This window comes from Haliotis asinina, chromosome 14 (genome assembly GCF_037392515.1).
Source record: "Haliotis asinina isolate JCU_RB_2024 chromosome 14, JCU_Hal_asi_v2, whole genome shotgun sequence".
Classification (NCBI taxonomy): Eukaryota; Metazoa; Mollusca; class Gastropoda; order Lepetellida; family Haliotidae; genus Haliotis; species Haliotis asinina.
The window spans coordinates 4,190,519-4,334,697 of record NC_090293.1 but is presented as its reverse complement, the minus strand read 5'-3'; the positions used below and the strand labels follow the sequence as shown (position 1 = coordinate 4,334,697).

The 144,179-nt window shown below is 40.2% G+C and overlaps 4 protein-coding genes across 5 annotated transcripts in view; 1 reads left to right on the top strand and 3 right to left on the bottom strand.

The window, feature by feature from the left end:
* Positions 1-37,007: 37,007 nt before the first annotated feature.
* Positions 37,008-58,770, bottom strand: LOC137262018 (uncharacterized). The gene is made up of 13 exons (XM_067799816.1): positions 58,352-58,770; positions 57,575-57,726; positions 56,174-56,355; positions 54,520-54,658; positions 52,254-52,386; positions 48,503-48,627; positions 46,432-46,494; positions 42,360-42,804; positions 41,390-41,631; positions 40,348-40,520; positions 39,314-39,452; positions 38,570-38,705; positions 37,008-38,478 (listed from the first exon to the last, which is right to left on the bottom strand). The coding sequence occupies exons 1-13, from the start codon at positions 58,758-58,760 to the stop codon at positions 38,390-38,392; spliced, it is 2,427 nt and encodes an 808-aa protein (XP_067655917.1). The 5' UTR covers positions 58,761-58,770; the 3' UTR covers positions 37,008-38,389.
* Positions 58,771-60,503: 1,733 nt separating this feature from the next.
* Positions 60,504-96,406, bottom strand: LOC137260949 (uncharacterized). 2 transcript variants are annotated; one of them, XM_067798523.1, is made up of 8 exons: positions 96,230-96,406; positions 93,048-93,981; positions 92,361-92,447; positions 82,331-82,485; positions 63,504-63,679; positions 62,582-62,720; positions 61,888-62,020; positions 60,504-60,994 (listed from the first exon to the last, which is right to left on the bottom strand). In XM_067798523.1, the coding sequence occupies exons 2-8, from the start codon at positions 93,364-93,366 to the stop codon at positions 60,906-60,908; spliced, it is 1,098 nt and encodes a 365-aa protein (XP_067654624.1). In that variant the 5' UTR covers positions 93,367-93,981; positions 96,230-96,406; the 3' UTR covers positions 60,504-60,905. The 2 variants fall into 2 exon arrangements, with proteins under 2 accessions (XP_067654624.1, XP_067654625.1); XM_067798524.1 differs by lacking the exons at positions 92,361-92,447; positions 93,048-93,981; positions 96,230-96,406 and adding an exon at positions 90,641-91,629.
* On the top strand, positions 95,848-122,692 carry LOC137260948 (methylcytosine dioxygenase TET3-like). Its single transcript, XM_067798522.1, has 2 exons — positions 95,848-95,938; positions 120,360-122,692. Exon 2 carries the CDS (start codon positions 120,375-120,377, stop codon positions 122,526-122,528), a length of 2,154 nt encoding a protein of 717 aa, XP_067654623.1. The 5' UTR covers positions 95,848-95,938; positions 120,360-120,374; the 3' UTR covers positions 122,529-122,692.
* Positions 122,693-142,837: 20,145 nt separating this feature from the next.
* The window catches only part of LOC137261302 (uncharacterized), a 75,755-nt gene continuing 74,413 nt past the window's right edge, over positions 142,838-144,179 (bottom strand). Inside the window, exon 4 of the mRNA XM_067799026.1 lies at positions 142,838-144,179. This exon is cut by the window's right edge and continues 878 nt beyond it. The gene's annotated coding sequence lies outside the window, so the exon portion shown is untranslated.

Below are 144,179 nucleotides of genomic sequence, written 5' to 3'. Positions count from 1 at the left end.
CACAATAAAACACATTCGAATCAAGCACTATTATCCATTGTGGACCATAAAGGTCCCTGTAATGATACAAGTGGTCGAGCAAGACATTCACACCCTGCACACATCAAACAATGAATCCATCTGACTTACGAATAACAGCTGCACAAACATTTTGTCAAAACACACTTACTTAAAGAAACAGGTAGGTTACGCCGATGTCACATGTTGAAATAGAGAAATATGCCATGGCCGTTTGTATGGCCATGTAGGTCATTTTCAACCTGTCAGAAAGTTTCCCCTCCCCCCTCCCCCTCCCCCTCCCCCTCCCCCTCCCACCCCGACTCACAGTACAGTGTCTACAGGAGTACTTTACAGACACATTAACAAGACCGCAAAATAGACTTTGAGTTTCTCAAACAAACAAAGTGTCTCCTATCGTCACGCAAGCTGTTACAGGGAGAAGGATGCTTGGGTGGTGAGTCACTGGCACAGGTGCATTGCTCACACCCCCTCCGCACACCTGAACATATTAACCAATCTAACTACCCCTATCAACGGCTAATTTGAAAATGACAACTTCCAAAAAGAAACATTTATTGTGAAAAATACGTTTTAAGCAATTTATCCTAAATCCAAATGTACTTTCATGTTTAATACAGTATAACCAAGACGACAGGACACCAGAGCGTGTCGGCTTAAAGCTGGTGAGGTTTTATCCTTGGTGGGTTGGGGTGTATGTAACAATACATATTACCAGTAAAGACGCGTTTAAATCACTGATTGAAGTCTTGGCGTTTGTTACCCCAGGTCTTCCCACGGCCCGAGTCACCTCTTCCCCTGAACATGCATCTGTTGCCATTTCCCCCCGCACCTCCACCCGACCCTCGCGACCGATGACATACACATCTATTTAATATGCACAAGGTAAATCTTCAATGCAAATATTGAAATGACACGGTTTGGAAAGCATATTATCACTAATAATTGTTCCTTTAAAACAGGTCTTCTCACGACAAAGCTAATGTAAGTTGTACATCATCATTTATGATACTGACGTATGCTACATGGAGATGTGCTTTACTTAAAGAAGCATAATCAGTCTCCGGGCAGGTAAACACAGGTATCAATATACATGAACAAATTAAGGTTGAAATCCAGTAAGATAATGGAAAGGATGCGTGTCGCAAACGCAAATTGTAGCAACGCATGCATTTGAATTAATTGTCTATGTCCATGCAAAAATGAAATGATATATAACTCCAAACAACCGATGCAAAATATTCGCTTATAATCCGACATGAAGCCATCGAGTTGTAGTTACGGCTGTTAATATTACGTTAATACGTTATTCAGTTCGTACGTTATTCGTTGGTCGTTAAAAAAATCCCAACAGATTTGTAAAATACGAACGTGACATATATGATATGACATTATATATGGGGATGACTGCAGGTGATGACACTGAGTTGACAGTTAGGCAGTTTCCTATTTATGCTGATAAATATTAATTGTAACGAGGGCTGACGTGACATAGGGAGGTCACTCTCCATGACTATACCATTCTAAAGGGAATTCGACTTATGTTCAAATAACTCCTCTTAATAAACGAACACGCTCTCAATATTCAGAATATATGTACTCTCCAACACTGTCAGTAAGCACTGTCCTGCCTTGATAACTTGTCCACACTAACTAAACATTCAGTTTAAATACTTCATTAATGCGTCAAAATTTGATACAGAATCCTATGTCGAAAGCGCCATTAAATATTCAGCGGTATAAAAGGAGCTTTGAAAGATTTATTCGTAAGAGGTTACAATGAAAATCACCGTTATCTACTTCATATAATTATAAGCTTGAATCATTAAATATGTACGAGTGTTCGATAACATTGCTTAAATCTATTCAGTCAGTTAATATTGTGGGAACGGATAAACATGTATCCGATTCAGTTTAGCAATGTTCATCTACTAAGAACTTTTTTTTTATTTCCCCCGTGTTTCTTATGTTTGATACCGGTCCCCTCACTTTTACAAAGGTAAGTTTGAATACACATATTCCTCACTAAAACTATAAAATAGAGCGCAGTGCTCCGTTACGCACAACTGATTGTTGTAATATGAGTGAGTGAGTGAGTTTTAGTTTAACGCCGCACTCAGCAATATTACAGCTATATGGCGGCGGTCTGTAAATAATCGAGTCTGGACCAGACAATCCAGTGATCAACAACATGAGCATCGATCTGCGTAATTGGGAACCGATGACATGTGTCAACCAAGTCAGCGAGTCTGACCACCCGATCCCGTTAGTCGCCTCTTACGACAAGCTGAGTCGCCTTTTATGGCAAGCATGGGTTGCTGAAGGCCTATTCTACCCCGGGACCTTCACGGGTCTGTTGTAATATGAGTTTGTGAGACAAGAAAACAAGTTCTAAAGCAGCCCGTTGAATTCACTGCAAGGATGAATAAAAACTGTTACTTTCAAATAGATGCATGTTATGTATTCATATCCGGAGTGTGATTCGATCCTAATGAGCACGGGTTAGGTTCTGAAGAGTCTTAATGTACACCGTGACCAGGGAGTGACTTGACCTCGATCCAGACTCGATTATTTACTGTGTGCGGCGTAAAACTAAACTCACACACTCACTACTGAGCACTTAGTGACAGGAAAACGTAGTCGTGCATTTCTACATGGATACTCCTTCCCTCCCTCACTCACGCATTCAAAAATCGAACCAGGAAGCAACCCAAGAGACATTTAAAAATCCCCGGGTTGCTGAAACGTTTTGAGGTATGATCTGCTTGGGAAGTGTGGAACGTACTCATATACTACCCAAGTCTAGACTCACTAGTGTACATGTAGCCACTTACAGTAAACAGTTCTGAAGTAAATTCTGCAAAATATTCCAAACTGTTTCCAGGTGCTGTTTACACGTGAACTGATGTATTATATAACACATCTGTAACATTGAAAAGATTATCGTCATCATTTCAATTAATGATAAAATTCGGTGGGTATTGGCCAATTCTTAACAGACCTTTACACCCAAACGCATCTGTTCACATGCACGATATTTGCACATGCTTTTCGGCAATTTGATGCATGGTCCTCGTGTAAAACAGTCTGCATAAGGCTTGCTGTTGGTTTCTACATTAGTGGATAAATTCATCTTCGATGTAACCATATGTATATATGTGACATATAGTGAGTGTTTTAAGTGAGTCTCAACTTTTGAGAGTAAGTATATATTTAACTTCCACTGTTGGGTGAGCAGGTGCATACTTACAGTAAGTAAATGGAATGGTTTATGAAACCGGTCCAAGAGGAACTGCAGCAGGTGATTGTAATGGTTACGGAAGCTCTTGTGGGTACGACAGGGATATATAATGTCAAGGTGATTGTAGGCGTCATGGTGTTGAGTCATCTGCGACTTCGTCAGCCATAAACATGCTCCATCACTGGTAGCGTTTTAGCTAGCGATGCATGGTATCACTGATTATCGAGTCTAGAGGTTACAATGCAAATATTACATTACAAAAACAGGGGTATTCCATTTTGCGAGCAATACCACAATCTAATGTCAGTACGTATGAGAAATAGTAATATATATTCATACAGATAAAACAATTCCAAGGGAATGGAACAAATTGTCACATTTTCCTTTCTTCGTCACCTGTTTCCTCCCTGGCTTCGCCATTTGCATTTTATTAATCCTGTGAATCCAATGTCCCCTACTTTTTTTAATGGTATATATTGAATAAACTGATCTTGTCTGTTTTTTTTAAACATTAACCATTAACACATATAGGCATATATTGCAGGCTCGACACGTAGATTTGTCCAGGACTAATGGGAATTTTGATGCAATATAAATTACCATTTAATCGGTTAAAAGGATGGCATGTAACAAATTGAACTTATGTGACTGGATTGAAAAGAATGTATCCGGTAGTGTAAGTCAAAACACACGCCGTTTAAACAGCATAGCCTCTGGCAGAAATACCTACTGGGAATAAAGGAACTTGGCGTCTTTTCTCTCGTCTATGAAAGATGTCACATTTGTAAAGCCAGGAATAGCTCGCAAGTATGTGAAAGCTTTGATACAGGGTTATAATGATAGACTTCTGACACTGACTAGCTAAGCGGAACGTGTGTTCGTACTCATTGTTGTTGGGCGTTGCTAAGGCGTGAGTCATTGAAAGTTTATGTGGGAATAAATATAAACACCAAGAGGGTATGTGGTTTAAGTGTAATGCCACCTCACTTGTCACCTGGTTTAAAGTTACAAAATATTAAACACAACATTCTTGAGTTGTTAGTTTGATCCGTATGCTTAGACGGTGCTGTTGTTAATGGGGTACACCAGGGTTATTACCTGCGCCGCTTATTGTTAAACAATGACTCTGAAAAAGGTCATTTAGATTATACATTCAGATTACCTTAGAATCAATTATGTTTTCAAACGCAGGTTCAATTGGTATAACAGTTTTCAAGATCAACCTTTATGATTATTTGATCAGTTTCATGATATACTAATGGATATAGTACTTAACGTATTATATATGATTACAATTGTAATAAACTGATACACTGTGAAACTCCCAGAGCACTGATTGCGTGTCTCGAATAAGTAACAGTAGCCATTAAGTCTGTCTTACATCAAACCAATATACACCTCTCCTCATATTGGACAACGACATTTTCGCACTTTCTTTTATTTGAAAATGGCGTGTAAAAAGTGAATGAAAATATTGTTAAAAATATGATTAAAACCGATACGTTAAAAGTATTACACTGACGAAATATCTCAGCTGATTTTATTAATCGTTTTATATTCGACTGCTGAAAATAACAGAAATTAGAGATGTTGCATCTAAAAAAACCATTTGTAGAGCATTTAAATATCTGTGCATGGTTTACGTTTTATAATATAGTTATTTTTAAAACTTCACACTAAACAACTGCTGGTGGGATCTTAGACATTTCATCTTTGAAAATTAATGCATTGCTTTTTTCGGCACAAACTTACAACAGTTCAAATATGTCAGGCGTGGGTGCACATCTATCATTGCTCAAGTCTATATTGAATCAATTTTACATGTACACATTTTCACATACGTTTGTTTAAAACGACAATCGATTCAACGTGAAATGAGCATAAACCTTTTGCCCTTTTGGATGCTTCCTTTCAATAGAGAATGATTTAGTGAAAAGTACATGTACATACTTTACGATGTAAGAGACTGAGAATGATAATGAGATGGCATTTTGTCTGACGAAATTATGACAATTACAATATTATGACACTGATATACTATATCTGAGAATGGGTTTATGAGAATTTCATGCATTGTCTTTGTAATAAAATGCAGCTGTATTATGGTAATGATTCACTGTCTGATATAAGAGAGTGTCTACAGGACAGTTATATACCACATAAGAGCGAGCGCGAGCGAGCGAGTTTAGTTTTACGTCGCACTTAGCAATATTCCAGCTATATGGCGACGGTCTGTAAATAATCGAGTCTGGACCAGACAATCCAGTGATCAACAACATGAGCATCGATCTGCGCAATTGGGAACCGATGACATGTGTCAACCATGTCAGCTAGTCTGACCACCCGATCCCGTTATTCGCCTCTTACGACAAGCATAGTCACCTTTTATGGCAAGCATGGGTTGCTGAAGGCCTATTCTACCCCGGGTAGACCTTCACGGGTTACCACATAAGAACATGCTACTATGTCGAATATGGTCTTATGACGATGGATATTATTTCTTACACCAAAATCAGTATTACGGCAACAGCATTCTGTTTATATCAGTGACTGACACATTGGCAATTATAAACGCTTTCATTTGGAGGAACTATACATCACACGTACATTACTTCTATCAGCAAATAATAAATAAGGATTGTACGTTTTCTGCTACTCTTGTCCACCTCATGCCATTCGCTGCTCAAAAGGACGATTATAACGTCATTCGTTTTGTAAAAGATTTACCTACTGAGATTTTATTTGTAAAACGGTGCATTGAGGAATATTCCGGATATAGTCAAATCTAGAGAGGACAATCCAGAGACTGATGTCAAGAACATCGATGTACGCTACTGGGAACCGTAATTCATCACAAGCATATTGAGTGTCACAAGACATGATATGCTCCAGATGTGTAAAAACTATCGTCAATAGCACCTGCACCATGCTCTATGAAACCTATTGTCAGTGGCACCTGCAGCTTGCTCTGTGGAAACTATTGTCAACAGCACATGCACTATGCTCTGTGGAAACTATTGTCAACAGCACATGCACTATGCTCTGTGGAAACTATCGTCCACAGCACATGCACAATGCTCTGTGGAAACTATTGTCAATGGCACCTGCACCATGCTCTGTGGAAACTATTGTCAATGGCACCTGCACCATGCTCTGTGGAAACTATTGTCAATGGCACCTACACCATGCTCTATGGAAACTATTGTCAGTGGCACCCGAATCATACTATGCTCTGTGGAAACTATTGTCAGTGGCACCCGAATCATACTATGCTCTGTGGAAACTATTGTCAGTGGCACCCGAATCATACTATGCTCTATGGAAACTATTGTCAGTGGCACCCGAATCATACTATGCTCTATGGAAACTATTGTCAGTGGCACCCGAATCATACTATGCTCTATGGAAACTATTGTCAGTGGCACCCGAATCATACTATGCTCTGTGGAAACTATTGTCAGTGGCACCCGAATCATACTATGCTCTATGGATCAAGCGTAAACTTTGTTGAAGAGTGTAATTTGAAACAGTTGAAACCTTTACGTAAGGAGGGAAAACAAAAACATCAAACGAGTGAAATGCTTGATTCTTGACACTCTCAACAGATATATAAGGCTGCATACAAATTACATGTTTCTCGGCACATTTTTGTCAAAAGCGGTAGAACTGTCGGGTTTTTTTTACATTTTTTGATAGAAACAAAAGTGACGAGGGAGGAACACATGTTTATTTTTTACTCTCACAAATGCAGCTTGGAAAGTTTATAAGCTAGTTAGTTAGTTCAGTCACACTCGTTCTTACAGACACTCATTCTCATAGTGGACAAATTGGTGATCGGGACGCGGCAAAGTCAAAATTATTTTGTAAATGGCAATAAAACATTGTTACGCTCACATATAAAAGTGACGCGCCGATGCCCGAGAAACATTTCGTTTTTTTCTAATTTAACCTAAGACAAAACAATTGTTGGAAACTGTTAAGAACTTCCGACTTACAAATGTAAGTCAACAAATCTAGTGCACCAATTATACACTACCTAACTATGGGTAAACACTGTGCCCACGTGATTACGATACTGGTAGTTACCTAGGAGAATGTGCTGTGTATCATGTTCTTTGGAATCAGTATCACAGTTTCTCAAAAATTATTATTTACACTTCCACAAGACAAAATCTTTTCAGGTAAATATTTCAAGATTAATGAAACCTACTAGATTTAGAAAATGTTTACTTGAAATATACCTCAGCTGCCATTGCAACATTGGAAGCTTTCAATCAGTTTCTAAATACGTATTCATCATAGACCTCGTTGGTTGTCATAATTGTCAGTAACATCATCCCGACAAAACAAGTTAATCAATGAGTGGGAATTTATGGACGCTATCTTCAGTGACAAGACGTTTTCCAACATCATATTACAGGAGGTGACATCCACAAATTTCCTCTTTATGCATATCAGTTCAAAATGTAACTCGAGAACACACTCTATGCGTCACTAGCTGTTGACTGATAGAGAACCTTGACTGTGTTGCCTTGGGTTTATTGTGCTGTACACTGAGAGATCTTGAGTGTACAGTGTGGATTCCTGCGTGTGACATACAGCTTACTAGATCAAATGATAGTACTGTCTGTGTTATTCAATCATTTAGGCACAGGCTAAGCTATCATAGCGCTAGGCCTATAGTGGCTCCTATACTTTAACATAGAATTACGCAACTCGTTACGCTGATATCGCTTTGTGAAACTGGCCTTGGGTATATATTCGGTGAGTGAGTGAGTGAGCGAGTGAGTGAGGAGATTATTTTCTGTGCATCAAAGTATTGACATAAAACTCTTCAGAGTGTTATATATCCTCACCGTAGTCCTGGAATCCACACCTCAATTAATGACGCAAAGATTCTGTGCAGCCCATCTGACAGATGATCGGTATCCGAATGACGATACACCTAATTACATATGATTACCACAATCATTAATAAATAAAATAAAGAATCCAGGGCAATGACATAGACTACCTGGAACCCAATATTGTGCAATACCTAATGATAATTAGCGAACAATAGGCTTGATTAGAGATAAGATTGCATTTTATTGCATTCAGTTGCATCCAAAATATTGAACAAACCTGAAGATATGTATATGCTGTAAATTTCACCTGCGATTTCTGGGCATGTCCATTGAAAATAATAACACAACTATTGTATATTGATGCTTATACAATACAGTTGTTTTGCATATATACACGATTCTATAAACCTATTTATTTAGTTTAGTCCAGAACATTGTACGGATGCTATAATTTTGAACAATAAACCTTTTTATAAACAAACCGGTCAAACGAAGCAAGCAAAAATATTCTATTCAAAATTGGAGATTATATATTTGGTGTCATTTTACCTTCAGAAAGCAGGAAATTGTATCTGTGAGCACCTGATTTTAAAAAGTCCACGGCTGAGCGTGACCCTGGATCCTCACCACCACCGAATCACTCCCAAGAATTCACTTTCTATATATTGTATTTGAGACAAGAGGAATTAATACCATTTGGAACCTCAAATCTAATTTGATATTTTCTTCGAACTATTTGAAATGCTTGTCGTCTTCAGTGATACCATTTACGTAATATCTGAGGACAAACCAATTAGACAAGAAATACGGGCACCGACTGTTTTGCTTTCAATTAAGTTATCCATATGAGTCAAAATGTGTGCTCCTGTTGGCAAACTCAGAACAAGATGATTGGGCCAAGAAGCTTGATCTAGCTTCAGATATCGATCATACAATACAGTTCAATAACCGTTCAATAGCTGATTATCTATCACTGATTTACCCACCTGATCGTGTAATAAAGTAAACAGGCGAGGCTGACTTGCGCATATATATCTGCATAAAGATAAACAGCAACAATTCCTTCATGTGTGGATCATCATCTTTCCAAAAGTAACGCACGCACGCGCACACACATTTACTGTTTGTAATTAACATTTCTCGTTTAAACAAGATTTCAATGAACGTCAAATGGAAAATGGTCAGGAGCTGTTCAATCAACGTTACAACAGTCAATACTTTCAAAACGTGTTATCTGAGACATTTAGAGAACTTTTCAAAACCATCAGTGACAAAGAAGGTCAGTGTCAGTTCACTTTTTTCACTTGCATCGTACGTTCCCATGTTTTCAAGTGAACAATTGACGAGTCTTAGTGTAGATAACGATTGCCCTTGGAGGGGAACGATACACCCCTCTTCGCGAACACCTGGGACGTTATTCATCACTATAAGAATATTCTTCAGTCGGAATTGTACATGCGACACTGCTTTCAGCACAGGTGTCTGAGTTTTGTTGCTTTCATTGTATATGCGTCTCAATCTACGAATGCGCCAATATGTATCTAATATAATATAATATTATATATATGCCTTCTGTAATGAAGGTGATGTGTATCTTTGAGCGTATTTGTGTTTCTGTGCACGTATAAATGATATCTATGTGTAATGTGTTTGTTGGGGGTGGGGATGGATATAGGCGTGATGATGGTGATGATGATGTGGTGGTGATGATGATGATGATGATGATGTGGTGGTGGTGGTGGTGATGATGATGATGATGATGTGGTGGTGGTGATGATGATGATGATGATGATGTGGTGGTGGAGGTGATGATGAAGATGATGATGTGGTGGTGGTGGTGATGATGATGATGATGATGATGATGATGATGTGGTGGTGGTGGCGATCATGATGATGTGGTGATGGTGATGATGATGATGATGATGTGGTGGTGGTGATGATGATGATGATGATGATGATGATGATGATGATGATGATGTGGTGTGGCGATGATGATGATGATGATGATGATGATGATGATGATAATGATGACATGGTGGTGATGATGATGATGATGATGCGGTGGTGGCGATGATGATGATGATGATGTGGTGGTGGTGGTGATGATGATGATGAGGATGAGGATGAGGATGAGGATGAGGATGAGGATGAGGATGATGTATGTAAAGTAAAGAATATATCCCTCGTCATATGTGCTATGATATCACTCGGTGTATTGAATACTATCGTGACTGATGAATAACAATGATCTCGCTAAAGGATTAGATGATTTTAGAATTTAGAAATCAAGGGAGCCGCTCTTCAAGTCACATTCAGACATCGCCTGAGAAAAGGGGTCTCTGTTTGTGTCACAATAGAAAAAATAACGTTTTAAAATAAAAAAAAATATGTTTAGCTGACTTCCACGAACAAAGACTAAACCATAACAGCACAAAGGCAACTCCAAAGTTTGAATCCTGAATACGCAGTGACAAGTGACGTCATGGATATTGTGGATTGTAGGGAGTCCGGTATACTAAGATATTACTAATACATAAATCTAATACATATTTCCTATTGATTTCTTGTGATTTTCTTTGATAAAACGTTTGAGTTCTACATTGGAGACTGGGTCCAAGTTTCGCTGACATCAATTACCTAATGTCTGCCCCTAACTGGTGGACTATTTCCGGTGGATCTAGAGGTAAATGTCTGCAATCATTCCAAAACTGGTTCGCCATTTCCGGTTGTTACAAAGGTAAAGGCGGGTGTTGGAAATGTCAACATGAAAAGTATCTTCAAACAGTGGAGGGGAAGACCATTTCCGCTGTGTAATTAGATAATTCAGTACGCGCAGTTTCCTACCTATCAGTGACCTGATCTCCGTGGAGAGATGGATGCACTCCACATGAGGAGATGTAAGATAGTGTGTATGGTTTAAACCACCTCTAAGCAATATTTCGAGGGGGGATGGGGAGGGGGAGGGGTGTGTGCAGATGCTAGTACGACATATTCTAGCAGATGAACGTGCCTTGCTGCCGTTGGTATTTTTTGCTGTGAAATTCCACTGTGGTCGGTTTAACTTGATTTGGTTGCGAGACATTATGACTTGGAAGAACACAAAGTAAATACTTTCAAAAATACATCTCTAGGGAAACAAAGGATTGGCCTATTTGAACAGTCTTCCTTACCCACAAGGACATCTAACAATTAACAAAAGCAAAATGAACATGGCATCATTTATTGAGATAATTCAGCTTACAAGTAATACAAATATGCAAATATACAAGTCACACATACGCATACACAAATACAATGAAAAAACAATGACAGAATGGCTAATCTGGAATTCCATTTGGTACATAGGGAAAACATGTTTTGCATAATTACACACAAATACAACTCGCACATAAAGACATACAAATACAACTCGCACATAAAGACATACAAATACAACTCACACATTAATACGTACAAATACAACTCGCACATAAAGACATACAAATACAACTCACACATTAATACGTACAAATACAACTCGCACATAAAGACATACAAATACAACTCACACATTAATACGTACAAATACAACTCGCACATAAAGACATACAAATACAACTCACACATTAATACGTACAAATACAACTCGCACATAAAGACATACAAATGCAACTCACACATTAATACATACAAATACAACTCACACATAAAGACATACAAATACAACTCACACATTAATACGTACAAATACAACTCGCACATAAAGACATACAAATACAACTCGCACAAAAATACATACAAATACAGCTCACACAGAAATACGTATAAATACAACTTACTAATAAATACACTTAAACAAAACTGACACAAATACAACACACACATAAATACAAACAAATACAAATGAGACGCAAATACACAGAAATACAACTCACGCATAAATACATACACATATATGCACCCAAATTCAGGCCATACATAAACAGACGATGACACATAAATACACGGTAACACAAAAATACACGATAACAAATAAACACACGATAACACATAAAGACACAATAACACATAAATACACGATAACACATAAATACACACAAATGCATGTTACACATAAATACGAAACATTTCAAGTCAGACATAAAAATGCTCAAGTACACATCACACATAAATATACAATAATATGTCAAGCTACACATACAGATGCGCAAAATACAAGCCACACATAAGTACATGTCACATGTACATTTACAATAATTCAAGTCGCACATAAAAGACACACAAATGCAACACACACATAAATGACTATGCACACAAATTCAAGTCACACATATGCATACAATAATACAAGTCACACATTAATACGCATACATATACCAGTATCCTAATGTTCTTCAAACTCAACTCTCATAAAGTTACAGTTTACATAGATATCGTTTTTCAAAACTTTTTCCTTGGGCAGTGACACTGGAATGTTATGCAGGACTTGAACCGTTTGCATTTATTACATAAATGAATTGAATAGTTTATTGAATGGTACTTCAAGTACACTAACATTACAACCTGTGGAACTAAAAATATCTAATAAAATTTTAATAAAAGTGGTGACTTCGACTGTGAGTCACAGAACATACCCACTTTCATTGCTATGTCTATGAGACACTGAGTCAGTTATTAAGACATAAAATTTCACATAAATAAAGGATGATTGCTAAACACTAGTGTCAGAGAACAGCACAGACGCACTTCCCATCTCACAGAGTCAACAATAACCCCACTAAATAATACATGAGGCGCTGATCACGTGAAAATGCACATTTTCTCACCAGAAACGTACGGCACCAATTATGCCATAGATTTTACTATTTAACAAACGAAAGTTAACGACCTAACAGAAAAAAATCAATGCGTATCGTGTCGACAGCGCGTGCATTTCGTGTGAGAAACGCGAATCTGCCATTTTCCTCGCTGGAGTACCCCAGGGTTATGTTCTTTGTCCTTTGTTATTCTATCATAATTGCGATCTCTCCTAATCGGCGCCGCTTGAGAATGGGCTAGATGACCATGATAGTAAAAACCACGTTTTGCGTGTTTTTGCTTCTAAATCACCTGAATGTCCTCAAAACAAAGATAATCATCTGAACAATCTGACCCTAAACGGACAGACGCTCACGTGAGAGGAACTGGGTGGGAAAAACAGAATGACGAAAGGTGGACAAAGATTAATAGTTTTCCCCTTAACGTTTGGTCACTGAGGAACGTAGGGTTACGCACATCGGTGGTAAAATGGTACTCGTCGCGAACAACGTAGTGTTGACATTATTGGTGGGTGATTTATGCGGAGTCTTCAGTCCAATGCAAACATGAGGTTGGGTTTCACAAATGTTTAGAGAAGGAAATAAAGGAAACAGTGACCTCGTGTACCACTACGTACGCCAGCCAAACACCTATAAAGTGTCAATTTCACAGTATCTCGTAAATTTATTTGTAGAACTGTTATTCAGTTGTGTATTAGTGAATACTATTACTGCATTAATCAGAGCAGCGTGTCGCACCAGAGGCCCTGCTTCAGCTGGCCATGGGTGATATTGTCATATTGGAATATTGCTAAATCCGCCGTAAAGCACCGCTAATGTTTTTTGGACAAAATTAATATCCATCCGGAAACTCTCCACGCAATTGATTAAAAAATCCCCGATAGAGGTAGGAAGACCATAATCAAATATGTAACAACGTGGTCAGGGAGATACAAAACTTTACGTCAAATACCCAGAAGCTATATCTATTTACAGTTTCGTAATACAATGTACCACATCAGCACTGCAGGGTTGTAATACTTGCAATAACGAACTGTGTTGGTAATGTTCATCATCCTCTCTTATCAAGGGTTATTATTAATGTCTATAATGAAAACTACACAGGAACCATTGCTTTGGTCTGATTCCAAGGTAACTGACGCGATTGACGCGAAATATGAAAATAGAGACGTTGTTTCTACGATAAGGATACGGAGTGAGTGAGGATGGTTTTACTCCTTTTGGCAATATTTCAGCAATATCACGGAGGGGACACCAGAAATGGGCTTCATGAAGTGAGTGGGCATTTATTGAACCAGAACGGAGTATGTTGTGTATAAATATATTTATCTGAAACAAAATAGTATTTGATCAGGTTCACAATGCACTTAACAGGTGGTTACTTTGCCGTGACCGTTATATTGCCAATGCTCAGATTGATTAACGTATTTCGTAAGTGTATTTCAGTGAGTGAGTTTAGTTCTATGCAGCTTTTAGCCATATTCCAGCATATCACGGAGGGGTATATTGCAGGTCTGGGGTGATTTCAGCATTCGTATGTGGAAAATTAGTATTGTGCATTTTCCTTGTCATTGTTTTATTCTGTTCTTTGTAAGGAATCTACAAGATTTATCGTACCATATCACGAAAATGATGTAAGACACGCGATCATAAAATATTCTCTGTGTGACAATCAGGATTCTGACAGCGAAACCGTAAATTTAGCTTGGGTCTATCTTTAAAAAATAGATTGCGCTTCGGTGAGAACGAGAGACTAAGTCTATTGGGTCTGGTTTGTATCATGATGCATTGAGTTTGTGAAACAGTATTTATGTTTTTGCATTTCTCGTATCAATGTTGTGTAGATAGATGCTCATGATGTTGATCATTGGATTGACTAGTCCAGAGTTGATTATTTACAGACCATATAGCTGTTATATTGCTGTCTGTGGCGTTAAATAACAGACAAAACCGAAAAAGACTGACGGAAACAAATAACGTTGTGACCCTAATGGCCTTTTGTGGGGTATGTGAATGATATCTCGGACCGAGGATCTTGGTTTCACTCCCACGTTCGCCCTTTTTCGTTGATGGAAATATTTTTTTTATTTGCTGTACAAGACGACTTCATATTAACGATTGAACTGCAAGAAGAAATACACGTGTACATGTACACTCATATAGCCCTGTTTTGTTGAAGGTTGCAAACAGACTTGTTCCGTGGCGCAAGTGTGGTTCGATCCCCACATGAGAGCGACTCAGGTCGCCATTAATGTGCCATGCTGTGACGAGGCGGCTGTGATTGTCTACGTATGCTCTCTTCTCCCACAAACGTCGCTGTGATGAAACAATTTATTGTCCTTCCAAATGTAATATTCTCATTGTAAAGGTTATTAAATTCGCTTTTGAAATAAGTATGAAAGTTTGCAAGTGTCAGCTTTCTATTTCAAGTATTCTGTACCGGGTCATGCGGTTCGCTGTCGTTGTTTCGGGCCGATAAAGAACTCAAGCCGGAAATGAAGTGGCAGTGCAGTCTATTCATCCCATGTTAAATTTCTACACATAAATAAACTAACATAAGACTGTTACACACTTTCAAGCGCTGCATTATGTCTGGATGTTTTTGTTCCATCACAACCCGTCGCTCACAAACCCCACGTATTGTTCATCTGCTCAATATGATATAAAACCGCTAGCCTTTGCTGCATTGTCAGTATCCGTGTTTAGAGAGCACTGCTCATTGAAAGGGTGCACTTAACCTTTTAACTAGCGCTCGACCTGTAGCAGCAAGATGTGCTTTAGTTAAAACACATAAAAGAGCACACCTCGAATTGATACGAATACATTACGAGAAATATGAAAGCATTATAAATACTGTTTCACAAGCAAAGAGCAGCAATTCTGACCCAGTTTTATTTCCATTGACATGTTTGTCCAGCAAATACTCAAAGAGTTCATCTTGTAGACTGGAACACGAGCCCAGCACGTTCTGGTTGTTGGAATATTCACAAACTCAATGCATCATGATACAAACTAGTCCCAATAGACCTAGTCTCTCCTTCTCGCCAGAGCTGGGCTCAGTCTATTTTTTGAAGATAAACCCAAGCTAAATTTACGGTTTCGCTGTCAGAAAGCGGGGCTCCATTCACACTGCCATGTTGTGGAGCTCGCATGGTAGTCAAGCAATACAATTAAAATCACCCCCATGCTGCTTTTCGCACGAGCGTAATTAATGACTTGCGCGTGCCAGCACGTGCAGCCACGTGCCGAAAGACGCTCAAAAATCGAGCATACGTGACCGTAACGGCGAGCGACTTTGCAACGAGAAGTAGGAAGCCCTTCTAACCATCTGCAATGAAATAAACATGCCCATCCATTGGACAGGGCGATGCAATGAAAAATGACTAGGATAGGGGTCATATGCCCCCCGTCCTTACAACGTTTGGAGAACTTTGGGAAGAACGGGCTGTCCCTTGGCACAAAGACAATTCGCGACCTACAAAGAGAGTTGATTACAGTCAGCTTGCTGACTTGGCCGATATGGGCGGATTTTCACAAGACTCGAACTTTCAGTTTGCAAAGCTTACAGCTGGCCATTACGAGCTATGGTGATGTTGAGGGTCTGTGCGTGGAGAATAAGGGGAACGGTGGCGAGCGACAACACGTGAACAAGTGTTTAATATGCATAGGATGTGTCCATGGAACCACTTCTTGGTTCCGTCTCAGAAGCCAAGTCTCATCTACAGCCTGGTAGAGGGTTCCCCGAACAACGTCCGTGAGGGTTCTCCACAGCGCCGAACCTATAGTTCCCCTTGATGAGCTGGCGGATGATTGATCCTGCAGTCAACGACCACACTTAACTCTTCAATGTTCAGATGACAGTGGGTTCACCCTCCTTTCACGGTTCTCACATAAAGCAAGTCATGAGGGCTTGGGTTGGCTCCAGTCGTTTTCGAATCATGAAACGAAAAAAAAAAGATAATAAAACAGAATACAACAAGGGCTTGCTTCTCACATCTTTCAGTCACGAAACATTCTTCCATATTAAATACAGAACGTCATTGAGATAATGTTGGGATAATGTCTGACATTGTGGGGGTGGGTTCGAATCCCTGGTGGAATATGTACTTTACTGAAAAAAGTGTTATTGTACTTAATGTTTATTCCTGTCTCTACAGTCGAGGCTATACCATACGATGCGTAGTCAACCATATCCAAGCACGTAACGGAGTTATTTCCCGTGAATGGCAAAAAGAAAAAAAAATAAATAAATAAAAAAATTTATAACGATATGTGACAGTTTTTCATTTTTTACAAATTAAAATCGCAGGTCTTGCCAGTTAAGTGAAGTTTCCCCCTCCCACCCCGACATCATTCCAGTCCCATCTCCTGTCCCTCATCTCGACCCCTGTCTCTCACTCTACTTCTCGCCTGGTCTGGCAACAGAGCGTATTGTGGCAGGGATCGCCCCTGCGTTACGTTACAAGGTGGTTAGTCAGGCCGTCAGCTCCTAGAGATTCGACTCACATCTCTCAAATATAGGTCTGCACGTTCAAATTTAATCAGGTGTAAGAACTGAGCAATCATCCTTATAATCACAGACGACAGACACACGCACGACCAGGCAGACAGATGGACGGACGGTCGTATAGACAGACACACAGTATATAAAGTCCTCAGCTCCACACAAGATACAAAATAAAGCGCCTTAAGACACTGGCCAGCTCAGTTCGCAATTACGGTATTTTGAGTATTTTGCATAAATACGAATTCACAATTGAATAAAATTTCAACATTGAAAATGATATTATACAATATCAAACTGCTATATACTTCAAAATATTAAACAGGTTTAGTAAGTCAGAGAAATACGTCCGGAAGCTAAAAATGAACTTTATGTTCTCGAATCAGGTTGACACAATCGTTGAAATAGTATCGCGTACAAGCTGACAGTGGACACCAGGCCATGAGGCATTGTCTCCCTTTATGAGGAACTCGGTTTATATCAAGGTCCACTTACACAAAGTCATCTTAACGCTACGACTATCTTAGGGCTTTATCCGGGTATGGGAGTAACGCTACTGCCGCTTCATGCAAGCGTGACCAGGTGTTTCATAAGATATGTTCAAGGTGTTTGTGTATAGATGTTAGATTTTAACAAAGAGTGAGTGAATGAGTGAGTGAGTGAGTGAGTGAGTGGGAACGGAGATTCGTTTGCGACCTTAGCGCCACAGTAAGTTGTAAAACTGGGTTTTGATAGGGAAACCAGTGGATGACAGCATGAACAACAAACAACGTTGTAGGACAAGATCGATACAACACAGCTGCACACTCTGTAAAAACTATGAAACCAATTTTACACAATCGTAGTAATGGGTGGGTTCCGTCGCTTCACAGTATGGAAAGGCAAGAAACAGTGTGAACAAATGAAATACAATTTACATCATGCACAACATCAAACCAATACACCGGGTGTCATACAATGTAGCATGAAAGAGATGTGGCACAGCACAAGTACCATAGTTATGTCTGAATACGAAACAAGCACTTGTAGGTTCATGTCAGGCATAGAATCGACATCCTGTCACAGCAAAGGGACACAATTGCTCATATTGGCGCTCCTAACCGGTCAGCGAAATCTCCGGTAGAATGGTGGATTATACAGCCATAACCATATCTCTGAAACCCGATACTGTTCGAGTCCGATATCTATAACTAGAGGTTGATAGCGGGAATAGAAATTAACGGTGTTGGATGAAAGTGAAGGTTATCTGCTGAAAGGACATAGTTCCGTGAAAACCTACTTCAAGCATCTCTTTGCCTTGAACACACGGCACCACATGTGGCTCCATGTTTCTTTCTGTGTGTCTTTCTTTGTGTGTGACCTACACAGGTGTAAATATGGATGTTAATGAAAGTTTTGTGGAATGTTGAACACTACCATCAGGTTGTCTTATGGTAGTCATGTGCACGATGATCCACTGTGGGTTAGATAGAGTGATACATGTTTATAATGTGTTAAATTATACATAATATTGAAACCTTAAACTGTTTCTGCTAGCGAGTTTCCTATTTCAAAGAAGATGTTGTGAAAAATATCGTCTCTCTACAAACTGTATTTCTAATTAGTTTCCAATTTTCAAGAATATCTTGGGAAAAATATCCTCTCTCTGCAAATTCTATTACTTACTAAAACATGTGGAGTTACTTTCAAGAATGCAAAGTTGAATGAAGGAAAATGTTACATAGTATTTCATCAAAACATCATTGGAAAATAGCGACAAAAACTTCAAATCGACACATCTCTAAAACAAACCTTTTGTACGATTCCAACTACAATATCAACATGTGTTTCCGAAAAGATGAAGTCCAGAATTCTCTGCAAAACATTATGAGTGAATTCTTGTAGCCATGGGTATAGTCTCGTCTTTTCTTATATATCAGTTATGATGGCAGGTGTTCGCGACAATGTAAGAGGATGCGGCCATTCACGATCAGAGGCAGGTTTGTTCAGTTGAAAAAAACCCCCATAAAAACACTGAACACATGGAATACGTGAAAACGTGGAAAACGTTAGGACATCACTGATTCCGCGAATTTGGAAATAGAATCTAGCGTTTGAGATCTATACTATATTGCTGCAGTCCCGATCAAACAATCTTTGAACGAGAGGGGTTTGGCGCTCCCTTGAAATTTTGGTAGAGTGTGTGAATGTCCGGTATCCAGCGTTGTGAACTAGCGAATAGAGCTGCTCGCGTGTTCATGACAGGTTCATGCCAGCCGTCTTGATATACAGTCAGTGGTTACTTGGGTCACACTGAATGTATAGGTAATAATATCAAAAAGATAACACCGTTCCACATTTTTCTTGTTCGGGTCGATAAAGGGAATCGACTACTTTTCATTTTAGAGTGCTTCCAGCCATTGCTATACCTCAAGCTATTGCTACACCTTAAGCCATTGTTATACCTCAAGCCATTGATATACCTCAAGCCATTGCTATACCTCAAGCGTAAGTTACGCCCTGGTCTAAATTCGTTGTTTTCATTATTTGGAACAGGTCGAAACAAGAGGGGAGCACAATTGGCATCCATGGAGATGACATTTGCTTTCATTTCTTGACGGGTTTTGACAGATTTGAAGATTGTTACTTTTCGTATGGTGACCTTGTTTCGTGACAACCACAGATGAAGGAATAGAGTTTTCCATTAGCACTGTCATTTGCTATGGTGGCGTACAATGATGAAGAACAAAAGGTTTTGACGTAATTGACTCTTAGACGTTACTACGTGAGACTGTAAACCCTGAAGCAAATCGTAGCTTTATAGGTGGTATTGTTGTAATGTCATTTAGTACTGCGTTCCTCTTCAACGCCCTTGCGCATTAAGACCGGTTGTAAGTATGAAAGAGGACCAGACTTTGAAAGGGTGCTTCAAGTTTTCAGTGAAAAAAGCACGTGGACACAGTACACGTCAGGATAAGATGATGATGGTCTGATTTCTATAACAAACGTTGTGCACAAGCGTGAAATTTATCAGATGCGATTCTCGCGCCTCAGTGAAACGCAAGATGTGACAATTGTCAGATTTGTTCGGAAGGTTGTCAGAAATGGCAGGGTAATTAATCGTAAAGGATTCAACACGTGCCAAGAACGTTCCCAGTTTTCAGCTATAGATGAATCTAAAAGGGTTGTCACGTGACATGTCATTTTTTTCAGGTTAATTTCACGTTTTGCAGCGTAGTATTGAATGCGTTTCATCCCCATTTTCGGTGCGGTCGATCTGTACAGCCCCATTTACCTACATCCGATTTTCATGTGTGTCAAGACTAACTACACTCCGTCTTGGCTGAGCTGCATTCCTCCCAGCTGTATGTTATCACCCATTGTTCATTTCTTGCATTTTAAACATGGAAATACAGCACGATTAGCAGTCGAAGGAACGGGCATTAATTATTAAAATACGTTCTCAAAGATACATACGAAACAAAAAAAAACAACTTTAACTCAATCTCATTTGACGACCGTACTTAAGTGTTATATATTTTGAAGGATGAGAAGAGCGCATGAATTGGACTTAACTTGATGATTGTCGCATATGTGTCTGGTGCACGAATCGGCTCCATCTACATAGACCTTTTGTCCGTGACGTCGCGGGGAGCTTGTCTTATAATGGGATCAAAATATCAAACGTAAAGACTTCAAACTCATAAATTGAGAATACTGTACGCGTTTTTGCATGCCTTACACACCTGAAGTAAATTACCTGTAATACGGTATGATATCGCTAACTTGCTGGCTTATTCAGGGGCTGCCGGTTTTACCAAATAATAACCTGTCCCATCGATTCTCTTACAATATATGGCGCGGATTAATTTTTCAGGCAGTGGAACAGTTTTCTTACGAGAGTCCGCTTCGGCATACAATTACCTCTGGAAGTCTTTAGAGATGACAGACATACTTTGTGTTTGTTCTGACAAGGCTTGGAAGCGTAATGAGAAGAATTATCTTAATTATGATTGGAGGTGTCTTAATACTTCAACAAATCCGGAACAAGCTAATTGGACAAGGACCCCGCTGAAAATAAACGGCATCTGCTTCTTTGTGAAAACTAAAATATTTAGATCCATATGTTCAAAAGCCTATATTTTACTTTTGAACTATATCAAGTTTCATTATTCAAACATTACGATTTTACATGAATTTAAATCAACATTATTTAGAGAATATTCGTTGTTGATTTAGTAACGTTTTTGTGTATTGCATATTCGCAATAGAACTGATCATTATATTATATAATTCTTTCCCAAAGCCATGTTTCGCTCACGGTTGGTTAAAGACCATTTAGCACTGATGGACGACATCGACCACACTATGACTTAAGACAGCGACAGACAACATATTTTTAAGTCGTATTTCTTAAAAAAATACCATCGTCTGCTATTTTTCTAATATATCCAGAAAGGCTTGGTTTTTGTATTCCAGGCTCCAGGATGTATCTTTTCTAAGAAATCAAAGGATTCCAAGACAATAACGTGATAGATCTGTACCAGCGCTTTACACCATAGTTCAAACTAGAACAAGCACTTGTAAATATAATCAATTAAAACACATTTTCACATCGTCAGCAACATACTTGTTTCATTTTCGATGAAACCAATGTGAACATAACAAAAGAGCTGCATTTGTCGATGTTAGTTTTCCAAACAACTTAACTCAATTTGCGAAGACGCTTAACTAAGACTAGCCGTAACGAGTATGTTGTCGAAGTGAGAGCTGTTCCTTAATTTCTGTTAACCTTTCACAGCAGTGAACATCAAGTGTTTATCTTCTCCTATGAGAACTGTGCAGCTTCTCGGGCAATTAAGGAGGTGAGACGCGAGACAGCTTTAGAACTGTATTTATGGAAGGATCGTTAGCCAAAACGCACCCATATGCTGCACGTGAAGCTCGCCACTTGGTTCTAGCAGATCGACTGTGTAATGGCGCCGTCATTAGAGCTAGAGGGCGCAGCAGGAGGAGGCTGGGAGTCGGTAACCAAGGAAAACCATTGTTTAAAAACCTCAAATGTAAATATAACACACATCTGAACATCGGAAGGTGTTTGGCACCACATGTATATAGAAAACAGAGTTAAGAAAGTGGTCTTGCTTAAGCGGCAGTTACAGCGTCCCATGACAGTCGAACACGAGATTTTCTGTAATTAGGGGCGTTGCGGAACATCTCCCACAGTACGCGGTAGTGAGGCAGCAAGTTCTGAAATATTAGTATAAGCTACATATAAATCAGGATCACTCACCTCTTAAGCTTACATTGGTACGTTTCAACGACAAATGATCGAAAACTAAACTCTTTTCAGATGTTCACATGTATGTATTCCTATCGCAAGTAAGAGCAGGTAGTTGTTATTTGTATTGATATGGTACCTGATCTGGACTGGCTGATTCACATGAAAGTTTTACGGGGAAAAAAGTACATCAACTCTGAGAAATTACCCGTTGCTCGTGAATCATCGCATGAACTGAATTTATTATAGCTTCATTCCAATACGGCAGTCAAGACAGTGTGTTATTTAACAGCCTGGCGACATGCATACAGAGCACGTAGATGTTTTATTTAGAGGCGTGTGTGTGTGTGTGTGTGTGTGTGTGTGTGTGTGTGTGCGTGCGCGTGTGTGTATGTAAGTACATGTATGTGTATATGATGGTGTGCGTGCGTGCGTGTTTGAATTTCAGTTAAGATCCCTCGTAAATGACAGGCATATGTATATACTATTAAAGCACTCTGAACCCTAACAAATTCACGTATTGTAACACTACTGGCAAAATAGTCATTGTGTTATCTGTTCGCGAAAACCGAGACGTATCAGTTGTCCGTGTTATTTTTTAATATTACATCGACATTGTTATCTTGTTTTTATAGATAACACGTTCGACAAGCACATAGAACCAAGAACACATCTACTCCAGGAGAAACGCACCAGACGCCTGACACACCCAACCACGGCGGTTGAGAGAGTGAGTTAATGTTTAATATATTTTAATATAGTATGTTAGAGAATCGTGACGACATCCAAGTTACCCTAAAAATGGACATCCGCCATGCGTATTTACAGAAATATAGAAACGTCTATAGTCGTTTACACTCCATGACTCAATATCTTTTAAATATTCTGTGTTGTGTACGACTACAATAACCATTTATTTGTTCCAGAATAACTAAAAATGTTTAAATCAATAGATAATTGCCCACCAGTAAGTTCTGAAAAAAGAGAGTGATGTGTTCCCGACAAAAAACGTCAAGACAAAGAAAGTTAAGTATTTTGAAATTACGCATGCGATCAAATCACACACAAGTCATCCCTTCCGTGAACTTTTTAATAAGTCTGAATAATCCGAATTTGGCATGCATTTTAGTATCTGTAAACCTTTTGTCAGTGAACTGGCGTTTGGAAAAGGGGAAATTTAAGATCAATTGAATAGTGAAATTCTTGTTCTCCTGTATTTGGCGCCACTGCGCTCGTGTATAGTTAGTGTTAGAGAAAGTAGCATAGTCCATCCATTCGCATTTTGACGTCATTATCTGAATGGCGTTGACACAAGGCGCGTTTTCTCCGGCTAGAATGTTGGGCGCGCCACAGATTTACCGATAGCGAAGCTACCATTATCCAGCTTTGGTTTTTCGGCACACGCATGTCCTAAAATCTATCCGTCCATATGTCACTGAAATTGCTTAACTTCATCAATGATTGTGATAGATGACACAAACCTAGTGTAGCGCACCTTTTGCGACATGCCGTTAATGACGGTTGTTGGCACTGAATGGCGTCAGGGCTCTGCACAGGGCTTTAGTGTGATTAAGCGATTAGAGAAGGCAGAAAGGACAGAAAGAAGAGTAACGACAGTACCACTTATCGAGAATGAAATTTTAAAACCAAATTTCTGCTCTCACCCCAATCAAACTGAAAATAAATCGGTAGATGTTATATATGTTCACGAAATCGGTTTGATCATTGACTGTTGTACCTAAACCCGCACCATTGTGGAAGTAACTGAATGAAAAGCTGACTGACTTGAATGAGCATGGATGTTTTCAGGGAATAATGACAATACGGAAGAATCAGTTATTGTATCTGTAACCTATGTATATGCTTGTCAGTGGCTCAAGTCTGGAACCAGTACAGTCTCTCACATGAACCTGCACCCTTTAGATACCCACCTTCACACATGACCCTGCACCCGTGAGGTACCCAGCCTCTCACATGACCCTGCACCCTGGAGATACCCACCCTCTCACATGACCCTGCACCCGTGAGACATCCATCCTTTCACATGACCCTGCACCCGTGATACATCCGTCCTCTCACATGACCCTGCCCCCTTGAGATACCCACCCTGTCACATGACCCTACCCCCTTGAGATACCCACCCTCTCACATGACCCTGCACCCTTGAGATACCCACCCTTTGACGTGACCCTGCACCCTGGATATACCCAGCTTCACACATGACCCTGCACCCGTGAGACATTGATCCTCACACATGACCCTGCACTCGTGACATACCCACCCTCTCACATGACTCTGCCCCTTTGAGATACCCACCCTCTCTCATGACATGCACATTCATGACTGTGCCTCCAATGCGGGTAAAAACACACCTTAGCTCCATGTAGTCCGCAGTGTATGTAGATGCGGGCTCAATGGATATATTTGATTGAAAAACAGACATCCAGGTTCTCACAGTTTTGAAAAGCGCATTGGAAGATAGCAAAGCATACACACAGACCCCCAGGCGGAGGAGCGATCGACGTGCTACCCCGAGCCATGGGAAACATTCAGATGTGGAGCATCCTGTCTGTATTCTCCTTCCACGTTTTCATCAACATTTCTGTAACTGTACGTTCGCCAAAACTAACTCCACAAGGGACTACCCTTATAATGTTCATATATAAAGGAATAGAGTTACATTGAATTGTAACTGCATTGTTTTCGACCACGTGTTATATATTGTGCTGATAGTTATATATTGTGCTGATAGTTATATATCGTGCTGATAGTTATATATCGTGCTGATAGTTATATATTGTGCTGATAGTTATATATCGTGCTGATAGTTATATATTGTGCTGATAGTTATATATTGTGCTGATAGTTATATATTGTGCTGATAGCAATACGAAAACAATCAATGGTATTTAATGACAAATAAAATTCTGCATTTGTTAAAGGAGTCGAGAAGCAGTTATTAACATTTAAAACGATTACAGTAAGGCTGCATACAATAAATTAGAAGTTTCTCATGCACGTTTGTTTTCAAAAGTGACGAGGCGATAGAACTTGTAAAATTTTTTTGATAGAAAAAGGTTACATTTGTATTTTGTTTCTCTCAGAAATGCAGCTTGGGAAGTTTAGCACGTGCTAATGAGTTGTAGATTCAGTCACGCTCGTTCTTACATACACTCATTCTTATAGTGGACAAATGGATGACCGGGTCGCGACCAAGTCAAATTTATTTTTTGAAGGGCAATAAGAAAATTGTTACGCGCACAAATAATCGTGACGCGACGAAGCCCGAGAAACATTTCGTTTTTTTTATTTAGCCTAAGTTCAAACAGGCTATTTCTGGTAGTAGCTGTAGTAGTAGCAGTAGCAGCAGCAGCAGCAGTAGTAGTACCATGAGCGAAAGCAGTAGTAGCAAAGTAAACATTTGAGTAGTAGTATATTATGCATTTAACTGATTCATCTATAGTCTGGCTGAATGATTGACTGGAGTCAGTTGAAAATTGCCAAATATATGTCAAGTAGACAGAAAGAAGCAGTGCTACTGTCCCGATTTTATAGAAAATACATATTTGCAAACTAACTACACATTTTGCAATCAAAATCAGTTGATACCTCCAAACGTAGCACGTTCCCACAGAAATGTCATAATAATGCATGTGAGATGAAACTACGCTATTTATTTTAATAAACAGTCATCCGTGAAGATCAGGGTTAGAATTGATCTTCTATAAGCCATGGTTGTCGTGAAAGGCGACTAACGGGAACAGGGATAACGTGGTCAGGCTCGATGACTTGGTTGACACCTGTCATCGGTTCCCAACTGCGTGGATCGATGCTCATGCTGGTGATCACTGGATTGTCCAGACTCGATTATTTTCAGACCGCCGCCATTTAGTTGGATTACTGCTGAGTGCCGCGTAAAAGTAAAAGCAAAACTCATTCACTCACTCACTAAACAGTCATTGGCTCCACATAGAGTTTCAATAGTACTGCGTGTATCAAAGAAGAGGTGAAACTGTGTGACCAAGACTTAGACACTAAAGCAGGGATGGCAAACACAACATTGTACTTGATGACGACCTTACTTGAAGAGCACGAAAGGTACAGTGTCCGAGGAGAAACAAACAATACTCCCATGAAACAAAAAACCCCAAACAAACCCAGCAACAACAACAAAAAAACAAACCAAACCAAAAACAACCAAATAGAAAAACAAACAAATAAAAACCCAAAACAACAAAACAAAATAAAACAAACAAAAAAACAACAATAACCAAACAACTAAAATAAAAAAAGTAACCCTGCATTTCTTTCAGCCCAGTCCAGAATGCCCATATACCAGAAAAACTTTGCCTAGAATACAAATATAGACTTAGATGTTGGTGTTTCTGAACTCATTAAAGCAGTAAGGGAGAAGGCCAAGAATACTTATGCTATGCCTGTCCTCTCATGTTGTTTTGGTGTTGGAAGAGAGAGGAGGTCCTGGTATTGACACTCACACACAAATAACCATGTCGGATAATAGACCTCACCAGCCATTTTTATCAAATATACACGGGGGGGTGTTTGATTAACATATATGCTCCTTGTGTCGGAGGCCATTGTGCATTTCCTCTCATGTTTATTAGTTTGGTTTATCTCTTGTGAAGCATGCCTAGGCCCATGATGAATACGATGCTTTCAGCAGGCTCTCTAAACAAAATAAAGATAGTGGACATAGTATCAGTGTTGATTGTATTGCTGTGGACATAGTATCAGTGTTGATTTTATTGCTGTGGTCATAGTATCAATGTTGATTGTATTGCTGTGGACATAGTATCAATGTTGATTTTATTGCTGTGGACATAGTGTCAATATTGATTTTATTGCTGTGGACATAGTGTCAATATTGATTTTATTGCTGTGGACATAGTATCAATGTTGATTTTATTGCTGTGGACATAGTGTCAATATTGATTTTATTGCTGTGGACATAGTGTCAATATTGATTGTATTGCTGTGGACATAGTATCAGTGTTGATTTTATTGCTGTGGACATAGTATCAATGTTGATTGTATTGCTGTGGACATAGTATCAATATTGATTTTATTGCTGTGGACATAGTATCAATGTTGATTGTATTGCTGTGGACATAGTATCAATATTGATGTTATTGCTGTGGACATAGTATCAATATTGATTTTATTGCTGTGGACATAGTATCAATATTGATTTTATTGCTGTGGACATAGTATCAATATTGATTTTATTGCTGTGGACATAGTGTCAATATTGATTGTATTGCTGTGGACATAGTATCAGTGTTGATTGTATTGCTGTGGACATAGTATCAATGTTGATTTTATTCCTGTGGACATAGTATCAATATTGATTTTATTGCTGTGGACATAGTATCAATGTTGATTGTATTGCTGTGGACATAGTATCAATATTGATTTTATTGCTGTGGACATAGTATCAATATTGATTTTATTGCTGTGGACATAGTATCAATATTGATTTTATTGCTGTGGACATAGTATCAATGTTGATTTTATTGCTGTGGACATAGTATCAATGTTGTTTGTATTGCTGTGGACATAGTATCAATGTTGATTGCATTGCTGTGGACGTAGTATCAATGTTGATTGTATTGCTGTGGACACAGGATCAATATTGATTTTATTGCTGTGGACATAGTATCAATATTGATTGTATTGCTGTGGACATAGTATCAATGTTGATTGTATTGCTGTGGACATAGTATCAATGTTGATTGTATTGCTGTGGACATAGTATCAATGTTGATTGTATTGCTGTGGACATAGTATCAATGTTGATTTTATTGCAGGTAGTGTGGTGCTGTAGTGCCAGAAGAGCCAGTCAAGTGAAGTGTCACATCCCATCAAAGTTTCACAGCGATGACGTGGCTGGAACCTTTCATTACCGTGTTCGCCATGCTTGTGTTTTTCACTATCCATGACACGACCCGGAATATGTACACAGCGTCATAGAAAATTGTAATTATGAAGAGAACCCATCTTGGAATAACAGAACAGCTGAATCCAGGCCAGTAAACCTGATCTTGACGGTTTGATCATTCCAGTGAAATCATTCATGACATTAAATTATATGTCCCATTGCACACTAGTGCGATTAACAAGATTCAGGAAAAATATGACAAATATGCGGACCAGGATGTCACCCTTGCATTCTGAATATTTACTGTACCTACTACACACGCTAAGTTGAGAGTTTCATACACAAGGACGTATAGGAACTATGAGCTGAACAAGGTTACGGATTAACTCGATTTATATGTTATCGTATATTCCGTTCACAATATGTCAATATGTTAAGGATAGCACCGCTGGAAATACCCTGTGACTCACCAATACCACTTTAGCATAACGCCATCGAATAGTCAGTCTTGGCTATCTTCAGTGGAAAGCTGTGGATTCACACGCACGCACGCACGCACGCACGAACTCATTATATATATATATATATAGCATATATATATCAAATCGTTTCCTAGATTGACTGGATATCTAGATATCTACACAAATGAGATACGTAGGCATATGTCAACCATGTCGGCGACCTTGACCACCCGATCCCATCACAAGGATGTGTCGCTAAAGGCCAATTTCCTCCCGAATCTTCACGGGTGGTATAGGGATGGGGGATACGGTGTATGGATGGGAACAATGTGTGTCAGAACACAGAACTCCTGGATTGCTCATGCTATCGATCACTACATTTACAGGCGCCCATCAGATGGCTTAATTGTTGCCCAAAGTAGCGTCAAACAACATGCAACCATTAGCGTGAGAGATGTTTTATTTGGCCATTTATCGTTTCATTTTACATTTCTATTCCGGCTTTTTTGCATCCCCATTTTTAGAGGAAGCCTATTTATATTAAGACAACACTCGCAATATTCAAGTTGTATCACTGACAAATTAAACAGGTCTTGCTGCTCATCCAGAAACAAAGATACCTGGTTTAAGAGTTGTTGTTGAAGTCACACCTTCTGTTTCAAGTATTTCGGTTACCAGTTAAATTCAAATTCGTGTCAAAATGTTGTTTTTCATTACCATCTGTTAAAAAAAAATCAGCTATACAATGTATGTGAAGGATAAATCCTAAAACACCAGAACTTGGTGAGAGATAGCATTTGGCCGGCATGGTGTCAGGCGAACTGGGGTTGATTGTCCGGAACATGATTTTCAAAAGGCAAAACGTGATCATTTATTTATTTCCCCAATAATTCGTTTTCCCGTGGTAATTCTAGCAAAGTGTGACATGAGGGACATGACAGTTGTCAGGAAAGCACAATCGCTGACATATCACCCTCTCTTGTTCAACGGGCTCCGTTTCGATTTTAATGAAAAATTACTTTTGGTGATCGCCTGGACTTTGGGTCATGAATTCGCCAGGAGAGGGGTACACTTCATATGTATCACTTATCCACAAAACACCCCCTCTACGCACACAAAAGATTTGAATGTCCATGTGGCAATTTTTACGCTGAATGGACCTGCTTGCTTCTAAGTTGGAAGCCGTACCCGGACTGTCGTTTTGCTCAAAGCCCGAACCGTAATGGCGGCACGTGCGCTTTGGGCGTGTCAGGTTCTCATGCGCACTTCTCGCGGCGTGGCTCGCTCACGCGAGATTATGGCGCAAGTCAGTTCTCACTTAACCCCCCAGTGTACAAAAGCGCAAATGGCAGTTTTAGGGTGAAAACCGACAGACGAAAGCTAACAGAGCCCTTTAGTTTTCATCACCCAGATGTCCTATCAATAGTACTGTACACCCGGACCAAAACAAAGGTCCTCAAGTGTTAAAGTTAATTTGAGACGTTTTTCTCGCCATATGTAAACACTATTACACCAGACCCGTTGTTCGAGGCGACTCCAAAGTGGGGAGGTTTAAACACGAGTAAAAAAGTGTGAGCTTTGAGAAAAAAATTAAATTTAAAGTTTAATCGCTAAAGCCTACACGATTTTAGTGTTAAACAAATTGCATCCCCTTGACTCGCGCTCTTAAAGCAGTTTTAACAAGATGTCTCATCTTGTCGGGTGTGTTTGGTTTTCTGGAGAGGATATCTGTTCGATCACACCGAAACCTCAAGAGTAACAGTGGGAAATGGAACACGCCAGAAACCAGAAACTGGAAGTCACTAGGCCGCAGAACTATAAATTATATTGTATTTCAACCTTCACCGACGCCGCATCATGTTGCCATGTTTTTTCTGTGCGGTTTTCACATGCTGACACACCCATTCTGTTTTGTTGGTTACGGATAGGGTTGCGTATTTCACACACTGTCACATCCACACAGTGCTGTAAGTTACTTATACGATAGCGTATTTCACACATTGGCACATCCACACAGTGTTGTAAGTTACGTATAAGATAGCGTATGTCACACATTGGCACATCCACACAGTGTTGTAAGTTGCGTACAAGATAGCGTATTTCACACATTGGCACATCCACACAGTATTGTTAGTTGCGTATAAGACAGCGTATTTCACACATTGGCACATTCACACAATGTTCTTAGTTACGTATAAGATTGCGTATTTCACACACTGACACATCGACTAATGGATTTGCAAATATTTCATAGTGGGTATTTTGAGTGAGGTAAATGAGCTCCAAGGAATTCTCCAGATATATAGCGACATAATACTGTAGGATTAGGTAATTCGGTTTTTATTTTGTTGTATTTCATCTAACATGTACATACAGTGAGTGAGTTTAGTTTCATGTCACGTTTAGCAATATTCTAGCGATATCACGGCGCTAGAAATGGATTTCGAACTCAGAAAAAGAATCTTATGGTATGAGGAAGGTGAGAAAGCAACAAAATAATTTTGCCATCTAGAAAATAGAAATTATGTCAGGAAATCAATAAACAGAAATATTACAGATAAGAATGAGGAAAATACTGATTAAATCAATCATAAATCTTATAAAAAAACCGTTTAGTGCTTAGGCAAGAATGACAGAAGTGATGATCACCTAGACAACTGAATAACTCCAATCTGGAGTGACCAAGTTAGAGACAAATTGGACAAAGATATAAACATGACTGAAATATCACTGGCAGTAAAGACATGAATAAGATGATAATAAACGCCCTGGAATTGATTGATTTCCTTGATTGATTTCCTATAGATGTTTCGAGTACTTCTGGAAAGAACTTAAGATTTGGATCGTTAGATTTATCAGTAATGTTCCAAGATGTCTCTTACTATGAAGAGAGTAGTTATCACTTGTATACCTAAAGCTAACAAAAATAGAAGCTTATTAAAGTACTGGAGATCAATTACTTTATTAAATGCTTTGCATAAAATAAGTAGTGTATGTATCTCCAACACGTTAAAAATCACCTCAGATTCTTTGATACACTATAAACAAACTGGATTTATACCGGGCAGAACATTGAATGAAAATAGGTTATTATATGATCTAATGTCTGAAACAAAGAAGAGAGATATCCCTGGTCTGTTGATTTTAAATGACTTTGAGAATACTTTTGACACAGTTTCTTAAGATTTTATGAACTCTGTTTTACTAAAATTGGTTTTGGGGTGCACGTTATACGCTGGATCAGTCTATTAATTTATGATACAACATCATGTGTTATTCAGAATGGACACATCCCTGATTTCTTCCTTAATGAACGAGCTTGCAGGCAAGGTCATCCAATATCACCATATTTGTTTCTTTTCGTATCGGAAATCATCGGATGTATGATAAGACAAAATGATCAGATATAAAGGGTATTGTAATTGATGTTCAGGAATATAAATTAGGACAATATGCTGGTGATACTGAATTATTTTTGAATGGCACTGATGAAAGTTCACCATTAATACTTTTTATAATATGTCAGGGTTAGGGATAAATGTAGATAAAACAATCTGCATAGGCTAAAATGTATGTAGCAGAGATTTGATTATGGAATGACAAAGAAAGGAATTTGAAGTCTGGGGTATTACATTCACACCTGATTTGAATGACTTATGGGTAATCAACACTTGAGAAAGACTGGGAGTAATTAATAGATTGCTGGCAACGTATAGAAAAAGACATTTGACACTGATTGGTAAAATCACTGTAATTAAAACATTGGTTCACATTTTCAATTCTTTACCTAATCCACCTGAACAAATTTACCACTTCCTAGAGAGACTATTTTTCAGATTTATTTAGAATGACAAAAAACGACAAAATTTAACGGAACACTTTGAAAAAGGATGAAAGGACAGATGTTAAAACCTTTAATAATGCCATGAAATCATCTACACTCAAACAATATTTTAGAAAAACAAATATGAGTAATTCATGCAATTTTTCATTAAATAATATTTTAAACTATGGAGCAAACTTTCAGAATATTGTTGAAATTGAAAATCATTTTTGGAAAGTTGTTTTATTGGCATGGAAATTACAGTATAATAAAAAAATACCTTAGACAACATTAAAGATATTTTATCACAACCCCAATGGTTAAATGATAATTAACACAAATCACTTTATTAGGCACTGGGCTTAAATGAAATTTTAACAATTAAGGACCTTTGTAATGAAGATGATTTTATGTTATCTGAAGATTTGAATCTCAGATCTGATATCTGAGGTACATATATGGATCTTAGATATGTTTTGTGTATTATACTTGAATCATGGAAAAGGACCTTAAGACAATGTAGAACTATACGTAATAATGATCTGGATCATATCTTTCTTCATAAAGATTTCACGGATTTGAAAAAGGGTTCAAGATTATTTTATTATATATAAACTCTCATATGACAATATTAAATCTCACATTTGCCTAAAATGAAAAAAACTTGTTTTATGATATTGATATTGACTGGCATATGATCTTTAATATTTGCAAAAAGATTATGAAAGATATAGAACTTGTAAATTTTCAATTTAAATTTTTACAAAGAAATGATTTCTACAAAAGAGCTTTTGAAAATGAAAGTTGTTGATGATACAGTGTGTAACTTTTGTAATGTAGACAGTGAAACTTTATGTCATGTATAACTTTGATAAACTTTCAGACAAATGGTTTCCTTTATCCTCAATTTTTAAGCTCTGATTTAATCTGTAATGAAACTTGAATAATTGCTTTTTTCGTGTCATTATTAATATTGTGATGCTACCAATCGATGAACTTGCCATTGTACACTCTTATGTATGGATTTAATCCATGTATTCAATCTTGGGAACAAATAAAAAAAAAAGAAAATAGAAAAAGGAGACAAAACGTCACACAAACACTGCAAATTTGAGTCCTTTCGTCCTGCAGTTTATCATGAGGGACGAGAATTGGAACTTCAAAAAGAAAGAAGAATGCTGACGAAACTGATGTCAGTGAACGATCATGCCATCCCAAATTAAAGATCTTACCATTTCCTATGAAACCTGACAGTCCTAAGAGTATTGTCTTACATTTATCCCTTGTACAGATGTTTAATCCATAATTTATAATCACGATGGACTGTGAGCAGAGGTGTCAGTATTGATGACAATCAAACCGAAACTAAGGTACATTTGTAAAAAGTTGGCCATATTTCATTCTCCGAAACTACTTCTACATCTCGCCAGCGCTAATCTGTCAGTGCGAACTGCCTTTTCAACAACGAAAGAATGTACTCCAACCCGCCGATAACAAATTTACCATTAGAACATAAGGCAAATTTGTAGTTTTAAAAATGCAAATGTTATGTTGCTATTCTTTTTATCAACGACACCTTTGAAAATTGGACATGTGCAGTCAGTATATTTATGCCCGCACACGGACACACACACACACACACACACACACACACACACACACACACACACACACACACACACACACACACACACACACACACACACACACACACACACACACACACACACACACACACACACACACACACACACAGAGGAGCCAGTGTGAAGGTAGAGTATATAATCCATAATTTAATATATGATAATATATATGGCAATCAAGCTTCACTAGACTGTCAGTGACCATGTTCCATCAATCGTAACTCACCCTTGAGGAAATCAGGGTCATTCGCGACTTATCGCGTGCCCTGTGAACTGGTTAGATATAAACTGAACGCAAACGAAAATACGAAAAAAAAATCAACTTCACGTACCACATGTGTTGTTATTATCTCAATTATACATGGATAGTTGTTTTTTTTGCTTACACGTGCATGGATAACTGTTTTGAGATTTACAATGCCTATAACGAAAATTGATTTATTTATCAAACAACATATATCATCTCAAGCAGTTTCCATTTCACTGTTGCATTTTCTAGCACAATATCGGTTGTAGTGACAATGGTTCGTCTCACAGGTTGATTACGGGTCGAGACGTGCCAATTGTCATGAATCAGGTGAAAATGCACGCACCTGTCAGACTCAGAGACCCAAGCGAGTGATCGGCAAAAACGACGCATACTATCAATAAATAACTAGAGATTGTGTGCATGTTATATTACCTGATGTGATATTCAAAATTTAGGCTGAGCAACATATCCATGTAAAAGGCGATTATGCATGGTACCGTGTTCTAACTTCAAACATAGCTCTTGGTGTCCAATCACTGCATTGTCTAGTCCAAGCTGGATTTTTGGATTACACACATACATGTACGTGATATTTCTGAAAAACTGTTGAGTGTGGCGTTTAACAACAAACAAAATAAGCAAAACCCCCCGAATTCGCAGTTTGATCTGTTGTTCATTTGATTTACGGAACAGAAAATTACTTAATTTCTTAAACTTAAATGTATGCATGTGTTGGAATAGTATGCATGTAAACGTGGATGTACTTGCAGACGTTCATGAATGCATGCATATGCTAGTATAGGAAGTATGTAGTTACATGTCTGTTTGCATGATGTACGTGCACATAGGGGTGTGTGTGTGTGTGTGTGTGTGTGTGTGTGTGTGTGTGTGTGGGTGCGTGCGTGCGTGCGTGCGTGTGCATGATCTGAATGTCTGTGTTGGTATATCATGTCTCTACGGGGGTTGATACATGAACTCTGTGTGTGCATGTATGAAAATATGAATGTAAACGAAAATATTAATAGTAAATAACGCAGTCATACAGTACAACGAATCATTTACTTTTTAAGTATACACTGATTTGTTGTAAAGCAGCTTGAATTGATGAAGAACTCATGTGGGATTCTAAACCGCTGTATTTCATTCAAATGATTGTGGCACCATTGTTTCACCTGCGCCATATTTACAGCATGTATCGAGAGAAGGTGGCGAACTCTTATTCGAGCTCTGTTTATATAAATGGAATTTCACGTTTACTTTAATTTCGTTATCCCGTATTTTAAACCTTCACGCCAAAATGTCAGTCTTTGTTCGGGTCCACGAAACCACAGGGCTATTGACACTGGTAACATTTTTACAGGTGCTCTTTAGAAATCCAGCACATAAATTGTTCGAAAAAATTGACTTTGATGGCCGTGTAATCGCCATTACCTGAGCAGGTAAACACGCCATTGAAAAGCTATAATAAAGAACTACCTTTATTATGCGGGCATCAACTTAATATCTGTGACAATTATAAACGAGACACAGCTGAGATCAATAAGCATTTAAGGCACAGCTAACGATTCTAAAATGAAATCTGCGAAGTTCTTACCTTATTAAACAACGCTGGCCAGGATGTTGACTGTAACGACAGCCACACTACCTACACCGCTACAGTGGCCAACATGCGGGCATGGAAATACGTTGTCATGTCCAACCAAGTGGCTTGAATTAAATTTCTTTTCATGGCTTTGACAACACACTGTATTCTTCAAAAATTACACACGCGTTTGAATATAATGATTCATTTAAAAAATCAGGACGGTGTGAATAATTGAAACTGTTATATTTTCACAGTGATTTATATTGTTGGAGGTGGCGGGAACGTATTCACAGATTGTGCTTTAGTGGGTCTTATCCGATATAAATGCTTTGGTTTTGATTTATGACGTGTGCATACAGGTTGTGTCTGTTAAGATTTAATATGAAATGTAAACCTGTCACAAAATGTAACCCCTACCCATGTATTCCCGTATGCCATGTCGCCCCGACTGTTGTACAACACACAGGTCCTGAATGTGCACGCTCATTGTTGGGGTTGTGTAAAGCTGAACAAGAATACGCATTGTTTAATTCTTCATTTAAGACTGAGACAAGCTCACATCCCGAGAAGCCGACTTAGACATGAACACTGGTTTCACGGAAAGAAGAAATAACTATTTTCCGTAGATAAACATGGATTTTACAGATTTACTTATTTATTTACTTGCAATAACAAACAAATAAACAACCTGCATTTTATTGAATGTAAAGGAACTCACCAAGAGAGTAATTAGTCAGATAAACTGTCCAAGCCATCGGTCACTTGCTTTGGTAAATAAGACATGAAGGATGAAGTGTTGTGTCGTTTTGGACAACGTGTCCTGAACAAAACATGTCCAAGTAGTTAAAGGTCTACTGTGACCATGGGGACAAACCAACATGGACCTATCCCTCTCATTCTGCTTCAGCCTGACCAACCGGGACCTTCTCCGTCCCTCCTGTGTCCATCCTCACCTACCCCGATCACTTTGGTCCTCCCTGACCCACCCTAGATACCCTACCCCTTGCTTGCACCTTGTTACTCGTGAAGATCCGGGTTAGAATTGATCATCACTAACCCATGATTGTCGTAAGAGGCGACAAACGGAATCGGACACGTCATCGTATTCCAGTTGTGTAGATCGATGCTCATGTTGTTGATCACTGGATTGTCTGGTCAAGACTCGATTATTTACAGACCGCGGCCATATAGCTAACACTTTTAGTTAAGAAGGCAAGCATCTCAGTTAATGTTCTTTAGGTATGACGCAACTTTCCGTGCCCAGAGCAGACACTGTTTCCATTAGACCAGGGAGGTAGTCGGTGCAGACGTTGACGTGGTAGTGGGCCGGGGACGTGTAAGTAAGTACGCATTAACGTGCTTTATCCAATCCCCAAGTAATATATATCTTGAATTTATCTTATATATCATATATCTTGAAAACAAATCGCGGAACATTTATTATCACCCTACATTATGCACGTATAAATTCATTTCAAAAGGCAATTCAAACCTTTGTGCTTAAAATAGAATTAATCACAATATTTCACGAAACGAAAACCATCAAGACTTGAGTTATCCCATGGAGTTCCTCAAGGGTCTGTCCTTGGGCCGATTCTATTCCTGTTTTATGTGAACTCGCTACCAGCAGTTATCAACAAGCACGTTTGCAGCCACTATAGATACGCAGATGACACCCAGCTCACTACCATCTTGAGACGAAGCTCACTTTTGACAGACCTGCAGATTGTGGATGACTGTGTGTCTGACATAAAGAGATGGATGACATCTAGGATGCTTCAGCTCAGTGACAGTAAGACAGAACTATTGATAGACGGCAGTGATAGGCAACTGCATGGAGTATCAGTCTCTGGTGTCAAGGTAGCCTCTTCTGTCATTCAACCTTGCTCTGTTACCAAGGCCCTTGGCGTGTGCATAGACTCTAATCTCTCACTAGGTAATGTCTGCCATTACCACCTCAGAATCATTAGCTCAATCCGCCGATACATCACCACAGACTGTGTCCATGCCTTTGTGAGATCTCTTGTGCTTTCTATCATTCACACTAGTTCATGTGACTTATTTAAATGTAGATGTATCCCTCAAAGGCGAGACTAGTCGACTTCGTGTTAGCCAGTAGATGAACATCCCAGAGGCCACCCGGAAATAGAACTGGAATGATAGAAACAGGTGTATTACAAAATGCGAATGAACGATCTGATGAGTTTCTAAACCAAAACCTGATAAAAATGATCTCACTTACGCGTGTCGCCTTCCATGAGTGTCACGTGAACTTCACGACATGCATTTCGACACTCACGAAGCGGTGAAAATTTGACAGTTCTCTCCCCTTGTCCCTGTACATACCAGGCGTAAGCGAAGTCGGAGAAACCTTCATTCTAATAAACAAACAGGTTTCGACATTAAGCCATCTTGATACCAGGTACCAACTTGAGGACATGAGGACAATCACGTTAAATAACATCAGAAAAGGTTAAAGTGGGGGCCGGTACACGGGTTCAGTTTTATCAGCTCGAGGCCAGTGAAGATCTGCTTGTTGTGAGAGACAACTAATGGGATCAGGCTCTCTGATGTGGTTGACGTACGTCATCGTGTCTCAGTTGTGTAGATTGATGCTCATGTTGTTGATCGCTGGATTGTCTGGTCCAGACTCGATTATTTACAGACCACCGCCATATAGCTGGAATATTGCTGAGTGTGACGTAAAACAAGAAAGGGAGAAAATATATCAGCTTGAGAAAGAACGCTCTATGTGGTTATTAGTTTAGATATTTACCACTACGATGAAACTACAGCGCTGGTTATAGTGACTAGATAATCAGTTCCAACCAAACATTCACTCTAGAGGAATCAGGTATACCGTTAGCCTTATAAAAATAAAATGCGCAATACAGTTTCAAAGGTAACCGCCACAGTAAAACTGATGTTCGGTACATCGTTTTTGTTGACGGACAAAACTACTTCTTCAATGACAAACACTAGCTACCATTTTCCTACTTCCTGTCCCAGGACCATCCACGAATATAAATTTCTTTGGTGCCACTTCGGATCCCGGGGGTAACAGGTTAGGTCTGGGAAACATCTTCCTCATCAACATAGCCACCGCCAAGTTCATCTTACTGTTCCTGAACATGAAATACAGAAAGTAATGGAAACATTCAGGTGATATCTTTATTCATAGACATGTATCTTGTCTAAACAGCAAACAAAGAGACATGCAGTGTTTTAATGACATCAAATGGCACTTTCTTTCAGTGTATATACACAAAGGGGACATTCTGTGATGGAAATGCTATCCAGAAACCTATGCCACTGCTATTGTAACTATGGACTGATGGTTGAAACTGGGTATGATGGTTGAAACTGGGTATGATGGTTGAAACTGGGTATGATGGTTGAAACTGGGTATGATGGTTGAAACTGGATATCATGATTGAAGACCGTGTCACCGTACCATGACGGCGTGGTGCTTCGCCCATATTATCAATCATTGGATTGTCTTATCCAGGCTAGTTTATTGGTCAGGGTTAAATAGATGACATATGTTTCTTGTTGGCGTGATATATACAAATGATATCTTATGTTTTGTTCTACGTTCGTGAGATGATAGCGGGTTCTTGTACACAGACACAGTATCTGTCCTCCTCAGTTTGCTTGTTCAGCGAACATTGGTTTTAGAATATCGTCGCAAAATTCCTATCTAGGTTTTTCGGAGACAACTATGGAATACAAATTGCCCCATTGCCAGGAATTATTTCTCAATTTATTTTGGAAGGGACATGGGGGAACGTGTCAAATACGTGCTAATCATATCGTCCTTTCACAGGTCCGCCTGTCCTAAGGTCCATTGCACAAAGCAGGTTCAGCGACAAAGTGACCATAAGCCCACACACTTTAACACTGGCTAATCGTAACGCTGAAATCGCTCTTTGCAACGGGGCCAAGAGAGCGATTAACAGACCGATAATAGTTGTATTGAATAAATTTCATGTTAACTATTTGGGCTCACTTGAATCGTACCAGGTACATGATACTTTCTCCGAGTGCAGCCTTGAAAGAAAACTGTGAGTGGAGAAATCTTTGATGGGAATGGCGCCAGTAGGGAAACAGTCTACCGTGACGTTGGTCAAAACGTCTTCATACTCTTTAAGCAACGCCATCATGTCGGAAAAATTCACACGGTTTGCTGAGTGCTGGAAATGTAGAAAATATGCATCGTTGTTGCCAAGTTACACAAGGAACACAGGGCACTGTTTGTTATTTGAGTCAGTTCGCTATGCAGAGGTGCGGCCTTTAGTTGAGACGGTATCTACTGATTGCGAACTAGAATCTCACTTCGCCATTACTGTGAACCCTTTTCATCCAGCACCAGGACATCACAACACAGAAAGACAGCAGGGGGTCCTCTTTATTCAGCCGATAAGCCCTAATAACGCCGATTTGTTGTTCTTAGCAAATTCACTCTCACTCATACAAGAATGTGCTCTGTATTACAGCAATAGGTTAAGATTAACTTCATTTTAAACGAAGGTACCAATGAAGAGTGCCAATGTCCTACTCCTTGTCTGAGAATTTATCCTGAAAATGATGGAAACGGTGCCGTATACAAGTAACCGATGTCAGCGTCAGATGGTAGATCTTGAAGGACGTAATATCCTAGACTAACGCTTAGTCTCTGAATATATAATTTTGATCGTAACAAGTAAACCCATTTAAATTAAAAAGGAGCTCATGAGAGGCCAGATGTTAGGAACCTTAGGAATTCTGGACTTTCCTCATTTAGGAATTTAGTACTGTAAAAAGAGGTAGGAAAAGTAATGTGGTTCAGGGGTTGTGAGCCAGACAAGTAGTATCCAGACACCGTGCATTACTTACAGCTATTTTGGCGATTCGGCTCGTTGTAAATAAATACCAAAAGTAATTTTGAAATAACGTATAAGGTGAGTTTTGAATACATCACACATTTCTTCGTTTAGAACGAGCTTAACGATTTCAAATTATCAGACATTCATGTGACAACATGAATTAAATAATCTGAAGTATATTCAGCGATGAAAATTACCTTATGCAGCAAAATGTTTTCGAAAGATATCTCCTGGATTTCTTCCACATCGTTCTCCGACTCAAATCTTTGGGAACCATCGTCACCGTCATCGTTCACGTCGAGGCCCACGACCCTGTCGTTACTAGTATGCTGAGCCACACCCAGTAACACTTTAGCTTGTGTGACGTCACTACAGAGTTCGCAGTCGACGTGGTCGTAGTAGAGGGGGTTGGGTACAGCACACACGGCCGGAATATATTCTGAAACCAAACACGTGACTCATGTAAATGGGTTGTCAGATATGTTGTAAATTCACATAGATGTTTCCCCGAAGACCTTTCTAGTAAAATAGTTTTGACATTAAACATCCAGCCCATGTATGTTTGGAGAGACTGGCATCAAGGCCGCACCACCCTAGCATTGATTTACTTTCCAAGGCCATTGAACTAAACGTCATGACACGTCTTTACCAACAATACACTACAGATTTACATAAAAGTGTTATGACTTGGTATTTGAGCATTGCCCAATCCGTTGTTACTTTTCTGCATCTGCTGGTAATAACTTAAAACATCTGGCTTTGTCTGTGAGACATGGGGTCAAAGAATCGTTATCAGGTAGGATGTTAAACAGTTTTATATCGCACATACCCAGTATATAATGAGGTGTCTTTCTTAAAAGTATAGCTCTCCGATTACTGCCCACACGAGCAGAAAGAAAAGCGCCAAGAGCAAAACTGAGTCACGTCACATAATAATGTTCTTGAGGGGGAAGAAGAGAGAGGAAGGGGAGTAACCTGCTGGTTACCACCCTGTGTTCAACACTTTGATGCCCCACTGGGTCCACTATGTAAAGTCCATCCCTTGTAACCGTCGCCGTGGTTCTGTAATCCCGCTATTTGGCCATTACAGGTAAATGAAGACGTTAAACCATAAAAACAAACAAACAAAAAACAAACAAAAAACCCAACAACAAACAAAACACTCACCGTCAGCACCAGAGGTGGGCAGGTAGGGTTCCATGAACAGTCGAGCTAATCTGGTGATTTTGTACTCAAGGCCAGACATGGACTCCTGCATCGAAGGGGGTATAACATCACAGCACACCACCACTGCAAGAACACCTAGCATGATAACTGCCACCACTGTGACGAGTCGAAGACTTCTTACATAGTCTATCAGAGAGTACACGATATCAAGTTGTCGCGCATACACTGTTCTGTTAGAGATATCTCGTTGTAATGCCTTCCTGGAGCAGCTATGTATTGCCGCGTCGCTTAAGCGCATTCTTTTCCCTAATCGAAAAAGTTTTTCTGCTTTGACAGAGAGATCTGTGATTGAACTCCGTTTTGAGAACGCATTGTCGCTGGGGTATTTCCTCATGACAGTCCTGGTCCCAGACGCTAGCGGTATGCTGGTAAATGCCGTTAAAAGCTTTCGTTAGTCATCAAAATCTTGTGTTGTTCTCCAAATTAGAAAAGTAAGCAAAATATAAGAACGACATCCTCATGGTTTTAACCCGTGTTGTCTTCAGAACCAGCAAAGTGTGTTCACGACTATGGTCGAAGATGGGCCTTCCCATGTCTTCATCAACTCCTGCATCACCTTGATCCAACCTAAATTCTGGGTGAATGAAGCGTCAAATATTCACAGACTGTACGTGCATGCATTCGTCCAAGTCGACATCAACACAATCTGTTCTGCTCTTTGGTCAAGACATTTTATAATTAACAACCACATGTTGCATTCCTATCCGTCTACATCAACACGATCTTTAACAAATTTACAGTTATAGCAAGCACGATGCAAGCTGTGACAGGTAATATCTGAAGACAAGTGAGATAACAGCTGGTGATGTCACGATTCACCGATGCATCTTCGGCAAGATTTACTTGATTCGATATGTGATTCATGTGATTTTTTATTGATTCGGTTTTTTTACATATATATCGATTACTGTTTTGCGCCTTAATACATTTGTCTCATACCTTTTACACAATACAGCAAAGGTGACTTGCTAAGAATGAGAGATGGGTTGGGTACTTGGCTGATGGGTAGTTATCATTTCTCTGATAATCTCTACCCATAACAGAAATGACTTGGATTAGTTGTTGGCAGGTTTTCAGTGAATTACGGTTTCAACATCAGACAACTATGGCTGTTTGTCATGCAAAACATGTCGACAATGCCGCAACGCGACCTCAGTATCGAGCTGCGTATCGTATGGTGTGGCACCTGGATCGTGACACCCCTACTAGCATATTTGAATGTTACATAAATGTACATTTTATGATTTAAAGCAGTTACCAAGGAAATGTCCTTGATACAACGTTTCACATACGTATTGCAATACAATAAGTATCAAGATGCATGCCACCATTAACCCGGTAACGTGCACTGTTTCCGGATATCCTCCTTCCTTCTGTATAAAGAACTGTCACTCGCTAATCTGGACTGGCGTGACAGATATATCGGCACTGTCTGCATCCGACACGTGGATCTTGTCTGAACCAGCAAGTTAGTACCAAAACAAAAGGCGATCCACGTCGCCAACAGCATCATAAACTGTAACTGTCACAGCTGTAGACACCCGGCCAGCAAGGGGTATTGTTTCTTTCTCATTAAAAATCCTCTTTGGTCTGTGAGTGGGGGGTGTCACTCTTTTATCACCGAGCGTAGAGTCACATGTAGAAAATTTAACAGTATTTTTATCTGATTACGCTTGACTAAAAGATCAATACCCCCACATAATGGTCACATGCACCCTATGACGTATTTGTTTCTGTGGCAGTATCCTCGGTTGTCTCTGTGATAAGAGATTCAAATCTGTTTGTGTTTACGACCGGTCGTTGCCAGGCTGCATGGAAGGGTGACAGATGCGAGTACTGTCGCTATAAAAACATGCAGCTCGTAAACGTGTCGTGTCACTATGGTGTTACATGCGCACCTGACGTTGCCTGTCAGACAGATTTATCTCCCTGTACAGGTAGGCCAGTTGTCGTGCTTACATTTCTGGAACAACCGTCATGTTGCCCTAACATTCCTTTTGAAGGGGTCTGTTTTCTTTCCTGTAGTAACTACTTACTTCCGGTGTGTACTGAGTGAGTGAGTGAGTGAGTTGTTTTACCACGCTCTCCTCCTTGGCTCTCATGGATGGTTTTTAAAGAATATACACACGTGGTAAGAAGAACTACATCCTCTAAAAGGATCAAAGAACTAAGTTTTTTTTATTTCTTTTAGGTAATGATTTTGTACTTTAACATTTACATTTACTTAAATGTATTTACAGGCAGTATCAGTTGTTAAATGTCAGGTTCTTTTTCTTTCAAAGAAAAAATAATCATTTAATATTATACATTGTTATATTATTTAAGAAGACGAAGTATCACACACGAAGGGAAACGTGTTTAATTTACCATGGAGATTTCAGTTAAAGAAAGCAAGCGAGATCCAGCTTCCATCAGTAACAAGAGAAAGACATGAACCTGGATTTCTGATGACGATGTTTGGACACCGACAGATCATGTGATTACAGTCACTCTAACATCTCTCGAGAAGAATGGATTGTAGAAGGAAATAAAAATCTGCATTGAGGTAGCTTAACTCCTTTCCAGAAGCTCTCAAACTGATCTTTGTTGACATTGCAGGAACATGTTTTTTGTGTCATGCAGCATCATAGGTGAGAGAACCCACCTATGTCGAAAATAATACAGGTGAGACATAAAATAGGTGTGTTAACGTTACAGCTGTCCTTGTGAGTGTAAGTGAATGAATGAATATATAGCTCAAAGTGTTGTACGTCTTTAATGTCCATCACTTTGGTCAGGAATAATCTACAACAGCTTGCTTTCTTTACCATTTGTACCGATTAGCGTGTGCCTCGTCATGCTCCACCGCATATAGTGACTTGTTTGTTTCCAATACAACTTTGGCTGTGTTTAACAGTATTTCACCCAGTTTATTGTATCAGGCTGAACTTTACGATGAATAAATGAATGCATCATGGGCATGAATTATATGTGAATAAATGAAAGAAGTAATAAAAAAGAACAAATTAAAGAAAGTGGTGAAAGTATGTGAATAAAGGAAAGAATAAATGATACACCACGGCCATCCCTCCCCAAACATCAAAGAACACAAAACTATCGCTAGAACACGTGTTAACATAAGATGTCCTTTCTTAAAAATCTTCTTCCCACACACAAAAGAACAGAAAGTTATAATTATCACAGAGCGTTTTTCGGCACCATTCTAGTTTTGTCAAATACAAAAATCAACAAGAAAGATGTTTTACAGCCATAAGACTCAAGCATTGCAAACATCAATGGCGGACTAGAACAGATCTGCAACATGCCACATTTTTCATGCCACATTTTTCACACACATAAAACACAGCCTAGCATTTCGCTTAAATCATAAAACTATCACCACTACTTGCAAACACGTCCCCTAATGGTATTATCTCCTAAAAATTAAAGGTATACGTGAATAAGTGCTTGGAATAACAAGAAGAAACACTCAAACAACGCACTGTAGTATTTCAATGTCGGATCAGATCAGATCGGCGGTATGTCATTCTTTTCAAACACCTCAAATACACACTACAAATATTTTCAAAGTTATAGAACTATCATTATTACTTGCAAAAAACCTTTCAGCTAAAGGCATAGATAGAATTTGTCTTTCTTCCCCGTGTACACAGAATCGAAGCCAGCGAGATACAACATGCCGATTTAAATCTTTACATGTCAAGAAATCTGCTGTTCTAATACTGACACTAACAACTGAAGTGACAGAATCGGCTTTGACCGACTGAAATTTAAAACATAACTCATGTCAAAGGTAATACTTTGATAAATAACCGTAGGTGGAATATTTAAATGACTCAAATGAAAAACAAAAAGGATTGTACATTATCCCTGACGATAATACACATAAAACTGAACTAGCAAAAGGTTAATACTTGGATCACTTATGCCACATTTGCCACGGCAGCCATAGGTGGAAGTAGTCTATGATTTCAGTACGAAGGTTTAGGCATAATGAGTGAGCGCTTCCTACGTTTGTGTCTACGGGCATGGTGCGATTTCCTTGGGGGCCGGGCGAAGCGAACCTGTATGGAGGCTGCAGAGAAATCGTACGGAAGTTGTACAGGTCGAGATTTCACGCGTACGGAAGATACACTGTGATCGTGCGGTTATCCCTCGATCCTATTGTCGAATAAAATCGGGGAGTTACCGGGCGGCCACCATGTGATGCCCGTGAAATGGCACCTACGGGCTGCGTGCGGGTTTACGAATTTTAAAAATTTGTCGAACTTCGCTGTTTGACAAAATCGTAGAGGCTACGGAGACGTTAGAATCGCGCGACGATCGTACTGCCGTCGCGCGGATATGGAGTTACGGCCAGTTTGCGGCCGCCATAGAACCATCGCACGCTAAATGTGAACGAGGCGTTAACAGGTGTAAAACCAAATTTACATGGATTCCAGATTGTTAATCATCCTACAGGACCTATAGATGTTTCAGATCCTCACACAACTGAGATGGATAACTATATGTCACCAGACCCGGTTCGATTCCCCACATGGATACAATGTGTGAAGCCCATTATGTGCCCCACTCGGTGATATTCCTGGAATATTGATGGAATATTGCTAAAAGCAGCGTAAAACTGTATTCACTCAGTCATTAAGATGACTGAAAATTTATACCTGAAAATTTGCCGATTTAATCATTCATATGTTAAAATGATGTCACAGGCAACATTTCAGGATGGTTTAATCACTTACATCAATGTATATTTGGAAGTGTACAAAACAATGCATTGTAACACTGCCAACATTCACTGGCCCATCATATTTCTATTCTAATGCTGATCCTAAAGTTTGAGCGAGTTCAAAGTTACTAATTAAACTGATTTATCATCATTCATTTCATGTGGCTCATTTGATACCTTTTATCTATCCCAACTCACCTTTTAAAACTTCTCTCAATCTGAAAAAATACAGACTAGAATCAAGAATATATTCATTTAATTCAAACTTCAACAACACATACAGAGTGAAGATTTAACAATTTATGTTTCCAATTTCTCACTGCATTTATTTGCATCCTCGGTTTGTGGGGGTGGGATAAATATGATATTGCTGTGGAGTAGTTGTATAGACAATAGCATAATACAAAAAAATATCCATAACAAAATATAAGTAGAGAACAGTGGAATTGTAAAAATATGGAATTCATAACAAGATGTAGAATGCTGAATTCAACCCCAAACTGACAAGATATGTAAATCAAATATGCGACATTATGCATTTTCGATGATTTGTTAATACTTTTAAGTGCTATTTCTGAGGCTAAAACACAAGACTGTCTTTCCATCCTCATCCTCTGGACGTTCATATAACTCTCCACTATACCCTGGATGCCTCTACGGCCCTGCCAGATGAATTTGTTACCTCCCTTGGCTGGCTTTTCACGCAATCAGGTGTCTACCCTGGGAAGTTGAGTGAACCAATCTTAACTCACTTTCCCTTTTTGAATTATCTAACCAATTAAACTGTATCATATAATTTGTCTATATGATTTCCCAAAAAGCCGAGTCGCACTGCGATCAAACCTTCGCAGTTGCAACTGCTATCTTTGTTGACACTGGCAAGCTCGGTTGTAATGGCAGCTTAGCTGGTTGGCTACTGCGGGAAAGCGGAGCCAGCCAAGGGAGGTAAAGAAATTATCTGGCCGAGCTGTAGATGTGTCCAGGGCATAGTGGAGACTTATGGGAACGTTTATTTTTTGAGGATGTTCCATCCTGTGCTTCCTCCAAATCTTCCAATCTCAGATATTAAAACCTGAATATTCTTTAGAAAGAGACAATCAATCCATTATTTTCAGTTAGTATTTTCATCAAGGACAGTTCTGCTTTGCAGAATCTACAACAGTCTAAAGATTCTGATGAAATGTGGGACAGGAAAGTTGTAAAACTTTGTTCAAAGATATCAGTGTGTCAAAAAATGATACCAATGTTTTTCAGATCAAGTCTTTTGAGGATTAACAAGACATGATGTTTTATAAGACATCAGTGATTTGTTTGACTATATTATGCTGGAGTTCTAGTTGTTATATGCCACTTATTGGTCTTCTGTGTCTGACAACAGTGGTGGGGGCAGCTCAGGTAACATATGTCCGAGGTAGCTGATGCTGATCTCCTCCTGGTTGTCCGTGACTTCTACATCCATGGCGCCACTCAGGAACAGAACTATAACAACAAACATCACTATTGCATACTTTAGCCAAGGAGTGGACACTTTAATTGACCAAAATACAAAGGGATCCCGAATCAGATCTGTTAATTCATGGTAGTGAGGGAGAGTAAGGTAGCCTTGTGGTCAAAGTCATACCAAAGACCTGGGTCGATTCCTGACATTGGTAAAATGTACGAAGCCCATCTCTAATGTCCCCAACAGTGATACAGATGGGATAGTGTTAAAAGTGGCTAAACGTAAACTCCCCTCCTCACATCACTGAGTGATCACAGATCAGGACTACTCAGAACTGTTTTTACCCCAAAATTAGCCTGTTAGGTTTTTTGTTTGCTGGAGCTTTATTGTTGCTACTACTGAGTGAGTGAGTTTAGTTTTACGTCGCACTTAGCAATATTCCAGCTATATGGCGACGGTCTGTAAATAATCGAGTCTGGACCAGACAATCCAGTGATCAACAACATGAGCATCGATCTGCGCAATTGGGAACCGATGACATGTGTCAACCAAGTCAGCTAGTCTGACCACCCGATCCCATTAGTCGCCTCTTACGACAAGCATAGTCACCTTTTATGGCAAGCATGGGTTGCTGAAGGCCTATTCTACCCGGGACCTTCACGGGTCTGCTACTACTGACTGAAATCTGCTTTTGTTACTTACATATATAATTCAATAAAACAATTGCTGACTTCATATGAGTTCAACGCTCTTGATATGGACATTAATAACTGATACAAACACGGACCTTGGGTGCTCTTGTTATGGACATTGAAAACTGATACAAACACAGACCTTGGGTGCTTTTGTTATGGACATTAAAAACTGATACAAACACGGACCTTGGGTGCTCTTGTTATGGACATTGAAAACTGATACAAACACGGACCTTGGGTGCTCTTGTTATGGACATTAATAACTGATACAAACACGGACCTTGGGTGCTCTTGTTATGGACATTGAAAACTGATACAAACACAGACCTTGGGTGCTTTTGTTATGGACATTGAAAACTGATACAAACACGGACCTTGGGTGCTCTTGTTATGGACATTGAAAACTGATACAAACACGGACCTTGGGTGCTCTTGTTATGGACATTAATAACTGATACAAACACGGACCTTGGGTGCTTTTGTTATGGACATTAATAACTGATACAAACACGGACCTTGGGTGCTTTTGTTATGGACATTGATAACTGATACAAACACGGACCTTGGGTGCTTTTGTTATGGACATTAATAACTGATACAAACACGGACCTTGGGTGCTTTTGTTATGGACATTAATAACTGATACAAACACGGACCTTGGGTGCTCTTGTTATGGACATTAATAACTGATACAAACACGGACCTTGGGTGCTTTTGTTATGGACATTAATAACTGATACAAACACGGACCTTGGGTGCTCTTGTTATGGACATTGAAAACTGATACAAACACGGACCTTGGGTGCTTTTGTTATGGACATTAATAACTGATACAAACACGGACCTTGGGTGCTCTTGTTATGGACATTGAAAACTGATACAAACACGGACCTTGGGTGCTTTTGTTATGGACATTAATAACTGATACAAACACGGACCTTGGGTGCTTTTGTTATGGACATTAATAACTGATACAAACACGGACCTTGGGTGCTTTTGTTATGGACATTAATAACTGATACAAACACGGACCTTGGGTGCTTTTGTTATGGACATTAATAACTGATACAAACACGGACCTTGGGTGCTTTTGTTATGGACATTGAAAACTGATACAAACACGGACCTTGGGTGCTCTTGTTATGGACATTGAAAACTGATACAAACACGGACCTTGGGTGCTTTTGTTATGGACATTAATAACTGATACAAACACGGACCTTGGGTTTCTGGATTTCAGAATATACAATCTATAAATATATGAACAGAATATGAACTAACATACTCTTTTATTTGAAAAGACAAAATACAAAAAATTCATCAAATTATTTTTAAATGGTATATTTACAATATGGTGCTCTGCTTGTGGAACCCTGTAGAACAAGAAGCTATGCTGAATGTTGTTCAGTCTCAACAAACAAAGGAATTATTCAGATGCTGTCAGCTGATTACACAGATAGAGGCCCAGCAAAGACGAGTGATTGAGTGACTTAATGCCACTTTTAGCAATATTCCAGCAATATCATACTTGTGGGCCACCAGAAATGTTCTTCACACATTGTACCAGGGTACCCATGTGAGGAACTGAACTTGGGTTTTCGGCATGACAAGGAAATGCTTCAACCACTAGGCTACCATATTGTCCCAGTTATTGTTTTTGTAAGAAGGTCTTAAGTGGATTATGTTGATTTCACTACGTCTTCATTCTTCTTTTTTCACATCACACTACTCTAAACATTTTGTCATGCTGGCTGGCCCAGACACATGTGATTTGTTTTACCATGAGATTTTCCCAGCTGTCCCACTTCCATGAACACAAGGGCAACATCCTGGCGGTCAATACATTATCTCAACAGACTATTTCCTTAACAGTTTCAATCATAAAGAACTCATTGCACAAAACCTTTCTATTTTTTAATCTAAAATTAAATTTTTATCTGAACCATTATGTTCATTTAAATGATTAACACTGACAATCAAATCAAACTGGTAATGTCATACTGATTTAATCCAAAGTGGCAATTTCTACAATTATGTTCCACATATCTCACAAAGCAATATAATCTGGACATCATGCTGTTAGCTTAATTCACCTCAAAAGTTCCATTGTTTTCCTTGTTCTTGTTCCCCTTGTCTTACCATCATTGAATTGTCACAAACAATTAAAGATAATACCTTCCATTGTTCAAGACATCACAGTTGTTTTTGCAACATTGTTTGAGCGACAGACCTTGTAAGCTGGTGTCTGCTTGTGAATGAGAAACCACATTGTTCTGCTTTGTCCACTCCTGATCATGACACAAATTATGTTTCCAGAAACACTGATTTTGACTATTTCTTTCAGTAGCTTTTCTTTGACATGACTGCCTCTGAAGGAAACCATACAAGGCTCCATGGGACAAGGTTTCTTTTCGTGTGTCCAGACACAACTAAAGGGAGATAACTCATGACAAAACGTTTGCCTATTGAGACTGACAAGTCCTTCCACAGTTCACCATGTAATGATGCTACACTGTCCTTCAAGAGCAGTCATTGTCTCTCTCCTTCTCCCCCACCAACCTCCTTCATAACCTATATATATATCGATATCGTTTGCTCATTGCTAAAATCTGTAGAATTACCTTTATAAACATCACATGATTGATATCATGTGAGAGTGAGTGAATATGGCTTTATGCCACTTTTAGCAATATTCCAATGTGGGCAGCAAACTGTACTCCCATCGGGAATCAAACCAGAGTCTTGGGCTTGACGAGTGACTGCTTTAAGCACTAGGCTACCAAACCCTCCTCTCATAGCATGAACGATGATCCACGTCATCAGATATGAAAAGACAAGCAAGTCAGCCACCCTGAGCACCCAGTCCATTAAACCTAATCCTAGACCATCACTGGACGCGGGGGAAAAGGTGGAGGCTGAGCTCCCCATGTGACTCCCTCTCATGCAAGACAGCAGTTCTCACATCGTACCTATATCTCCCTCCTTTACTGTTACGCTCACTGCCTGACAGACGTCATCACATCCCTGGTGTGGGCGGAACACGAGAGTCCGAGTGCCTGTCCCTTGGGCATACCAGCTGTACCCTTCCATTGTGCTGGGAGGCTGAAGACATAAAACAAGAGGACAAAGCCGTCATCAAAAGTCGGCAAAATTCTTTTAATGAACATAATTACTAATTATGATTATTTCAAATGTTTTGGTGTGTATATGGCACAGTGGAAAGCTTTACCTGAGAAAGGAGCACTACCATCAAATTCATTCAAGGTCAAACTTCTTGCGAGGGAAATACCAAATATATTTTCAGAATTCCAAAAGTACTAAAATAAACCAGGATAGCACCAGACTTATTTATGTGCCAAGCTTGGAGAAGTAGGTTTTGAGTTCTGCTCATGAAAAGAGGACAAACATAAATTTCAGTCGAAGTCAAACTTGTTGTCATGGAAACACTAAAAATAATTTTATTCAGTATTTAAAAAAAAACCAAAATCACCAGTACACCACCGATCTATCTATGTTGAGTTTATATGTTTCTTTTTCTTTCATGCGTTGGTATCGGCAAGTGGTATGCTTGCAAATGGAATATCCACTATTATCTTTTAATGATATATTCCTGTTTCACATGTCACACAATGTTCATGACTACTTCGCGATTACCTCCCTTACATGCTGAAATCAATAAATATTGTGGCTGCAGCCCAGTCAGGTCATATGATCAACAAGCTGACTAATACATGGGCACCATGTCCCAACACTTGCTGTGACAAAGAACATGAAAAGTGTCACACCCTGCAGCATTTAGATGAAGAAACAATTGAACAACATTGTTTGTCAAGACAGCAGACCAAAAATGACATGCGATGAATAATAATAGTTTACGATAGACATACTTTCTGTTGAGTGACCAAGGTGTTCCTATGACTCATACTATTTCAAATTGCTTAACTGTCTCACCTTTTTACATCATTAGTGATACCAATCCTCTTCATAAGTACAAAATACGATTCAAATAACCACATTTCAAATTTTGAAAAGGTGTGTGATTATTTATCTCAGTTTCAAACCTATTTCTTATTGCTATGTTAGCTACATCAAGGTAATAACATCTGTTTCCTGACTATAACTGAAAACATTACATGTGTACTTTCATATGTGTCTCATCACGAGTGATTACGTGAGTGAGTATGATTTTATGCTGCTTTTAGCAATATTCCAGCCATATCACAGCGGGGGACACCAGAAATGGAATTAACAAACTGTACCCATGTGTCAAATTGAACCCGAGTCTTTGGCTTGATGGTCAAACACTTTAACCACCAGGCTACCTCAAATGCCTTCATGTTGATCATGGTATAGATCGCTACCCATGTCATAATTCTGCCCCCTTGTTGTTGATTTGCGGTAGGGAGGATTGCAGTCGACTACTGATTGATTACTCCGACCACTGATTGATTACTCCGACCACTGATTGATTACTCCGACCACTGATTGAGCTCTGAAGAACCATAAGAATAATGGGCGTGATAATCACTTTTGATTTTGTACTCACTTCTTATGACTTTAAGGCCAGTGAAATTCTTGAACAGAGTTATAAAGAAAATAACTAACTGCTTGTATGACAAAATTACCATGCATACCCTTTAATAACAGGACCAAAATTACATATGTGTTCTTAAGTTAACAATAAATAGTTGTTGGAATGAATTCCTGGTGATTGTAAGCAGTCGTGTGGAAGCTATTATATTATGCAGCTTTGGAGTCAAGTGTAATCTGGTAGAACAGCTACAGAACAATCCTGCATATAACACAACTTTATGGAGGGAAAGGCAGGCACATGCCTTACATAGAGGATACTAATCGACCTTCTGTGTAATACCATTTGTATTAAACGAGTTAATGATTTGGTATCAAACGAGCAAAAGCGAGTTTGATACCAAATCTTTAACGAGGGGCCAATGTCGAGCCAATGTCTGCCAATGTTGGCCCAACTCTGAATGCTATCTGGGATGTCATATCACAATATCAAATCACAATATTAGGAGGAACATGGCGTATTCTTCATCAGGTATCCCACAGATTGTCAGCACCTATCAAAATGTGGTCAGAATTGAAGTAACATTCATGTAGTTGTTTCTAACAGACAAATGGAAAATATCTGAACTTAGAGAGTGGCGCAAAACCTTTTTCAGTGTGTAAAGTTACCTGCTGCTATTCATCACATGGTCCTCTGCTACTCACCAGTTTCCGACTTTGAGCAGCTATCCCGTCAATGAAAATATTCCTCTGGAGACAAATCTCTGCATCAGAGGGAATGACTGATGCTTTTGGAAACAGACTCCTCATCAGCTGCCCATGAAACAGCTTCTCATTGCTATCCCTGTCGGAAGTTACAGTAACCATGAGTAATGATCATCGCCATATGTCTAGATTTATGATTAAGTCCTAGGCCGTGTTCCTCAAGGCAATCACACTGCTATGATAGTCGTAAGTCTATGAGCTACGATCATCTTAAAGGGGCCCTGGCTGCAGAATCTCAGCTTACTGTCAATAGGGCCAAGGTAAGCAACTCACTGTCAATAAAGCCAAGGGATATATTCCTAGAGGTTACTTGTCATATCTTCCTACAAACCACCGTTCTAATATGGACAGTTTTCCTGGTTCCCATAAAAATAGCAACATGAATTATCTCCTGTCTTTCCATTCCATCAGAACACAGGCTACATAGGCTTTGATCCAACCTGAGTAATAAGAGCAAATGTGGGGCCACAAATATTCCTCTGCCAGGGACTTGTGTTGATGTGACACACAAGAATCTAATGGCTAGTTTGTCCGTTGTCAACGAGGGCATGACATGACTGAGCTCTGTCTAGAACACACATTTGTGCATCGCGCTGGTTCTAGTTTTCCACAAACATTCAGAAACTACAGAGGTTTTACAAATGATCACTTTTGAAAACAGCGTTGCTGATTGCATGACTAAATCTGATTACAACAGATCAAGAACCCTGAATGCTTGCACCATGAAAGGGCTGTATTAGAACAGAGGTTCGTAGGAAGATATGACAAGTAACCTCTGTGGGAATACAATGCCCAGTCACTTCAGCAGGTAAATTTAACTGACATGTTATTTTGTAACATTCAATGGTCACTAAGAAAGATTAATGTAAAGCTTGTGGTCCTGATACTTTGAGTGGTTTAGTTTTGAAAGAGTGTCAGTAACTCCTGAATGTCATGTTTCATTAAGTTTTTCTAATGTGTCTTCATTTTCATCAAATTCTCCTAACTTGAAGACATCAAACATAATCAGTCTTCGAAACAGGCAACAGGCATCTGTCTTAACTCCATTAATGTCAGTTGTCATGAAGTGTTTGGAAAGTGTTGAGCCACTCCAGTTCTACATGGATGTGCTCTTTCTCTGATCTTGTATTTTTGCTATAGACAGTACTGCCAGTGTATTTGAAACAACTGTCTCACTATTCCATTTGCCAAGCTAGGTCTAACAAAACTGAAGAAATTGACTTTTTATATAAAAGAAACAAGAAACGATTTATGTCCTCAAGTCTGACTGATAATAATGAAATTAATACTGCTGATCAGTACAAGTATCTTGGCACTTGTTTTGACTGAATTTGAATTCTAACCCTGATTGATCCACACAATGGACACCAGGAGTCATACTTCTTACGATATCTGAGTCATATCATTGTTAATAGGGCCAACATGGAATTGTTTTACATTGCTTGAAAGTCATAACTTTTACTCATACTTTAGGACCAAATGCATTCAGAATGGAAACTAACTTTCCAGAATTGCCATAGTTTCAATGAAACCATCATAATATTAATATCTGCATATAAGAATGGACATGTTACAATAAAAGAGCAATACCTACCAGTTACATGAGAAGTTTTCATCCTGGATTATTTTGTCCAGCAAGTCTGGTCTGGCCAGGTCACTTGCATACTGAACCCAGTCAGCAGTACATTCCACTGAATGCGTGGCCAGCATGTGCTTGTCCTTGTATTTCTGTAAAACCTGCCATATGTCATGTAGATGTACCGGAGCCTGGAGACCCTAAAACATGAAACCTTGTACATCAGAGGGTGGAACTGATGCAGGTCAGAGATAAACACTTCGATGAAACCCATGATGACTTGACTCAGGCGCTGAGAAAACTAGACATATAATCAGTGCTAAACCCACTCTCCATGTATGAAAATATTGGTATCAAAATCAAAATTATCTCTTTTGACTCACATTGCCAAAAACTGAATTAAAAGTTATTGGCAGCAGTGTTGTGTGATTGCATAATAATACATTATATGGAGTCCAACCTACACTCTTGAGGGCTGCTTGAATCTTCAATTCTTACTAGTGAGTGAGTGAGTGAGTGAGTGAGTGAGTGAGTGAGTGAGTGAGTGAGTGAGTTTAGTATTACCCTGCTTGTAGCAATATTCTAGCAATATCACAGCAGGTGACACTAGATATGGACCTTTTGTGACACATTGTGAGCATGTGAGCAAACCGAACCCTGGTCTTCAGTGTGATGAGCAAACGCCTTAACAACTAGGCTACCCCACTGCCCTCCCTGTTTACTATGTACTACACACCTCACGCAGGACTTGTGACAATTCAAACAAGTATGCTACATATTCTCTGAATATTAAGGCTGAGTGAGGTAGCCCTGTGGTTAAAGTGTTGCTCATCAGACTGATGACTCGGTTTTGATTTCCTACATGAGTACAACATGTGAATCCAACTTCTGGGGTACTCTGCTGAGATATTGCTAAAAGTGGCATAAAAGCAATACTCACTCACACAGTGAATACTAACTTCCATAAGAGCAAAGCAAGCGCCATATACTATCACTTATGTGGAAGTATTTAATAATTAAGTATTTTTTTTATAATATATAATTGTTTTAATAATTTATAATTTAATTTACTTTTCACAATTTAAAATTTCATAATTTTTTTTAGAATTTAACTACTTTCAGTAAACTCTAAATACCAATTTCTGTCATGTCTTTTTGTCTCCTCAACCTTAAGTGTGTAGAATGCATTGCTTGATGAGAAAGGATAGAGCACAGGCAATTTAAATAATTGAAATTGCAATCCACTCTTGTTGTATAGGGAAGAGATGTAATATCTCCAAACATGATAACAAATCCTATTTCTGTGGGACAGTATAGTATTTTAGGGTTCATTTGACAGTGAAAGGGAGATAACTCCTGTGCCAAAATGATTGCTATTTTAATCTCTGAAAAGGACACTGTCCACATGAACAATTTTACCCTAAAAACCATGGGTCCTGATACAATGGACAGGTCGAAGTCAGTTGTGGTCGTCATTTCTCGTATTGTCTTCATCTGCTGGCAGTTCATGCAATCCATCAGTGGATCAACAAACATAGGGTTATCAACCAGGCATTCTGTCTCGTAGAACTCTGGAAGAAGACAGGTGAAGTTCAGACTTTCATGCAGACACCTGGGCCCTTATTCTCGAAACGTTCGTAGCCTTAAGAATTCTTAGCTATGATCAATGTCTTAAGAAAGGTTTGTAGGGCTATGAACGTTACGAGAATAGCTAGCCTGGTCTTTAATTACAAATGCCATTTAGAAAGTGGTAAAATGTAACATATGTCTTATTTGGGAATAACTTTCTTAGTAATGTACAAATTCTAGTACTTTTTAGGTTGAGTTCCATTTGGTATTTGAACTCCCACCGTTAGTTTCAGGCACCTAATCACCTGGGGAGTTAACATTTCATGTTAGTGAACTATGTACATAAATGTTCAGTCGGTATTCAAAATACAACTTTCAGGCTTTGGTCATAGAACATTGTGGATATCCCCATATGGAACCCCAAATCTCACTACCAAAATTGTGTTGACATCCTAAGAGAATGCAGTGTAGCTGAGGTTTTCACACTAGTTAAAATAACAATGTTTAGCGTTAAAAAAATTGATAATAGTGGGCGTGACAGAATATGTTCATGCCTACAAACTAACATCTAAGATTTCGTCCTGCACTGCACTATCATAAAGCCATATAGCCGGTCGAGTCACTTACTGTCAATGTGAAATGCTTGCAGGAGCGGGACGCTCAAGCTAACACGAACCACTCGCATTATGTTGTAAGCGTAAGGCTGGAGGAACCGAGAAGGGGAGATCGACTTGACTTGATATGCCATCACCCCTGCTGTCACTGTCGTCGCTACAAGGAGCAAACCCGTCAGGACAAAACATACGTTGAAGCAACATCGACATCGGGACCATGTCTTTCGGGCTGCAAACTTTCTTGCTTGAGAGTTATTAACTTCCTTCTTTGATGATTTCTTGGTGTTTACTTTCATCGACATGGCCCTCCGGACACATTTCTCTATCTCAGCGTCGGTCAACCCCCATTCTTTCCCTAAATTGCGAAGTTCAGACACATTTTGTCTCACATATGCGAGCGCTTCCTGTATTTCGGTCGCCATGTTGGATACGCATAACAGGTCGTGTTTCCTGTTGGACTATGTTGTGTGCTTGACAACTACACAACTGACACAGATATCTCCGAAGTTGCTGAGACTGTAGTAGCGTGTCAATACCAATTTGGCTTTACTGTTAGGTACATTGTGACCGTTTACTGAGTATCTGCGCTTGATGTTTCAAATAATAGTGGGACACCGCGCTTGTAAACGTTACCATGGCTACATGTTAAACCATGACTTTTAAGTCGCCTTTTGTCAAGATTGCACTGGTTTCAGTTCACAACAGAAGTCCCATAGATAACTACATATAAATGTAAAGCTCCCCTTTAAGCAAGCAGTTATTCAAAAGTTCAAAGCTGGATATAAAAAAAATACAAATAATGAGATGGCTGAGAGGATTATTTTACGAGCGCGTCATAGATAACCAGAACGGTCGAATTAACAAGATAAAAATCATGTGTTGGCCATTTGCCGGGTGTTGTTGAGTATTTGAAGCACGGGAATGCATTTGGAACCGACGGCGGTTTACAAAAGTAAACCAATAAACCCAAGGGTTTTGCTGTCTGCACTCGTCTACATCGAGTATGGGTCCAGGAGTGAAGTGTCCTCAGCTGGCCGTTCAGCTGGTTCCCATGGTAGCATCTGGAGTTGCTCATTTGTGACGTCATTCTTACTTTACGTCACGATATCATTTGAATGACGTCATCACTGTTGATGACACAGGAAAACAATTGTTTGCGATGTTTCTACGTGTTAATACGCAGTGAATAGTCTTGCAGTTTCCGGGACTACCATTTGATCATGTTTTTCAACAAATCAGATTACAGAACACAGTGACTTTTGGTTTACAGTGACGTAATAATAATCTCTACCTATCACGTCATCGCTGGTGTGACGTCAACAATGTCGTCCTGGTGACGTAATCTATTTGTAAACGTGTAATAAACGCAACTTATTATACGAGCAAGTGTGTCATACGACTTATATGAAACCAGTGTTGAATTTTGAATGATGTTGCACGAGTTTCGTATAAATCATAGGACACACTTGCTCGAATATAGCTTAGCAATATATTTATAATCCATTTCATTCTTGCAACAGTCGAATTGCCCCAGGTTTGCATATGTGGTCCAATTGCCCCAGGAAGAAAGTCCAAAGATCCCAGTTTATTTAAATGATTAAATATATGCAATAAATGCATATTTTTTACAACTTTGATTTTACATGCTTCACATGAAAATTATTTCTAGTCCCTTCCTCATACATCTTCTTGGACACTCTAGTTCCAAAGAGTCTGTGTGTCCAACCTTCACATTTGTCACGTGAAATTTCTTCCTGGCCTTCACTTACTACCAATAAAGATTGCAGTTCATGGCCATCTTGCAAAGGGACTTACCCTTGATTCAAATTCAGTTTATACAAGAGTTGAAATGCACATCCTATCACAGTGCTCTAGCTGACATTTTTTCACGCAATTAGGATATTATGCGTCAAAACAGTGAGCGAGTCTCTACACCCTCTACACTCTCTTGGCTGCCTATTACGACAACCATGGGTAACTGAAGTTGAATTCGTATCCAGATCTTCACGGATCTTTTTGAGAAAAGTAAATTTAAGTGTTTAATAATTCAAAATATCAATTACTTTTACAAACTTATCAAATGCCTTTGGTCAGGTTGAAATGAAAGCCTTTGATGCATAGTTTCGTCGACTCTCTTCACGAAAAATAAGTGTTGACTAGAAAACTTCAAGGAATGTCTTTATTGTCAATTACGTCAAAAGAAATGTTTGAGACATCTGAAGACAAATGAACGGACAAACATCAACACAGCAGTCCGTGGTGATGTGTAGATGAGTAATGAAGTAAGAGCAGTGGGTGGACCTGTCTGATGAGAGAAGACACTGAGTGCCACTGATCAAGGCCAACTGACTGGGAAGACGTACAGACAGAGGGGATCGATAATGCAGGAAGACCGAGAGATCGGGAGTCAAAGATGTTGGTGATACTGAGATTGTGATAGACTTGGGGTGGACATATTGGGACGAACCGCAGACTATGGAGGTCGACAGAGGAGTCAAAGATGTTGGGGATACTGTGAGACCGTGATAGATGAGGAGGTCAACAGATTGGGAAGAGCTGACAGCTTATCAAGGAATGACGTGTCCGAGAAATCCCACACTGGTTCCTCCATCATTTTCTTCTACACGAACTGCCCATAGCCCGCTTGGGAAAGTTACTGAAACAAAGTTACCATATATTAGTATACACTTATTGAGATGTCCATTACGAGTGGCGAGTACATAGTGAACAGTTAGATCAAACATTCAGTGAACCGTTAGATTACCTGTTTTTCGTTTGCTGTTGCCTGTCAGAATTCCGGGCATAGAAGACAACCAGCAGTAGGTACACTTTCGGTAGTTGTTGTCTGACGCCGGTATGGTTCCAGCGGTATGGTTGTCTGAGGGTGAAGACTTTTATGGACAGATAACTTCTTTCTTGCAATGGATGCGACGTGTCGGTGTAGATTCTAACACCGTTATCAAGCAAAAGATGGAGCATCTACACCGAAAGCAACATATGTCATATTTGGGATTTCACTTTCTCAGTAAAGTACAAATTCTAGTACTTTTTTGGTAGAGTCCCATCCGGGATTCGAACTAGCACCCTCGGAGTCAGGCACCTAATCGCCAGCATACAGTCAGCCGCCTAGCCCGCTCAGCCACCACGACGTCCGGTGGCTGAGCGGGCTAGGCGGCTGAAATCCCAAATATGACATATGTTGCATTTGCCCACTTTCTAAATGGCATCGTGTAATCATCTACACCGAAACATCGCATCCACTGCGAGAAAGAAGTTGTCTATCCACGACAGTCTTCATCCTCATCATACAAGCTTCTCAAGTGCCACTTAAAGAAGATGTGGTTGTTTTTAAATAATAAATTCTGGACCAGACAATCCAGTGATAGGTATAATGAACATCAATCGCGGCAGTTGGGATACGATGACGTGCATCACACAATTTAATAAAAATATCCCCTAGAAACGCTCCCTGCCGTTTTGTGTTTGAATTTGTTTTGCACCATTGTCACTCCCAAGTTGTGATGTTGACATCTTGTGTATTAAACATACATATATCTCCCTCATTCACGGTGATCTGGAACGTGTTGCAGATGTCCACACACCCCTCGGGAGAGCTGAACACCACCCTCCGCCGCCCCTGCCCCTGGGCATACCAGCTGTAACCTCCCTGGGCACTGGGTGGCTGAAACAGTAGAAACATGCCCGTTACATCCCCCCCACTAGATGACACCAGTATGGGTGTTTGCTTCTTGTTTAACGCTACTTTACACAAGCTACATGACGAAGGTCTTCGAACCTAGTGAATGATATGATGAACATCGAGCTACACAGTTGGGATACATATACATACAAGAAACAACACTCTCAGTCCTGTCAGTCGCCTCTTACGATAAGCAGGTCTTCTAAAGACCATCATTAACAATACGTGTGGTGAAAGATGTTACCAATAACTGGTTACCTGAACCGTAAAGACACGAGGTATATCAAATGGAATCTCGTAGTACTCCAACATGACACACAGCTCACACAGTCCTATTGTACTGACGTGTTTTGGAGACCACGTGTCAATAACAATGTACACTAAGGTTCATATACTTTAGGTTCTTCGTGATTAAAAGCTGATTTTATGTGGTATTAGAATATGAAGCGTGACTGTACGTCGTTACAGAATATTTAACGAAACATCATATGTCAAGCTCCAAGTTAGCACTGTGAAGTAACACCAAAGAAATGTTTAACTCACCAAAGTCCTTTGCTGCCCCCCGTGCCCGTCTATGTAGAGGTATTTCTGAAGGGCGATCTCCGTCTTGGCTGGGATGATTGAGGGTCGGGGAAACATGCGCCTCATCACCTGGCCCTGAAGCAGCTTTTCCTTGCTGTTCCTGAAAAACGTCGGTATAGTGTTTGAAGCACCAGTAAAATCATAGGAGGCGCCCGCGACTGGTTCCGTATCGTTTGCATACAACGTGGTTCTTTAAAACTTCATGTTCCGTGTGTTAATTTCGCTCTATGAAATAACTTTAGAAAAAATGATGAATAGTCTATATTGTAAACTAGCGGTTATTTGTTCTACAGTCTGATACGTCAACCTGTTCCAGTCGAATGTCACTGATTTCGATTACCACAAATCCACATAAGCCTATTAGCTTTCTACGAAAACATGAACGGTACTATTTCACATGAAAAGCAAACATGTCTAAAGGGTGAAATTATTTTGGAAACTGTGAGGAAGTTGTCGGTTTCGGCGTGGATGGTGCCGACCTGGAATAGTGACTGGAAGTGGGGGACCTGCACGTTACAGCAGCGTGTATATGTTCCACGTGTCAGGGGACGGTACGGCAGGTAACGGACATGGTTTCCCCTCATGCGTATGATGTGCAAAGGCCATTTTCGGTGTCCCTCAAAACGCGCGCATCCCCGCACTTAATGATTTATGATTTATGTACACCCCACATGATCGGACAAAATACACCGTCGATTATCACTGATTACGACTTGTGCATATCCACTTAAGCCAGTTAGCTGTGTATGAATGCATGAGGAGTACTATTTCACAGGGAAAGCCAAAATCTTAAAAGAAGACGAGTTGAGAAGTCTTTGGCGCTGACATGATATGATGCCACGCTGGGATCATGACGAGAAAATACAGGCATAAACAGACGTACCATACACAAGAGAAGTTCTTCTCAGCTGTGATCAGCTCCAGCAAATCATCCCGGGCCAGATCACTAGCCTTCGCAGCCCACCCTGCTGTGCAGTCTATCGGATGCTGCGTTAACTGATCCTTTTCTTTCCTAATTGCAGACTGTACATCCTCGAGAAGCACCGGGGCCTGTAGACCCTGTGTACAGAAGATAAGGAGATTCTTCAAATGTGAATCCTCAAAAGATTGTGTCCGAAAGCGGGATATCAATAATCCAGAGGTGAAGGAACAAGTTTTATGGATGATTAACTTCTTTATTTTCACAATGGCGACGTTTCGGTATGGATTCCTATACCGTTTTCAAGCATCATTCTTATACCGTTTTCAAGCATCAAGCTTGAAAACGGTATAAGAATCAATACCGAAACGTCGTCATTGTGAAAATAAAGAAGTTGATCATCATAAAACTTGTTCCTTCTCCTTTAGCTCAGCAACTTCTAAAATGCCTCTAAAACAGTTTGTCAATAATCCAGGTTGCTATTCATGTAAAAACGACATTCGTTATGCCGTATTCTGCTTTCACCCGGACGAGCTCCTTTGCAATATACTACCTCTAGCCACTGATATTGCAATGCAATCACTATTGGTAACCCCAATAGTAACCTTATTACAAAACCATTTGTTAAGTGCCCAATGAACCAGTTAGAATGTAAGATTACGCATGTGATATGTAGTTGAGAATAAGCCTTTATTTTTGCAATAATAAGGCAGCAAATGAGTTGATACAGCGACACCGGGGCCGTCAGTACATCCCAAGACATGCAGTAGTATATACAATGGGGGTTTTAAAACACTTTCAAGAAAAGTCTCTACAAAGCCTTATTTACTAAATAAGGCTTTGGTTGGGCCCTTAGCTCTTGCTACTATTACCCCTACTACATAACGTGTGTTGGAGGTAACACTGTGCCGTACGGTACGATCAATAATTCTTCTCTTACAAACCCCCTACCCGGCCCATCCCTCAAGTAGTATAAGTTAGGTTCGTCGGCTTTCATATCCACTTTATCTATGTTGTAAGTTTTGACTGACCATATAGGATCGGTGGCCCGCTTACGGTTATCACCCTCGTGTTCCCCCGGCTGGTATAGATACCTCACTAGGGCCCTATCTGGTATCTGTTTCTCCTTCCCACGCAATGGAGCGGCCGACTCTGCAACTATTGATTTTAGTTTGATAGCGTCTGCCGGTTTCTTACCGGTGAGACGGGTGACTTCATGGTTGATTGCCGACACCACCTTGGGTAACAGTCGATCGTTTTCCAGGGGTGACCAGCTCCCTAGCATACTGATGGCCGAACAAGCGCTCAGCCAAAGTCCTATTAAATCTCTCAACTATGGCTTGGCTGCGATGGGCTCCGGCCGTGCCACGCCTGACCTTTGTATCGTGTTTGGCTAGCAGTTGTGACACGGCACCCATGAACTCCCGTCTGGGGTCAACTTGCAGCTCTGTTGGCCACGTCAGCGGGCTGCGTTTGTATATGCGTTCGAATCCTCTGGCTACCTGGGCCGAATCTTTCGTGGTCAAGGGTTCGGGTTCCTTGTAACGACTGGCTACGTCCACTACGGTTAAGGCATACTTGTACCTCTTGTCGTGGGGTAGGAACAGTAGGTCTGCCTGGTGAACGCTATTAGGTATGTTAATACCGAACCTCCTTCTAGGCACGTAGCGTGGTGCCGGCAAATAGATCTGCCACAGGGCTTGTTTTTCAAGCCACGCTTTGGCTTCCTCCGGGGGTACTCGCGCTATTTTAGCTAGCTTATCTACTGCGCTAGCTCCTTTCCAGTACCCACGCGGGCTGTAGTAAATAGCCTCAAATTTTTTCATGTCCATACGCGTATGTGTTTATCCCATCAACAGCTATCCAACGTTTAGTGTCCATAGGCGACAGGGACGTCTTGTTTATAGTCAGTCCGTATATCATATGTCCATCACTTCTAAGTGTGTTCATTTTATGCCTAAAGGTACGGGTCTTGAACAGGGCTTCCTTGAATCTGGCGTGTTTGATGTGTTGTTTCACCACATACTTCTTAACCCCCTTAGCCTTCCGGATCTCACTATTGTCGGCTTTCAGTATGGAGTACATCTTAGGTCTCAAACCTATGTACTCGGCTATGGGCATGCCAGCACACTCGTCCTTCATCTTACCTAGGACCTTTTTATTTACCGTACTGTGTATGGTATGGGTCTTAGGGTAGTCGCTGGTGTCGTATAAATCGAGGTGTTTTTTCATGTCCTCGTACACGTCCTCGGTTCGAATCTCCATCAGCAGGGAATCCGTGTCAGTGTACAGCACTTCACACCTGTCGCCGTACTGTTTCTTGAGCTCGTTGTAGTAAAAGTCGTACATCAGGTGTTTGGATAAATCGAGGATGCTCATCCCCACGTAAACAGGCCGGTTGAATTTTATGTGGCTTTTCTTCATGTGTAGGGCAACCAGGTTGTCTGTGAATATCTTACTACGGTTGAATGCCGGACTGACTATCAATCTCCTGAGCTTGTCTTCCTCACTCGACCGAACCAGCTTCACGGTCACGCGTTTCCTCAGGTTCTCCATAGTCTTACCAAACACCGAGTTGTTCATGAGCTTGTAGAGATTTTTCTCAAAATACACTGGTGGCTTTTTTTCGTAGGTCTGTGTTCATTCTTATGTAGGGCTCCATCCATGGGCTCTGGTCGAACATGAGCACCCTGTGTATTTTGGTCAGCCTCATACCCAACGACAGGTACAGCTGTAGGTTGCGATAGTGAACGATGTACTTGGTCTTATTCATTAAGTTAGGAACGAGTTTTTCAACGTCTGTCACACGCCCACCTAACAAGTTATGTTGGTACTCAGACATCCAGTCTGGGTTAACCCTCATACGTTCGGGGGCCAGGGGGTAGCTGTTGTGTGATGTGTGTAATTCCTTGGTATACTCTAAGTCAACCTCGAGGATATAACCTTTGTTTGAATCTGGTGCAACCCCCATAACATCAACGTGGGGTACCCATTCGAATCCCCCTGTAGGTAGATACTGGCTCATGGCCCAGCCGTACAGGTTGTTTGCATCGAGGAAGAGAATGTGATTGGTTGGCTTGTTAGGATCGTAACCTTTCACGTATTGATTATTTGCTTTAACGTATTGTTTGGATGCCATGGAAATCCCACCTCGCAAGCCTTTCTCAATGAATAGGTGCATGTCGTAATCTGTGAGCAATTCCAAATTAACTCCGGTCTTTTTAAGCAAGGCGTCCCACGACAGACCTGGGCTGGTGTAATACCATGCGGGGTCGAGTTTATACTGCTTGAAACACGTCCGCCTAAACGTCTCAAACACGTCGGCTAACAGCAGTACATCTGTCCTCAAGTACAGGTCGTGATAATCACCCAGGTTCTTACAACCCAGTTTATTCCATACGTTAGTCACGTGCGAGTAATCATCTCGTGAGACGGACGCCTCATTCAGCTTGCTATAAAAGCAGTCAATAGGGGGTAGTCTGGTCTCGGTGAACTTGACCCAACTATCCATGTACTCATAGGGGTACACACCCTTCCTCATAAGCAGGGGTCTAGTCTCGGCGTCTGTGTATCGATCGGTGATAGGGAAGGTATTGTTGGCCTTGACCAGACTGTCGAGTGACGACAGGAGGAACTGAAACGAGTCAATGAACCTAAGTCCGTTTAAGCTGAAGGAGATGTATCTCTCCATGTTGTTGGGGATGCACGTTATATTACCATCGATTTTCGCGATGGCCTGCATGATCAAGTGTGAGTCGTACCCTCTCAAGTTGTGAAAGACAACGGGGATGTTTATTGTCTTAGGGTTGATTTTAAGCTTGAGGTTGCACGCGCTGTGAGCGGCGCCTCTATACTTACCAGTTATGTGGCAGTGATCTCTCACCGAATCACCGTTAAGTGGTGAGTCACACACGTGACAGTTAGTGCTACTAGCGTGAGCTAGCCTGTCGACTCGGGTCATACGCATGGGAGCGATTCTATACAATGCATTCCTAATAATTTTTTCTTCCTCCTGCAAACACTTTAGAAACCTTTAAGCCGCGTCAGGGCCCCTATACACTACCGGAGCTTTCGTTTCCCCGTCACAACGGACGACAATGTATCCAAACCCACAGGCTTTATGCTCTTGTGTTTTGTGGGTAAAGCTACCACTGGGAGCCTCGCCGGCGGCACCACTGGGGGAATCCCCCACCAACAAGGCTTCGAAGTCGGCGTATATGATATAAGGCACAGACATTTGGTTCTTGTGGTTACCGAATTTTAGGATATTATCACCTTCCTTAGGCATGTCGACTCGTATGGCCGTCTGCCCCACACCTTGACAATCATCCTGGTGGGATTCTAATAAATCAGCTCGTGTGAAGCCATGTAGGCATCGTTCACAGAAGTGGGTCTTTTCTCTGTGTGCCGATTGGTCATACAACAGCCTGCTAAAGTGTTTTATCCATGTGTAGTGATACTTGTCACCTCGCTGGATCATGAATATATTGATAACTTGTCGATCCTTCACCGGGCTGACCCTGTGTACTATTGTTGTGTTACCTTCGTGTCCAAAGACATTTATAGCCAGATTATTCTGTTTTTCTACTTTAGTGATCTGGAATATGGGGGTGGGTTCATCTATACCATCCCAGTTGAGCCCATCATCCTGAGGATAATTAGAAGACCTGTTCGGATTAGTGTCAGCTGGAAATAAGGCTGACCTGATAGCTAACCTCAGGCAATCGTTTCCTCTATTCTTAACGTTTACTATGGCATGTTTGTTCCTATAGTAGGGGGGCAAGGCTAGGTATGATCCGCCTCTGAACGGCTCGTAGTTAGCTATGTCTAGATAGACATTATCGATTTTATCTACAGCCCACCCGGACCCCAAGTGTGTGTAGCGTTCTAGGTATTCTCGTATCTGCTGAAAACTGGTATCGATTGATGCGTCAATGGTCTCTGTATGTGTGACGACCTCTTGTTTACCTCGGAAGTAAGGCTGAACATACTCATCCTGCTTATCGAGCAACATTTTCACTGTGATCTGAAACTTGATACTTCCTAGATTATTTAGTTCCTGGTTGACCTTATCAGCTATCAGAGGCTTGATATCTGTAATGTCTATTGTTTCTATCAACGTGCGTGCGCCAACCTCTCAAATAGTTGCCTACAGCGCGCTCAGTGCGCACGAACTGTAGGTCAATAGCTCTATTCTGTCGTAATAATTCTACAAGCTGTGGTTTTCTCATACGGGAATACCCGCCTAAACCCAAATCGTGTGCCTCGGCTTTCAGTTGTTTTACAGTGGGAGGTTTTGCTACGGGGGCATGTGATAACAATGCGGTTAACCCGGCTCTCCCCAGGTTTGAATAACCCGTGTATCCAAGCTGTTTTGCTTGAGCTTTTAATTGTGTTACCGTAGGAGGGGCTTCTAAACCTAGTAATCTCAACAATGCTGACTTCCGCATTCGAGAATACCCGATCACACCTCTCTGTTTTGTGACCCGCTTAAGCTCGCGTACAGTAGTCATAGTGTTTACACCTAAGAGAACCAATGTCTAATTGGTTCACAGTAAAGGGAGGTAACCCTTAATAAAAAATATGTGGCTGTTTCACGCACTGTTCCTTGTGTAAAACATTTATTTGGAGTCTATCTTGAGCAGTCGCCTACGTTCTTTTATGTAGCCCTTTTTATTCTCGTAGATGAGTTGATGTCTGACTACGTTCGCTCCGTGAGCTTTACATAGACAGTAGTGCCCTTTAACCCCGATACCACACACAGAACACGTGTAGTTAGGACTTCCCATATGGAAACAACAGAACCCCTGATTCCTGCATTTCCTACCACAGGCCTCGGTCTTCCCCATAAGTATGTATTCGCATCGGTATGGAGCGGGTCTCATGTTTACTTATATGGGTATTTTAATTTAATTGCTTCGCAACCAACGCAGTAGCTGCTATACCCAACACTATGAAGCCCAGTTCACGATTCATTTGTCCCTTGGATGGTGTGTAGTACTGAGCGAGTGTGGGTTTATTGAGCGGTTCCAATCGTTTACCAGGTTAGTAGGTAGTATTCTTTCATTGCTTCATCGACATTGTTGAATGTTTGAACTGCATGGTTTTCACGCTGGAGTTGTTCGTTAATAAAATCGATCCTCTGGAGGCGTTTTTTAGCGTACTCGGCCTGTGCCCTTTGTAATTTCTCAGTAGCGAGATCGTGCCGCTTCCTTTCTTCCTGTATTTCAGCCGCGTGGTCATCTCGTAGTTTCGAGAAGAGGAAATTACTCCCGGAAAATGCCAGGGCATTCACTAACGCCCCACCGACCATCATAGCTATCGTGGCCATCCTATATTTATTTCATTATATTTTCAGGTATTATCCCTTGTTTTACTAGGATGTCTTTTGTGGCCATCGCCATACCAAGGTTCATTATGAGCATACCCATATCCTGCAGGTTGAAATCTAGCTTGACAGTTGGTTGTTTAAGCACCATTTTAGTCAACCGAGCGTACCCTACGGCTAGACTGGCGACCACTGTGGCGTGGTATGCGTCGTTGACGAACGTTTTCCCCTCAGACATTATGTATATGATATAAAAATATTAAAATTATAACATGATATGCGGGTTGACAGTGGGGGTTACCACCTCACTGTTGGGGGGCTCACTGTGGGAGGGTACCCCCACGTATAACCATGTTATAACCACGGCAGCGCCTACAGCCAACAACAGTCGGGGGTTGATAATTTTATGTTGGTTACACCACCGTTTTTTACCGGCAGCTACTCTCTTAGGATTCTTCTGCCTGGTTACTGTGGGGGGTACCCCCACTGGGGTCACTTCCTCCACTGTTGGGGGTTCCCCCACTGGTTCCCTGGTCACCTCGGGAGGGGTCTCCACCGTCACCTCGGCCATCTATACTATTATTATTATTTTTTCTCTCAAATTGACAATGCTTTGCCGTGATAATCGCCGCCGTCACTGGAGCCAACAACATGCCATATTTGTGGTACAGCTCGCAGCTGATAGAGCTCACGGCGTGTTCGATGAAAGGGTCTTTCTCGAGGTCCTCCCACAGGTAAAGTCGGCGTTCTGGCGGAATGGGAAGGAAGTATGACACAATACCGGTGTATATCTGGGTCATAGCCGATCCTATTGTCTTTGTCATTTCTGCTCCGAGCCGGGACTCGTATCTAGCGTACAGCTTATCGATTTCTTCGGCTGACATTTTGTGAATTTTATCCGGAGTGTAGTCTCCAAAGTAATGTTTGGCTTTGCCGCCAACAGCCAACGCCACCAGTTTCTCTCGCTTATCATCATCCCCAGACAATTGTTCGAGCAATTCCTCACACTCCATCTTATAATATAACAAGTAAGATTTAGTTTTAACTATATAATACCCGATGCAGACAAAACACAGAGAAATGAAGGTTAAGTTGCACACGACAAACACTTCAAATATCATAGCTATACTTAGCATTTGCTTAGCTTTAGCTTAGCTTTAGCTTAGCTTTGCTTAGCTTTGCTTAGCTTTAGCACACCCTATATGCTACTGGTTGGTCGGTTTTGAGCACGAGCTTAGCGTGTTTAGTTTCAGCGAGCTGTTTCTTCACCCGTTCCCGTTCTAATTTGCTCATCACATCGTTCTCTCTCAAACACTCCTCGAACGAATCCCTGTCCTTGCAGTGAAATAAGGCTACCCATCGCGTCTGCTCCCTGAGGTCTTTCAACACCGAGTTGAACTTCTGCGTTAGCGCCCAGACGCTGTGATTTGCATGCCGGCCGGAGAAGGCCAGGTACGATAGCATGTCTCTCTTTTTTGTTATCTTGCGATTAGCGCTGCAGTCGTCCAGTATGAACAGCGTCGGTTCTCCTTTAAATTTCTCGTGAAGAGCTTTCAACCAGTCCTGCAGGCGTGTTCCAGGGTCGATTTTGTGTACGTCCGGGTCCGTCATCACCCAAGGTCGCGCGTACGTTTTATTCATGCTCAGAGTAGGGCACATGATAACGATGTTATCGAACACATCCTTGTAGTAACCCTCCAACATATCCAACACGAAAACGGTCTTCCCACAGCCAGTCTGCCCGCACACTATGGCGCAGTGTGGGTCAGTGGGGAGGTCAATAGATGGCTTGCACGAATCTCCCATTGTCTATATTAAGTTGCGCGTCCATAATAACGTACAGATATAATTTCAACTTACCAGCGGGTTGAGCCTTCTTAGTAATCTGGATGGTTATCCCTTCGCTGCCGTTATCTATACGGCTCCCGCTACCGTGCAGTTTATCATCATCCGTGGATCGCATGTCCAACCATAGGGCGTACTTGGTGGTCAGGTATTCACCGATCTGCACGGAGCCGAGGTCCAGGTCCTTTGTTATGTAATCCCCCACTGGTAGCTTTTTTATCTCATCCCACTGCTGGTGTGGTCTCATACCATGACTGAACAGCTGGTTGGGCACGCCCTCGATGGTCACTTCCACCTTTTCAATCTCGGGGTTGAAAAACTTCTCGCTGTCCCTCCGGAATGGTTCGTAATCCTCCACGGGGACGACCAGGATACCTTTCATCGATCGCGCCGGCACGTTCAGGTTGATATTCCACACAGTGTCGCTCTTATCTCGCACGACTGATCTATGCCTCAGTACGCGATCGTACAGGATGGCCATCTTCCCAGAGTACTGGCTTCGAACCTGCCTGGCCAGCTCCGGGCTAGTGACCATGTTGAACTCCAGAGAGATGTTGTCTATGGCATAACTGGCCTCATCACCGTTCGGCGTACGCACTACTTTGCTATAGTCGTTAAACGTGAGCTCGTATTCGAGCCTATCACCCAGCGCGGCCTGGTAAAACGGCGCGTGTCCCGTGAGCAACTCGATTCCCGTATGCTCGAGCGATGGCCTTTTCACCGTCCGATAGCTTGTCTAGCTGGTCTGGCGTGAAGGCATACCCTATGCGCGACCGGGTTGATTTGCTGATACCCTGGTACACATCATTGACTCGTTCTCCCTCGCTTTTCCAGAGATCCCCGTAGCAGTGAAACACGTCGCTGTCGTCGATGGTCAGCACCTCGTTACCGCTGATCTTGACGGTCGTTTTCTTGATGATAGCTCGACCCACGTTCCGCACTAGCTCGCGTTTGTCGTTGTCGGAGGTCAACGTGATGTTGAACGCCAGTCGAACAGTGCCTGGTACAATGAGGTCATTCTCACCAAGGTTTGGAAATCTAACCAGCAGAGTTTGATTCTGGTCTATCTTGCTAGGATTGTTGGTGATGGTCACAGACTGGCGCACGGCTCTGGCTCCTAATGGCTCTCTCAATCTTCTGAAAGGATCTAATTTTCTGCCGTACATTGTTATATATAAATGAAATATATTTTTAATACTAAATAATGGATGAAGACATACCTATGGATGATATGCGGGGCGATAGTGCAGGAGACCTCATTCAGTACTGGCCTTCTACAGCAGGCTGTCAACGATTATTACAACGAAGTTGAAAATAAATCCAAACTCAAGCCGTTGGGAAGGGAATATTTCAGGTTTACCCTCGATAGCAATGGCACGCTGCGTTTGAAGACTCACCCGGAGATCGATCTCGTGAATAAACGCACGAGAGAACCGCTTGCCTTATCAACATTGGGCAGTCGACATGGGAGTAACTTTATCCGCGATGAACTAGGTTTCATAGAGTACGGTGGCGCGCGACCTAAGCAGTATCCTCCGAAGTTAGTTCAAAGTCTGGAAGACATCAGGGACGCCACATCGGTTCAAAACATGACTTATGATATTGAAAAGGTGTTGGACGACTACAAGAACAAGCCCTTCCCGGGTTTCGAACTTACCTTTCGGGAACTGCGGGGGTTGGACCTGTTGATGCAAACCATTTGTGGACAGATCGCGAAAAGCATGGCCAAAATGAGTGAGATAGACGACCACATCGACTATGAAAAGGGCAAACTTGGTGAAACTGAGGACGAGTCTATGAAAGCCACCATCGAGGAACGAATACGTAATTTGGAAGATGAAAGGCAGGTCTGGTTGGAGACAGCGTCCGGCCACAAAGAAAAGCTTCGATCTTAGGTCAACCGTGTGCGGGAAACCATCAATCAAGTCCTCTACCGAGACACCACGTTAGCAGACAGGATTCGGATATTGTTCCGGGAGCAAGGGATCACCATCGCCAGCATTCTGACTGCATTGGGTTTCATCATATCAACCTTGGTGTTGTCACTGACAGGGGGTACCCCTGTCGGGCCTGCCGGCGGCGGAACCCCAAGTGGCGGTGGTGTTAAAGATAAAAAAACTCGGGGAAGGTCTAGCTAAACTGGCTGGTAAAGCCGCCGAAGCCCTTCCCGGCATCCTGGGTAGCATCGTCTCGTGGTTGTTGGGCGCTCTGGCTAAAACTGCCACGTGGCTCAGTCAAAACCTGTGGGCAGCCATCGTCGCCGTAGCGGGTCTGGTGTACGTAGCGGCTAAGAAATTTTTAACCAAATAAGTCCCAAAGCTACCCCACCAACCACCAGGGCCGTTTTACTATCAATATGCTGCTGATAGGAGGCCTGAATATGAGGGTGTGTGGGGGGTACCCCCACATGAACTTTAGACTCCGGGGGTGGCGCCACTATACCCGTTTCACGTGGTGGGATGTGTGGGATATAGGGGGTGTTAATATCGGGGTTGATACCCAACTTTTGATCCGCCGTGGCTATGACTATTTTGTTGTTATAACCCACCACTTTTTTTACTCTCAGTTGCATATCACTCGGAGCCATGTACAGCCCCACGCCGAACACGTAATTGACTTTCGATCTGGCGTATTCTAACACGTTTTGGTAACGGTCGATGGCCCCCGGGAGATCAACTGGAGAATTGATAGCATCCTCAACGTTGGCAACGTACTGTTTCTGAGCGTCGTAAGCAGTTCCCTTACCGATGATGTTGGAATGCGTCATCGACTGCGCACCCAACAGCGCCCACACGTACGTTCGAATCGAGTCGTTCAAGCGTATTGTACCAGCACGAGTGAATCCTTTCGATGTTTTTGAGATCATTTTAGTCCAGGCTGTGGCTGCATCAGGATTGGTTTGCTTTATGCAGCTGACATGGATCTTTTCATTCGTTGTGGGACCTGTAAATGTATGACGGTTTGGGTTGTATGTACCATCTTTAGAACCGGCCATATATGTTCCGGACCTGTAGAAGTACACAAGAACTATACCGAGACCATGGTTCACACCAGGAAGGCGAAAGTCTTTATTCGTTGGAATCTCAAACTCCCCACAAACACGTTCATAAGCGCGTTTATCATAGGGGTTATTCGTCATACTCCACGCTTTATCTTGGGGAAGAGGAGCACTTATTTCCTTCAATATTCGTCTCGTTTGATAATAAATATGAAACAAAATGACTGCCTTACTCAGTTCGTCTATACCGTAGTCTAGTGTCACACCCGACCCTGTCGTCGCACACCACACAGCAAAGTTGAGTTGGTTCTGCCAAAACTGCATTGGGGTTTGATTCCAGTTTACCACCGCCTGCGCGTTATTAACGGACACGACATAGTTTTCAAAGATATTAATAAAGGTTGTTTTAAACCCCGTACTACCTACCACCACGATTTTCAAGTGTGCTAAGTCCATATTATAATATATAAATTATATATTATAATATGTACATAACACTTCCAGGAATAACGAGCGGTGAGGCCGTTCAGCTGACGCACGCGATCGATAACACGTCAGGCCAACTCGAAGTCGCACTCTGCGATATCACCTACCTACCGCAATGGACTAACATCAACGCCAGCAACAATAAGCTGTTCGTCAGTGGAATTCGCAGCCAGATAACTGACGGCTACTACAGCGTGTGCTCTCTAAACGACGAGGTCTTCAAACCCCTTGGAGCCGAACTCAAGATGAACGACTCAAACGGTACAGTGGTGTTAATCAACAACGGAAGAAACCCCTTGAGGCTCGGCCGACCATTAGCGAGGATACTCGGTATGTCTCCTGACGAGATAAAACCAACAACAACCGTCACAGGCACGAAGTTACCCGATCTAGTACCGTACCGAGAGCTGTACATTCATCTCGGTCAGGTGAGCACAACGTACAACATTCACGGAGGTCACCCTTCCACTATACTGAGAGCAGTGCCGGTGAAAACTGAGAAATACAACGACGGTAGAACCGAGTCGTTTTCACCACGGCAGTATAAGAGATTAATCCAGGGCAACATACCTGAGCTGACAATATCGGTGTTAGATATAAATCATAATCCTGTAAATATAGGATACCTCAGCTTAACGCTTCATGTAAAATGACCAGCGCACAAGGGCCCGGAGTGAAAAAATGCGTCAATATCGGGATCTCCGACCTCGGAGACACGCGCGGTTTCGAAGCTCCCGGAGTAGATGGTAAAACGTACGCCTTGCAACTGAAAAACAACATTTACAAACGCGTTGAAGTCACCTCCGGTGGAGCCCTAAGTGATATAGTAGATACCGCAAGAGCAACAGTCAACACTAAGTACGCCCTTGTCAACACCGGTAATAACTGGATAATATACCCATTGTTCGGGGGTAAACTGTTCGACTTAGACGATGTTGAAAGCACTACCGTCGCCCGAAACAAGCCATATATGCTCATCTTCACCGAAGATGACAAGTGGGTGTTGTTACCCGATAACGACTGGTTTCTCAATATTAGGCTCGGCTCCCCCTACGTGTTCACGGATAACAAAGACAACCACCTAAACAAAGTCATGAACAATGGAACCCTGCTCGTGGCTTACGTCCCAACTCAGAGACGTAGTGTAGTCGTCAGCCCACTCGACACTATGGCAGCCCACATGCTATCGAGTAAACCGGCCATACAAAACGTGAAATTGCAGTTGGTGTCTGAATTCGAAGGCGTGGTCAGTATACTAGAGAGTCTACTGGCAAACTCAACACTGATCATCAAAGTCTACCTAGGGGAACCATCGGGGAATGATGTCGAGATCGTGAAGGGGATCAAACTCGGGTGGGGAAAACGACACCAGTATCAAGTTTGCAACGTTTACGTGCGGGTGGGTGTCGGCTCCAACACCAGTCTGCAGGGGGTCAACGTGATCGTGGAAAACAAGATATCACTAACCAATATCTTCCTGCCTGACAACATACACTTCATGGGTATGAAGTTCACCCCTGAATTATTATCAGAAAACCAGTTGGAAATTATATCGTAATAGTATAATAATGACCAGTCATCATCCCAACACTACGCTTAACGACCTAGGAGATACGGAGGGATTTGATCAGCCTGGTGAGGAAGACACCTTATATATCCTGCACTTCAAAGACAACGTGTACAGACGGGTGTCGTTATTAGATTTAAAAGAGCCCAAATGGATGATCAACTTAACACTCGCCTCACCTTATATCACAATAGACGCAGATACGGGGTATATCACTAAGATTAGGAACAACAGTATCTGGGCCGGGGATTTCATTCCGGAGAGGGTACCCATAGCAACTACTGATACCGAAAAAAATAGGTTAAAGACTGTAGTAAAAAATAAATTAGCATTTATCAATTATTCTTTTAACATAAGTCTTGATATATACTCCCCTTTCACACTCATCATAGAAGTCTTCTTTTATTTAGACAAGGAAAACACCTCAAGAGTACACCAAATTTTACCCGGGGTGTCAATACACTGGTTTGACGAACACGCAAACAAATATTGTCGTATTGTTATACAACAGGATACCCACGGGGGTTCTATAAACCGCTTAATAAGCCTCAGTGGGGTTTTTATTACAACAGGAAAGTCTATTAGCCTCTCACCTATTACCCTGAGTAGTAATCTAGAACTTGTAGACTTCAAATTAATTTATAGAGTATTAACTGAAACCCAATTAAAATATCTTTCAAAATATATATTATAGATGGGTCTGTACCCAGTCGTAGAGGAAGTAGCGAAGACGCTGGAAACCGTAGATGGGTTCCGCTTGAGGCAGTTATGTGATGTGAAACGCCAACTAGAACAAGACCGTGACACGCGGAAAGCACTATGTAAAAAGTACCATAGAGCTTTCAATATCGTGGACGGGGCTGACACTACCCTTATGGTAACCAGCATGGGACTAGGGGCGGCAGGTGTTGGGTTGTTAGCTACCATCGTGGCTGCACCTATAGTGCTAGGTATTGAAATAACAGCTGGGGTGGCAGGGGTGTTAGGGTTGGCGCTTAAGTTAGTATCACGCAGACTGCATCGTAAGGCATTGAAACACGACGAGATCAGGGTTCTGGCCGAAGCAAAGCTCAACACAGTGAGTGAGCGTATTTCCACGGCACTCTCTGACAGTAAGATCTCAGAAGAGGAGTTTCGTTCAATCCTCTCTGAACTCACAAAATATAACGGAATGAAACAAGATATTCGATCCAAGTCTCGTAAGTCTGCTATCAGCGAGGACGAGAAAAAAAAGTACATAGAACAGGGGATACAAAAAGCCCAGCAAGCCTTTATTACGAACACCAAAGTGATCATAGGCGGTTCACGTTAAACTGTTTCATCGATATAAACGTGACATAGACCGCCAACTTTTTTGTAGTAGGGGTAATAGTAGCAAGAGCTAAGGGGCCAACCAAAGCCTTAGTTAGTAAATAAGGCGTTGTAGAGACTTTTTTTGAAAGTGGTCCAGGAGTTCATTGGTGCCGTGTCACAACTGCTAGCCAAACACGATAAAAAGGTCAGAAACCGGCAGACGCTATCAAACTAAAATCAATAGTTGCAGAGTCGGCCGCTCCATTGCGTGGGAAGGAGAAACAGATACCAGATAGGGCCCTAGTGAGGTATCTATACCAGCCGGGGGAACACGAGGGTGATAGCCGTAAGCGGGCCACCGATCCTATATGGTCAGTCAAAACTTACAACATAGATAAAGTGGATATGAAAGCCGACGAACCTAACTTATACTACTTGAGGGATGGGCCGGGTAGGGGGTTTGTAAGAGAAGAATTATTGATCGTACCGTACGGCACAGTGTTACCTCCAACACACGTTAAGTAGTAGGGGTAATAGTAGCAAGAGCTAAGGGCCCAACCAAAGCCTTATTTAGTAAATAAGGCTTTGTAGAGACTTTTCTTGAAAGTGTTTTAAAACCCCCATTGTATATACTACTCATGCCTCTCGGTTGGGACATGCTTCAACACTAGGGCAACCACAAACCAACATCCAACAGGGTGTCATTGCAGAGATTGTGTGTATGACATAAAGGACACCCCATTAGCGACAACACTAGCCTACTCCACAGCTAGTATCTACCTCAGTAAAAGTCTACAGAAGTCTACATAGGACGATTGGGTCGCCTGAAGGTTAAAGGTCACGTGGAACCAGAAAAAAAGGCAAAGAAAACTAAAAATAAACATAGTTAAACCACAACAACCACTTATTCATGGCATATAATATACATTGCTGATTGTGAAAAAACATAAACAGTTTTATACACGCGCAATCGCGAATTAAAAACGTATTATTTTGTACTTGGGCTTACTTCCTTCGAAACCAAGCACGCGGGAGACCGAACCAGGTCAGAGCGGGTGGGTTCTCCAGTGTAACGAAGACTTTTAACTGACTGGTTCATTTGCCGATACCCTGTGTGAGATGATCCGTTTGCTTGGCATTTCAGTATGATGAGTAATAAGAAAGTTAGATTTTTTTATGGATAACAACTTCTTTTCTTGTACATGATACGACGTTTCGCTATGGAGTCATATACCGTTGTCAGACAGGAGTGATTACGGTGTAACAACCCATGCCGCGACGTCGCATCATGTACTATGAAAGAAGTTGTTATTCATAAATAATGTATATAGAAATGATTGGTTTTGTGAATACATGATCTCTGCATTTGCGTTCGATATAATCAACAAATCCCGAGATGGTAACTACTGCGTGGCTGGAAACTGTCGTTCGTCCAAGTACAAAGCAGGACTTGAAACTGACAATCTGAGGTTGCACCGGTTGCCGTCCGATCCAGTCATTCGAGAAAAATGGATCCAGTGTGTTTGCAACCCTCAGACATAATAACATGACATGTGTACAAGTATCACACCTGCCTGTCAGTGTAATTACATACTGTGACCGAGACAGAACCCAGGTGCAAGAACCATAAATCAGCGTGGTGTTAAATTCAAATGGCATGTGGTAAACGATTGAAATTGTGTATTGCATATTGTCATCAGCAGCCAGGCAGACACATAAGTGTCAATAAACAGACACAGAGTTTTGTCTGTGACAAAGGCTGCTTAAAACAATCAATCAATCAATCTTTTTCTATGTTTCCATAGGTATGAATTAAAACATTCCGTTTTCTAACTGAGCAATTTATAACAATGAAATTAGTATTTCACATGCTACACTTTCTTGATAACTTGGTTTGCGCATCCGCAGGTATGGGACCAGTGTACATTTATTACTGCAGACCCAAGATCCGTGTAATCACCTGAAAAATCTCTTGTTCTCCAACTTCGACCGTAGCAATAATTCTTGCACGCATCACATGCTGTGTTAATTCAGGGATAATCTACAACAGGGATAGGTCACTTGCTTACTTTCTTTAGCATTTGTACTAATTAGCGTGTGCCTCGTCATGCCCCAATGCACACACTGACCCGGTTCGTTCCCAGTGCAACTTCGGCTGTGTATAACAGTAATGAATGAATGAATGATAGCAAGAATTAAGAGCAAGACATATGAGAATGGATGAAAAGCAATGCAGAAAAAGAACTAAAGAAAGAAATACATATGTGAATGAATGAAAGAATAATGATACACCATCAAACATGTGAAAGAATGCAAAACTATCGCTAGAACCAGGAAGATACTGACAGTTTGTACATTATCACTGTTAGAACACGTGTTTTTAAGAATCTACATTTTTTTACATTAGTAAGGAATTTAGACATCTTATTGCATGTGGGGAATGGCATGGACATTGACAGAATGTTAACTGACCCTGTCAGACATGCCTGAAAAACGGAATGTTTTTACTGTGATCATGAAAGAAAGGAGTTTTAGAACTGTAACACTCAAGCATCAATGGCGGATCAGATCAGACTGGCGACATACTATACTATACTATACTATACTATACTATACTATACTATACTATACTATACTATACTATACTACTAGATATCTGTATAACGCCGATATCCAGTTGGTTCTACTGCTCAGTGGCGCTTTGTTTTTCCCTCGATCATTGGATGTCCACCACAAGGGCACACAGCACTAGTATTTTCAATACTGGGAATCATACAACTCTTGCAGCCTATGAATTGTCATATTTTTCACACACATCAAATACCGCCTAACAATTTTTCTGGAAGTATAAACCAATCACTATTACCTGCAAACATCTGTCACCTGATGGTATATTCCCCTCATAAAGATTAAAGATGTATTTGAAAGAAGTTTTAGAGCAATAAGTAGAACACTCAAACAACGCACTGTAGGATTTCAATGGCGGATCAGAACAGACCGGCGATATGTCATACCTTTCACACACCTCAAATCCACACTAACAATTCTTTTAAAGTTATAAAACTATCGCCATTACTTCAGCTCTTCAGCTAAAGGTATATTTCCCTCCTGAAAGTTAAACGATTATGTGAAAGACGTTTTAGCGATAGAACTTGGTCTTTCTTCAGTGTGTACCGACAATTGAAGCCAGTGAGCTATTACATGTCGACGTGTACTAAACATACTGTAATACTGACACTACTGATACTAATACTGACACTAACAACAATTATTTGACTTAAAATAAAGTGACGTAGGTTTTCAGCTATCAAAACACTCAGCTGTTGAAAATACACAGGGCTCAGTCATAAAACCTTTGCTTTCACACTGGTCACGGGACGACCCGAGGGCTTTTCGTGGAATGACCGGAGGTTCCTTGGTTTAAATACGAGTCACCTTCCCCGGTTCAAGCCGCGCGAACCTAATCGCAGCATAGCTGGTGTAACCACTTTCCCCCAGCGCTGGGGGGCAGTTAGTGAATCCTTTGAAATCCGATTTCGCGGGCATTTTAAAACCGCGTTATTTTTCAAATTGATAAGGTGAATTTGCAATATTGATAATTTGTTAATGTGCGTCCATACACAGGCAAAGTTAGCGCAAAGGGAGTTACGCAGCGTACAGAATATGACCGCTCTTCCTATATGCTAGCGAAGCGAGCAAAGGTTGGCAACGGACTTCCGTCGCTTCGGTTCGAAAAATATTTTACATGTCAAAATAAAATATCGTCACCATCAAAGGTTCTCTCCCATTTCCACCCCCATATCCAATAAAAACTCACGAGAAATATATCTCATTCTACATTTTAAGCGCAATTCATGGTACATCAGACCGTTCTTCGCCTCCATTCACACTGCCAGCTTCCGGTTCAACGCAGTGAAAGAACAGGAGAGTATTATTCCATATGGAATACCTCCTCTGCTTCATTCGCCCACTACGCCAGAAGTGTATATTGTACAATACATGTTACGTAACTTTTAACAATAATGACGACAGTTAAGACAAACTCCAACAGGTTCATGATAAAATTAGGCAATATGGTAATTCTTTTTCATTTCTGTTTATTCTTGTTCCTTCACTCCTTTGAAACGGAAGGTGGCAGGGTTAACAGAGTCGCAAATGATGCGTTTCGGTCGGAAGACATGCCCTTGATTACAATGGCCCAAGGTCTCTGCCTGATTATCTTTCGTTAAAGACCGTTAAAGACACTCTAGAAGGAAGGCTTTTTCAGTACGTACTCTGTGTATGATAGGATACCACAGGAGGTGGAGCTTCAGGGTTTTGACCTTGACCTTCAGTTCCTTGACGCTATTGTGTTTCTTGCATGTGTCACACTCAGGTTCAGGCTCCATGTACAGCGGGTTGTCCACGAGACATTCACTGCTGTACAGGTCTGGAAACAATAACAATACAAGTAATAAACATCGACGCTTTCAAAAACAGAGCAGAATAACTGTGGATACTAAATACATATGGCTCTCCAGTTATTCTCAGCAGTATGAATATGCGTAAGACCAGGGACCATATAACATTATATTATATGGTCCCTGGTAACACATACCTAGTAGTAGTATATAAGACGAGGGTACGAGATCACTTTTGACAAAAGCCTCTGAAATGCTTTCTTTATGAAATAAAGTTTCCATCAGGCCCTTATATCTTTCAGCTGGTGTGTACACAGTTTTTGCTCACCCCGCCAACTTCCTGGTCACTATGACTGTAAGTCAACACTTCCTGATGGCTCGATTGTGTTGGTCTCAGCGAAATGTATGAAATACCAATTTATAATTTTATATTAAACATTCACTTTTGAAATTCTCAGTCTGTGTAACTTAACTTTCATCTGGTTATGTTTTTTGTGTGTTGGATATTATGTTATTAGAATTAAAAATCGTTTGTTACATTATAGAATGGAGTGCAAGGAACTGCTGGGACAAATGGTGGTGGATGATACAAGCGACGACAAGCGAGATAGACTGTTGTCGCTGGCGATGGGTGGCCAAACCAATCAATGCTTTGGGGACCATCTCTCTCCAACTAAAACTCAGAAAATGCCCCCACCCCCAAGTCACCAAAAAGAAGAATCCTACAAGAGTGGCGGCTGGTAGAAAAGGTGGTTCAGCCAAGCACCATGATAATAACTATACTCTGTGGATCTGATTTGGCAACATTATTTATGTTATATAACAAGCAATAAACCCGCATATTGCATTAAAAAACATATATTTTGTTGCATACATAATGTCTGAAGGAAACACATTCATTAACGATGCATATCACGCATCCGTGGTCGCTGGTCAAGCTGTAGGATGTGGTCGTTCACCCAAAATGGTTCTCAAACAAAAAGTGATGAAATTCAGTTTCGACCTGCAGGACATGGGCATGCTCATAATGAATTTAGGGATGGTGATGGCCGCTAAGGATGTTCTCGTAAAACAAGGCATTGTACCAGAAAATATTTGAAAGTAATATAAACATATCTGGAATGGCTGTGATCACTATGATAGTCAGTGGGGCTTTAGTCAATGCCCTGGCATTTTCCAGGAGTAATTACATTTTCTCGAAATTATGAGAGTCAAATGCGGCAAAGGTAAAAGCGGAATGAAAATGCCACAATATGACTGAAATTACAAACCAGACAAGCTGAGTATGCAAATATATAATAATAATATAATAATAATAAAAAATGAAACAAAAACCCCGCAGGCAGAGACTAAATTTCATTAACGATCAATGAGCTTGAAAACCATGCCATTCAAACGTTCAAGGACGTTGTTGACCCTGTGAAAGAATACTACCTAATGACTGGTAAACAGCTCGAACCTCTAAGAGATGAACCCACACTCTCTCATTATTATGCGCCTTCCCAGAGGCAAGAACTGATCTTCACGCTTGGCCAATCAGCGACTGTGTTCATTGTGAAACAATTAGACTAAATAACATGAATATATCAAAGATGAAACTCACTCAGTATCGTTGTCAGTAGATACCTCTGGGAAAACCTGAGATTTGAGGTAAAAAATTGCATGACCGAGGCTTACTGCAGTATACATATGATACGTATCAGAGAGGGATTTGTGAACTACACATGCTCTGCATATGGTATTGGAGTGAAAGGCCATTAATGTTTATGTAAAGCCCATGGAACGGCCATGTTCCGAAACCAAATTATTTACATCAAGGAAAAAGATATTTGAATGAATGTAACTGGCACCTCAATATAAAGATTTCAATATAAAAATTTTTATGCCAGCTTCATTTTTTTTAAACCTGACAGAATTACCTCCCCTCTTTGCGGGGTGAAGGCCCAGCCAAAACATGTAAAAAATGGATCTGGGTCTCAGGCGGGAACTGGACAGGAGGCCCAGTTAGAGAGTGGCTTTGCATCTAAGTGTCTATGCATCTAATAATGATTACTGTTTGAGAGCTTAAACGCATTGTAAGATGGTTATCCCCTCACTGCTGTTGTTGATGTGGCACCTGCTGCCATGCAACCAATCGTCATCCGTGGATCGCATGTCCAACCACAGTAAGTACTTGGTGGTCAGGTAAACCCCAATCTGCATATAGGATAGGTAGTATTTGATGTCCACCGTGTGTCGTGGGATCAACGGTAGTTTTATAGCCTTGTCCCATTACTGGTGAGCCCTCATGCCTTGACTGAACAGCTGGCTAGGCACGCCCTTGATGGTCACTTCCACTTTCATGATTTCAGGGTTGAAAAAAAACCCATTTGCTGTCTCTTTCCAGTGGTTTGTATTCCTCCACAGGAATGATCAAGACGCCTGTCATCGAACACGCCAGCATGTTGCTTTTGTCCTGTACAGTCGTGTGGTGTCTCAGGACTGTCGTTGTACAGGATGGACACCTTTCTGGAATACTGGTGGTAAATGTGCCAGGCCAGCTCCAAGCTCATGACCATGTCGAACTCAACAAGATGTTGCCGATGGAGAAACTGACTGCATCACCATTTAGTGTATGCACGACTTAAATGTGAGTTTGTATTCCAGCCGATTGTGAGGTTTGGGAAGACAGTGCGTGTCCTGTGAGCAACTCGAAGTCAAGTGGCATGCAAAAGCTGGTTCCACTATGCTTCGGTGATGGCTTTTTCGGACGCCTGGATCTTGTTGAGCTGGACTTGTGTGAAGCCGTACCCTACGCACAATTGAGTCAATTTACAGTTCTGTGAACAGATGCCTTGATACACGTCATTATCGCATTCACCCTTGCTTTTCAAGAGATCCATGTAACAGTAAATATGTCACTGCTGTTGATGCTCAACACCTCGTTGCCGCTGATATTGATAGTGGTTTTCTTGATGATGGGACGACCGATATTCCCCCTACCTTTGTCCTTGTTGGTAGTCAATGTGATGTTAAACGCCAATCGAACTGAGCCAGGAACGATGAGGTTACTGTCACCCAGGTTAGGAAATCAAACCAACAGTGTTTGGTTTTGATCTATCTTGCTCGGATCGTTGCATGATGGTCACCGACTGACACATTGCTTTGATGCCAAGAGGCTCTCTTAATCTTAAATCTCCATATTGTGAGATTGTTATATACATAAAAAATATATAAGTTTAATACAATTGATACAATAGATGATATTCCAATGGATGTTTTGAGTGGTGGTTCCCTCGACTATGGGCATTATGATGAAGATACTTCGTTTATCAGCAATGTCTTGAGTGATGACGAACTCGTCAAACAAACTGTCAATGAATATTATGATGGTTTAAAATGCAATAAAAAATATGCTGAGCCACCATAATGAGACCATTCCAAATTTGTTATCGATAACAAGGGCAGGCTGTGATTGAAAACTGATCCAAAGATTGATCTCGTGAACACACACATGAGAACCACTCACACTGCCAACACTGGCCGGAAAAACATGGCGTTAGTATTCACTGGGATGAATTAAACCTTACAGATTACGATGGCGCATGACCCAAACAACTTCCATCCAAAGTAGTTCATGATCTGCAAAACATCAGGACCAGTGTCGAAGGCGGCATGCCCCGCTTCCTCAAATCGAGAACAGCTTCGATCACAGATCAGCCGCGTGTGGGAAACCATCGATTGAGTCCTGAACAAGGACACCACGTTGGATGAAAGGATAAACATTTTGTTCCCCTAGCAAGGGATCATCATCACCTGCATTCTGATGGCTTTGGACTGCATCATATTGACTCTGGTTGTATTGCTGACAGGCATGACACCAACACCACCACCAGGTGGTGACGTCAGAGACAGGGAAAAAACCCCATTTGAAATCACTTCTCAAAGCCCTGGCTAAACCTGCAGAAAAAGCAGCTGAGACACATCTGGGATTCCTGGGGGTAGCATCGTCTCGTGGCTTAGTATGCTCTCGAAAACTGTCATGTGGCTCAGCCCAAACCTGTGGGCAGCCATCGTCGCCGTGACAGGGCTGGTGTCCGTGGTCAGTAAGGAATTTTTAACCAAATGAAACATATGCCAACCGCGATCCAGCCGACCACTAGCACTGTTTTACGATCGAGGTGTTCTTTATTTTCAGCTACCTCGTGTGGTGAAAGGGGCTCTGGTGTGTTTTGAATCCTGGACTCCGGGGATGGTGCTATGACTATGCCTGTTTCACCGGTACTCGTGGGTATGACGTTTAAGACGTTGATCTCTGGGTGGATACCCAACTTTTGATTGGCGGTGGCGATAATGATTTTGTTGTTTTAGCCCACTATTTCATGGATTCTCAGTTGTATGTCGCTCGGAGTCATGTACAATCCCACACCAAACACTTAATCAACTTTGAACCGGGTGTATTCCAACACCTTTGGATAGGGTTGGAGCGGCGACGGCATCGTTGACATTAGACATGTTTCTGCTTCTGTGTGTTGTAAGCAGTCCCTTCACCAATGATGATGGAATGAATTTTGTCTGCGCTCACTAGTGCTCACAGAATAGAATCGCTCAAGCGTTTGATACCGGCGGAGTGAACCGTTTCTACGTGTCCAGCAAAAACTTTTTCTTCGGGTCAATTTCAAATTCGTTGCAAATTCGGCTGACGCACGTTGATCATACGGATTGTTTACTGCATTCCATCCTTTGTCCTGTGGAAGCAGAGCGGAGATTTCTTTGAGGATAGGTCTCATCTGATAGTACACGCGAAACATATAGACAGACCTACTCACCGGGCCATGCCGAGTGTCGCTCAATGAAAAGCCAAACCCTGTTGTCGTGCACCACATGGCAAAATTGAACTGATTCTGCCAGAAATGCGTTGAAGTCCCCACCGTCGGTGGTGGCAACTTAGGTGATATCGGCGATACTGCAGCAGCAGACGGCAACACCCCGTACGAACTGGGGTTGGTGTTTAAGTTTGTTTAGATAGTTACATAAAAAAACATTGACACATGACGAAATTTAGAATTCTAACAAAAGCAAAGTTAAACACAATAGACGATCATATCTCCACGGACAAAACAATCTCCGAGCAAGAGTTTTGTTTGGAACTCTCGGAACTCACAAAATATCACAGACTGAAACCAGTCTCGTGGAAGCACTGCCATCAACGAAGACGAGAAAAAATACATAGCACAAGGGATACAACAATCCCATCAAGTCTTCATTACGAAAACCAAGGAAATCATAGGAGCTTCACATTAAATTGTTTCGTGGATATCAATACAATCGAGTGACCAGGAAACTGGTTTGTGGTCATAGTGACCAGGAAGTTGGTGGGGCGAGCAAAAAGTGGTATACACATTAGCGGAAAGAGATAAGAGCCTTCATAAATAAAGCTTTACAGAGACTTTTGTCAAAAGTGACGGGTAGGGTGAGTGGGGGTGGTTGTAGGGTGGGCGGTAGGTGGGGGTGGTTGTATGGTGGGCGGTAGGTGGGGGTGTTTGTAGGGTGGACGGCGGTGGCGGTGGGGGTGTTGTAGGGAGGACGGTGTGTGTGTGTGTGTGTGTGTGTGTGTGTGTGTGTGTGTGTGGTGGGGGGGTGGTAGTAGGGAGGTCGGTGGGTGGGTGTGGTTGTAGGGAGGACAGTGAGTGGGTGTGGTTGTTGTAGGGTGGACGGTGGGTAGGTGTGGTTGTAGGGTGGTTGTAGGGTGGACGGTGAGTGGGTGTGGTTGTAGCGTGGGTGGTGGGTGGTGGTGGTTGTAGGGAGAACGGTGAGTGGGTGTGGGTGTAGGGAGGACGGTGGGTGGGGGTGGTTGTGGGCAGGACGGTGACCCGGAGGCCCAGCGCCGATTGTTCTTGTTTTGAGCCGTCAGTTTCAACTACTTGGAGGTCCTTGTGGGTTCCAGTAAAGTCCTTTTTCAACTAGACTCTTTCACATGTTTATTTTGCTATATTAACGTCCGGGAATCATCCTTGTTACGATTCTTACCTAGTTTCACTTCCTGGTATATGTATTTGCGCATAGGAATGTCAACACCAGTCTTTAACCAACAAAAACTTCTCACTGCGTCATAGGCTTCGCTAACTGGTTTTATAGAAACAGTCTGGAATTGTGTGGAATGTGTAGTCATAGTGTAGGTTTTATTGGTTTGACAAAATGTGCCTACGATCGTACGTACGTATGCATCTATCCACATAAAATGTCAAAATAGCACAGGTACTCAGTCATAAATATCAGACAGTTAAATAACTAAATACGGAATACGTAAATACATGTTTCCTTGAGGGTGAAAACGGCCTTGTTTTTATTTAACTATCTGATACATACATACATACATACATACATACATACATACATACATACATACATACATACATACATACACACACATACATACATACACATATACATACATACATACATACATACATACGTGCACGCACATACATACATACACACATACATACACACACACATACATACATACATACATACACACACACACATACATACATACATACATACATACATACATACATACATACATACATACATACACACACATACATACATACACATATACATACATACATACATACACACACATACATACATACATACATACATACATACATACATACGTGCACGCACATATATACATACATACATACACACATACATACACACACATACATACATACATACATACATACACACACACACATACATACATACATACATACATACATACATACATACACACACATACACACACATACATACATACACATATACATACATACATACATACATACATTCATACGTGCACGCACATACATACATACATACATACATACATACATACATACATACATACGTGCACGCACATACATACATACATACGTGCACGCACATACATACATACATACGTGCACGCACATACATACATACATACATACACACATACATACATACGTGCACGCACATACATACATACATACATACATACATACATACATACATACATACATACATACATACATACGTGCACGCACATACATACATACATACATACATACATACATACATACATACATACATACATACATACATACATACATACATGTCCCAGCAATGTTAACTGTCGGTAACAGTTACAAGGAAACGGTCTTACTTATGTAGTAGCAATAATTATTATCTAACAGGTGTTAAACGTCACCATCATCCCACACGTCAGACTGTCTTTCACTTTGATGTGGTATGCCACAATAGAGATGACAGGTGTATCAATACATGCAGGTTCCCGTGCACGATCGGGTTAGAACTGATACAGGCCGACCCATGCTTGACGCAACTGGCGACTAGCGAGGTCGGGGAGTTGGTTGATGCATGATATCCGTGTATCTATGTTCAGGATGTCAATCACTTGATTGAGTGGTCGTCATATAACTGAAAAACTGACGTATAAAACAAGGCGTCCTTATTCATTAAAACCCATAACACATAATTTAAATCTGTCTTAACCGATTCTACTGTTTCTTAGATGTTTATTAAAGATACGGTGACATGATAGATACACAAGGTAACTGAAGTAAATGTATAGCTCCTCACTTTGTTGTAACACATATTACAGAAATCCCCCTCAGCAGTCGGACGTACAAATGAGTGAAGATCACCCATGATCAAGCGAAAGGACTAGGCCCATGAGTGAGTGAGTGTCAGAAATGAATACTCATATCAGCATGTAAATGATCTGAGACTGGCAGGAATTTCTGAGTTTGACAACAGCGTGTTGTGTCTGTAGTTATTCCGTTGTTTACAAAACCAAAACGATCATAATACTACGGTTTCGTATGAATCGGGACAGTCGCGCGTTTTGTGGGCAACACAAAACTAGTTTTTAATACTTTCTTACTTCTACAACTATTGAAAACCTATGATAAAGCATTGCCGGTACGATGATCGCTTTGTACAAATGGGTCTGGATGCACAGTCGTTTAACGAGGAGGTTTCCACGTCACTTTAACTGTAGTTGGGGACATCTATCTCTTGCTCTGTACTTATGGGAGCCATCGAATTTAGAATACGGCGGGTTTGTCATAAAGTATATTCTACTTCTACATGGAAACATACTTATGTGGCAGGCACTAAAGAGAATCTTACTTGAAAAGTCCGTCGCCCCATGGAAAGGAACTGACAACAGTCGAGCGTATTTTAAGACTGCAACCATGCCATGCGCTATCACATCCTGAGGAAGCAGTAGTCCCAGAAGACTGTATCCATTTGAGCTGACCGCCATTAACAGGACACTGACCACGGAGATCAGACATAGTCGTCGAGCACTCGGGTTACACCACATCCATCTGGTGAAGACTGTTAACCCACACTTATCACTGGCGGCAACGTTTGGTCCGCCGAGAGACTTGTCCAAGCATTGACTTATGATGGAGGATGTGGTGCCACTGGATTCTGCTGCCTTACAGATTGCTTCGACTTTAGACTTAAAGCGTTCAAGATTATACACATCCGGGTCAGCAGCCATCGTTATGTGCAGACGACAGTGGTTGCAGATCAAAAACACAGAATAACTTTTGAAATTGTTTTGAAGAAAGGCAATACACTATGGTATGATCTGTGAAAATTGATCACCGAGACAATGGGCAAATGGAATGGAGTTGTTCGGGACCTTGTCAGTCATCCACGGCTGCGTCTGATAGCATTGGTCTGTCTGGTGCCGGATGTGTCTGCATTGTATGGAACCTCATGGCTGTATCAGTACGAGTCTGTCACGCACATTGCGTGTAGGTGTTGGAAAGGTAATGGGTTCTATATATACTCCATCAACTGTCATCAGTCCTTTGTCCTACGTGACAGTCACCATGATGTCTCCAGCCAGCTGTTGCACCTCATTATTACGCGTTTGTCACATTGGATACCATCCTTTAGGGAAGCCGGACATCAAGCGGTATATACAGATCCCTCAGCAAAAGACGCTGTGGGCATATTTTTGCTCCATGATGGCAAGTGCTACCATGGCCGTTTTGTAAAGAGCTGTTTGATACTCACCTCAATAATGTATCGGTATATAAAGGGGCATTTACACTTTTGCTGATACATCAAAACATGGCAGTATTGCATGGTCTTGAAACATTAAAGGGAGACAACTGTTGGCGGTACTGAACGACGTGTCAATGGCATCACTTAGAAGGGAGCAACAGGCCCACTAACGTTTTACCAATGTAAAACGCCTGCATTGCAGCGACAAATTGAAACCCCTTTCGTCAATAGCTTGATCATTCTCTGGGCTGATCTTATCGTAGGCAAGATCCGATGGTCGTGTGTCTGAATCTCAATCTACGTTTGTCATCACCATGCCCAAGGAAGAGGATGCATGTGGCAGACTTTTCGGACACTTCCGGCTTTCTTCCAACAATAGACATTTTGCGCATACTGTCTCAACCAGCGTCCAAGCCAGCATCGCGGGGGATCACATAACCGTGACAGATTAATTTACTCTTGGATAAAAATTAAGTTGACGTATTTAAAAAATATTTGTTAAGCTCCAAATGGTTCCAATGCTAAATGGTCTACAGCTGTGACAATCTGGACTTGCAAAATCATTCTAGATATAAGCCGGATTCAGTTTACCTGTTCGTCTGGGGTTTAACAGGTGTTAAAACTACCGACCGCTCTTCAACGAGCGACGTACTTGGCACTGAAGGTTTGAATCAAGTCGTTCAAACATAAGTTTGTATTGGCTTCTATCGTAGAATTTATAACATATTTAATATCACCTAAATGGTTATCCTAGGGACAACTGATGTATTGTCACTATGTGTAACATGGTGAAAAGAATTATTACGCCATGATCTGGACGACTTACCCTCCATCTTCACCAAACTGTGAAACGGTACAGCCAAGAGTCGGGTGTAGAAACTGAAGGAATAGTCAATATGTCTCATACACTCGCCTGTGGACAAAACACACACGAGTTGATACACATATATCCATCCTCAACAAAATTCGTAACAGCATACATAAACTAGCATTTTTTCACGTGTCTAATATCGTATATAGCACTTCCGGCGGTGACGCATCAACCACATCGGTGCTTCATGGTGTAAGTGAATTAGAGTTATATCAATACGATTAGGGATTCGTCTTTCTGGAGGAAAGTACTTCTGAAATTATATGCTGTTGGTATTACCACATTTAAGAACGACAGATAGTTATTTTCGAAACAAATAACATCTTAGAAAGTATTTATCGATAATATCAACATAATGTAAGTGTGGTACAGGGCATAGATTTTCGGGGCTCCCTTAGACAGTCGTGAGTGCCATTTATTACCATTAACTTACGACTACCTTAGCGCTAAGAGACCTTCGACAGTCGAGGCTCAGAAGTGTAAATGCCCAGCTCATTTTGTAGGATACGACATTTTCTGCGTATATTTATATATTTATTCAACCACCAAGCTACATTTAAATTGATTTACCATTCATACTGGTTTGAAATCCACGTGCTCTAATATATGTTTGAATGTTGTTAAGTAAATACATATACATACCGATATATGAGCCCTCCCCTGCCGCAACCACACCTATATAGCCGAAAAGCACCACACACAATACGACGATAACAACTTGTGTTTTAGTGCTGGTCCTTCGTTGCAGTTGTTTGAACCATATTGCCAAATTCTCCCAGGAAATGTCTTGGAGACAGATTTGAGAGTAATGGCCTGGAATATTAGCACTCATAGCCTTGGTTGCACATCGCTCAATTGTCTCTTCACTGAAACCCCAGTCAGAACCTAAGCGTCGAATGTCGTGGACATTTTCTCTGAGAAACAAGAGCCGGTCTGCGGAGCTTGTATCCATGTTGCTCATACCTAGTGAAATGATGATCAGGCGGACTGGTGAACTAACACCTGGTCTGATGGCTGCAACGGCTGTGCTTCACACCCGTGTCGTGGCAGATTCACCTGTACATCAAGGTGTGAGTTCGCGCGCGCGTGTGAGCGTGCGTGCGTGCGTGCGTGCGTGCGTGTAACAGCGCCTCCGGGGGTGCGGGCCTGGGGGTAACCGCCATTCAATCTGTTACTTGGAAATGCTTGGAAATAAAACAGTCATACCTGCATCAGTTTGGAAAGGCGACGTTTCACTACCTACCAGTAGTTCTGAACTGCGCAAAGAGTTTAAAGGATTTTACTAATTTTTAAATTGTTCCAGATCAATTCCTATTACATGAAATATAACCATGCTGACGTATTCGTTTGGTGCTGCTTAGTGAGCCAGTGGTTTGTTAGGAAATAACTTTCAATAATATTTTCAACTGAAAATCGAATATAGTGCAATCCTATGATAGGTGTAGTTCCCTTGGCAGGATATTCCAGACGAAGGTGGGACCTTCACACTTTCAACGCTTGTCTTGATGCAGTCAGAAATAACAGTCATGGGTTTTCCGCCATACAGTCCCAACGCGATGGTTAAAACACTGAAACACTAGAAACAACAGGAAATACATAAATGTACATTTCAGAAATCAAATAAACTTTGAACGTGTGAAACAGGTGTGCACAGGAGTGAGTAATTAAAATGTGACTACCCTGGGAATTAGTAAAGAGATGAAATAAGCGTTGCCTGTTGGGATCGAACCCGGGTCTGTGGCGAACGAACAGTCAGAGATACATTGTGTATATATTCTTCAGAATAGAGCGTCTGGCCTGTGGGGGAGATCTTATCTTCAGCTAGGGCTCCTGGTCGTGCTCTAGTAGGACAAGGACTGGTCAGTTCGGAGTCAATATTGCATGCCCATGCAGGGTACCCACGTTAACGGAGGCATAGTATCCCCGTGCATATCCTATCAACGACTCAAATCGAGGCCCTAGCTCCACAAAGTGATCTTTCCGCTTCGCCTACCTTAAGCCAATATTAATTACAATATGGACGTTACGCTTTGATTAAGTCACTGAAAGACATTACTTTCTCTTCCGTCCAGCCCTTGCAAATACTAAATTTGTAAAGGAAACAAGTCTAAATTTCCTCAGGTGATCAATCTCTCATCTCACATGGGCTCCTAGACAAACAGCTAGTCTCTGAAATGAACATATTTTACTGAAAAAACGTTCATAGTGAAAAAACAAATAATATAATGAAATGGAGCCCTGAAACTTTCTTCATTTTCAGAAGCTATGGAAATCTAGACTTGCCACATTTTCTAGACTTGCGTGGGCTTTCTTGGATCTTTATACTTGAGGGTCTGTACGACAGAATAATGGGCTCCTTACCTTTGTTTCTATCAAAATTATACATTTTCGTAGACGAAGTGCTAATCTAGAAAGGGGTCCTTCCACGTTTGTTCCAGCAATTAAAACACACATTTTGTTACCCTGGCAACCGCATGTTCATGGTGTATGTCAGTGAAGTTGTTAATGACACCCTAATTACTCAGTGGCAGGGTCACGGTTACCACGTAACGCCTGTTACATTGTCTTGACCTGCAGCTCAGACTGCGAACTGAAGGTCCCTAATATAAATAGAGACAAAAATGGTCATCTCAACATGTTTCCATGGAGATAGGAAATCTCCGAGCACATATGTATAATTCTGTCGCTTGGGTCGCAGATGCCAAGTTGGAGTTAAAAACAATACCTGTACATAATTACAGATGATATATTTGAAACATGCATTCGTTGATGAAGAAAGAAAACGCATATTCTTTTAATTGGTTCTGCATAACAGAGGAATATATAGACAATCCATGCCTGCACCTAGTCTGTACCTGATAAAACCAGTCATGTTTTTACTGACCCATCTACTTTCCCAGAACACAATTGGTGTAACCTCTTAAAATCAACATCACCCCCAATAGCTGTTTATAATGAAATCGTGAACGGTCCCTAGGTTTCCTCACTTGGAATAAAGTTTACAGGAAGGTCGACTTCGGTTACCATGATCTAATCCTACATGTTTTCCTCACGGCCTTTGATTCTTGACATATTCTTTACTTAGAGGTATTAAACACAGTAAACATTAAATGCATGTTCTTTAAAATAAAAAAATAAGTCAGGTGGCTGAACAAAAATGTCGATTCACGACTCCTATTTCCACCGCTCAACTGACATTCATTCTGTCAGGAATCGCGAGAAGTTCCCCTTTATAGCGCTGCGAGCCAGACATCGCAAGTGAATAACAGGCGATAAATTATTAATTGACACTGAAGGACAATCACAGGCATATGTTATCAATTGTGTAAAGATAAAAAATAAAACAATTACTTCACTTAAATTTAATTGCATGGATTTAAGGAATACAACCCAGAAACAAAATGTTTATAAGGTGAACATTATCGGTTTGCATTAAGCGGGTAGTAATAAACAAACATGGCGGCCGTATGATGAAAAGACGATCGCTCAATGAATAGAATGAAATAGACGAAGCACATGGCAGTCGGATGAAGGTAAGAAAGTGTCCTCTAGTGCGCGTGTTATTATTGCAATGCTCAAAACTGCCAGACTCATATATGGCGGTGTTACTGGTGAGAGGGGTGAGAATAAGTGGAGAATATTTAGATACAACATGAAAAGGGGACGGGATGGGTTTCTCCGCGGAGCTCGCCTTACGCATGTAAATTTTTACACACTTCAGGGTAAAGTTTCATGCTATGAATCTGACAGATTAAATAACGTATTGTGCGTTAATATCTCAACAGAATTAAATGTAAGTGTCAAGGTGTCATAACACGGCCAGCCTTCAATGCTAGGTCATCCGATTTTGCATGGCCCGTCAGCTCACGGAGCCAGCGGGCGAAGCAGCGCTCTCCAATTATCGTCGACCGCCCGATAAACGGAACACGATCCCTCTCCCAACGCTGTCGGCGTTCAGCAGCTCGCGCTGAGCAGGGAGTGCACGCAGCCGTGACCCACACAAATCTGCACTTTGCCATGAAAAATAGTCCAGTGGAAAGGATACAGCATGTTATTTATCGTGGTTGTAATGTGTATGTGCATGTGAAGATTTCATGTTTTACCATTCCCATAGAAAGGCATCAGCCCTGCCCGGAAGTTGATTGATTGAATACCATGAATATGACATCCTGAGGCTATTTATAGAATTTGGCGTCCTTGCAACTTATCTTGTGACTAGGGCTGAGCAAGAGCCTGACAGTGCATAGAAGTTATTTACAAAAACTGTAGTTTAAGCTGGTGTAGTGCAACTCTCCGGGCTTTCACGTTTGTGCAGACTTTTTTCTGATGATTCATGGTTTTCTCTTAATTAGTATTAGAGTACCGTTCAGTATCGTTGAAACAAATATTTCTTTTACCTTTAGATACCTACTTATATTAAGGTCATGGTTGTGGTAGCTTGTGTTTCCAGTACTATGATTATTTGATGACAATTTGTGGAGTGTTTTTCTGTCTTGTTCGCTAGCCTTCAGTAAACTGAAAATAGGGAACCCACTCACTTTATCGAAAATCAAAACTGTTAGTTGTCTAACCGGCGCCATTTGATTAGCCCGCTTAATACTGGTAACTGGATACAAACTAGAGCCAGCTAGCAAACAAACAGTTTCAGACCAGCTAGTGAGTGCCTCGTTGAAAACCAGGAGAATCCCCATGAATTCTCATATTTGGATTTTTTTACCAAAATCCTTCTCCTTGCAAATGCATATTGGTTTGTAAATGTGCATGTTATTTATGTAAATTTTCATCAAAGGATTGAGCGATAATACATTGATCGAGTAATCACTGTTATCTTGCGGAATTAGTTTTTTTGAATGTTGGTTTAGTGTAGCAAGATACACTCACAACATGGCGTTTATGCAGTGACAACATATGCAAAGGATTAGTCGGTAATACAAATAGTTTGACTGTTCTTTGTCGTCTAACTAAATCAGTCTTTTTAAATAACTTGTTGCGAATAAGGTTCTTTGTACATTCCCAATGATGGTCACAATATGCCTGAAATATTGCCGCTGTGACAATTAATCTTACCTCACTCACTCACTCACTCACTCACTCATGGGTATATTCCCCATACAAGGTAGTGACTGATAACTTTTTGCGATTGTTGACATTTTGTTAGAGGTACTGAACATATATTTTCTGATAGAACAATCAGTGATCAGTGCACCAAAATTCTTTCTATATAATATAGGGTATTTTAAACAGAAACACTGGTAGAATGTATAAAATGTTTATTCATTTGATTGCTAGTTTCTTGCTTTGTTAATAAGAGAAAATAAGGGAAAAGTTTTTCATTTGTCTGCAAATATGACATGCCCAATGATAATTTATCTGGTATTTCACATTTTATTATCAAAGTTATTCTCACCTGTTCATTTACCTGAAGTCTCTGAAGGGATGCTGAATAGAATAGTTATGGTGACTGCTTGCTTCATGTCCTGTGTACATTAATCAACACCAAAAACATGTCAGTCCAGCTGTAACCATGGCAACTGATACCACGTATACTGCATATCCTTTGTTATGGTGGGCTGCAGCTACTTTGATCATATGACTGGGGTCGCTTCATGCATGCACAGCGAGAATAGTGCCGAACAGAAGCAAACCTGTCTGTATGATAGTCCATAATATGCAGATGAAGAAATGGTTACTCATCATTCTGAGTTTGTGTCCCTTTAAGACATTTCGAAGTAAAGAAACCTGTGTTTTGAGTCATGATATTGTGAGGACATCTCACTGTTTGATTTTTGCAGGTTTGGCATTTGCCAATTTGCCATCATCAAGCTAGTTTAATTTACTTTTTACTCTAATGAAGTGATTGACAATAAATATTTCGACATAAATTTTCTGTGCTAGGCAGCTCGTAGTTGTTCGGAAATTTGCAGATCGTAATGCGCATATGTAGTAGAGGTTGCTGAATGTAAAAATGTTGCAGATTTCTAATGTTTCCTAGTTGTTAGTGAGGTAATATGTTTACGTTGGTATTTCTGCGATAAATGTGGACATTTTACTGCACAGCGGGAAAGCTTTTTAAGGTATTCCTGATTGTACCTCGTATACAATAATGCAACAGAACTGGTCACTGTAGCACAGCTGATTGGTAACACTTGTGCTGACTCATAACATAAACATTTCAAGAGCATGGTAGCTATTCTCTGTTACTTCTATAACAAAGTAGTAGATTAGTGGAGGCGACTATTTCATTTGTATTTCATTTGTGAATAATATACTTTATTAGTCTCCATGGGGAGAAATGGCAGTGTAATATTTTTATGGCGATATTAGACTAGTGTAATGCAGCTAGACATATGACGTCATAATGATTCACAGTTTTGATGTCACAATGCTATTGCCACTGTCCCAATGGTACTGCACCTTGCTTGATTCACAGACAGCTGAGAGTTCTTACCGTGTATGCAATTTCTGTCAATTTATGTTCGAGAATAGAAAAACAAAATGCCTACTCACTTCTGTGAAATACCATTTTTGTCAAACTTGTGCAAGACCAATTAGCAAATGCGCTTTTGCTCGTTTGATACCAAATCATTATCTCATTTAATAAAAATGGTGTCATATGGATGATCATTTAGTATCCACTATGAATGCATGGATTTAAAGTTCAAATACAATGAAAAGTTTTCCAACAAAAGTCCAGTTCCCACCCTAGACTTGAAATGTTTGTGACTTGATCATAGCACCACCAGTTCGTGCGTGAGCATGTCCCACCTGTAGACCTCGTAAACTCCACCTCTTGAAAAGTTGTGTCAGTTGCTGTGGCTTCAAACAAAATGGTGGTGAAGTGTCAAACCTTTCTGATCCATAATCAAGGTCTGTAGTGAAATTTAACCAGTTTCTAGAAGTGTGTCAAGTCATTTAAAGTCTTTTGGAATAGATTCCTTTGACTGGTCAACTGAATGTGATTGTCATGATGACGGCAAGACACATATGGGCAGTAGGTCCGAGGCTTGTCTTTTGTGTTCGAATTATGTTGAAAACATCTTGATAGAGATGAGATCTTTTGATAGACACCAAAATATCTAGCAAGTTCATTTAAGTGCATTCCAGTCTCATGGATACCCATGGTGTAGAGATGCTGATTTTCATTAAACCATGGCCTGACGTATGCACAGTTTTAGGCTGAACCTGATGCTGTTAGTCTTTTTTTGTGTGTTTTTGCTCGGTAGAAAATCTGAATTTAAATGGTTCAACTGAAATAATTACAAGTATGTGTAGAGTATGAAGATTAGAGTTGTGATGGCAAATACCGCACACATTTGGATGCCACCAGAGTCCATCTCGTCTCTTCAACCTTCAACTTTCTGAATATATAATAAATAAAGCTCATCCAATCAGCTTGTTCGCTAAACAGTCTGTTTCTGCATTCTGGTTTTGGCTTATTGATAATGAAAGCAAGCATGGCATTAGCCATCCTCTAATACTGTACGCGGGAGACTACTTTCGTACATAAAAACTTCAAATACTGTAACAGTGTTCGGAGTTCCATAACGAAAATTACGTATCGAAGATTAAAAATAGGTAGAAAGCAATGGGAATATCTTTGACTGAATACAATAACAACAAAGCCTTTCTCTGTGAAACAGATTTAAATCTTTAGTATTATGCTCCCGGCATGTAATGAGGGGGATATAGTCAACGCCTCGTCTGTTTGTCCGTTCGTTTGTCCGTAATCATTTTGTTTCCGGAGCATAACTCAGAAACCGTTCAATATTTTTAGACCAAACTTGATAGATATAATAATTTTAACCTATAGTTGTGCCTTTTGCTATTTACAGAGTTTTGGCATTTACTTTTGTTTTGTTTTTCCATGGAACTTTTTGGTGTTAGTCTAATGGTGGGGGGGGCTTCGTTTCCGGAGAAGAACTCAAAAACCATTCAACATTTTTCTGCAAAACTTGGTATATATTTGTGGCAGACCCCAAAGTGGTGCCTTTTGGTATTTACAGATTTTTGTGATTTATTATTTTCTGGGTTTCCATGGAAATGTTTCTGACTTAGTCTCAAAATGAGGGGATTTGCTTTGTTTCCGGAGCAAAACTCAAAAAATGTTCAATATTTCTCTCCTAAACTTGGTAGATATACCAATCAGAAGCTGCGATGGTGCCTTTTGCTAGTTACAGGTTTTTGTGATTTCTTAGTTTCCCAGTTTCCATGGAAACGATTCAGACTTTGTCTCAAAAGAGAGAGGTGTGTTTCGTTTCCGGAGCAGAACTCATAAACAGTTCAATATTTTTCTGCAAATCTTCGTTTCAAGAGCACAACTTGAAAACCATTTCATATCTTTCAAAAGATCTTGGCAGATACACGAGACAGATCGTGAAATGGTGACTTTTCTGATTACAGATATATGGCATTTATATTTTTCATGAATTCCATGGAAACAATTCAGACTTGGTCTAAAAACACAGTAAGTGACTGTCGGATGATTTGTCCTTTCAAATATATAGGGCCCGGGGGGATATGTCATCTTTGATGATTCTTCTTTCTAACAGTACAAGTGATCTGGATGTGGCTTCAAATTGTTGCAGATAACTTTGAGTACGTTTTTAAAGCAATTGATGTGAGAAAATTGCTATATCCCTGCATAGGGATATCTTAAAATATTCATGGTCGCCCAGTTCCTGATACCAGTGTTTATATTCCCCCGGCATGGGGGGTTCATTGGACAGCTTTTGGACTTAGTCTTAAAATGGAGGGATGGGCTTCGTTTCCGGAGCAAAACTCAAAAAAGGTTCAAAATGTTTCTGCAAAACTTGGTAGATATATCAGTCAGAACCTAAAGTGGCGCCTTTTGCTATGTACAGGTTTTTGTGATTTATCATTTTCTAAGTTTTCATGGAAACATTTTGGACATAGTCTCAAAATGGAGGGATGGGGTTCGTTTCCGGAGCACAACTCAAAAAACATTTCATATCTTTAAAAAGATCTTGGCAGATATATAAGGCAGATCTTGGCGTGGTGCACTTTGCTGGTTACAGATATATGGCATTTATATTTTCAGCCCCCTGGCATGTAATGCGGGGTGATATAGTTGACGCCTCATTTGTCCGTCTGTTCCCAGTCCGTCCGTAATCATTTTGTTTCTGGAGCGTAACTCAGAAACCGTTCAATATTTTTAGACCAAACTTGATATATATAGTAATATCAACCTATGGTTGTGCCTTTAGCTATTTACAGATTTTTGGCATTTATATTTTTTTGTTTTTCCATGGAACATTTTGGTGTTAGTCTTACGGTGGAGTGGGCTTTGTTTCCGGAGCAGAACTCAAAAACCGTTCAATATTTTTGTGCAAAACTTGGAAGATATATCAATCAGAAGCTAAAGTGGTGCCTTTTGCTATATACAGGTTTTTGTTATTTATTATTTTCTCGGTTTCCATGGAAACGTTTTAGACGTTGTCTCAAAAGTGAGAGGTGTGTTTCGTTTCTGGAGCAGAACTCAAAAACTGTTCAATATCTTTCTACAAAACTTGGTAGATATATCAGACAGAAGCTAAAGTGGTGCCTTTTGGTATTTACAGGTTTTCGTGATGTATTATTTTCTCGGTTTTCATGGAAACCTTTCAGACATAGTCTCAAAATGGAGGGGTGGGCTTTGTTTCCGGAGCAAAACTAAAAAAACGTTCAATATTTTTCTGCAAAACTTGGTAGATATGTCAGTTAGAAACTGAAGTGGTGCCTTTTGCTATGTAAAGGATCTTGTGATGTATTATTTTCTCGCTTTCCATGGAAACCTTTCTGACCTAGTCTCAAAAGTGAGAGGTGTGTTTCATTTCCAGAGCAGAACTCAAAAACTTCTCAATATCTTTTAGTAAAACTTTCTAGATATGTGTAGCAGACCCCAAAGTGGTACCTTTTGGTTTTTAAAGGTTTTTGTGATGTATTATTTTCTTTGTTTACATGGAAACGTTTTGGACTTAGTCCGAAAAGTGAGAGGTGTGTTTCATTTCAAAAACTTTGTAATACCTGTCAGCAAAACTTGGTACATATATGTAGCAGACCCCAGCGTGTTGTGTTTTGCTATTTACAGATTTTTGTGATTTATAATTTTCTGAGTTTCCATGGAAACCGTTTGCACTGCGACTCAAAGTGGAGGGATGGGCTTCGTTTCCGGAGCACAAGTCAAAAACTTCTAAATATCTTTCTGCAAAACTTAGCAGATACATAGGGGAGACCCTAAAGTGGTGCCTTTTGCTGTTTACAAATTTGTGTGATTTATCATTTTCCCAGTTTCCATGGAAACAATTTTGACTTAAGTCTCAAAATGGAGGGAAGGGCTTTGTTTCCAGAGCACAACTAGAAAACTATTCAATATCTTACAGCAAAACTTGGCAGATATTTCAGGCAGACCACAAAGTGGTGCCTTTTGCTATTTACAATGTTATAACATTTTTATTTTTCCTGGTTTCCATGGAAATAATTCTGGCTTAGTCTCAAAATGGATGGATGGGCTTTGTTTCCGGAGAAAACCATTTGATATCTTACAACAGATCTTGTCAGATATATGAGACAGATCTTGAAGTGGTGCCTTTCACTGTTTACAGATATATGGCATTTATATTTTTCATGACTTCCATGGAAACAGTTCAAACTTAATCTAAGAAAACATCCAGTAACTGTCAGATGATTTGTCCTTTCAAATATGTGGAGGCTGGGGGGATACGTCATCTTCTGATGACTCTTGTTGCTTAAAACATCGTGTCTGAGCATGAAGATTGAGGCGTCGAAAACAGAGATGTCACTTGTCAGTGACTTGACTTACATTACATGATCACACAAAAAGATGGAAGTAGTAATTTATATGTACATTTGACAACTTTTATGCATGCTGTTGTTGATTTTATTCATCAGTTTATTAAATTCATTTAATGACATTCTGAACACATTTATTGAATTTTCTGATTGTCATAGCATGGCATCGAATCCAATCGATAATTGTGATGTAGGTCTAATGAACAAATTCTCGAAAAAGAAGCAACACACAGAACAATTTGCAACACTTTTTTTTGACAGTATTGTGTTATGAATAAAGATTGTTTTCTGTCAGAATAAAAACTGGTTCAGCCAGAATTTTCAGACCCTGTCGGCATAAGCTGCCTGTATTTTTCTAAATCAATGGAACACTGATATGTAAGGATATGAATAGTCCCCAAACTAGAGTTATAAATATTATGCCATTATAGCTGTTACACAGCCACTTAACCATGTTTACAGGATGCAGCCATTTTGCATTACAACCATTGATGCAAGCCACGCTATGATTGGCTCACTCACTAACATTGACCAATAGATATTTGCTTTACATCAGTGCAATCAACTTGACACAAATTCCACAGCATTGAATCAACCTGACACCAATTCCATAAAATGAAATCAACTTGACACAAATCTTGACTAATACATCTCAGATGTTACATAAGCAGTTTTGCATAAAATATGGACCTGACTGGCGGACTGGTAAGATTTGTTTTTTGCCCACCTCCACAGAATAAGCCTGTTATGGGCATTCGGGCAGGCAGTAGTCGCCTACACTGCTATATGTTAAGTTAGTATTTCTCTTTGTGAAATAATAGTTCTGATAATATTTTTACTGTTCATTGCATTGAAAGAAACAAATTTTCGTTGTATTATTGGATATGTTTTTAGTAAATAACAAGCAGAAACGTGCACAGATGGTAGCGATTCCAGCTCTATTTACAAGACAAATACACAAAGTAACCTCAATCTCTGCATGTAATACAATGTCTAGCAAAAATGAATTAGAACTCAAAAGTTGTGTAGTTTGTCTAGTGATGTTTAATTGCTAATTTGATGCCATCACAAAGTTGTTAAGAAAATACGACATTTTCATGCCAGCGGAAAGAAGAGGTTGATTAAACTTTAAAGTGTAACCAATGGATAAGCTGACCCTTTTCATTTTTGTTCCTCAAAATTCGGTTTATCTAGAGTCATATAATTGTATGTGTTAGTGAAAAGCAAATACAATATTGACCAAGAATGAAGTAACTATTTCTTACATTGTTTAGAGTGTGTATGTTTTATTCTTGGTCGCTTTTAGCAATATTCCATCAATGTTACTGCGTAGGACACCAGAAATGGTCCACACACAATGTACCCATTTGGGAAATCGAATCTTGCTGCTGTGGCATGAAGTAGACATTTTAACCACTAGGCTAACCGACACCCTCATTGTATGAAAGGTACAGTTGAGATGCCCAGAACATTTCTTTGGCGTTTATCATGAAAGTGTTCACACCATTTGAGCTGAGTTATTTAGGAGATAAACATCATGTGTTGGCCAATTTCCGGGTGTTATTGAGTATTTGAAGCACGGGAATATTTCATTTGAAACCTCCGGCGTCAAATGAAATATTCCCGTGCTTCAAATACTCAATAACACCCGGAAATTGGCCAACACATGATGTTTATCGACATTGTAAACACAAAAGTAAACCAAAGGGGTTTTAGTGTCTGCACTCGTTTACATCGAATACGGACACAGCAGTGAAGTGTCATCAGCTGGCCGTTTCAGCTGGTTCTCATGGTAGCATCTGGAGTTGCTCATTTGTGACGTCATTCTAACTTTACGTCACAATATGATTTGAATGACGTCACCACTGTTGATGACACAACAAAACAATTGTTTACGTGTCAATACGCGGTGAATAGTCTTTCAGTTTCCGGGAATCTAATACCATTTAATCATGTTTTTCAACCAATCAGATTACAGAACACAGTAACTTTTGGTTTACAATGTCCCTTGCCGTAATGGGAACAGCCTACATTGACGGATTATGCAGACAGCAGGTGATTTAGGTTACCTTGACCTTATTTTGAAGGTCATTTTGACCAATTTTCATACTTTTGCTAACGCAATATTTCATGGACTTCAAATTTAATGATCGCCTACATTGGGGGATTACGCTGACACCAGTTGATTTGGGTTACCTTGACCATATTTTCAAGGTCGTCAGGACAATTGACCACTGTTCAAACTTATGCTAATGCAATATCTCATGGACTGTTGTACCCAATATATTCAAAATTGGTGACATCCTAAATTCGGGGATTATGCAGACACCAGTCAAGTTTGTTGGCCTTGATCAAGGTCACCACAACACTGACCACTTTTCATACTTTTGTAAATGTGATGTCTCATAAAACATTGCAACCTGTGTCTTCAGCCTGCATTGGGTGATTATGCAGACACCTGAGTCATTTCAGGCATCTTGTATGCGACAGGAAATGAAATGTAGTAAGTATGTCATAAATATTTCATCCTTCGTTAGTGGCGGAGGACTGTTAATGGCAAACAGTTGTTGTGCTCATTGTGGTGTTTAATTAGTTATTCTGTTTACAGTTTATGAAAATATTATGTGCTACATGTTAATCAAATGTTTATGAGCCAGTGTCATTAAAATCAGGCCTTGGACTTCTACAGAGATCTGAGGATGATGATCCATTCCATTAGAACAAGTTGATGTCGACATCCAGGTTGTAATTTTGTTAGTCATTTGCGAAATATCCTTCTGAACTGACCTGTAATTGGATGTCTTCAGATCTAAGTGTACCAGGACAAGCTAATAACGTAATATCTGATGTTAATGAGGTTGTCCATGGTGTAATGTACTGACACAAGAAGCCAGTGTACACACAAAGTGGTTATTGCCATGCTTTGCTGTACTGTCCCTCAGCTTCTAATCATTACAGATATTGTGATCTTGCTAAAAACACGACCCATGCAGTATTCTCTAAGAACATTATCACATTTGCCATTGCACTGTATGATAAAGTTGTCTACTGTTTCCTGTACAATTTTTTAGGCATTTTAGAAGATCATACAGTATGGTGTTTGTGTTCTCATTTTCAATGAGCATTGTGTGATTTCCTCAGGGACAGGCTGAAGCAAAGCTGCATGGAGGCTACACAGAAATTGTATGTAGACTCTGCGGAAGCTGAGCTGAGGTCGTATTGTGTTCGTGCAATTGCTGTGCATTCTTTTAGGCCTGGAGTCCCCAGTATAAGAGTACTGTGTGCAAACTTGTATGTTTCTATTGCTCAAGATGGGACTTGAAGGTAAATGTAAGAAATCTTAAAAAAATCCAACAGCCTCAGTAGCCATGGTTTCATCCATACTGTTCTTTCTGTGTGCTCCTTGGTGGACCTTTTCTAACTTTGTCTGAGGACCAGAGCTGCAACGATGACCTGTTCCCTGATCCGCCTCAAGTGGAACCGGAGGTTAGCTGCTCTGAGGCTCATGGCTGGTATATATGGCATCTTCTTTTTTGACGTCTTTGACCTCTCTGACGAACTGACATAAATGATAGAAATGATGGACGGGATTGCCAATGATAATACCTGTTGTGAAAATGATTGGTCCTTCACAAGGATGCCACATGGCTGTCATGAAGCTGCCATGGGATGACCACAGTATGATTTCATGGGCACTGCACATCTCAATACGATGGCAATGCAGATATCACACAATCCTACTATCGCCATATGAAAAATCTTGCATTTACCACATTGTGCTGTGCTGTTTGACAAAATCATACTCATAGAGGCTACAACACCCATAGAATTGAGTGATAATTGCACTGCGGCAATGAAATTGTTGGCAGTTTAAGGAGCGCCATAGAGTGATAGACCCATTCATCGCTGGATAAATGTTGACCATCCTTAAATAGTTATGACATTACCTACTCTTTAGTTAAGAAGTCGATTCTGTCTCAGAAAAAAATGTGTATTTAGCATGATACAATATCAACAGTGAGTGTAAGTTACTTAGCCTTTTGTTTTTAATCACTTACTAATTGCGTTGCTTTATCATTGAAATTGAAATCTTGATGCAGATTTGGAAATAAGCAAGTTTATCTGATGTAATCAGCTAGTCCAGTGGAGAGTTTTGCCCAAGGGAGAAGAACTACTGTTTTTGTTCCTTTGTGACAGAAATATTTGTGCCAGAAATAGTTGTAATAAATATATATTTCATAGGATATCTTAAAAATTAATTATTAAATGAATATTGTCAAAAGAAATATTACATATTGCTTATAGAAAATGTATGAAAGCTACAAATCTATGTTTGTAAAGGTGTCTTATGAAGTAAGTAGAATGAATTATTTGACAAACAGGCAGTAATATATATGAAGCTGTCAACTGAATGTGCTTTGTTGTTTAAAAATCTATATTCACCACAAGCTTATCTGAAGAAGGCCTTGCCAGTGCTTTTTGTGAACGCAAACAGTCGTTATTGATTTTTGAAAGGTTAGCTTTCTAACAAAAGGGTATCATTTAATTTACATTGTCAGGGCTCACGTGCAGGGCTTATATCTGGATTTATATCTGGCATATTTTCAGAACAATTTGTTACCCCATCCCTTGTACTTGTCTTCAGCAGCTGCAGCCAATGGACAACCCCTGGTCAGCTCTTTGTTCGACTAACATTAGTTAAGGAGAAAGTAAACATGGCGACTTCGCACATTTCAGTTTTTTAAGACATTCAAATGACACATTGGTGTTACATTCTGGTAGCAGGCAGCAGAAGGCTTCTTCGTGTTGTTAATAATTCTTAGCATAAGTTATTCATATTGTCATAAAAAAGAAAACCATTTAGAAAGGTACAGTAATGTGAATAGCAAATGTGAATAGACTTGACTACAGATGATCTTCAAAACTCTTCTGCACGTCATTGACAAAGAACCAATTTTGACCCCAACATTGGACATTTTTCATTTTCTTTGTTAAAATCTATTTCTGTTTTTCAAATTTGAGAATGGCTAAGAAGCATATGAAACATGATGCTGTCCGGCTGCCAGGGATGAGTTATTTACAACACAGACTGCCATATTCTCAAATTCACATACTGGAAGGATGGGTTAAAGTATAGACATGTATATAAAGTTATTCATCATACTTCAGGATAGTGAATCATTATTAATTCACTCATGAATTAACATCGCTTGTCAAAGCTGAATTATTTGCGGGCAGGTAAGTTTCAGTCAGGGCTGGCAAGTTATACATGTGGTCTAGCTGAATGTTTTGTGAGTTTCATACCCTTGTTTGAAGGTCACATGCAATGTAAAATACATCTTTGCAGATTCTGATGCCTTTCAGTATGCACTTACAGAAACAAATCACCAAAATTGCCAATTCAACCTATAAAGTTAAGACAAAAACGTGATGAAAAAAAGCCCGCGAAATCGGAGTTCAAATGATTCACTAAATTTCCCCAGGTGCTGGGGGAAAAAGTGTTTTCAACAGCTGTGCTGCGCCCATGACGCATGCATAGTGTATAGGTTCACGGAGCTTGAAACAGTATGCCTGCCCCGAGTATGAGGTCATGAGCAGTAGTCTAGTCTTGGTTGTGTACACAAACAAGTAAATAATCTACTCGTCACATAAAAAAGGACTTGTTGATTGTGGGAAGCAGCCTCTGTCACAGAGAAAGCTCAATGTCTGGTTTATTGACACCTATATGTCTGCCTGCCTGTCTGCTAACGAGAATATGCAATACACAGCTTCAATCATTGACCACACACAATTTGAACTTAACACCTATCAGGCTATACGCCATAAACAAAATAAACTGATTTATGACTCGTGCTCCTGAGTCCTGTCTCTGCCACATTATCTAATTAGACAGGTGTGATACTTGTACACATGACATGTTTTTTATGTCTATGGGTTGCAAACAAACTACGTGTACATCCATTTTTCTTGCATGACTGGATCTGACTGAAACTGGTGCAAGCTCTTGTCAGTTTCAAGTCCTGCTTTGTACTTGGACGAATGACAGTTTCCAACCACGCAGTAGTTCACCATCTCTACTGAGATGATTTTTTATTGAATTGAACGCAAATTCAGAGAACATGTATCTACAAAACCCAACATCTCTATATACATTCTTTATGGATAACAACTTCTTCTAGTGTATAAGATTTTGTTACAACAGTATATGAACCCATACTGAAACGGTGCAGCAAGTACAATAAAGGAAGTTGTTATGCATAAAGAATGTTACTTTCTTCTGACACGCCATACTTCGAAAGTGCTCATCAAACAGATCATTTTTCTGTACACACAATGAACCCACAGCATACTAGCAAATGAACCGACCAGTCGGAAGCCGTCGTTACACTTGAGTGCAGCCCCATCCACTATGACTGGGTTCGGTCTCCCGAAGGCTTGTTTCGAGGGAAGTAAGCCCAAGTACAAAACATTGCACTTTTAAATCGCGATTGTACGCTTATAATTTTGTTTATGTATTTTTTACAAGTAACAATGTATATTATATTGTCGTGAATAATTGATAATTGTATTTTAATTATGTTTGATGTTTTGCTTACATGTGACCTTTAAGTACTTGTGATTAAGCATGCCACAATATATATCACTGTTGTCTGCATTGGTCATGAAAGCTTATATACATCGGTGACTCTAGTTTAGTTTTACCTACTGTAAAGTTATCCATGATCATTGAAACTTAGAAACACTGTGTGGGGTGTTTGGACAATTGAGGAAAGGTGCACGCTTTTGAAACTTATTCATAACTCCATTTATGTATTGTGTGTATGCACGCACGCACGCCTTGATACACTTGTTTTTTCTGTAAACAGTATGTATCTTACGCATAAAGGCACTCTATCGCACCACACTTCTCTAAAAATCAAATATTAATACGTATTAATATTATCAACCCCCAATGAAGGTACCATATAATTTATTCCGAAACAAATTTCGCATGAAATTAAAAAGTATGAATGAATGAAAGCAATATTGCATTAAATCGATTCCTCTTGTGCTCTCCACTGACCAAATGTTATTTCACCCGAACCCCACAGAGTTATGTACCTTGGAACGCTCTTTATGAATATCGTATAATTCAACTTGTGATTGAGTCCAGTTCGGCTAATACTGGCAACACTGTGTGACAGTTTTCAGTGAACAGAACAATCGAATATATTCCATATATTCAAAGGTTGTCTGTTTGGTAACCTCGAAGTTTCTATTGTTGATATCAGGTTAGTTGTAAGGGATATTAAAACTGCTGCAGTGAATACATTAAGTGGCGACTATGATATGTATGATGGACATTAGGTTATGAATACAAGTAATTATTCTCAAACACAATATTGTAGTAATATGACTGAAGTGCTGTATGGAACCTCCATGTTGACTGTTAATTTGTCATAGTAATAACTAGTGATCTGACATCATACTCAAATTTGCTATGTAGTAGACTAATAGTTAGTCCACAGTACCATGTGCAGCCATTGCAAACTGACATTACTTGTTCTACGGCTAGGACATATTCCATTCTTGCATATCTCACTTTGAAAAACGATATAAGGGCTCAAGTAAAACCTGCTCCAGTAAAACCTGCTCCAGTAAAACCAGCTCCAGTAAAACCTGCTCCAGTAAAACCTGCTCCATTAACATTCATTCATATTTGGTTCTGGTGACCACGAGCAATTTTATGACGTGCTAAAGGTGTGAAAAAAGTGTTACATTGTGCCTTTTTAATACAGACCTTGATGAGTGAGTGAGTTTTGTTTTATGCTGAGCTCAGCAATATTCCAGGTATATGGTACAGGCAGTGGTCTGTAAATAATAAGTCTGGACCAAACAATCCAGTGATTAACAGCATGAGCATCCATCTGTGGGAATCAGTGACATGTGTCAACCAAGTCGCCGAGCCTGACTACCAGATAGTCTTTTTTTTTGTGTGGCAAGTGTGGGTTGCTGAAGACTTACTCTACCCCGGGGGTCTTGAATGTAACCATAGGTACCTAAGTGTTGGAGATAACACGCCAGATGGAGAGGGAAGTCCTGACCCTGGTGGGTTTACATTGTCTACCAAAACCAAGGAGAAGTGTTTTATCTAACATATACTGTAAACTCATTTATTTTCGCACGACTTAATTTTCGCGGAAACAGAAAAATTGACTAATTTGCGCGGTTTAATTTTCGCGCATCATCAAAGTACAGAAATCACGAGAGTATAACACAGGTAACCGTAAACTGTAAAGAAAACACTGACCCTAGCTGTCATCCTGTCACCTGCCTAATTAGCTGGGGAAACATGGGCCTTCCACTACGTTGAGACACGCAATGGAGCACTGAAGAATCCATGTTGAGATTTGTGTAAGAAATCATTGACCCATATGTGACCTCGACCCGTGACACACTCGGCCAATCAGCTACTCAGAAAGCTCTGTGCACGTGTACCAGTATTGTCAAACCACTACATGCGCAATGGATTATCCAGACCTACGACAACATATCCAACAGGAAGGATTTAATCCAAAGCGGATTCCGCCAAGCTGGACTTTTGGACTAATTCACTAGTAGCAGGTGACCTGACATTTTTAATTTAGTAAAGTCGTGTGTATCGTGTCAATCAGAGACACTGAAAATGACATGTGTTGAATCAACTATTTAATTTGTTTTTATGTATCTTTTTGTTTCACTGAGTCATGAGTGAATGAAGTGTACTTGTAGTCAAATTACTAGCAATACAGAACTAGAACTCAAAGCTCTTTGTTTGTTTTTATTTCCACAATTTATCATAATTATTCGCGGAGGTTTTATTTTCGCGGATAATATTTTTGCGCGAAAAGCGTGAAAATTAAACCCCCGTGAATAATAATGATTTTACAGTATACTGTCAGTGATGGATAATTACAATGTAGATATTATTTAATGAAGCTACATAACACTAACTGAAGCACATGTAAAATCAATTTAATGACACAAACTTTAAACAGATAATTCAACCCCACTTCTTTTGTCAGCCCGGTGGCTGTGGGGTTTAGTGTCCACCTACAAATCAGATAGTTGCAGTTGCATTCTTGCTTGGGAAAACATTAGCACTTTGAGCTTAATCCTGAACGATATTTTTGCAATTGATTTTAAGACTATTACCTCAAATGTGGTTATTTCGGAAAAAAAGTGATGACCTAATATATAATACATATATATATTACCCGCCAGTTGAAGATACTGCAGTGTAATATTTTTATGGCAATATTACACGAGTGTAATACCGCTTGACATAAGGCGTCAAAGTGGTTCGACGTTGTGACGACACAATGCTAATGTCACTGTCACAATTTTACAGGACCTCTCTTAACTTACAAGCTGAGTCCTCACACTGTAGGCAATTTCACCGCAGTTTCTGTCAATTTATGTTGGCAAGTGATAAACAGAATACTAAACTCACTTCCATGAAATACCATTTTAATTAAACTAGTGGGATGTTCAACACAATGGAGGCCATAGGTATGGCCTGCCCTGTATTGTACAGACCCGTGAAGGTCCCGGGGTAGAATAGGCCTTCAGCAACCCATGCTTGCCATAAAAGGCGACTCAGCTTGTCGTAAGAGGCGACTAACGGGAACGGGTGGTCAGACTCGCTGACTTGGTTGACACATGTCATCGGTTCCCAATTGCGCAGATCGATGCTCATGTTGTTGATCACTGGATTGTCTGGTCCAGACTCGATTATTTACAGACTGCCGCCATATAGCTGTAATATTGCTGAGTGCGGCGTAAAACTAAACTCACTCACTCACTCACTGTATTGTACAGCATATCCAAGATGTCCAAGATGGGTGGACAATATAGGGTACCCCAATTATTCTCTGATACATGTGTTATGAAACCCCTCAGAAACTAGCAGTTTTTCAATGAAATTGTGTCAGGCAATGTTTGTCTACACTGAGGACATTGACTAGATGGCTGAGGTGCCTTGCTGTCACCGTAAGCATCAATCAATATAGTGAATCAGAGGTGACCCAGACTTCACGATTGTTCACGACTTTTCCAGAAAGAAATGAATGATTTGGAGGCTTTGGTAATTACTTGATTTTGTTTGTCTGAATGAAATCTCTCTTATTACCACTCATTATAAACCTGCTGTTATGTTGGCATCATATATGGAGAGGTAATATTTACGAGAAGACGAAAAAAAACACTTCTTAATTATTGTAGATAAGTGTTATAAGAAATAATTTTAAGAAAAGGATTAAGTGGACAACTGCTACAGTGCAAAGAATTGGTTAAACAATAAAACAATCCATTGCATGTATCAACCTTGAAGTACCAGGTTAGAACTTTTAAGGAACATATCTGTTAAACATCTCTCAAGCATGTTTGTTTATAGATGATTATGAAATAGTGACAATCCAGGTCACAACAACCTCAAAAAGCTGCATAAAAAAAGTAAATGTTTCTTGGGTACATTTTTTTCAGAAGTGACGAGAGCTGTTGGACTTTTTCTTTTAATTTTGTATAGGGAAAAAGTGACTAGGGAGGAACACATTTTTTATTTTTTTTCTCTCAGAAATACATCTTGGGAAGTTATGCATGTATTAATGAGTTGTAGATACAGTTACAAGTGTTCTTGCAGTGTTCTTAAAGTGGATAAATGGGATTGGGATGCGGCCAAGTCAAAATTATTGTTTTAAAATGGCAATAAGAAATTGGTATGTGCACAAATAAGAGTGATATGCTGATGCCTGAGAAACATTTCCATTTTTTATTTAGCCAAAGTGGCGTCTAAGAAGTGACTGAGTGGTTGTATTAAACACAAAGTAAGTTTTCAAGGGACACTGGAATTTTAGGGGGGCCCTGTGATGCTGGTTAACAAAGTGTCTCTGACACATTCAATGTGTGTGATGTACATGGTTGACATATTGCAAGGTGAAAACCATTAGAGCATATACTGTGCCATGGACCTTGTGTTAAATCCCTTTTGTTAATTCTTTTTGATAATTTGAAACTTCCAGTTTCAACTCAGTCTTTGTGGCTTCAGTCTTTTATACCCTTTATACCAAAGGGTTTGCAGGGAATTTTGTTATCATGGACTGGAGGTAAACATTCTGTGTTTTCAATGTAGAGCTCATGTTCTTGTACATGCTACTGTGGTAATTATTACGTTTGAATTTTATGTGAGCACATGGTTCTTAATGTTGGTGTCTTTATCATGTTTATCATGTGGTAGGTGGATTAGTCTAGGGGTTGAAGTGTTCACTTGTCATTGTCCCTGCAGCAATGTGGAATAGGGGAGTATGTATTCAGCAGCGTCTGTATGTTCGTATGTCCAGATTCTTGTTAACGAGATGTGTTAAGTGTTGGCCCCGATGACTTCAAATTTGGTGACAGCTTACAGTGGGGGATTACACAGGCAACAGTTCATTTGGGTGACCGTGACCATATTGTCCAGGTCACCATGACATTTTGACCTCTTTTCATTCTTTTGTTAACATGACATCTCATGAACTGTTGTGCCCAATTTCGTCAAATTTGGTGACAGCTGTCATTAGGAGATTATGCAGACACCAGTTGATTTAGGCTACCTTCAAGGTCACACACCACTTAGACCACTTTTCAAACTGTTATAACGCGATATCTCATGGACTTTTCTACCCAGTGACTTCAAATATGGTGAAAACATGTGGTGGGGAATTGCTCAGACACCAGTTGATTTGGGTGACCTTGACATTATTTTCAAGATTATCACAACGCTTTGACCACTTTTCAAACTTATGTAAACGGGATATCTCATAAAACATTGCACCCAATGTCTTCAATAAGACAGCCTACGGTGGATGATTAGCAGACACTAGTCATTTCAGGCCTCTTGAATGTGATAAAAAAAAATAATATGTAATAAACATGTTATAAGTATTTTGTTCTTCCTTAGTGACAGAGACAGAGCCATATTAATGGCAGATACGTGTTGAAGACCAATTTAGCTGTTATTTTGGTATGAGTTCCAACCCTATTTGCTCACTACATATATGGCCAGTACTTCATGGATGTGTATACAAAATGTTCCTGTCCATACATACAGCTCCTTTGGCTCTTGGGCGGTGAGGTATCCTAGTGGTTGAAGCGTTGTCCCACCATGCTGAACATACTTTCTTCACTGTGTGCAGGTGTCCACTTCCGTGATATTGCTGGATTATTGCAAACAGTGGTGTGAAACAGTACTCACACGGTCATCTTTGCCGGGTTGTGGTGTAGCCTATTGGTTATTGGCTCTCAGGCCAAATACCCAGGTTCAATATCCCATGTGGGTACAATGTGTGAAGCCCATTTTTGGTGTCTGGTGTGATATTGTTTTAATATGGCTGAAAGTGGTGTAACTGTAAAGCGATATTCACTCACTCACTTACCCTTGTTGTACTTCACAATGGACAAATCATGCAATGGCTTGCTGCCAGTTAGATGAACCAGTAAGACAGTGTATTCTGCTTGACATTGTCTCAGGACTGACGATGTAGACCATACACCACTATTGAAGAAATCTGATAATCATTAGGGCTGGCACCACACTCTATGTCACGATACGACATGTATCGCGATATTTTACCTGCTATACGATGCATATCACAATACATACACAGTTAAAAATAAAATAAAATAAAATGATTTATTTCAAGGTATTTGTTTATAACATAAACACTGTTATTATTAACAAACACATAACCCTATCGTACTTGCATATCTTACTGTAATTAAGTCCTTCAATATCTTTAAGATAATGTATCAATGTACCAGTTGCCGATAAGATAGCTGTATCAAACTTCAATGTATAGCAGTGTAATGGTGCATCTGTGACTCATCCCAGCTGTAAGAATTATATCTACATGCACTAAATGTCTGAATAATTATTTACATATTTGTCTAACATCATCACTATCCCCCCAGCATGTAATGCAGGGAGATACAGTTGCCGCCTCGTCTGCCCGTCTGTCCATTTGTCCGTCTGTTGGTAATCATTTTGTTTCCCGTGCAACTCATAAACCGTTCAGTATTTTTAGACCAAACTTGATAGATGTAATAATCTCAACCTATAGTTGTGCCTTTGGTATTTTTATTTTATTTGTCTTTCTATGGAACATTTTGGTGTTAGTCTAATGTTGGACTGGGCGTCATTTCTGGAGCAGAACTCAAAAACCGTTCAATATTTTTCTGCAAAACTTGGTAGATATATCAAGCAGAAGCTAAAGTGATTCAGTTTCAGTGACTTTTCTAGCCAATGTAATGAAGTTGTCCATACATAACTGTTCTTTGAACCCAGACAGTACATCAAAGTTTGATACATAATGTATCACTTGTCTTGTTGAGATTCTCGAGATTGTAAAGTCATGACACATTCACCAGCGATCTAACATTCTCTTATTTTAGTCAAGTTATGCACCTTCCTTTCAACTTTGATAAGTTTACAGTTTGCCTGGTGCATCTAACTTTCTCAGTCAGCATGCACCAAGTGCAAATAAAACCCAGTTCATCAAATCAACCCAAGTGCATGTAGGGTGAGTCACTGTGGTACCTACACATTCCCATGCCAGGCTATTGTAGAGTCAGCTCAAGGATTTCACACTGGGTGGACATTATTTGACTGTACATAGACACTGCACACCGACCTTATTCCATGACTTAATACTGTACACCTCACCACTACACCCATATGGGCCTTATGTCAGGACGTCAGATAATATTTCAGCATCAAGAGTATATACACTTATTTTTTCAATGTTCAGTACAGGAAAACTAAGATAATGTGAACAATAAAACAATGTTTTTTTCAGATAAATATGCCCGTAATCTAAGACTGTACACCATTGCTGTGATGTGTATCTCCTACTTTTTCTGAAATATTTTCTACAATGTGGTGCAATAATTCTCTGCAACTTGTAGCAGCAAGAGTTGTATGTTCCCCAGGGAGTTGAGATTGACAATACCATGTGCCTTTGAGATTGACATCCAATGATCAAGGGAAAAGTACCAGCACCTTGAACAAGCACTTGTGTGTGGATGTGTCCGGTATATAAGCATCCAGTCTTTATCCACACATATGCCGATATGGCCCTTACAGTGTCTATTCTAGGACGAGCGATTGCACGATTCATGCTAATAATGATCAAATCACGTCTCATGAAAACAACAAAGCATGAACTGTCGTGCATAGTAATTTGCTCCCTAACTATATTTCAAAAAACATACGCAAAGAGCTTTATATTGACAAGGAATGACTTTTTAAATCAGAGTCCGCCACAGAATCAAGTTCGAGTGACAACTCTAACAATAGTAACATAACAGAGTAACCTCCCTTGGTAAAAACCACTATCTGCACTAGGGAAACGAAATTCAATTCATATCAGTATGAAAATAGATAACATTTTTCGATGCAGTTATGATTTGATTAATTAATTAATTGACAACCTTAGACTAAGAACTCTAAACATAGTGCTTGTGTACAGCACTTGCAAAACACAGTTTCGTCGATCTTTTTTAGAACGTCAGTTCGTTTTAGCTTCGTTTTCGAAATCAGACAATATTATCACTTGAAGTTGCAGACGACAAATGAATACGAAATTCTTATTTGCTACGGTTTGTGGTAATATGGTGTGAATAATGCCATGCAAAAGAATGAAAATAACTGACCTTTTTGCACAAAATACCACTGAGAAAGCAACAGTGTGCGCCATGTCTCCCCAGACCGATACGTCTGTTAAGGAGACGTGTGAATCGAAAGGTGAACAAAACCCTGAGACTGACCCCAGGCCCTCCAACTCTTAAAAAAACCCCAAACCAAGTGTTTTTCAGAAAAAAATGGTTGCAAGAATGGCCATGGCTCCCTCAAAATGAGCTTGGTGCTATGATATGTGACTATTGTAGCCAAAATAAAGTGATCAATAGTTTCACTGGTGGTGGTGGTTGCAATAACTTTCATACATCCACACTATTTTGAAAGATTGGTAATACAGGTATCCCCCCCTACATTTTCCAAATCCCCACTCCCTTTTTTGTAAGGGGGCGACAAATCCCCACTAGATTTTTAGTTCTAGAATAGACACTGCCTTATAAGGAACACTGCTATGTGTATATGGTTGATGAAGTAGTGTTGTGTATTCAAGCTGTGAAGTATTTATGACTTAATGCCAAGCTGGCTTTATCTACACCAGAGTGTTCACCTGCTCCTGTGAGGATATATATATGGTGTAACCTTGACATCAATGATGGATGAACATACCATGAAGTACGTCACATAGGTGACTGACCAGGAGAGGCATTCATTCATATAATCCCTCTTTAAAATTAACTTCCTGTGAGTAGGAGGCTTTCACAAATAGGTTTTATCAGATGAATGGGTATCTTCCATGTAAAATGTCGTATTTAGAAATTTCGTATTTTCTGTTATCAGAATGGCTTTCTTTGACATGCTAACTAGGTCAGGCCGAGGACTCAGTGCCTTTCTCACCCTTGTGTGTGGAGAAATCTATTCATACTGTTACAGGCAGGGTGGCATCAATGAAACGTGGGAGAATGATGAATCGGAAGTTGTACATGTTAAAACAATTATAAGCAAGCCGTGCCATGGTGTTGTGGTGTATTTGGTTTATGGGAATTGCTATGATCTCCTTACGCCTACCCTCGAAGATTGTTGCAGTGACCTAATCTTCGGTAAGCCATGATTATCGTAAGAGGATTGGATGGTCAGGCTCGCAGAATAGGTTGATATCTAACAACTTATGATTGCTTCAGTACCATTACTAGTACCAATGAACAATCATTGATAAGAATTGGTTAACTTTTTTCAGATTTTCCTATTCAGGTTGTGATTGCAGATAAGTATAACATAATGCAACTTGCTTCGTTAAAGTGATGACTGATATATCATGAACATAAACTTGCCAGGGTCTTCAACAAATCTTCATTCATGACTTATCAGAATGTGAAGGGAGTTTTCTAAGAGTAAAACATGTTTCCAGGCCCTGACAACATCGAAGATATGTTTTATTATCAAGTGTTCTAAAGATTAAATCAGTAGTCAATCTTTTGTATTCGATTATGAGGTAAAGTGATCGATGGCTTGATTGTTTGGTCACGACAACCAGTCTTCCATTCATTGTATCCCAACTGTGTAGATCGATGCTGTTGATCACTGGATTGCCTGGTCCAGACTCGATTAAGTACAAGTATTCCTTTATTCTTTTCCTGGTATCTTTACAAGGTATGTAATGCACTGCGAGTGAAATTCTGGAAATAATTAGGAGATAAACATACTATGTTGGAAAATCAGAGGTATATAACGAAATTATAATAGCTCTAAATTTGATTTAAAATCGAATGCATTATTAATTTCGTTATATACCTCTGATTTTCAAACACTATAAGTTATCACATTGTTTCGAGGGAAATATGTATACGATAAAACCCCGTATTTCCCTCGACACGATGTGATAACGCATTTATCTAGCTGAATGTTTTCACTGAATCAAAACAAAACAACACGCATCGAATCGACTTGCTGCCATGTTGACACCAGCTGATCGTTTGACCTCAGTGCACCGCAAGTTACTAAAGGCTTGTTGATGCACGCTTTTCTCACTTTGCGTCATCACCGAGGCGTAGCGGGGTGATATGACTTTCGCAGCGGGAGTTTATGGCTTTTATACTCCCGCTGGCGGATCGTGATGGATGTACATGGTATTTTATCAGAGTCATGTGGACCAATCAAAACTCGACATTCTTACATGAGGCTAGATAAAATACATTTATCTCCATTCTACCATAACTGCATTATTCAAATTTTAAACAAATACATAATGTATTGGAAAATCAGAGGTATATAATGTGATTATATACCTTTGAATGACGTTGATTAACCAAACACAGTCCAGTATTTACTGAAGTCATGGTAGAATAAGGAACACTTGTGTGTTTATTTGTTCCTTATTCATTTCCATGATAATATTTGACATATTGCACAGGGATGAGTTCAAGGATGGACACTTCAGTCATTTACATACTGAGGCAGGTTAAATCATTGATGAACATATGTCATTAGAACGCTGATTAATTCAAAGTTTTCTTTTCCAGGTCTGAGGACAAGCAATGGCTGACTACAACCAGCTACCCATTAAAATAGAGACTGAGCATGAACAGTTTGTGGTTCAGCTTGATAACTCAGAGTATGGTGATGAGGAGCTGCTAAGTCCCAATGAATGTGGGGACTTCTCGGAGTACCAGGAATATCAGGATGGTGGTGGGAAGCTCCGGCTGAAGCGCAGACGGAAATGTGGACAGTGTGGGCCGTGTCAGGTCAAGGAGAACTGTGACAAGTGTCACTTCTGTATGAGGAGGGACGTTTTAAAACAGTCATGCATTTATCGAAAGTGTTTGTATTTGAGGAAGAAAATGCCAAGGATACGAGCGGACAGTTTGAATGGAAGTACTGGCCTTCCCAGACCAGCAGTTCCAGGTGCACCCTCAGTACATCCCACGTCCCCACCTGTCATGTGTGTGTCACCAAATCAAGGACCAATTCAGTCCCCCAATGAAATAAACTCTTGTCGTCTGCCTCAAACCAGTCCAACTTTTGTTCCAGGCTCTCATGGGCCAAGTCCTCCAGGACCGAGTCCACCAGGACCAAATTCTCAGTCTTCACTTCCTGATTCATCACGGCAGCAACACTTAGACCCTCTTCGAGGATTCCAAGCAGATGTTAGACATATGACACCTGACAGTGTCCGACCATTTTCCCAGGAATCAATGCGTTCTCATTCTGTAGAACGACCAAGGTCACTCCAGGGAGATGTCAGGCCCATGTCAGCAGAGGCTGTGCGCTCTCCTCCAGCTAGTCAAGTGTCGCCAGCACAGCCGGAGTTGTTGAGACAGATGCCATCAGGGCATTACCAAGCACGCATTGACCATATACAACATCTTCAGAACAGTCAGATACCACAGTTGCCTAAGGATCAAATTGGACCTCGGACTTTTGATCAACTTGGACCTCGAGCTTTAGAACAGTTGAGACATCTTGGTCCTGAGCACTATGGGTCTGTGCAGTATGGCCATCCTCGGCATATGATACCTCCACACGGATTGCCAACTCCATATGGGTTTCCTCCAGGCAATATTCCACCTGTGTCGTCAAGTTCGATGAGTTTACCACAGGCATGCCGCTACAGTGTGCCCACACAGCCTGCCTTCCATCCACATCTTGCATACAACTCCAACTTAAGACCTCATTCCTTAAATTCTTCGAATCCTTCAGGGACACTCATGACTCCACCTTTCTACCCCCCTCCCCCACCTCCTGTTGCTACCAGTCTAGCCAGTATCCCATTGGGTCAGTATCATCCTCCCCCTCAAAGTACCTTCTCTGCAGGTGGATTTGGTTCTCACCATCCTGCAATATATCCTGGGGGCCTCTACCCTCCATTCAGACCACCAAACGAACCATTTATTTACCATGCTCGTTTGCCACCACCATCATCAGTGTTTTCAGAGCATGCAAGCCAAATGTCACGATTTCGGGACCAGTATTTAAAAAAAACAGAAGATGAGGAAGAAGACTGTAAGAAGTTTGATATTTTCCGACTTACCAAGAAGAACGATGCAGAGCTGATGCGTGAAAAATATGCTGAAGAAAGTGGACGTAGTTCTGTCGATTCTGTTATTGTTTCTGACAAGGAACAGCTGAATTCCAAAGTACCTCTACCAAAATCTCGTGTTGACGATGACCTTTTGGAGCAAATCAACAACATCTCACGAGAGGACCAATGCAATGTAACAATTACCATTGATGATTTAAAAATGCAGGCATTTATCAGATCAGATGGTGTAAATAATTTAGAAATTGAGATAGAATCTCCAAACTTGTCCCCAGATAGTTTACCACGATCACCCAACAAAGATCATAGCCCAAACTCTTCATCATCTTCAGATGCACAAATTTCATCCAAATCCAGTTTTGAGAAGATCAACACAGATGAGAATTCTGATGGTGGTTGCAAGCAGACGTCAAAGCAGAAGCCTTGCAGAAAGCAGACAGTTAGTGGCACTGTGTGTTTGAAGCAAGACTTAGGTGACGAAGGCATCATGCAGTTGGAACTGCCTGGCCACAAGGTTCAGATCGAGGAAACTCTACTGGAGGAACAGTTGGTCAAACAGTCTGATAATCCTGAAGAGCTCCTTCAGTTCATATCAAACAAATCACCACCATCATCATCATCACTGTTTCCAGAAACAATCACCATAAACTGATTTCATTGAAAACATTGAGTATCATGACATATCTGTGTCTGTCACAAGGCCAGGTGACTGTTGTGTGTAGTTATATTATTTTCATCATACACTTGTACAGGCACTGGTTCTTTTACAGACAAGCTTATGCCTTATTTGTGTAGAGATGTTTTCAGAATATGACTGTCTTTATTTGTCTTTTTTGATTTTACATCGTGAAGGTATTTTTTCACCAGTGCTAAGATAATCTTTCATGAAGCCATTCATGAAATGTGCTGTACAATGATGTCACCTTCCTGTGTGTTCTAATATACATCACCATAATGTCCTTTGAAACTCTCGGATATGTAAGACACATAGTCCAAAGGCTGTAAAAACACAAAAACCATACATCCAGAGACAAAAATAAGGCCTTAAAGTCATAACCTGTCAGTTATCTTAATTTGATAAACAGAGGGTGGTGTTGTGTCAGATATACCGTTCAAAAACGTAGGGAATATTGGGTGTACAAGATTGATTAAATGCAAACGATGAAGCCAAGGAGGAAACAGATGATGAAGAGAAATTAAGGGGAAATGTGACAGTTTATTCCCTTCCTTTGGAAATGTATAATCTTTATGGCTAGGTGTTACTTTGTTTTATATGTCATTGGCTAGTGGTATAAATGTAAAATAGAATATCCCTCACTTCTTTTGACTTGCATATATACAAGTCCTTATTTTGTGTATGTAGAAGTGTGCATGGGTCTTTTTCTTTTGTTGCAAATATTGTATATTTTTATCTGTAAATGCCATAACAATGTTACTTGGTTGTAAATAGGTGGGAGAGCGTTCTGGCTCCATGTCTGTCATTAGATGTTGTGAACAGAGTAGAACATGAATATCTATTTTTGTCATGGCATTTAAAGAGGTCTCTTTGTTGTACAGTAACACCAGTCACACAATCACCATGTAGCTTGTATTATGGCTCGATTGTGAATTGTCTAAATATTTAACACCTACTTCACATGAACAGTAGCACTGTTTCTTTGTAAGAACAGAACTAATTCCTCCATGTCTCAAAGGTTTGTTTTAACATATTTGTTTTTACTTTTGGTAAATACAAGTGATGTTTGTTTGGGCGCAGTAGAAATTCCAAATCTGGTATTGATATCAAACTGAGCTCTTTGAAAACATTTTACTTTCTTATCCGTCAGTAATATGTACAATATCTAGTTATGATTTCCCTGACCCATGAAACCATAATGGTGCCAAACCTGTGTGAAAAATACTTTGTAGATTGCCATCAGGACTTAATATTGCAATATGACAGCGTACAGGATTTGTCAGAACAATAAAACAACAAATGGATGAATTGCATCCATTTGTATTTTTCAAATCAAAGCCAAACAGCAAATGTGGTTGATCTCTAGATAGATTATGGATGTTCATAAGCTTTAAACTGGAACAGTTTTCCATTGTCATTCCTGAACCTTTTTGTTGTGTACAAAACCCATGCTTGCCATAAAAGGCGACTGTGCTTGTCTATAGAGGCGACTAACGGGATCAGGTGGTCAGGCTCGCTGACATGACATTGGTTCCCAATTGCGCAGATCGATGCTCATGCTGTTGATCACTGGATTGTCTGGTCCAGACTTGACAGACCTCCGCCATATAGCTGGAATATTGCTGAGTGCGGCATAAAACTAAACTCACTCACTGTTGTGGACAAATGATTCTAAAACATGTGAGAGAATATATGATGTCCCCCTTTTGAACTCAGAGGAATGTTATGAAGAAGGTGACATTCATGTGTTGTTTCCTTTACAGGCCTTTATGGGATCTGTTTCCTCACTTTATTGGTTACACTGGATTAATGGAGTAGTGCTCTTCAAAATATAATGAACAATACAGCAAGTTACAAGTCCAAATATACTACCTATGTACCTGAACTCAATTATGTGACCTGCCTTGGGCAGGAGTTGAGGGTTTTACCGTTCCAAGTATATATTGATATGCACAAAATGTTCTGATCATGCATATACTGAGTTGCCTGAAACTATATGTTTATTTGAATGTATGAAAGTCTCAAGGAATGTGTCCATGAAGAGATGTTAACATTAGGGAGGTGTTTGTAGTTTATATGCTATTGTCATTAATGTATCACATAAACCACAGGTTGGGTAGTCCTGTGTGCCTTTGGACTATTTGTGCATCTCTTTAACCTGTTCCATCTCCACAACAAATACAATATGATGTTTTTAATTGTCATGTGAATGAAGACGAGGACTGGAAGGAATGCATTTTGAGTTCTGGCACTACAGTGCATTTGGACCTGTGACAGGTAGTGCTGTAGATTTTGTCACCTCTTTCATTGTGGCAACTGCCATTAGTCAATTTACAGCTGGATCTTTTATTCCCTGCAACACGTTAGAACGTGCTCTGTTCATGTGTGCATGCGTCCGTCTGTTGTCCATCACATGTCCATGCACATTTGTCTTTTCCGGATCAGAACTTCAAAACCATTAACTATTTCTAAAACAAACTTAACACATAGATGTGGTGGTGTACTGGTGCCTTTTGGTAGTTTTGGATTTCTGAATATGATATTTTTTGCATTTCCATGGCAACACCTTCAGTTGACTGAACTTGGTGGATGTGCTCTTTTCTAGACCAGAACTTCAAAACCGTTCAGTTCCCTCCTTCCACTTTGCCATAAACAGACCAAAACATTTGACATCATCAAAACTAGTAGACATATTCATGAAGAGTATTTTGCCTTTGCTTGGAATATTGATGACTTTCTTTTTGTTACTGTTGAAAGCAGCTTTTTTGCTTGCACAAATATAGTTATGACATGGATTCATTCTCACTTCTCAGCAGGCCTTGTACACAATCCATTTGTGTGTTGCCTTGGTGTTCAGCTGATCTGCCATATTATAGCGACATTTAAGTGAGGGAAGTCAAATAAGTTTTGCTATCTGCTTGAATATTTGGTGAACCCTGCATTTGGGTGATAATTTAGTAAACTGAACATTTTTGACAAGAAATATTGCTGATGGTATGATGAAATATTGATGCCAATAAGTCCTCACTAGCTTTCATGAGTCCCAAGTGTTGAATCACTGGTTGACAGTAATACCTTCACTGCTGTTATGTCAGGTGATGGACCTGTGCATTGTGTACAAGACATGAGGGAAGAGTATTGATTTACATTGAATCAGTTGGATGGTAAGGTGAATATTTTAGCTTATAGAGTTCAAGCTGCCTTGTATATAAATAAATTCAGTAATACCAATCATTCATCATTCTCTTCCCACAGAGGTTATTTGTGTCATATCTTCCTGTGTAACCTCTGTTCTAATACGGCCCTTTCATTGTGCGAGTGTTCAAGACTCGCGTTTGGAGGCGTTCAGATTTAGTTGTGCAATCAGAGACGACGTTTCAAAAGTGATCATTTGCAAGATCTCGGTAATTGCCGTATGCATTGGGAAAACTTGCCACTACCAGTTTTTGTTTCTACAAGCACATCATGGTGATTGATCCCTGCGCTCTCTATTGCCGGTTTCTGATTTTCAGTTAAACAAGAAATACTAAGTCTTTCCTTCGCACGTTGATGAACCAACTCCATGGGGGCCGCCATATTGGAGCTAAGTCTATTTAACGCGTGTTCTGATTGGATAGTAACAAGGGAGAAAATTCCTGTTGCGATTTTTTGCCGCAAGGGATTTCTCGATGAACAGGAAATATGGCTGTATTAGAACAGAGGTTACGTAGGAAGATATGACAGGAGTAACCTCTGTGGGAGGAGAATGATCATTCATAAGCCATAATTCCTTCAGCTGGAGTGTTGCCTCCATTCTGTCCCCCAAAACTTCATGGTTGTAATGTTGATTTCCTGAGAACAAATTTGATAACGGGAATGAATCTTATCATTAATAATGCTACTGGTGGTTTGGTAGAGATCATGTATGTGTGGAGTTCATATCACTGAAGCTGCCACTCTCAACCTAGTAAATACTTGATTTCAACTGTTATTTAGTAATTTCAAATGTGAAACCATGAAATATGCATTAATGTCTGATGAAACAGTTCCAGTTAATATGGAACTGGAGGACTTGTGGTTTGTGTCTCTTGTCTAGCTTAAGAGCTGCTCTTTATCTAATCGTAGGTGAATAGTGTTGACAGTTCAGAACTGGCCTGAGTTCAGTTGTCAGACAACAATGTACATTCCTTTATAATTCTTTCTCAGATATATTTCAATGATTGGATATTTGCATACTACAAATGAAAAGCTCAAGGCACACAATGTTTTTAAATTCTATTTTACAACTTAACCATTGCAAAGTATTGGGGGTTCCTAATGTCTTTTAGATAAGCATGAGAAATGAATTGTGGCATTGCATTTTCATCAACTAGTCTTCCAGTGGCAGGAGTACCATAATATTCATTATATGAAGGATGAATAGTCTGACATGACACACAAAATATTGGAAAATGACTATATTCCATAGATGTAGGTAATGAAAGCTTTAAAAAACATAATATTTTGAAACTGTTGATGGTTTTTGCATTTTGTGCGTATTTCTAGGCAAGATTATATTGTAATTTATGATAAATTGTTCATCAACTCGTGTTGATATGATACATCTGTCTTGTGCTTGTGCTATTGTGAACTGTAGATCTTTAAAGGTGTTTGACCTTGGACAGCAGTCTAACTGCGTTCAGAATGAGATTACTTGCGTTAGTGGGGAGTCAGAAAACAACTTAATGGATGAACAATTCCTTTATTTGGGTGATGCGAAATTTAGATACTGATTCTTCTATCCTTTTTACCTGTTTGTGCTTATCTGTGGAAGGGATTCTAGTAATCCATAGAAATTTGACACATGTGGAGATGATATTTGTACCGTCCCAGTGGTCATTCTGGGGTAGTAAATACCCTTGCTGTCTCCTATTTGTTGTAGGACCAGTGTCATGATGAATACATTGAGTCCATCTGTATTACCTAGCTGGTTTGTACCTCAGCAGTATATTGCTGTTGGCACTGGTGGTACTAGTTGTACCGGTCAAGAACATACTGTCATCATATTGCTTTAATTGTTTCTTGCTCAAAACTTTATTCATGACAAATAATAACTGATCCCCTCATTAATGTGATCACCATTGTCAGTAAAGGGTTGTATACACAGCATTTATCTATCAGTTGTGATAACACATGGCCACTATGCAGGGTGATGCTGTTGCCTTTCTTTATTTTATTTAAAATGAAATGGAACCGTTTCTGATCAGAGTGATTCATTGAAGGTGGAATGAACCCAGCCATTGCTTTTCATTTGAGACACATGGTCATGGTGCATGTACCACATCCAACTGGTAGACACCTAGTCTGACATAACAGCATCAACTGTAGAATCCAACTTAATGTCACCTGGTTGCCACAAACACCGGATTTATGTCCCATGGATTTTTGTTGCCATCAAGTGATGGTTCCCCGAAAGAATTTGTTGTCATCATGTTCATGGTGATTATCCTCAGTGACTTCAATCATGTGTTTGGCAATAGAAATGGCGTAAAAGTTCCCATCCAGTTGCATATGAGACAGTGTTGATGCTGGACATAATTTAATCATTGCACTTGTGTTGTCTACCTTAATTCCCGTTCACAGACATAGACGTTTTCTGACATTCTTATACCCTTTCCCTGAGACATATGGCATGTCTTTTCAAGTCTGGAGATCGATTTTCCACTCGGCATTTGTCAACCTTTTGACCACGATTCTTTTACTTATCTAGATTAGCCATTTCTCTTTGATCTGAAAACTGACTTTTAATCTTCCTTGGCTTCAGTGCTACTTGTACAGCTGTGTCTAAGTTATGACTGGGACTTTAATCTCTGGGACACTCACTGGCCCCAAATACTGATGACTGTTCTGCCATGGTGTACTCATTCTTTTTGCCTTCAAAGTGTTAATACTTTGTAAATCCATACTCATTTTGTTTAAATACTTTTTAATTTTCTGACATCCTCTCCGTTTCAGTAAAACATGCTCATTCATGGATCACATCCCGTTTCAATACAAAATGATCTGGCACATTATCCAAGTAGGTAAATGGTTCCATGTTTTCGTTCTCTTTTCTCTAGGACAAACTGAAGAAGAAATGTCCTCTTCTTCTTTGTCACTTTTTTCCATTGACCTATGATATCACTTCTCTTCTTCAGGCTTGTCAAAATACTCCAGTGAAAATACTCCCCCACATTACAGTTAATTACTCACATAAAGAGTGATGGAGATTTTGCCTGCCTCTTCTTATTGTGACTGTAGTATTCATGTGGAAAGGTCCCCAATCACAACATGACTTTCAAGGGATAGTTGAGATCTACATATTTGTTAGCATTACATATCCAGTCTAGCCAATCATCTCCAATCACTGTCACAACAGGCTAATGAATCTTCATGGGGGTTTGATTTGGATGCTTTTACCTCTTAGTAATCTTTTGTGTAGTTTTTACTGTCAAATTTCGTGCTTGTGAATTATTTTGTTGGCTACTAATTCTCAGGCATACCTTGCCCAACTGGCTTGCAAAATTTTTTAAAATATATTTGCACACTCCATATGTGGCTGTTGTGTGCTCAATGGCCCCAGGTTCCACACACTCCCTTTTGTGCATAACTAGGCTACAGAACCTTAACCTTATGACTACCTTGCTACCAGGGTCGTGGGGTAGGTAGCCTAGTGGTTAAAGTGTTTGCTTGTCATGCTGAAGACCAGGGTTCAGTTAACAGCATGAGTACAATGTGTGAAGCCAATTTCTTCTGTCCCAACGTAATATTGGTAGAGTATTGCTGAAATCAGCGTAAAACTAAGTTCACTCAGTCATTCGCTGGTACCAGGTGTTTGCAGGATTGGATGATTTAATGTAGTCACTGTAGTATTATGTAACCATTATCAGTGGAGGAATGATGTGTGTACAATACTTTGAAGTACTGATGACAAAAAGAATTCAGAGTATTTAGATTTGTAACTAAATGCTACTCAGGCAAATTTATTGTTTTTACTGTGAACTGTTTCTATGGAAACCATTCCAAATTATCGGAATTATTGTCTGTACAAAATAGTATTGTTTATGTCAATAAAGGAAAGCCTTTTGATAAGTTTGCAAAGAGTTAAGACAGTGATAAACTCATTGTTGCATGTGTTGGGGATGGTTTGACTAGTGTCCAAGATCATTCTTTGTGTTGTTGCATGAAATACCCGTAGAACATTTATATAGATAATTTGTTAATATTTACTTCAAGATAAGCAATTCCACTTGAGTCTGATAATGATGGAAACTTCTAAGATTCTTTAGATGAAGTGTTACGCTTTTGTATGAAATGGAACAATGCCATGAAATACATTTGCTATTATCCAACTGTTTGTCAGTCTCTTCCAATGACTGGTTTAGATGTGAGCAAACTGACCACCACTGTGTTTTGTTTGGTCAGTTCTGTGCTCATGACAAGTGCAAGTCCGATCCTTTTTCTGTTCTGCTGGAGAATTGTCTGATTCTACATCATAGGTTAATTTGGGTACTCGGATTGCATTTCTGTTAAAACAAATACATGTAGAGCATTTTCTCCAACTTTGTCTGGACTCATCACGCCAAATTTGTTGATTTGGTTTGAAAATGTGAAATTGTACTCTCTGAAATTGATTTGTAAATATCCAATCTACTAACAGCAATCTTGTCAAGAACAAAGAAATGATTATTGCTTAAGTAGAGTTACTTTAAATTTAAATTGCTGCGTGCTTTACACAACATTGAGACATTGTGTTCATTGATTGTGATGTACCGTGATGCCTGATGACTTAGTCAATGAATTGCAGACTCCTTTTGTTGATGATAGTTGAAACATGTTTAGACACCAATATATGTACTGAAGTATAAATAAATGGCTTGGTAACCTGTTTTTGAGGGTGTTTGGACAAAGGGTATGGCTGCTGCCACTAACACACAAAGCAGACGCGTTTTCGGTTTCATTTAGAGTTCTGTCCCGGTACTTGAAAATGTAATATGTAATCAAAAGTGAGCTAATACATCAATCAAACAGTATTGAGAATGTCATATTTGGTTTTCTGTTTCTTCTGTATTGAAGGAAGAAATGAACTGTACATGTTGGCTAGGACTTAGAGTGTGATATTTACATCTGTACTTAGGTCTTATCGTCTGTAAATTATTGGATTATTTTCTGAATTTTTAATTGTAAGCCAATATTCACCTGACGAATTTAGTATGATTGTGAGCAAAACATTTTGAAACTATTCAGTATCAAATTTGTAAACACTGTGTGATAGTTTTAGTTTGTTTTGAGAGTAAAATATTGATGTTTTAGTGATATATTTTTCAGACATTTTTAAGATAGGTCTTTACAGATATGTTCAGTCTTCTATTTCCATGAATACAAGTGTAATGTAAAATCAAATCTGTCTTTCTGTAGGTCAACAGTTCTGAATTGACAACTGGTTTTATGAGATTTAGTTATATTTGAAAACTTTTAATATGAAGTGGAGCTGACACATTGGTTCACTGTGAGATCTGTGCATGTATTATCTCATTTGAATGAATTTAGAAACATTGTCTCCCATGGTTAGATTTAACCCTAAGGCAGTTTCTCATAGGCCCCATTTCACAAAGCTTTCTTAGCGCTAAGGTGATCGTAATTCCCATACTGTAGCATAGCCTTACAACTGTCATAGAGTTATGATCGCTTTGTGAAACTGGACACTGTACTTAAGACTAGAAATGCAGTACTTTGATGAACCCAGACGGAGTGAGTAGATGGGTGAAGATTTTGACAACACCATTGTTGAATGTTCCATATGTCAACAGACTATATATTCACTGACTGGACACTTCTGTGTTTTATCATATGGCAGGTGTAGATGGGATGTCATCAGTTACTAGTACTTATTTGTCTAGTCAGGCCATTTATTGAAACCTCCTCTCCAACAGCTGAAATACTACTGTCATTGCTTGACTCATCATTCACAGTCATAAGTCATTCGCATAATGTACTAGAGTAGTTTTATATGTTATACATACACACATACATTTATATATATATTTGTTTTATTTCTTCACAAGTAATAAGGCAAGTATTTGAAAGTTTATTGTGAGCAAATATGTGCAGAAAGCATATGCCAGATGCCTCTTTCATATTCAGTGTTTCCATGTCACATTTTTAAAATGTTTTTAAGATATGATGTAGGAAAACATTTTTGCTGAATCAAGATTGTTGTTATTTAACCATGTTGAACGTAATAATAAAATAAAACTATTTGGTACAGTTGGCCATGTGTTTTATTTATCATCTTCGTATTTCTAATGTAGTGGTAATAAGACAATGATGCTATTTGTGCACAGATTTAAATACCCTAATATTTAAGCCACGTTATAACACTTTTTCGCGTTACAGTGAAATCAACCCGTATACATAGAAGCGCCTGTAAAATCACACACTATTTTTGTAATACGTGCTTGTTTTGACAAAGTTAGTGTGATTATAAAAATAAAATGAAACTAACAGAAAAGTATCTGTATGGTTTTGTGACCTAATGTCATGTTCTGTCGGAAACCTGTGCTTGATTTGAAGGCTTGATTTGTTCGTTTGTAACTGAATGAATGCTGTCAAGAACATTTTACATACATCTGCCTGTTTAGCTTTTAGGAGCAGACGGAAAACGCATCTCACGAGGAGGAAGAGTATAATTTCAGGTTTTATCTTTACCCTTGAAACTCAGTGATAAGAGCCTGGTTATTACAGAAATAAAATAATTCTTTCGCACCGGTAATGAATGTTAGAAAGGAAGAGTAACTTCCCCTGACTCATCCGCGCACTGCACCTGGGCTTAAAATTTCGAAGCTCTCTTAGCGCGGAGATAGTCAACTTAATGTATGACAGTTGCGACTATCTTAGCGCTAAGAGAGCTTCTAGAATTTAGACCCAGCCATATGCCAATGTTCTTTCGTACGAACACTAACCACGATGTCAGAGTGAGCCAGCAGCAGCTGCTACATCTGTATTATTAAGTAAGAAGCAACACAGACCCTGAAAATGTACACAGCTTCATAATCCGGCTTCCATGGTTCAGTCGGCGACGGGAAATAATTCATGTTACCAGTGAAATCGGACCAGCGCCAAAATGAGCCCGAAAAGTGTAGTCAAAACGCCTCAATGTTTCATGCAGAAACGTTCCATTGGCATCATTAGCACATCGTTAGTTCAGGAACAATCTACGAAATGTATGTCGGCACCATTAAGATCAGTCGAGTAAGAGCTAGACGATGACAAAGAATATCACCTAAACCCATGTCTCCATATCGATTTACATTTCCTGCACATACGAAGTCATTTGCATCAAACTACACACATGGGTTAAAAATATTTTGGTGATCTGCGTGGCGTTCTCTGGTTCTCTCCCTTTAGTCGGACGTTCCCGTCGTCCGATGTTGCCAGCTATCTCATAGATATGGATCAGTTATGGCAACGTCCAATGTCGTAATGGAATAGCCCAAAGTTACTTCCAAACAGGATTAGATGTCTAATCAATGCTGGATAAGAGATTACTAACATAGCTGAAGGTGATTTAAGCAACCCACTTAAATTAGAATAACGCTTACAATATGTGATCTTAGACAGTTCTGCAGGAAATGAGATGATAGTCAAGGTAACATGTCCTCACTGATTGACAGCTCTAGAGGTACGTTAATAGTACATGCAATGACCGTATACTATCTTGAGAGACCTGACCAGAAATGCAATATGTGGATTTATCCCATTATGTTAACATGCACTCTGACATATAGGACAAGAGACGAGACACAAATGCATGTACTGTTCAACGACAGCCAGATTCTTCTGCCCTGATGGTTCAGTAGGAACAGAGCTCTCTGTCGGCACCCATGGACCACCTGTGACCACACCACCATACCACCACCACCACCCACCCGTAATAGAAATAATGATTATATTTCCCTAGTTAGTGGTTCATTGGTTTTGAACCTTCACTCGTTCCCTTTGTTTTTGGAAGCTGGTAGCCCAGCGCTGGGGGAAAAAGTGGTTTCAACACCTATGTTGCGTTGCGCTCATAACGCATGCGTAGTGAATAGGTTAGTGTGCCTGCCCGAAGTAAGAGGCCGTGAACTGTAGTCTTATCTTATTTATGTACACAAACATGTAAACATGTTGAATGTGATAAGCAGACTCTGTCACAGAGAAAAATCAGTGTCTGGGTTATTGACACCTACATGTCTGCGTGCCTGTCTGCTAATGACCACATGTAATTTGAAATTAACACCTATCACACTTATAAGCCATTAACAAAGAGCCGGCTAAGCGTATCGGCAAATGAACCAGTGGCCAATGAAAGGCTTCCTTACAACTGAGTGCACACCCTGCGGCTCTGACCCACCAGTATCGCGGCTGCTTCGTTTCGAGGGAGGTAAACCCAAGTACAAAATATAGCACTTTTGATTTGCGATAATACGCTAATAATTTCAATTATTTGTTTTTTCACAATCACCAATGTATTTAATATATCATGAATAAGTGATAACTGTGTTTTAATTATGTTTTTTAATTGCATGTGACTTTTGCAATCGGAAGATGTCATAGCATCGAATACAAAAGCAAGCAATTATTTATTCTCCCTATGAAAATACAATTTGTGATATAGGTCAACTTCCCTCGGGAAATTTACGATCTGGTACTTAGAAGACTATAAAGGAACACTGCAAGGTTTTCACTTCCCCATGGAACCATCTCCAGACATGTCCTTGGCACTGACGAAAACCTCGGTGAATTCCTGAACAAACAGTACCGGCTTCTTCCGCACAATCTTCCTACAGTTCCATCGACGTACTAAAGAAGACTGTTCCTGCCGAGAAGGCGAAGGTACGGACTATGATGCAACAACAGTAAACCAGAAACGGGTGCACACTGAACTTGGAAATTGCCTTGAAGGTTAAAAGACCTACTCCGACCGGGAACACAGTCTGGCGGTCAGTTCCTGGATGGCATAGAGCATACTCTAAAATACATACCGTATTCACTGTTTAGTCTACTCTAAAATACATACCGTATTCACTGTTTAGTCTACTCTGAAATACATACCGTATTCACTGTTTAGTCTACTCTAAAATACATACCGTATTCACTGTTTAGTCTACTCTAAAATACATACCGTATTCACTGTTTAGTCTACTCTAAAATACATACCGTATTCACTGTTTAGTCTACTCTAAAATACATACCGTATTCACTGTTTAGTCTACTCTAAAATACATACCGTATTCACTGTTTAGTCTACTCTAAAATACATACCGTATTCACTGTTTAGTCTATGGCATTGATTGATATCAATATAAAATAAGATGATATACTAAAAACGTCCAATAAGGTTGTATGTCTGGATGTTTTGTGAGTGAGTGAGTGAGTTTAGTTTTACTCCGTCTTTAGCAGTATACGTTATGTATATATGCTCCACACAGTACAGTGTTGAATGGTTCAGTCACTCTTCTGGCATACTGGTGATGGTAAGTATCCGAGCAGTGACCTATGTTACATATATAGCTGAAATATATATAGTATAAAAATCCTGCGTGGCTGGAATCTGTCATTCGTCCAAGTACACAGCAGGACTTGAAACTGACAAGAGTTTGCACCAGTTTCCGTCAGATCCAGTCATCCGAAAAAATCAATGTAGCTTGTTTGCAACCCACAGACATAAAAACATATCATGTGTATCACACGTGCCTAATTACATAATGTGGCAGACACGGGACTCGGGTGCACGAGTCATAAATCAACTTATTTTCTTTATGTCGTATTGTCTGATAGGTGTTAAGTTCAAATTGCACGTGGTCAATGATTGAAGCTGTGTATTGCATGTTGTCTTTAGCAGACAGGCAGACAGACATATAGGTGTGAATAAACCAGACACTGAGCTTTCTCTGTGACAGAGACTGCTTACCACAATCAACAAGTTGTTTTACGTAACGAGTAGATTATTTACTTGTTTGTGTACACAACCAAGATTAGACGCCTGCTCACGACCTCAGACGCTGGACATGCATACTGTTTCAAGCTCCGCGAACCTATTCACTGCGCATGCGTCATGGACGCAGCGCAGCACAGCTGCTGAAACCAGTTTTCCCCCAGCGCTGGGGGGAATTTAGTGAAACGTTTGAACCCCGATTTCGCGGACTTTTTTTTCATCGCGTTTTTTTCAACTTTATAGGTTGAATTGGCATTTTTGATGATTTGTTTCGGTAAGTGCATACCGAAAGGTACCAGAATCTGCAAAGTTGTGTTTTACGTTGCATGTGACCTTTAAATCAACCACAAGAACGTGAGACAGCCACCGTGTATCTTAAATACTGACGAGTACGGCTTTCAACACCAAACGCACACGGACATGCTCACGCAAACGCACACGCGCGCGCTCACACACTAACACTATCAGTGATAAAAAGGTAACGTCAGAAGCAGGTGTACGTGGTTTCTCAGTATCAGTCGCAGCAGCTAGTAATATTCTAAGGCGAATCAAAAGGTAAGGATCGTAACCCTGGTTGGATTAGTCGACGTATTTTATCATCCCCGATTGTCAGATGTCATTGTTTTATCGTTGCTTCATCTTATCATCTCAGAGTATCAGGTGTCATTGTTTTATCGTTGCTTCATCTTATCATCTTAGATTGTCAGATGTCATTGTTTTATCGTTGCTTCGTCTTATCAACCCCGATTGTCAGATGGCATTGGTTTATCGTTGCTTCATCTTATCATCTCAGACTGTCAGATGTCATTGTTTCATCGTTGCTTCATCTTATCATCCCCGGTTAACAGGTGTCATTGTTTTATCGTTGCTTCATCTTATCATCTCAGATTATCAGATGTCATCTTATCATCCCCGGTTATCAGGTGTCATTGTTTTATCGTTGCTTCATCTTATCAACTCAGATTATCAGGTGTCATTGTTTTATCGTTGCTTCATCTTATCATCACAGATTATCAGATGTCATTGTTTCATCGTTGCTTCATCTTATCATCCCCGGTTAACAGGTGTCATTGTTTTATCGTTGCTTCATCTTATCATCTCAGATTATCAGATGTCATTGTTTTATCGTTGCTTCATCTTATCATCCCCGATTGTGAGATGGCATTGTTTTATCGTTACTTCATCTTATCATCCCCGATTGTCAGATGGCATTGTTTTATAGTTGCTTCATCGTTACAGTTTCATTTTGACCTTTAAACTTAATATAAGAACGGTTTGAAGCGATGCATTTTGGTGGAATATGAGTGAGTTAGGTTTTACGCCGTATGTAGCAATATTCCAGCTACATGGCAGCGGTCTGTAAATAATCGAGTCTCAACAGCACAAGCATCTGCGCAGTTGGGAAGCCAGCGAGCCTGACTACTCGATCCCGTTAGTCGCCTCCTGCGACAAGCATGAATTACTGAAGATCAATTCTAACCCTGATCTTCACGGGTCTGGAGGAATAGCCATGTACGAGTCGGACTGTATCATGTGTTTATGAATCATGAAATATATGTAGTTAGGTTTAACAAATGTTCGAGCAAAGGTGATCATGTCCTGCCCGAACTGTGGGACTCTTCATATACACGTGTAAAGGCCACCCAGTTGTTCTCCAACAACACAGGAGTGGGTGAGTGAGCAAAATTTCAGCAATATCAATGCGGAGGTCACCAGAAATGGGACTCGCACATTGTACACAGGAATGGAACCTGGGTCTTTGGCTTGACATGCGAACACTTATACCCCTGGGTTACCCTACCGTCCTCTAAAACATAGGAACATGTGGTTCATGTCAAAACTCACGAGCGATTGCTTGGTGATGACAAACTAATGAATATTTCCAGTGCGAATCTTCTCATAGCTTAAACATTGCATCACTAATAAACCTAAAAAATCCCAACCCGTGCAGTTGGTTAGTCGCGATACCTGTTTCATAAATAAGCCTGCAGTTATCCCCAAAAATAAATGTGTTTCTCTAGCACTTATGATTGAACTGGCAACGAGATCAGAGAGACGAATGAAGATGAATGACAATGAAGTCATTCTGGCCGTCCTAGACAGTTAGAATTGATGTAATCAGTACTTTAAAGACTGATGTGAAATCGTGCACCAGACTGCTAGAAGTCTATGCACTTACTTCATCTTCGGTAATCGTAAATAGTCAAATCTCGGCGGGATTGGTTTTTTTTGTACTTGCAACGTCAAATATAAAGAATGCACACGAAGATTGCAAACTACATTATTTTGGTCTGCACAAAGGTCGCCCTAGTGGCGTCTTCCTCCACATCTAACACCGAGATACACGACTGTAATCGATAACCTAACTGATATTTTCTTCCCCTTGTGAATACACGAATGCGTCTAGGCATTGCCTCTAGATTTGTGTGAGACACGAGGCAACGGTTTACAAGTGGTTACACATGTCACTGAAACTGCCACCGTCGAAATCAGCCTTACCGGAAGTGGAAGATGCATTGACGAAGTGGCACAGTTCATTCTCCTCTGTTGAACGGGATCCTGGTAGAAAGGTTCTAAATTTACGTAACTGAAAATAGCTGACAGCGACACTTACCGATGTGTGGCTGCCGGCGACACTTCTAGTCGTGTAATGGTAGACTCTAATGTGTATATCAGTGTCTCCTAACATGCTTACATTTGTGCAGTCTGGTTCTTCCATAACCCGTGACGCTGAATGCTATTTGGTTGCACCCAGCTCTATCCCAGCCATATGACGGCAGTGTAAATAACGAATCTGCACCAGACAATCGAGTGATTTTTGTCACGATAAGCTTCAATGCACACGCTGGGGATACGATGACATGCTGTATACCACAATCACCGGATCCATTCTGTCGCCTCTAACGGTGAGAACATGTGGAGGGCGTATACTGTGACTGGTGCCAGTGATGTTTGGTCGGGTCATGCGGAAGAAAGAGTGATGAACCAATGGGTATATTTGGCTTTGGATTTGTCAAGATGTGCTAATATGATGTTGTGGGCCCCATGAACACAGTGGCGACTGAGTGTGGGTAGGACGATCATGTGTATTAACTTGTAAAGCTATATCGGTGGCAAAGGTTAACACTAATCAGCTATTATGTTCTTTGTCCAGTTAAAAGTTAAAAGAAGCTATGTAAGGATAACAGCGTGACTTAATTTTATAACAGGGCTGCTTGACGCTTGTTTTGCTCACCGCAGTACCCTGCCTTAGGGAGGAATGTACTTACGGATTCAGTACGACTGCCTAAGTCAACGTTAAGGCGTGGATGTTACGATCATCTTAGCGTTACGAGCGCTTTGAGGAACGGGGCCCCGGATCCTATGCCTGTGTAAGGTGTGGTCTGGGATTTTACGTCACATTCACGATTATTGACCGTATATGGAAAATTGCAAGCGTAGGAGTGTGTTTGTTTAAAGAACAGACTGACCTGAACAGATTGGGATTGGCAACGCTTCCTTATATTTTAGTGAAAGGTTTGCTTGCATTAATTCACGAACTTGTAATCTAATATTGCTGTTCGCGTACTTAAAGCAGTTCACATTTTATAACTGTTTCAAAGTTAATGGAAAATCAGGAAGCTGAGCACAGGTTTTTGTACCAATCGGAAACAGTTGATTACCCTTACTCAAATCTGGTACTAGTCATACGCAAGACGTCTCATGGGAACAGAAACTCTCAGATACTTTGGTTTGTACGCAAATCGCGGAATTGCTTTTGATGGCTGTACTGGACACCCTTCTTGATTGCGTTGCATAAACACGTGGGTTAAAGTGACTCTGTGGATGTGTGAGATCTATAATCCCTACAGTAACACAAAATCCCCTGGGGTGACTGGTTCAATTTATCTCCAGCAGTAGCAGCGATACTTGTGAAACATAGCGTCTCGATGTGGCAGCATATATACCATGTCTTTGAAGCTTTCGATCATATAATCAAATGGAGACTTTGCAGTATCACGGCATCGTTTCTTAACACATGAAAAATTTTAATGTTAGGCTATAGTCTGTTTGCGGTGAAACCCTACCGATGAATTTCACGTTAAACAAAAGGTAAATGAAATAAAGTGAAATTATGCTTGCGAATCCTCATAATTTTACCTGGCTAAATGAAAGTTTATATCTTCGAATTTTATCCAACGTATGGTAAGTGTGGTTTAACAAAGGACCATAGTTTCCAATCGTACATATTGGCTTGTATTACAAGGGGGTAAGCGCAGTAGTTGAAACAGTGAAACAAATGCACGTGCGGTACGTGCTGACCAACCGTACATGTTCATTTAATGTGCGTACAAGCCAATAAAAATGATCGTTTGTTAAACAACTTTATCCTTAGTTGAAACAGAGAATTCCCAATCTATACTTAGAACTTCGGAATTCAGCTTATGGTTAATGTACTGTCAATGCCTCTCTTGGTGCCGACACCATGGGAGTTTCAGGACAGGACAGGAAATAATTAAGAAAGTTCTGATGGTTATAAGTGAATGAAAACCTTTCACAATACATTGGAGGTTCGTTTTAATGTCTTGGAGTAAAACATTTGTTTTGTAGTTGACAGAACATACATATTTATGACACAGTTACTGATATACACACTGAACATGGAACAAGCACCCATTAGTATGCCTTGCCTAGTGATAAATCTTGAATTCTAACGATGACTATTAATTGTATTCCCTTTCAATATTGTTCAAGGGTTTTTGTTAAGTGTTTAATTAGGTTCCATGTGTATATTCTCAAATGTAGCACATTCTTCGGCACATTTAAAACACAAACACAAGGTATGCAAATTCTGATTTTATTGATTCTTGTCAACTGTAAAAAATAAATTTAATCGTGAGGAAACAAATACAACTCATAGCTGTTGTCCCAAGCACACCAATGTCGAGAACGAAGTCTGGTTATACAATCACAATTTGTACAAACCTTGACTTAACACCCTCCCGCGGTATCAATGGTTAATTTACTATATCGACTTTAAAAACCCCGAATTGTGGTCGTCGGGTGTCGTAGAAGTGGTTCCACAAACCCAAGACCCAGATGTTGCTGACACTGTCACGTGTAACTGGACGGTACTTCACACAAACACGGACTGTTACTTAGTCCCCTGATTACGAATATCAGATACAGTACAGATTCACCACCGCCAGCGATCCCGGATATTCCAAAGCTTCTCCTTTCAGATATAGAGACATTAACTGGAGATACCGAGGAGGGTTCTTATCTACATTAGTAGATAAACACTCACAAAATGTACATGTACACCGACACAGGTTGAACTGTGATTATCATTAATTGTACAACTCCGCAACGGAGGTGTTTGTCACACTTTAACGATTGACGCAGTCATACTCCTAGTTCCATCACTTGCCGCCCGGATGGGACTTAGGAGACCTTCATATGCCTTCTGTTCTGCAGCAGGTTCATGGATAACACCACGTCTCTAACACCGAGGATCTACACACTGGAAAATACACGTGATCTCCGTTTCTCAAAGCGACGTAGCGATGAGGTCATCGTATTGCCCATACTTAGACTTGGCTAAGATCGCTTTGTGCAATAGAGCCCTGGGCCCCGCTTCAATAAACTCTCGTAAGCCTAAGATCTCGTAACTTTTTCTAGTAGTATTCGTGCCTCCTATGTTACAGTATAAGAGGTACGAATGCTACGAGAAAAGTTACGAGATCTTAGGTTCACGAGGATTTCATGAAACGGGCCCCTGATCTGTTTAACCTTAACTTTGTTCCCTTTCTGGTTGACAGCTGGAACAATTATTTTGTATATATTTTTTGCAGGCAACCCGTAGTCGATTGTAACTACTGCCATGTTAAGTTTCACTTGGACATGGACAAAAACTTGATTATTGGGTGTAGTGTGGTGGTGGCCATTATCAATGAACTGGCAACAGATGCTTATACCACAATGTTAGTCATGACTTGTGAACAATATGTTCTATCTACAAATACCCTTCCACCATGAACAAATATACAGCAGTGGCCTCAATGAGGCGAAGGTTTCTTCCCAAACTGTACATACCAGAGCACAAACAACAAAGGTAGATAATGTGCAGTCCTACAAATTCACAACCATTTACGACAGGTACAGTTCAGCTAGCAGAGATGTATTCGTTTACTATGTTACAACCGTTTGCCAGAGCGACACCATCGTTGTCAGAGGCAAGCGGCTAGATAGCTAATGTTAAAAAAAACCGGCGAGACACACAAGCAAGTCAATGTAGTTGTATCGATGGCAGTTACAGTTCCTGGGATAAGAAGATGCTGGTTTTCTCGGCGGGATTTGGTCAGTCATTCCATGAAGCACATGGGAGCGTTCCTAACGTCTTAACGGTTCCACCGGGCTCTGACTGTCCGCCCTTAACAACCCACCAAGTAATATTCATGGGGTTGGCTTTTTGGATGCAACAGATTATCTTTCAGTACTTTGAAATTAGGTCTGAAATCAGAAGCCAAATGGGTGGATCTTGTTTTGAACCATTAACATATTATGGAAGACTAGAGGCATATCCAGCACAAAGCTTACATAAACATTTTCCTCCAAAAGTGTGAAACAAATCCAAATCCTTCCCCAAAATTCCACATAGTCGATTCTTAATGTACTCAAACGTGAAATGCTGGAACTTATTCGAGTATTTGATATATCAGAGTTTTCTTGATTAGTTCAGTTACTGAAAACCGTGTTTAATTGTCTACAAATGGTGTATACTAACTGCCTTGAATTGTATGCTAACCATGACGTATTTATAAACCGTCATAAACTGTTTGCTGACTATGGGCTAATCCTGTATATCAAACCTACAGCCACTGGTGACCGTACTTACCTAGACAAGATGGACAGTATCAGTAGATCCAATGAATGAACACACGGCCATTTCGAAAGGTCCCACTTTAAGTACGAATACCGATTTGGATTGTGCCGTTTTTTTTGTGTGCCAGTACAGAAAGGGTTAAAACCTACATACATAATCTTGATGAAAATCAATACAATGTAAATGATAACATGGGGTAAGACTGTGCAGACTGGCTGGGTTACCGTAATATTCATATAAAACCAGAAATTTACGAATGAATTACATCGTGAGGTCCAGTAAGAACGGTTAATTGACAAACAAAATATACAAAAATATACCACAAAGCGTTTAAACAATCTAACAATATATATATATATATATATATATATATATATATATATATATATATATATATATATATATATATATATATATATATATATATATATATCCTTAATGGGCGGCACATACTTTGTACACAAATATATACACATAACGTACCACGCGATAAGCGCCCATTGATTTCATTTGATCATCATTGTCATCATCATCATCATCATCATCATCATCATAAGCATGACCATGAGTTCAAGGTCATTTGCCAACGTGACGTACAAGACTTCGACGACGACGAAACATAAACTATTAAATAGGCAATTTAAACACTCAAAGCATGTTTCACTATGACCACTCATTAACTCGACATTCCAAAATACACGTGTCGGATTAAACTGACAAATCCCTTCCCACGGTCATTCTAATTCCTCAGCAGCAACTCATCGTGGTTTTACCTGTCTTGAATAACATTTCACATTTCTAACAGGCCAGACGAACAAACAGTGTTTGATGTAAGTGTAAATCGAAAACAAACTGTTGATAAATTAGATTTTGCGTTTAACGTCTACCTATTCATGCAACAGTTCGTGAACAGTAACATGAGGTTGGGTCATTGTAAGCATCAGTAAATGGGTTCAAAGATGACGTGGAAAAATATAGTTGTAACCCCTAGAATGATTTTGAAATGTTGTCAATATGTGCCAAAACATTCCCAAATTCATTAATTTTCAAATACTGGAGGTCAAAGATACCCGTTAACTATTGAGTATGTAGTAATATTTCATATAAAAGAAGTGTATCCATTCGTTTGATACCGGTTACTGTTGAAGAATCAATACCTTACAAGTAAACACATGTCATATCTCGAGAAGCTTACCTCACCTTTCTTACGTACCATCAAATGATTTCTGTTTATCCAAACCTATACTATCCTAAACATTCGGATCCCCTATAAATCAAGTTCTATGAAATTGTGCGTTTGACTCAAACTGAGTGGCATTTTAGTTGAGTTAATTCACACCAAATATAGCTTAATCGAACAGTTCTTAGTAAAAATAAAACATCTGTTTGGTAACAATCATAAACATATAAAACAAAACATGAATATATTGGCAATTAAGACAGTAGGTTACTGCATTCATGCATACACACGCATATATATATTAACCCTTGCAAACATATACATTTGTTAATTGGTCCCCAATCTGGAATTACGATGTTAGTTAACAAAATGACCTCGAACTGAAACAAGGTGGAGCTCTCTACCTCACAACGCTGTGGGTTAAGAGTGAATGAGTATGGTTGTACGCCGCTTTCAACAAACTTCAACCAACATAACGGATGGGACACCAGTCATGGGCTTCACACATTGTACCCATGTGGAGAATCGAGCCCGGTTTTCAGCGGACCCTTTTACCAGTAGGCAACTAGCCTTCCCCATGTGGGTTAAGAGGGTCTCAATTAAATTAAT

Bases quoted from the DNA above. Each gene is read 5' to 3' on its own strand.
- LOC137262018 (XM_067799816.1), bottom strand. From the start codon at position 58,760: ATGGCGACCGAAATACAGGAAGCGCTCGCATATGTGAGACAAAATGTG. The intron at 52,387-54,519 runs GTGAGTAGCAGA...TTATGTCTTCAG, and splicing joins CTGCTCAAAGTCGGAAACTG to CCTCCCAGCACAATGGAAGG. The intron at 41,632-42,359 runs GTGAGTGTTTTG...GTTTGGTTTCAG, and splicing joins GCCCACCTCTGGTGCTGACG to AATATATTCCGGCCGTGTGT.
- LOC137260949 (XM_067798523.1), bottom strand. From the start codon at position 93,366: ATGAGCAACATGGATACAAGCTCCGCAGACCGGCTCTTGTTTCTCAGA. The intron at 92,448-93,047 runs GTATGTATATGT...TTTTGTCCACAG, and splicing joins AGGGGAGGGCTCATATATCG to GCGAGTGTATGAGACATATT. The intron at 82,486-92,360 runs GTAAGTCGTCCA...TATTGTTTCCAG, and splicing joins CAGTTTGGTGAAGATGGAGG to ACCTGTACAGCAGTGAATGT.
- LOC137260948 (XM_067798522.1), top strand. From the start codon at position 120,375: ATGGCTGACTACAACCAGCTACCCATTAAAATAGAGACTGAGCATGAA.